Genomic DNA, 144,179 nt, shown 5'->3' with positions numbered 1-144,179 from the left:
GTCTCTTGCTCAACATCCTTAGTTCATCTCTCAAGAGTAAATATGTGTCAGTGAACACATCAGTGGCATCAGAATGATAAGTCCTTGTGTCATTGTGTGGATAAGACGGTCAGATTGTTTAGTCATGTCGTCATTATTACAGTGTTCTCTGGAGGGATGTTCTGATGTAAACTATGGCTGAAGTTTTGATGACAATTATTGTAAATTGTAACTCACACCTTAGTGCATGTGGGAGATTGATTTCAAGAGACTGGACAAGATTCACATTTACGCTTTTACTGTTGTAATTTGTTGACAGACCACATGTAGAGAAAGAAAAAATCAAGAGTAGAAATGTGAACATAGGACAGTCCCCTCAGGGAAAACTGTACATGCAGTGCTGTAGGAATTAGAGTTCAGTCTTCCTACACCTCCAGATGCTCCTGTCTGTTGGGCCACAAATTCTCATCCACATCGCAAATATCTTCTCTTGCGTCTTTGAGCGACTTCAGAAAACTCTAACCCTTCACTCATTTCCCTTCTTTAGAGAAAGTCAAGATTCATCTGGGAGCAATTTACCAATTCAACACACATTTAGAAAAAAAAGTCTGATGGAAATATATAGAAATCTCCTTGACATATTATGACAACTAGTTCAACCATTTTGCATGTAAAGACTGATGCAATGAACTAATGGCTAAATGTTGCGGGGGGTGAGACTATTCAGCAGAGATTCATTAGAATACATTTAGAACAACATGATATGAGCAGTTGATAATGTAGGAAACAGCAGAGAATTGTACAGAATGATTTTCACGGATGTACCAAAGCATTTGTAAAAGAAACTGCTTTTTTGATGTACACAACTGACACAGTGATGTGAAGATTGAACAAGAAGTTTAGAGAATTTCAATTCTGATCTGAGAAATGTACCAAAACGACCGAGAAAAACTGTAAAAGAGAAGTTCAGTAACATTCAATAATCTCACATATAGGAGCAGGTTTTTCACAGACTTTAATACTGAGGTGCAGGACTTTCCCTTGTAATGAAGTCTTATTTGCATTGTGGTTAATAACTCCTCCAACCTGCACTAGCTTGCTAACAGTTTAGATTACCTACCACAGACGTAGTGTTAGCTGACTTCACTCGACCGCAGGCCTGTTTATGTGCCAGAAACCCCTGTTTAACTCATTTAACACTAACACTAAATACCTCATTCATCTACAGGCTGCACTATAACGCCGTATTTTACGGAAAAATGAAGCTCTCTTACTTGCACAGATCGGAGTTTGACGGCTATCGGTCCTGGTAGTGTCAGCGGAGGAGAAGCTCTGAGGAAGTTTAAAAAGTTCCAAACACAACCGGGGCGAGGACGAAAAGATCAGCTTTTTCCTCGATTTTAGCTCTGGATTTACTTCAGGTCAAAGTACAGCCGTAAAAGACACCGAGACACACGAAAAAAAAAACGTGGTCTACAGGACCTGAACTTTCAAAGAGGTTATTTCAACCAGGGCCGGATGAACTCCCCAGGAGGCTCCGGGGCAGACCTTTGTTGTTGGGCCCCTGAAATGTCCATTGTTTCTCAGGAACCCCAGAGTAGGAAAATAAAATAAAAATAACTGAAATTATGCCTAAATTAATTTCTACTGGACTCTCAAATGCATTTATTTATTTATTGTTTTTGATTGATTGATTGAGATATTTATTTTGAAGATGTAAAAACAAGTACCAGGAAAGCAAGGAAGTATTTAGATAGACAGATAGATAGATAGATAGATAGGTAGATAGGTAGATAGGTAGATAGATAGATGCCTCCCACTGCCTCCAAGAGAGTGGATTGTTTTCACTTTGGTCTGAAACTGGAATGTAGGGAGGAGAAGGAGGAAAAGATGAATGAGATTTGCGATTTACATACCTTAGGGAAAACAGGCTACATTGTGTTGGTTTCTTTTATTTTTGTCAGTTTGTGCTTTGTTATTCTGCATTTCAAACTAAAACGTATTCTGTATGTGTTTTTCTGTCTTACAGTGACATATAACTTATGATCGAGAATATGTCACCGGGTGACTTCTGCATAATACGTTTCTATGTGAATGTGTGCTCAAAAATTAGACTTTCTATGGCGACTTCAATGGTGCAGATTGAAATCATTGTCATTTCAAATTTTCGGCCATTTACTTTTAGTACATCCTGAGACACTGTTGTTAAAACTCAGTCTCAGATTTCACTGTGACCTATGAGGTTCTTAATTAGATTTGTTTATTTCTCTTTAAAAAAAACATCAAAAAGTACTGACAATGGGTTGAAAAGCTGTATGGGGAAGAGTAGTAGTACCAAACAAAAGAACAAAATTGAGGACAGTCCTGATTGATGGTGAAGCTGTGGAGAGAGTCTTCAGATTTAATATTCTCTTGGTCCATCTAACCCTCCACAATTATTGAGAAGGTTCAGCATTGCCTCGGTTCAGCTGAGGAGACTCAATCCGTCCTCTGGTCAGCTTCTGCAGGTGGACTGTGAAGAGCATCCTAACATACTGCGTCACAGCATGGTTCTCCAGCTCCACCAAGAGGGACCAAAAGACTCTGCAATGGCTCATTAAAAGACCCAGAACAGTATTGGGTGTCTGCTGCTGGCTATTGGGGACATTTACCGGACCTGGTGTAAAAACAGGGCCATCAATGTTGCCTCTGACCCAACAGTCCAGGCCCACCACCACTTCCAAGCACTCTCCTCTGGGGGGCGATGCAGCACAATTCACACACTGACAACAAGACTGAAAGAAAGCTTCCCTCCACCAGGCTGAACTCCTAACTTCCCCAATCTCTCAATCACACTAAAAAAAACAACAACAAGAACAACAAAAAGTGCCACTAAAGCTGGCTGATTAGACTCAGTTCCATATGGGTTGTGGCTCACCATCCGGTAAACAGAAAGTTCTCAAATCTTCTGAGTCTCTTAAGCCTGCAGAAAACTCCTGTGTTCCTCTTTATGACTCTGCTCCTCTGGGTTCAAAAACCTGACCTGTGAAGGTCACAGTCAAACTACATTTAAAATTTAAGTGAATCTGTGAACATTTGGACACCTGCTGACTTAAAAAAAATCATTAAACTCATACTTTCCAGTACTGTGACAAACAAATGCATCAGTGACAATGCAATAATCTCATATATAGTATCTATCACAGGGTACCCAGACTTTTAATAATTGCCTGATTATGCATGAAATTAAAGTTGCCATCACGATTTAATTAAAGATAAATAAGTATTAACTCTGTGCTAAAAAGCTCACAGAGCTAGCCTAGCCGTGCTAGACCCATGCTCTGAAGACGCAAGGGTCTAGGACCGCTCGACAGGGAGGGAGGCGGGCTAAAAGGTTGTCTATCAAATCACTCTGCAGCAATTGGGTAGGTATACAACCAATCAGCGCAACGAATAGGCTGACATAGTTCCTAGAGCGCCGGATTGTGGCTAAGTCCCATTAGCTTCCCAACCAGCGGAGCCAACTGGTAAATTAAGGATTTGCCATATCCCGTCGGCATAAGTCCAAATACGTCTTTCTTCTCAATGAAACACTTCAGTGCCGTCCTTTGTTTATCTTTCAAGTTGAATTTTAGCTTCAAATCTTTAAGGGCTGTGGCCAAAGCCGAGTCGAAAGATAACTGTTTATTGTGCGCCGGTTGTTTCTGTCAGAATCGTCGCGCCTCTGTCGTCACTTAGTTACGATCGCCTTCTGACTCTACACTTCATGGTGATTCGTCCGGCCAGTTTTAGGAGCATCCAACCTCAAGCCTTATGGAGGGTAACTAGACCCACCCTGGCAGAGAATTAAATTCGTTGCCGTGGGTTGTCTAGCGCGGCTAGGCTACCACAGAGCCACAGTTTAGTGTCAACCATAGAGCGTGTGGTGTCAACAGTTGAGCTACTACAGACTTAGTGTTAGCTAACTTCCCTCAAGTACAGGGCTGTTTATGTGTCAACAACTGCTGTTTAACTCCTTCAACACCAACACTAAATACTAATTAAATACTCTGCGAGCACTGCAAGACTGTATTTTCGTGAAAACTGGTGCTCTCTTACTTGCACAGTTTGAAAGTCAACAGTCCAGAAGATAATGTTAGCAGAAGAGAAGCTCTGTGAGCTGGTGAGAAAGTTCGAACCAGGACAATGATCCTTAAAGCCTTATCATGGGTTGATGTCAGGTCAAAGTCTGAAAGGCACCGAGACTGTTACGATCCCTGCTCCAGCCCCTGTTCTTCCACCTCCTTGTCCCTCCTTCCATCCTGCCTCTCCCTCACTCTTTGTGTCTCTCTCTCCCTCATCCTCCTGCTCTCCCTGTCAGTCCTGCTCTGTCTTCACTTGATTGCAGCAATGTCAATCAGCTGACTCTACTCACCTGTTTACAATCACCTCATGCAGTATAAAGCTCAGTTCATTCAGTCACTCCTTGCTGGACTGTAGACTCTGATCCCCACATTGCTCTGCTTTTCCACTGATTCCAGCTTGCCTCCAGTCTGCCCTTTCATCACCAGCCTGGATAACCGCCAGTCCTCTCTCTGGCTCCAGCTTTCTGTCTGCCAGTCTTGTCTCCCTTAGTTTTGTTCCCCTCTGGGTTTGTGAGTCCACTGTTGTCTGCGTTTTCCTGGTTTTCCTGTATAGCGTGTAGTTAGTTCACCACGCCTGACATACATCAGCAGGGTTACTGCGTTCGCTTCGGTATCTGGCTGGGTAAGTATGTATGTGGGTATGTCCAGTCAGATATCTCTGCAAGTGCTGAAGTCGGGATGATCAAACTTGGCACTGAAGATCAATCTAAGGTCCCCTGCTCAGTTGTGGAGTTAGAGGTCATCAGATCAAGTAGGAAGGGATATATGTAGGATGATCAAAATTGATACAGAGTACACGCCCCAGTAGAGGGTGTGGTTCTGCCCTCTACTGGGGGCTCGTCTAGTTGTTTGAGTTCAGTTGTCTTGCATATTTTTGTAGCAGGTCTGGTTTAGTTATTTCCCCTCCAGTTTTCCAGTTTTGTTTCCCACTCTTCCTTATGTTTAGCTTGTTTTTTTATTTGAATGAATTTCTTAGAAGTATCCATTTGTCTCTTGTCTGTCTCTGCACCTGGGTTCTCCGATTCCACCACCCCAACAGAGACACATAGTCAAACATGGTCAAAGGAAATGTTGAGTGTTTTCTCAAACACTTGTTGAGCCTCAACAACCCTCCATCATTTCTCAGGGACCAAAAATTGAAAAGCAGAAAACCACAAAACTGACAACTTAGATTTCCAAAAATAATGCCTAAATATACTTTGACCAGTTTATGAAATGCAAATACTTTATCAGAATCAATTTTGTTGTTCTCATACAATGACAAAGACATTCTGATTCTTATATTAAACTATTATGTGCATCTTAATGACAGAAGATAGAAAATGGTTTTACTGTGTGCAGTCTTGATAAATAACAGAACTATTGCTATAGCTGCTGCTATTGATTCTGTGGTATCTCAAAAATGATTATCACCATTGCAAAACTATTTGTAGCACTTTCCAGTATTGCACAGTGGAAATAGAGCAGAGTCCTGCAACTACAGTGCAGGTCGTAAATGTAGCATTTTATTTTGTCAAAATGTTGCCTGTGAACGGCAGTGCTGGTCTGAGGCCCCATCCACACGAAGACAAAACACTTAACAGTTTCAAAAACGATCGCTATAAAGATGAAGGTGTCTCAGAAAATGTCTGTGTCTACATGAATGCACTCGATATGTATGGAAATGCTGTAAAACACATGCCAGAGCTCTAGGGGCGCTGTAAGGATATGATGGAAGCACGCGCAAACGGAAGAAAAAACTGTGCACTTGCGCAAAAGTTGTAAACAGAAACCAAGCTGGGGTGTATCCATAAAGTGCCGTAATGTGTCCTCGATAATTGTTTGTTCAACTCGGTGGTGGTTGAGAAGAAGGAGATTTTGCTGCAACAGGGATAGTAGGGTCACTAGCTTCATCAGCATATTTGCTACACTGTAACCTGGTTACAAACCTGGTTTCAAAAATCATCGTTTACAGACCCCCAAAATGCCGTCTTCATGATGATACACAGATTCGGCAAGAAACTTATGCATTTAGACCTCGGTTTGTCTTCGTGTGGATGGGGCCTAAACCAGTTTTTTCGGGGCGGCATGGCTCAGTGGGTAGAGTGGCTGTCTTGTAACTGGAAGGTTGCCGGTTTGATCCTCGGCCCGTTGAGCTCATGTCGAGGTGTCCCTGAGCAAGACACTGAACCCCTAATTGCTCCTGGTGGGTCGTGGTTAGCGCCTTGCATGGCAGCTTCCCCCATCAGTGTGTGAATGGATGAATGTGATGTATCATGTAAAGCGCTTTGGATAAAAGTGCTATATAAATACAACCATTTAAATGATTTCGTAAAGACAGATTAAGTGACTGTTCAACATGAAACCTTGTCTGATTTCTGGATGTCCCTTTTGCTCCAGTTTGGAAAATGTGTTTACAGAGCAGCGTGTTTGATAAGCAAACACCAAAGCTTACTGGAACAACATGTGGTTCAGTGCTGTCTGCAACTGTAGTCAGAGTCAGGGGAGGGTGGATGTGGCAGGAAAGTAATTGGTCAGAGAACTCAACATAAAATAGACCTGAGAGATGAAGAGGCACCAGAGCTCACACTGAACCACGATGAAGACTTTGTGTGTTTCTGCTGTTGTTGTGCTGAGTCTCATCTCAGTGTGTCAGGCTGCATCACTGACATGTCAGAAGCTGGTGAAACCAGTAGACAAAGACCCTGATGTAAGTCTGTTTTCATTCTTATTACCAGCATCGCATTTTTAAACTGCTTTATCAGACATCAACTAAAGGAACCTACTGATATTTGCCACATTTTTTTTCTAAGATATGATGGTGGAAAGTAAATTACTAAATTAAAAATGACTATAAAAACACAATATTCTCTTCTTTTCTGTCAGGTTTCTGGAACATGGCACTTCATTGCTTTGTCCACTGAGCACTGTTGGTTGACAACATTAATTAACATATTTTTTTGGCCAAGTGCTACAGTGGAAATTACAGCTAGGGGCACACCAAACGACTACGATGGGAATATTAGGGTTAAAATGTAAGAAATGCTTTTACTTGCACTTTGATTAATTTTAAAGTATTTTGTGTATCCTGTTATGGATAGTCGTTGCTTCAGGTGTCAAATCTTAAACAAATCCCCCGCAGGTATGGATTGTGCGGCAATGAGTCAGAGTCGTTTCACTATGCAAACCACAGCATGTTTGATATTGGCAGCAACAGTAAGAGCTTTAACTTATTTTTAACCCTTTACCCTGCAGACTACTGATGCTCTGAATATAATTTTATTTACTCTGACATTCTGTCCAACAGATGCTCCAATTGGTGAAGGAGATCTGCTGCTGCAGACTGGTTGTCCTGACTGCTTCGTTGTAAAAGGGGTTGAATTCGTCAGCACCCTTTCACTCTTCAGTAAGAACAACAGAGGGACAGAATCAGGAAATATGTAATAACATTTTAAATAGGGGTGACATAGAGTAGAATGAGATGACACACCAAGTCCCTGAGAGATTCATTTCCTGCTTTCATATCATTCATAATTTAAAAAAAAAAAATCTGTTTTGAGTTAACTATAACCTATAATGTAAAAATTTTAAATGACAAATTTGAGATCCATTATATAAGTGCGGTGTTTAATGAAGTCTAGTTTTTCTCAGACAGAATGTCATCACATGGTTTGTGTCTCAGATGTGTCACCTCTTCACCAGGTAGGAGAAAGAGCATAGATGCTGCTGAACTGAAGGAGTTTGAGGCACAAGCCCAGTGTCTGGGCTGGTCCAAACCGCTGGTCTTCAACACAGATCACGGTGAGATTCTTACCAGTTTTTTAAAGAATTAAAAAAACAAACTCTGAAACAGACATATTGAATATGTATCACTGTCGTCCGTACAGACAGAAACAGCAGGATGCTGCTGATATTATCTATTTTTTAAAAACATTGTTAGTGTTGTACTACAATGGTGCCATGACTTTACTATTTCATTTATGAAATACTTTTGCCTTGCATGTTATGCTCCTTGCATTGTCAGTATCTTAACTTTGTTTTATCTTTTTCTGATTTCCACGTACAGATTATGAAAACTGTGTGTCTACTGATAATGATGACATTAATGAGGCGGCTAAAACCACCTTCATTACCAACATGTATGAGAGGATGAAAAACATGCAGCACGGACTAACCGAGTGCATCAAAGACCGTCTTCTTTCCTACCTTCCTACTTCCATTTTTCAGAAGTGAATAGATGAGCAATGATGTTTAGATCATGTAAGACATGAACGTCACTTTTCATCTCTTGACTGGAATTCAAATAAAGACAGGCTTTCTATTTCACTTCCTTCAGCAGTTCATGTGTCAATCACGGCAACACAATATGTTGTGTGTGCTTACAAATGTGTCTGGATTAATCATTAAACAAGTCTACAGCAGAGTTAGTGGTTCTGTGAGGCTGTACTTTGAAGCGGTTGTACTTTTGGTTGTACTTTTGAAATACTAGTCATTCCAGAATTGGAGGACATTTTTCATTCCACCCATCAAATTTCAAATAATCCATGTAGAAAACACCAAAACATGCAGTTGTGTAAATGTACTTGTCCTGAGAATAAATCTAAAAACAACTAGGAGAAAATAATGTTTGGAAATATTTTTTAAAAATTAAATAAGTCTGGAGTGCCCCCCCCCCCCCCCCCCCCCCAACTGAATCTCAAATAAAACAGTTGAAGTTCAATCTAAATCTCCTTTTTTGGTATTATTTTTTCATTGATGTCTCTGGTAATTGTGAGATTTTTTTTAAATCAATGTAATATTTTAAATAATAGTTATCATGCATACAACACGTGTCTCACAGCAATCCTGTTAGCATAACCTTTATAGCTGGTAGAAGAAGAAAATAAACAGTGAAGCACATGATAGGCTGGAATCAACATCATCAAACAGTTCTCCAAAAAACGACTAGAGCAAAGGTACACTGACAGGTCAAAAAACACAAGTCGTCACCTGGATGTAACTTTTTTGGACGGGCAGTGTACTTTGACCGTTTAAATCAGCACCACCAAGCCAGATGTGAATGCAGCTAAAGCAAAAACATAATTTTGGATTTAATAAAGGTCCAAAACAACCTTTTTCAATTTAAAATGATTGATGCGCCCCAAACATTCCAGACCCAGATCGTAAACTATGGGTGAATCAATGTTGAATCTATGATGAGACCTAACGTAGAAATTATACAGAAAGCGCAAGGTTGATAAAATGTTGAGTCAACGTTTGCTTACATAGATTACATGTTTGCAAATATAGATTCAACATTAATTAAACATTGACCTGTCAAACATTTTAATTAAACCAAAATACAACGTAGATTCAATGGCATCTTTTAAACACAAACTTCAATGTTGACAAAATGTTGTTGAATCAACGTTGATCCAACCATCAATCTTCAACCGTAACCACAATTCAACCTTCTTAACCCTAATTCAACATTGATTTAACATCTTTTGCAATCTGGGTAAAGTGTGATTTATGGTTGAAAAGCAAACGTTGACTCAACATTTTATCAACCTTGCGCTTTCTGTATAATTTCTACGTTAGGTCTCAACATAGATTCAACATTGATTCACCCATAGTTTGCTATCTGGGGAATGACTCGTTCTTTTCAAATCGAGTTTTTCATATTCATATTTTAGAAATAAATATTATTGTAATTTGTTTTTTGGACGTGGAGGGGTCAGACAGTTTGGTCGAGGAGGTAATAGATATTCAAAAAATTAATTCATACATTCAGTTTTAACAAACGCCCTCACAGAGTTTGTTAACGTGCGGCTCCACATGTGCACAGGAAAACGAACGAAGAACAGGAGAGAAACTGAAAAGGAAGATTTGGTGGAAAAAGAAATCAGTTTCAGCTACAGAGAGGATGTCAACAAAAACAGGAAGTCTGTCAGCAGTATCTTTTATTGGAGCCACCATACGAGACAACATGAGTCATTTTTGACCATTTATGTTTGGACCTGAAGATCTCAGAAAATGTTTCAGCTGCAACATTCACAGGATGTTTGGAGAACGTTGTCAGATAAACAGGCGATGTGAAAGCAAAGGAAGAACAAATCAACATTAAAAATGTTCTCAAGATGTTCTCAAGGCCTCGAGTGATTTTTAGAAAACGTTCCTAGAAGGTGAAATACGGACTAAAGTGGAAAATTTCACCTGAAAAGTTCTGAGGAAGTTTTTGAGGAAACAAACCAGAAATATTCCCACAACGTTCCACAAATTATATGACAATAAAAGATGGAAAATCTCAAAGAAAACAATCAGGAAACAACCAAACATTTTCAAAACCTCTTCAGAGAACGTTCTGCAGCGTTTAAGAAGAACATTCGTGGAAATAAAAAACAACTTTGTGCTGAAAACATCAGCAGAACCTTCTAAGAACGCTTTCAGAACAGAAAAACCTTCTTGGTGCGTTAACATTTTATTACTTAGAGTTTTTCACTGTTTTATTGTTAATTAAATTCATGAAACACAAATTTGCCTCTCTGAGGTCGGTTTTAATTCTGATTTAATTTTAATTTATCCAAGAAATCTTTGACGTCCTTGAAGGATGATTCCAATATTGTTAAACAAGGATCATGTTTTCATCATACATCTGGGTGTAAATGATTAATAGAGACAAAAATTAATGCAATCTCTCCAATACTGAGCAAGAAGACTAAACAGAAAAGTCAAAGTGTTTGTTCGTGTCTTTAACAGGTTCTGATTGTTTTTCCTCTCTGGTTAAAACTGCAGCTACAGAACCCAAAACAGACCAAACATTAATGCACCACGTTAAATTTAAACTCACATTCTCTGTCTGGACCCTGAATAGAAGCTCAATAACAAAGAGATTTTTTGAAGAACATTAGAAACAACCTCAAGGGACCGTGAAACTTCTTCACGAAATTAAGGATGTAAAATTCACATAAAAGTGCGTTCCAGAAACACGACTACAATCAGCAGAAACCCAGTAAACACAATAAATCAGGATGTTGACAGAACAGCAGGTGCAGCCAGAGTTTTCCTTCAGGTGTTGAACCTGCAGGGAAACATTTTTACATCATTAAAGTCTACTGATCTCTGAGGCTTCACAGATGAACATACGTTGTAGATGGAAACTCCGACACGTTATGGATCATCTGATAGAGTATTTAATCTAAACTCACCTCCAGCAGACTTACTGCAGCGATGAATCGAATGAAGAGAAACTCAGACAACAACTGCAGCGACAAGTCCAAGAACTCCAACAACAGCTGCAGGAACAAGTCCAAGAACTCCAACAGCTGCAAGAACTCCAACAACAGCTGCAGGAACAATTCGACTCGCGGAGCTTTTAACTGAAAGAAACAACAAAAAGGTGACGTTAGGATCTAACAGCAGTCATGTTCTAAACTCTTAACTTGTACTGGACAATTTTGGACACAATTTAAGTAATTTTGGACAATTTGGGGGCACATTTCTATTTTTTTTTGACTACTTTGAACAAATCTGAAGTCATTTTGGACAAATTTAACTCATACTGAGCAATTGTGGTCAAATTTCAAGTAACTTCAGACACATTTTAAGTTATTTTGGACAATTTTGTACAAATGTCAAGTCACATTAGACAAATTTTAAGCTATTGTCAACAAATTTTAAGTTATTTTGGACAATTCTGGACAAATTTTAAGTCATTTTGGACGAATTGTTGACAGATTTTTAGTCAGTTTTGACAAATTCCAAGTCTTTGTGGATCGTTTTGGACAAATTTGAAGTTGTATTGGACAATTTTGAACAACTTTCGTGTTATTTTTCTTCATGTGGTGTTTTATAAGCCTCCTCTCAGGATTCTCCTCCACACCAAATTCACGAGGTAAAGGTTCAGTTGGAATCTGAAATACTTTCAGTTTGCAGATGTTTGCGTTAGGCTTGTCAAAAATATCGATACTTTGGTACTTACTCGATCCTAAACATTGTAAACGGATACGATACTAGCTTGCCGTACTATCGATACTATCGATACTCTGCTCCTATGGTCTGCTGCTCCCACTACAGTCCACGCGCCCCCCCTCACCGCATGTCCAGGCCTGTTAATGTCTCGCTACTACCGGCAAAACACGATGGAATGAAGAAATATAACCATGGCAAGTGTCGCAGAATTTCGTGAGGTAAGCTCCCATTTGATCATGATTGAACTGAGTTGTATTTACATCCTAAACGGCAACATAACGTTGCCAGGGCATTAGCCGACTAAGCTAGCTAGCTAGCGCTAGTCCAAAACATAACGTTACATGGGGCTTTTTGCCAACGTTAGCAGGCATGCCCGCAGCCTGATTAATCCTAATTGACTGCTTTAATTTAACGAGATACAAATGTATTTGCATCTGCTAAGTGTGATGTTTCTCTTATAGCTCCAGAGTGACGCTGAGAGTGGAGAGAGTCGACCGGCTGCAGCGACACCAAAACACCAACAGCCTTCGCTAACAGCAGTGTTTGACCAGCAAAGACATTATGATCCAAAGTCATGAGAAGCAAAGAAAATAAACAGGGCTGTGACAGAGTATTTGTGCATGGATATGGTCCCCATTTACACAGGAGAGAAATCTGGGTTCAAACAACTTGTTAAACAGCTAAATCCTAGGTATGACCTTCCCTCACGTAATCATTTCACGATCACTAAAACTGAGGTTAAATACTGATGTACTATTTTGTTTTGCACTGCCTCATACATCTTTAAAAAATATTGTATTAATGATACAGAAGTTATTCCCAATAAAAAAAATGGTTTTACAGCAAAGTACAAAAGCCTGTGCTTTAATTTGTTCTGTGTGGTATCGAAATGGTATCGAGTATCGATACTGAACTGGGTATCGGTATTGAAGTTGAAATTCTAGTATCGTGACAAGCCTAGTTTGCGTTCAGTCTGAAAACATGTAAACATGCTTAGATCTAAGAAAACAAGAACAATTTCCATTATGTCAATATAAAACAGAAGAAGAATTTCACCAGTAACAGTCACATGGAGCACAGAAGAAACCTCATCGTCCTTCTTCCCCTCCGTGGTCACACAGGTGTAGGTGTCGGTCTTTGTCACATTAGTTTGGAGTGTAATGTTGTAGCCGCCTCCTGTTTTTGTCTTTCGTTCTTCAGCAGGAACATCATGTTCAGTGCTGTTCTTCCAGAATACTTTAAGTTCTGGAGAAGCACCAAAAACTTCACACTGAAGCAAAACTCCATCTTCTGTCTCCGTGACATTTTTGACCCAAGGTTTTGAAGCTGCACCTGTAAGCATAGATAATCAGTTCTAAGGAACATGTCAGGATCAGACATTTGCTGTGATTCTGGGATGTTTTCTGTTCACTCCTTCACTGCTTCTTTATGTGGATTACAAATGGAAGAAGGAAGAAAAACACAAGAAAAGAGCAGAGTTTAAAAAATCATGACCATAATTACAGCAAACGCATTTTAAACCACATTTCACTGGAAGTTTAGGAACTGATCATCAAACAGTATTTCTAAATACCATCAGAACATGAACACATTTAATCTGATCAGGTTTCAAAAAAACATCTTCTCATGAAATCAAGTGAAATCTGTTGTCAGACACATCGTCAGTATTTAATAAACACTAAAGTAGAATATAATCTGTTGTTGTTTTCTTGGTTTCTTCTCAGAATCAGGTCCGTCTGTATCATCATCACATATTAAACACTGACAACTTTATTTGCAAGGAGCTTTATGAAAAAGAGAAACAAGTAAAGATTTTTAAAAAGCACGTTAAACTAAAAAGAGCAGCAATAAAGTCAACAGAAACGTGTGACATGTATGTTTGTGTTTTATGATCCTGTAGCTCACTATTCTTCTTTATTGAACCTGATTCATCTTGTTTTATGTTTGTTTGTTGGTACTTCCACCAGGTGGAGCCTCTGACTCATTAAAGCTTCACTCACCAACGTCTGTGGTGAGGTGAAACTAAAACTGAGCTGTTTGCTCACAATGATCATAAATATGTTTGGAGGAGAGAAGGTGAGGCCTTTAACCCCAACAACACTCAACCTACTGTCCAGCATGGTGGTGGCAGTATCATGCTCTGTGGAACTGGAGCTTTACACAAAGTAAATGGACCAATGAAGGAGGAGGATTACCTCCACATTCTTCAGGAAAACCTAAAAGCATCATCAGAAGGTTGATCTTGGACACAGTTGAATGTTTCAACAAGACAATGAGCCCAAACACATCAAAATGCTCTGAAATGCTTCAATCAGGCTAGAATTAGCTTGCAGACGGCCACCAAAAGCAGCTAACTGAGGAGAAAACAGCCAAAGGACATTTAACCAAACATTAGAACTGCTGGATGTATATTTTTGACCAGCAGATTCTCTTCTATTTTCAGGCCTATAATAAATATATGAAATATTCAAAAATAGCTTTGGTGACAAACACGTTTATCAATGATTCCATCTCAGAAGAGGTGAAAAACAAACAAACAACAAACAAACTGTGACTCTATCTCCCCCTTTCCACTGTTCCAGACAGCTGTGTCTTTAAGAGGCCTCTCTAGGATTGAACCAGTCCACATGGAGGATTTTATATTCTCTTACATCATCGCAGCTTTAAAGCAGCACACTGTCACTTTTCTCACCGCTTTGTCCGCACAGAGTGAGCAGGAAGATCCAGACGAGCTGAAGGAGCTTCATGTTGGTCCGAGTCCTCCGAGGATTCAGCAGCAGCATCAGAGCACACAGCGTTTAGAAGCAGCAGAACCACACCTTCTACCGCTTCCTCACTCCTCGTCCCTCCGTCATTTATTGGCAGCACTTTAGCTTTCTGCTGCATCATCTCCTACTGCAGAAAAGGAGGGGCTTGGTCAGTAAACTGTATATTGCCGGGGAATTTCGAACATCATCAGAGGGGATGACAGGTGTGATGAATGAGAGGTCTGTGGAAACCTCTCATCATGTGACGGCAGGAAACGGAGTTGTCAGGAATTGTTGTGGACGGCTGATCTCCAGCCCCAGGACAGGGAAAAATGAAAATGCTGTGAGCTATACAAATGCAAATCACAGTGTGTGTGTGTGTGTGTGTGTATGTGGTTGAGGGGGGGCCCCTTTTCTCTTTCGTTGCTTCACTGTACAGTGGATGTGTTCACCACACATCTAGCATCAATGCCCTCAACAGGGAGACATGATGATGGACATGAGGTGTCTGCTCCCTTCAAGTTCCAAAATGTTTATTTTTTATTTTTACTCTTTATTTTACCAGGTAAGATCAGTTGAGAACAATTTTGATGCTCTGCTGCTGAGATGGAATAACTAACAACAGAGAGCAGTTAATCTGTTTTCATACAGGTAATTGGATCTATGCAAAAGACAACTGATGGCACAGTATGGAATGACCAGGATGGAACTGCGGAGCCTCATGGAGCTGCGGGGTGAGGAAGCTGTGAAGAAGATACGGGACACTTACGGAGGTGTGCGCGAAATCTGTCACCGCCTGAAAACATCATCTGTACAAGGCAAGCCCTGCCCATTTCATCAAAGCAACACATATTGCACTTTGTTATCTACTTTGTCTTATGTACACTGACAGTCATTAAAAACTTTGAGACCATATTTTTCAACATAATTTTTATTTTGAAGCCCGAAACTGAATTTTCTTCATATGAATCATTTGTTTAGCATATTGGCATACAGAAACAAAAATCTAAAGTTTCAAGAATGATTTCAAAATAAAGAATTTCACAAAAGAAAACGGCACCTGCCAAACACAAAGTCACAACAGTCAATACCGAGTATGGCCTCCATTTGCTTCGATGCAGGCAGCAATCCGTCGGCGCATGCTTTGGACCAGGCTTCTGATTGTGGGTTGGGAACAGCCCATACGCCTGGCTACATCACTGTAGCTCAAACCGGCCTCCACCATACCCAGTGCCCGGAGACGTTGTTCATGTGATAGACGCGGCATGATGCTGTTCACTGGACTAACAATGGTGGCCTTTTTTGGGCCTTTATATAGGCCTTCAAAACCCATTCTCACATTGTGCAGATACTCACTGAGTATTGCTTGGTGTGTTGTTGGTTCACTTTTGCAAAGTGACCAACCCATGTGCAATGAATCATGACAAAATGACAACTCATCATTATCTCAACTACCAGGGCACTAGATAATCAGTAAATCCACAATGAATAATTACAACCCCCCTACAAGTAGAATTCTGCGTACATTTCTACCTCAAAGTTTCTATTGACTGTCAGTATATATAGATAATCATAAGATTAAAAGCTTGAAAGAATTGAGTTCACTGGACTCTTAGTTATGGAGCCATAATGCTGACAGTAAGATGTGGCATTGAAAAATGTTGAATTGAAAGCGAAAATACAAACATTGAAGTTTCAGTCTTACTGGCAGTGTTTTCGCGGAGCCATAATGCCATCTACACTGTGTGATCTACACTTCGAAAACGCCAGTAAGTCTGTTTCTCTTTGTACGTATTAGTATATAATATTTTTCCACACAGAACCTCGTGGCGTTAAAACCACTTTAGGCTTCATATTATGCTAATTTAGCAAACATGCTAACGTTCTCTAAGCTAGCTAATGTAAAAGGGCTTTGACTCATTTCTACAGATACATTTCCACTTACAGGAGGGATTCTTCATCAACTTAAATATTAATATTATTATTCAATATTATTTATTAAATACCTTAATTATTATTTTGCCACAATTTGCCCCTCCAGAAAAAACGCAGGTAAAAATCCTTGATTCTGCGAGTAAAAAACCTTGATTCTGCGGACTAAATCCCTGATTATGCATTAGCTAGCTTACAGAACGTTAGCACGTTTGCTAAATTAGCATAATATGAAGGCTAAAGTGGTTTTAATGCCACAAGGTTCTGTGTGGAAAAATATTATATACTAATACGTACAAAGAGAAACAGACTTACTGGCGTTTTCGAAGTCCCAGGTCCAGGTGAACTCTGATCCATGCTTGGTCAAACGAAAATGGCGTTAGCCAGCACAGGGCAATCTCCTCCTGTCCCCTTTCCTCAAAACCAAGAAGCGCGTTCTCGCGCTATAAGCCCCGCCCCCTAGCCCCCGCCCCTCACGCGAAAACACTGCCAGTAAGATTGAAACTTCAATGTTTGTATTTTCGCTTTCAGTTCAACATTTTTCAATGCCAAATCTTACTGTCAGCATTATGGCTCCATACTTAGTGTGAAAACATTGTTCAGCATTTCTAATTAAACAGAGGAAATTCCATGAAAATTATGAAGTGCCTCCCAGTGTCGGGCAGTAACGTCACTACAAATAGCGTCGTTAGTAGTTTAACTACATTTTTCTGTAACGACGTGGTAGCGTCGTTGTTTACAAAATCAAAAAACGTTTCAACAGCTTAGCTAATCTTTTGGTCATGTAGCGCGGTAGCGAACGCAAAAAGCTACATTTTAAAATGATGAATGTTGAACTGCTTGAAGCGGAGCTTTCTGCTCTGCTGCAGTCTCATCTCACACTTTTAAGGATCAGACAGTGACATCCTCTCCAAACGCCGATATGTCTGTGTCGACCAATAGAAGCGGAGGAACTGTTGATGTCGTCATTCAACAATCCCTTCCACTGCATCCACACACACACAAACGCTCGCTTCAGTTCACTGAGAGATGGCAGAGAAGGACCGAAGGAGTCAGAGTCACCGTGGCCCTACCTAAATAGTTATATGAGTTTTTGTGAAAAAACGGAGAAAAGTTGTTTTCAGATACCTACTGTGCCCAAGGCGAAGTTTCTGTCAACTTCAAAGACGTCAACTACAAATCAGAGAACCCATATACAGGTGACTACCGAATATGCACAACCAGCAGCAGTTAGCTAACCACCACATGTCAACCACAGTATAAGATGCACACACAAACGAGCTAGTTTTCAACATCTAAAATTCGCGTGGCAGTAAATTAATTAAATTAAGCGTAAGGTTGTGGTGGCAGTGTGTGAATATGTATAAATTGGGGGATTAAATAATTAAACTGATACATATAGGAGGGAAGAGGTATGGGAGAAAACGAGGTAACAGTAAAACCAAAATCTGTCTTCTTCAGTATTACTGTTGACACTAATGAGCAAATGGCTGAAAAAAATAACAGCAAGGGTAACAAAAGTGATGGCATAAATGATTAAATATCTTAATCTTACACTCAAGACCAAAATTGAGTTAAGTAGTAGTGGATACAGCACTTTGGGAAAGCATTGAATGATTTTACATAGATATTAGACTTAAGAAATAAAACTTGATTTAATACCCAACGTGAATACCCAAATTATGTATAAAATTGTCTTACTATAATATTGCTTACTTTATATGGAAATTATATCAAATGTAACCTATTATACCCTCCAATGTAAGTGGTGTGTTAATATAAGCTACTGCAACTTAATTATCAGATACATTATGTCTGCAATACAAACTAAAAACAAAATCAAAACAATGATTTCTAATGTTAAAAGGTTGATTCATTTTAAATATAGCTCCACATATTCCTCAGTGTATCAACTTACTAAGTTTGGAGCCCTGAGAACAAAAATGATGGTTTAATAATAAACAAGTCAGCATTTTCTTGTCTCCGTTTGACTGACTTCATTAGTCCCTGAAATTTTTTGGTAAGAAAAAAAAGTAACTTGAATGTATTAAGCTACTTTGGCCATATTGCTGTAGCTTAGCTTGCTACATTTCTGTGGGTCGTAGCTTCAGTGTAGTGAAGCTTGATTTAACACAGAGTAGCTGGTAGCTTAGCTCATTACAGTTTCCAAGTAGCTTGCCCAACACTGGTGCCTCCCACCTGACCCTCCTCATGATCAGCAGAGATTTGGCTATAGCAAAAAATGGTGCTGAACAAAAAACAGATTGCAGATTGTTTGCAGTTTTAAACAGAGCTCAACTGTGTTTTCAGTGCTATCAGTACTCTAATTCCTACTTCTTGGCTTATGATTGATTATTTTACGCGACACACTTCAGCTTTATTATTATTATTATTGTTATTAATTTATTTTAAAAGGGACCATGTACAGTAAAAAACATAAATGTTGCCATTTGATGTATTGCATCAGAGTTAGCCTTAAGCTAATTTCCATCTGCAGTCCCTTGGTAGATCACGGCTTATGAATTCTGCTGTTGTGAGGATGACAGGAAGAGATCAAAAGCAAAGACGTGGCAGAAACAGTTTGTCAAGTTCAACATTATCACATCAAATGCAGCCTATGAAAGCTTAACAGCTGATATTATAATTATTATTATTCATGTTTTATTATGAATAATCATTGGTGACCCCAATGATTTGGAGAAACGTCGTGCTGCATTTGGGAAGAACATCATCCCTCCAAAAAAGCTCAAGATGTTCCTGCAGCTGGTGTGGGACGCTCTGCAGGACGTCACGCTCATCATCCTGGAAATCGCTGCCATAGTCTTGCTCGGCCTCTCTTTCTACAACCCACCAGGGGGCAACAATGAAAGTCAGTGGTCTCATAGATCCTACAAATTACAACTTATTTTAAAGCTTATCCCAGTATTTTTAGATTCTGTAAAAATCTTTGCAGTTACAATCCTACGAAAAATCTGCTATAGCTCATTTAGGACACAAATATCATGCAGCCCGTGAAGCGAAAATTGAAAAGTTGCTTTTACAGCAGGACAACAATCCAGAGTAGACCTCTAAATCATCACAAACTACTTCAAGAAACACAAGCTGAAGCTGCTGAACATCATCATCATTGTTGTACATTCTCTCACCACTTTTCTGATCTTTCTGACAGTAGTTCCCCTTGTGAAGGATGGGGAACTGTGCTTTTTGCTAATATGATGACTGGAACTGCTGTTTTTGTCTGAACAAACAATGTTCAACCTTTACTCAGAATTCCCCAGCTGCTGTTAGCTAACCTATTTTTTGTCATTTGCAGTGGTCAGTCTGTTTATTTTGTTATTAACCACGCCTGACGTACGTCTGCGGGGTTACTGCATTCGGTGCGGTATCTGGCTGGGTAAGTATGAATGTGGGTATGTATGTATGTATGTGTGTATGTCCGGTCAGATATCTCTGCAAGTGCTGAAGTCAGGATAATCAAACTTGGCACTGAAGATCAGTCTAAGGTCCCCTGCTCAGTTGTGGAGTTAGAGGTCAGCAGATCAAGTAGGAAGGGATATACGTAGGATGATCAAAATTGATAGAGTATCATGCATGGCAGGGTTTTTGCCAGGGCAGGGTTTTCGCCAGTAGAGGGCGTGGTTCTGCCCTCTACTGTGGGCTCGTCTAGTTTAGTTCTAACTGTCATTATTTGTTTCCGGCATGCGGGCAAGCTGCAGGTGGTGCAGAGAGCGAGGACGAGGCCCATGCCAGCTGGATTGAGGGCACCGCCATCCTGTTCTCGGTCACTATCGTGGTACTGGTGACGGCCTTCAAAGATTGGTCCATGGAGAAGCTGGTCCGCGGGCTGCAGAGTCGCATCGAACAGGAACAGAAATTTACAGTCATCCGCAGAGGTCAAATCATCCAGATCTCTGTGGCGGAGATTGTAGTTGGAGACATCGCTCAAATCAAATACGGTTTGAAATCCACACACCAAACTGAAGCAGCTAATCTGTGCCACAAAACTCCAGTTTCAAACTCAGTCATGATCAGATGTTCGGCTCTTTGTTTTCTCCACTCTTGAAGATTCATTGTGATTAGAATCAGGTTAAAGTGATCCTTTAAACAGCTCAGCAGGGATTCACCATGAAGCCAACATGAGAAGGTAGAGAATCCAAACAGTCTTCATCTGCTCCTGTAAAGTCTCATGTCTCACACTGGCAGTTGGTTCTTGTTAACGAGCAACTGTCCCCTTTCGATACATTAAAACATCGAATTTGTTGTATTTTCCGGATTTAAAAATCTTTAAGCCTTTTCATGTTTTTGTTCGAATGTTGCATCGGAACTTTGGATATACTGGGCAGCTACAAACGTCTGTCTTTGGGCCAACAACAATGTACCTATAAATGGATGTGTTTGTTGGTGCTTTCCATGAAGTTGGGCTGGGACTTGGTTGGTGAAAAGGTCCACTGATCACTTTAAATGTGTCAGATGATTTTTAAATGTTTCACTGAGTTCATGTTAACAACAGTAAAGTGGAGGTTAAGTGTTCACAATAGAAACCAGGTAAAAAGTAGAAGTTAAAGATGCAACAGCATCAGACTGGACGGGTCCATGTGAGGCTGCAGTAAAGAGACTCTGACGCCACCTGCTGGTGACTGGAAACAACCTGAATGGTGGAAAAGGAAGTTCAGACAAAACAACATCTTGACAACACAGTCCAGCATCAGAGGGGAAAATAGGACAAAAAACTGTCACTGACTTTGATATTTAATGTAAATATTTAACTTCAGCTGCTCTTTGTTAGCAGAAATTCTCACATTTCTCTTTTCCATCAGAACGTTACTGAGGCAGAAACCAGATCAGCTCAGTTTAAAAGTGCACAGATGCTGTGTTGGTCTGATTGTGTGGAGAAAAGAAATCTGCATGTAGTAAAAGGTAAAAAAGAAAGTTTACATTTATTTCTTTCATATCTGTTTCTGCCGAGTCTAAGTTGACTATTTATGCATATATGTGTGTGTGTACATATTCTGTACACTCACTGACAATTATGAAATCTTCATGTATTTTTCCCCAAGTGTCTACAGGTGTTATCGATAAGGGGAAAAATGTTTACGGCCTCTCCAGATTTTTCCTCTTTACTCTTTTCATTATCTGCAGAAAGATGTTTCACCATGCTGAATGGATCTCAAACAACTTGCTGCTCTATTCACAGTTTTTGAATGTACCAGGAAAACAGACTGTGTGTGAGATCGCTCCTGTGCGTTCGTTGAATGAAGCGACAGAGAAGGTATTTAGGTCTCATTCAACATGTTTATTTAACAGTAGATTGAATACAGCATACAGGGCTCTGGGTCCAAACTTCTATCCCTGACAACAACAGGATCCTTGTCAGTTCACAAAGTCTGACTCGCTGTTCTTCCCCTGACCCCGCCTTATATCTAGTTTCACAGGTGCATAAGCATTCAGGATTCATGTGTCTTTCTTCTGATTGGTTGTCTTTTGCACATCTGATCCCCTCCTTTGCATATGAGCAGCCATCTTGTTGTCCTGCTCCTGATCTGGATGCTCTGAGCTCCGCAGCCGTGAAGATGGTTCCTCTTTGAGACGGAGGATGAAACCTCAGCAGTTTGTTCTTATCTGTGGAGCCCAGTCTCCAGCACAACCTTTCACCAAGTACTTTTCCACTCCTGCATACCTCCCTCAATCAGTATTTTTCCATCATCACAAACAGTGTAAAACATTAGAAGCATAATTCTATAAAAGCAAGCAATTAGTGTATAAACAGTTAGTGTAAAAACTCAATTTCAAAATGTAATAGAAAACCCACATGAACCATGTTGCATGTATTTGATTGATCCAGTCATAGGCGTTTCTAGCCCATTTTTGGGGGTGCTTCAGCACTCCCAAATTGAATCCCAGCACCCCTAAAATTTAAAAGATTTTTATTTTTATTTTTTGTATCGCCTGTCCTTTTTTTTTTTAACAAACCAGAAAAGTGTAAAAAAACATACAGTACTTGGTTGATACATAATGTTTTAACAACAAAAATACAGCACCCCCCTCCCCCCATCTTGCCTCAAAATGGTTTGATCCTGCTCAACTTTCCCAACTCGGGCTCTGAGCCGCTACCTGCAGAGCTAAGCGCTGCCCCACAGATGGTAATGTGCCGTAGTGGTGTGAGTACCTGGTTTGAACTTCTACCACTCAATACCAACACATTATTATCATTACCAGTCCTCATTTTTGCTGCATTTGATCAAAGGTTACTGTTTATGTTGTTAGGTAGGAGTTAGCTTACGTTTTTTCTAGCTAGCAAACGTTACAGGTGGTCAGTGTCTGTTTGAACTGGACTGAGAGAAGCTAGCTGTGGTGTCAGTGCATGAATTAATATTAAAGCCAAGGTGCTACTGACTAGCTAACTGACCGGATGCCCATTAACATTATAACTCCTATTGTGTGAGTGTGTGTGTACAGACAGACAGCCTCATCATGGACATAAGATTGTTTTTTCGAAGAAAAGAGCCAGGTTCAGGTAAGAGTGTAAGATCAAATGGTTTATCTATCAAGAGTAATGTTGTAAGTTGGATCAATGGATCAGTGTTTATATCTGTTATCAGATATAAAACACATTGTTTGGTTATTTGCCTTTAGATTGACATTACAAAGAGAGAGAGGACGTTATTTATTTGTATTCTTATTGGTATTTTTTCATATTTATATAATTTTTCCTCTAGCTGAATGCAATCTATTTGTGTATGATTGTCAGTCCGAAGAGGGAGAGACGAAAAAGGGGAAGGAGAAGAAAGAGTGCAAGGTCAGGAAGAACCAGGTAAGAAAACAAACATAGAATAGTGGCAAGCAAAACAGTAACTGTTAAGATGACAAAGAAAAACATCCATTCACAATATAATTTTACATATATGTCATGGAGGTTATGTGTTCTCCCCACAGTAAATGCTTTCCAGAAGCACACTTAACAGATATCAGTGGACTTCATTCTAAACAGAACTTCTTCATTACATTTTCCTAATTATCCATTTGTTTAATTTCACTATAAAAGGAAGAGAACAAGGAGAGACTCTGGGAGATGAGAGCGTGCAGACCAGGGAAAGAAATGCTGTGCATCACATTTCAAATAAAAGTCAAAAAATAAGTCCGAGGTCCATTTTTGTTTTTTTTGGTGCTTGGTATAGGGGGCTGGTTTACTCCACAAACATACATGCTGTTTATGTGTATGTTGAGGAGCTGCTGTATCTAAATGAGTCGTCTTTTCCCAGAAATTAGGACTACGATATGTTTCTTTTAAGATTCCAGTGCATTCCTCCTTTGCGGTGATTCAGCATTTAAATAAACTTTATCAGATTGGATGGTTTAGTCACAGACCTTTTCAAAAAGTGTTATGCTTTTCTTTCACAAATGTGGGAGTGAAACTGCATTAAAATGTACAAAACAATGAAGAAATTTATCTTGCCTGGCTGGGCACTTCTGGGTGCTCAGCACCCCTAAATCGCCCCTGGATCCAGTAGGTTTTATTTTAATCTCAGTCTAAAATTGTCAAAAATGATTTGTCCAAAGTCATATAAAATGCCCAAAAGTAATTCAGCTACATCTAAAATGACTCAAAATCTGTCCAAAATAACTTAAAAGTGTCCAAATTGACTCAGGAGTTATTTTTCTTAAACTGAAAACTGTCAAAACTGACTTGGAACGTGTCCAAAATTACAGAAAATTTGTTGAAATTGACAAATTTTTGGACATTTTGAGTCTAATTTATAGTGCAGACTTGGAAACTGCTGTACATTCTTAAAAATTGTTCTAGGCATATCCTTAAAGCTTTATCTTATGGGATAGCTAGCATCATTTCTCTTGTTTCTTGAGCTTTTGCTGAACGAGAGAAAACAACATTACAGCAAATTCAAAATTTCCATGACTAGAATTAACACATGCATTCAGTTCAACACTTTCATTGATCCATCCATCCATCCATCCATTCTCTTTACTCCGCTTTATCCTCACTAGGGTCACGTGGGGGGGCTGGAGTCTATCCCAGCTGACTCGGGCGAAGGCAGGAGACACCCTGGACAGGTCACCAGTCTGTTGCAGGGCCAGTTTCATTTAGCAGTTGCTTTTATCCAAAGTGACGTACATAGGAGAGCAGATACAACACAAACAAGAATTCAGTCAGGAGAATGTGGCTCATTAAAAAGATCTTCAAATTTGAGTTTAATTTTTGTCACTTACTTGGTGCACTAATGTGTTTTTTTTTTTGGAATTGTTTGAGACAGCACTGCTAGTGTTTTTCAGTGAATTATCTATTTTAATCACAGTTCTCTTCTTCCTGTGTGCAAATGTTGAGAAAACTATGGAAATGAAACGGTTCTGATGTGACTGTAGGATTACTGATCAATAATCTATTGACTGATAAGACAAACTGGGCATATATTGGGGTCATTCCATCACAAATCAAGTTGTTTTTTTTTTTTACTGCTCAACCCTCTCTAACTTATATAACTAATATTTTACATGAAAAAGTACTTTTATTCTTATGATAATTGTGGAAACTGTCAATTAGGATCAAAATAGACTCACTTATCACATATTTAATATTAAAAAGTATTCTATATGTTTTGTTTTGTATTATTATGACATGCAGCTACAGTACATGTGGTTCAGAAAGTATCCCTAGTGGATTGAATATGTGTAGAAAGATGGAACTTTTTATGATGACTTCAGTTTGTTTTTGTCTAAATTCTACTCGTCCAATATTGCAGACTCTGAGTCAAAAACATGATGAGGAAAAACAGCAAAAACTTCAGGCTTTAACCTTTAATAGTTTTGACGAACTGTTGTTCAAACAGCCTCAAATTTGAATGTATGAAAAACCTGCTCAAAGTGGGTCGATGGGCAACTTTGTCACAGATACAGTTTTAGATAGCAGTAGTTTATGAGTTTAAAGCTCATCAGAGACATTTGACCAGAACAACAACACACTGCTGGTTAAGTCAATGGACAAATGATACACTACATATGACACTGAAATATATAAACACTGTTCCAGTAAATTACAGTTGGAGGTCATTAACCACCATAGAAGTCTTTGTCATGGTGTCCATTGCTAGCTAAAAGCACACAATGCTCTCTGCTGAGCACCATGAACTGTTTGCCTCCTCTGGTCGCTACAGCATTAAACAGTAAGAAGCTCCATCTGCTACTACGGTTAATCTACAATACTAGAAGTGTAAGATGATGATGGATATGAGGCAGCACCTTATACTGATGTCAACACATTATGGATGTTTTATTACAACATCATATTTCAACTTACCTCTGTTACCACTCTGTCTTCTCCTGTACCACCAATATAATATCACAACTGCAATCAAACCTATTATGACTACAGTGACACGTACTCCAATGGATCCTGCTACTGTTTTGTCACCTGTAACACAAAAAATTAACAGTCAGTAAACTAAACAAAGTGAGCAGTGAAATAATCTGCCAGCATCTATTGAAAGCATCTATTTAAAATCAAAGACATGAACATCTGGAGGACCAAACTTACTGAAGATGGGTATGGAAATCTGAGCTTCAGTGGTGTGGTTGAGTTCCTGCTGAGTGACTCGACAGCGGAAGATGCCGGTTTTGGTTACGTTAGTTTGAAGCGTCAGAGCTGGAGGGTAGTGGAGATCATCCGAGTCCTCGAGCTTCTCCGTAGCAGGAAGGATGGTCCCATTACTGTCAATCCATGAAATCTGCAGTCCTGGAAAAGCCTCACGAACCTCACACTGCAGCAGAGCCCGGTCTTCTGTGATCTGAAGTATCATGATGCGTAGCTTTGCAGAGGCACCTGTAAACATAATAAAAATATCAACTTCATAGTCTCAAAAACTGTGATAGGTGAGCACAAAACAGTATCCACGAGCAGAAAAACAACCTTTCTACTCTGTGAGCACAAAAACAATCCCAGAAACAGCAGTGTAGTGTCAGAGTAGGACGTACTGTGGCTCCACAAGCTTCATAACATGAAGAAAACCTTTTTTCTCCACATGCATGTCAGTAAATGTATTGTAGATCAGCTGTAGTACCTGGTTGGTCCACCAGGTGGAGTTTCATCCATCCATCCATTATCTATCCACCGCTTTATCCTCACTAGGGTCAAGGGGGGTGCTGGAGTCTATCCCAGCTGACTCGGGCGAAGGCAGGGGACACCCTGGACAGGTCACCAATCTGTCACACTTTAGAGTAATCAATTAACCTCAGCATATTTTTGGACTGTGGGAGGAAGCGGGAGAACCTGGAGAAAACCCACGCATGCACAGGGAGAACATGCAAACTCCATGCAGAAAGATCCCAGGCTCACTGCGGGATTTGAATCGGGGATCCTCTTGCTTCAAGGCAAAAGTACTAACCACTACTCCACTGTGCAGCCCTCCAGGTGGAGCTTCTTACTGTTAAATACTTTAGAGACCAGAGAAGGTCAATGGCAAAAGGCCACGAGTTGTAATTAAGTTACGCAATTAAGTCAAATATCTATGATGAACATTTCCCCAAAATAAATAACCAATCACTGACATAAACAATTAACATATACTTATCAGAAATTAATTATTTATCTGTCACTTACTTTGAATAGAAGTCAGTGGTTAAAGTTTACTAGTAGTAGTGAAGTTTCAGACACTTGAAATGAACATTTCAAATTCTACAAAATCATTTGTTGGTGTCTGAAATTAACATTTTGACGAGTGAGAAGTGAATCATTAACAGCTGTAATTAACTCATTCGCTGCCATTGACGTCTATAGACGTCAATTAAAATCCGAACGTTCGCTGCCAATGACGTCTATAGACGTCAATCATGTTTTTGACTGGGGGAGCTGCAGGATAGTCTGTCGGAGCTTGTTGGTGAAAATCCTGGAGTTTTGGAACGTGACAGTGTTGCGGTGGGCCAAAAGAATGACAAAGACAGTGACCATGGTGGGGCGACAGCAAAAAGTGCCGTTGCCAACAGCCGCTGGCGATCAAAGCCGCGCTAGTTTTCGGTTTCGGTTTCGCCACCACCGCTCTCTTGAGCTCATCTGACGAAGCCGAGTCAGATGAGTTTAGAATGAGCACACACACACACACACACACCTAAAAATAGATTGTTTGTATTTTGTAAGATGTATTGTTCTGAACCAAAATGTGACTTGTGTTGTTTTTTTGTAAATAAATGATTTAGCTAACAAAAGGTTAATAAGGTGACCTCAAAATGCTTTTTCAGAGTTGTTTTTGTTGTTTCATATAAGTAAACAACTGTTCAGTTGTGTGGGATGTCAATAAACCAAAAAATATTGGCATCAAAGTGACTGATGTTCCTCTCTGTACAAAAAGCTCGTTATCTCTGTTTTTTGGTCAAAAACAGGTGTTTTTGCTGAAACTACCCTATGTTCTGCTGTCGATAACTTTAGAACCGAAAATGCTAGAAACAAACTTTTTTTTCCTGATGAAAGAAGAGAATCTACACTTTCTTTCGATAGTTTCAATGTTTATGTGTGTTTGTTTTCACGTCGGTCGTTGTCGCCGTCGTACAAAACTTGAAATAAGGAATTTGAGTCATAATATGTTTTAATTACCTACCTACATTTATGTAATGTATGTATTTTTATTAATTACTTGCTTATGCCTAGAGCTAACAACACGATATCAGGCCGATTTTGGCTAGGTTTTTTGTCTGCTCTTGTCTGCTCTTGTCTCACCCGACACTAAACTAAAATTGGCCTGATATCACATAGTGTGCTCTAAGCATTAATTACTTACCAATATCAGTTTTGTACAGCCAGGGGGAATATTTCCCCTCTGACAACCAAGCTGGGTCAAAGCCAGGCGTAAACTAACCGTGACGTCACCCGTTGGTTTCAACGCCGAGAAAATGAAGCCCGGATTTTGCTACTTCCTGGTCACCGTTTTGGATTTTTTGGAGCCAGTGACGTAAAAAGTGTCATCAAACAGACCGGAGAGCAATTAGGGGCAGGATTGGCTGAGGACTCTCTTATCCCGCCCACATTTTACCGCAGAGGCTTCTGTTGCTGTCTATCAAGTATAGCCACGCCCCCTGGCTCCACCAACTTTAACGATTTATTTAAAATTCAGTATTGATTTATTTTGAGATCGGCCACCTGATCTCTCATTTTGACCATGAAAACTAACGGGAAAAAAATCCTGAGCTGTAGAAAATCAGTCTATCAAATTTTATTTTTTTCCAAAAATGAATTGGGGTCTATGGAGAAAAAGCTTTTTGGAGCCAACCCTAGCGGACGGCGTGATAGTGCAAGTTTTTGACACTTCCGGGTGGGCTTCAATTCTGGAGCCAGATGCTACATCCACTATATATAGAGTCTATGGTCAAAGCCCGACATGTGGTGGTGAGATGATGACTTTTGCTGCGGGGCAGGTGGGGGGGCTTGCCGTGCAGAACTTTGGCTGCTGTCACTTGGCCCGGGAGAGGCAGAGCTGCTCTGGGTGCTACTGCTTGAAGAGCCAGAGGGGCGGCTGGTGTTGCCATTATCACCCTGTGGCTGTGAGCGTTTAAAAAACGCAGAGATTTTGCTTTGTTTTTCATGTGCCATTTTCCGACAGTCGCTGGCGGGAGTCTGCTCACATGTGCGCTCACGCTTGTGTGTGTGTACACGTGTGCGCGCACGCCGATATTAAAATATATAATTTTCACCATTTTGTACCACTTATTGAGCGTGTGAATCATTTTTAGCCCATTTTTACGTTACGGTGTTGAAAGGCTTCATCTAATTATTTTATAATAATAATAATAAAAATAAATTATAATAATAATACTTTATTTATTTTAGGCCCAATATTACGACAGACGTCGTCTCAAAGGACCAATTTTGCATCATAAGAAGTCATGCTGTTAAAAAGAGCGTCTTCATTTTTTTTTTTTCCCTATGAAGTTTCATCGCGGGTCCCACTTCCCTTCGTTCTCTTTTCATTTTTAACACTCCTACATGATTGAGAACAACAACACATGGCCCCGCTATACGGTCGTAATTACCTCATGGCGTGCGTCACTGTCATCAGAGGTGGTTTTTCTTCTTCTTTATTTTATGGCTGAAATAACTCTATATTTTGGCCATAGTTTGTTGAAGAAAGTAAAACACGAGACGCGCCACTGCATACTAGTGTTTGTGTGTGTGGTGACTGTGGGGTGGGGGGCAGTGTGACTGTTTACAAGACGGAGGGAGGGGGAGTAGACACAGTGAAGTGCTGCAGCGAGTGCTGTAAGGACAGCATGTGGAGCGGCCTTTATGCAGGAAAACTAAAGGTTGCGTGTAAAAAAGTAACAATTATTTTAATTTAACTTGACCTTCTGGGGGGGCGGGGTGCCCCCCTAATATAATGGTAGGGGAAACACTGTAGTCTTAAAACTTGATATTCTGTCGATCTTGAAAAATCTGTCAAAATTCTTAAAAACTCTGGCAGTAGGGGGCTCTTTGCTCTGAAAACAGCTGGCAGCCAATGAGTTAATTTGAAGAGAAGTCAAAGGTAAAAGTTGACTAGTTGTAAATATATTACCAATATTTATAATGGACAGATCCACTGATAAGAAAATAACTGTTGATATCAGAACTTAGCATCTTGACTAATGAGAAATGATCATGAATCTATTACAGTGTTTGAACAGAAGTCAACAGTAAAAATCAACTGTTTACAGTTGATGACATTTTCCTGCCATCCCTCCCCCCACATCCCCACTCTCGGGTTTTTATTAATCCTCCCTATCTGAGGGTTTTTTCCATCATCGTTCATAGAGAATCCAAATGCATCTTTGGATTGTTGGTTTTCTGTTCATAATTCCTACAGTCTGTATCTTACTATGTTAGGTGTTGTTAGATGACATGTTGTCAATCTGCACCATATAAATAAAACTGAACTGTAAATGTCCTCACATATAACTGCTAATAGTCAGAATTACATTTGGTATTTCCTGGAGATCTAACCAGTTAAAAAAAAACAACTGTTAATATCTACAACAAAAGGGTCTGAAGTAGAACGAGGTTCTCCCAGATGTGACCAACAAACCTGTCAGCTGCTGACTGTTTCACTCACCAACAAAAAGCTCAATGTAGAATCTTTGATGATTAAGAAGTGGGAAATAGCAGGAGTAGCTTCCACTGTCAGACAGTTGTATGTTTCTGATGATGATGGAGGCGTCGCCATTTTTCAGTTTGTCTGGAAAATGAGACACTCGTCCTTTGAACTGTGGGTCTTGACCATGAAGTCCGTTGTTGTAATGAACGCCGCCGTCGTACAGAAACACGTTCTGTTGATCTTTCGTCCAGTCAAACAAAGCAGGTCCGATGTTCTTAGGGCCGAGGGAACACGGTAAAACCACGTCTTCACCGACTCTCGCCACCACTCTGATGAAACCTTTTGAGAGATAAAAACATGTTAGAATTTGTACATTTACATGGAAAGTTATCTGGTTAAAGCAGAAAAACACAGCTGTAACCCCAGAATTTAGATAATAAAGAACTTAACTAATCCTGAAGGAAATTCTGTGAAATCTGTGATTGCAGATAGAAAAACAATCACATATAAGTACAGTACAGTAGTAAAAATGACACTGAGTAGGTTTCTGGCAGTGATACTGAAGCAGTAAAAGTAATGCTGTAGATATTAATGAAATTATTCCAGATACCAGTTCATTCATCTAGTTTCTCCTTTTTAACCACATTTATTTCTGCATACTCTGAAATAAATCACTTCATTAAAAACACGACCCAACATGATTATTTGTCTGATTTTAAAGGTTTCTTATTATTACTATTGTGTGTTTGATGTTTATCAGTCAGAGAAGCTGAATACATTCAGGTCTCACATGTTTATAACAATCTAACGGTTTATTTGCTCTTAATTTTTAGTATTTTATATTTATTTTATTCTAAATATTGATCTTACAGCTTCTTATCCTGTTTGCATGTTATTCTTTTTTACAAATCTGTTCCTTTTTGTGCTCATTTTTGTTGGTGACTGACTTGCTTTGGTCAACTGAGGCTGTTTTAAACTTTAAACCTGCTGTAAGCATAAATCTGATTTGATTACACATTATAAACATTGTAGACAATATATATTTATATATCTGTTGCATAATAATAAAAGAACTTATCAAACAAAGACACACTCCTCCACACTACCTGAAAACAATGCTTTTCTATTACTTAAAAGTTCTTTGATGCAATATATTCGACTTTTTAAATCTTCTTTAAAAATACTCTACTTGACGATAAAAAACAGGTTCAGTAACACAGGAAATACAAATATTGTATCATAAATATATTCTAAAATACAGAAACCTTCAACTGCAGTGAAGAAATCTCCCCAAAAACCCGACAGATCAGTAAATACTGCTGTTAGATTCTACTTCTTTGTTGCTATTTTGGACTTTTAAACGATTGTTTTCAGTTTATTTCTGCTGTTTGACAGAAACAAACTGACCTGAAGCTGATTTAAAGGAGAATTCTGGTCAGACACGTTTTCTAGAAAGAAATCAATTTATAAACTGGATCAAATATAATTTCCTTTAAATATGTTATCAGGAGCTACTTTACTATTTAGAAATCATTTTCACAGTGATAAGAACTCCTCGTGTGTGGAATTATTGCAATAAATGTGAAATATATGAATATTTTTAAGTGCAATGCTGAATAAGGAGGTCTGTGTGGTGATCAAAATAATTTTAAAAGTAAAAAAATCAAGAAAAAGGAGGGCGATAACAAGGGGAAATATTTTTCAAAGGTTCACATCAGGACAGATTTGATCTGATTCCACCTTAAAACCTGGAGATTACATGTATAGTCACAGTGTGTTGGATGTTAAAATTAGATTAATTCATGCAGCATTCAGCATCAGCTAAATATTTCATTATTTTAACATCCAAAAACATCTGTTTTATTAAGCAGACGTCTATTAGACAAACAGTTGCCTGTAAAACACATGAAGAATCCCTCCTAGAATACAAAACTCAGGCAGAAAACATCAAACACAGCAAAGAAGGACATTAAAATGCTGACATTAATTTGTCTTTAATTCCTCTGTTTTTGTCTATGAACAAATAGAAGATGTTTCAACATCTGGTGATGGTTGATCGAAGCTTTGTTGCAGGTTTGACACTTTATTCTAAACATGCTTCATGACTGGAGGCTTCATTGACACACAGCAGAAGAGTGCTTGTATTCAGAGTGGCGGCAACTGGGTATTTGACGCCATTTTGTTTCCATTCACTCAATATGGGACGTGCAGCGCGAGGTGCACATTCACGAAAACTAACTATTTGTGGATTGTTTACTGATTTCAAGACATGTTTTGGACAAAATATTTTACTGGCTTGTTTTGTCTGGATGTCCAAGGTTGGATTATGGCCGTTTTTTGTGGAATATTTTATTTTTATTATGTACTTTCATGTTGTGATGTATGGGTGAATGACAGATAGAAAAGTTTGATGTGATTTTAGGCAGTTGTGGTTATTTTGACTTTGACCATTTTCATGCATGGAGATGCATGAAATACGTATGCAAACAGATTTTGCTAAATTGACTGAAGCTGCAAACTCGATGATAGAAACATTATACACCGATGGAAAGCTTAGATTCTCATGAATCCGCCGGTATAAACCACTTTCAGATATGATTACCACAGCGGGTAATATAAACACATTTGTCCAACAAACAGCAAATAATGTAAACAGCACAGCTCACCTTTGAAGGCTCAAAACTAGTCACAGATGAAAATATTCCACAAAAAACGGCCATAATTCAACCTTGGACATCCAGACAAAACAAGCCAGTAAAATATTTTGTCCAAAACATGTCTTGAAATCAGTAAACAATCCACAAATGGCTAGTTTACGTGAATGTGCACCTCGCGCTGCACGTCCCATATTGAGTGAATGGAAACAAAATGGCGTCAAATCCCCAGTTGTCGCCACTCTGGTTATACAGGCACTCTAACACACGGAGCTCCAGTAGGACATCTAGTGGTCAATAACATGAAGTGCAATCGAGACAGTTAATTGGTTCGTGGATTATTTTGGATTTGAGTCACCATGCTCATTCCTGTTGGACTCCACTGGATGATTGTCTGTTTTCTGGTGAATGCAATGACAACAACAACAACAACAACAACAATAATAACAATAATAATTACTGAAGACCATGTTTCTTATTTGACATGTCTGTTTGTAACCCTACATACTCATTTACATTTTGTGTGATGAAACATTTAGATGTTCAGATGCGCTCTATAAATACAGACTGATATAATTTTCACACGGGCTTGGAGCAAATACAGATTATTAGTGTTTTGGGTTCAGGTGATTGGTTGATGTTCGAAGTGCTTAACTGCATCAACGTCATTCATGTGCATCAAACATCAGGAGTCGTGTGACATATGGAGACGTTTGCCTGATGAGCTACTGCGCATCCGAGCGGTTCGATCCTCGGCCCGTCGTGTCGATGGTGTCCCTGAGCAAGACACCTTACTTCCTCCTGGTGGGTCGTAGTTAGCCTCGCAAGGCAGCTTCCGCCACCAGTGTGTGAATGTGTGTGTGAATGGTGTGGTTGTGAGTGGGTGTGTGAGTGGGTGCATGAAAACCCCACCGCGCATTTCCTCTTTTTCGTAACCATTTAACATATGAAGAAACTTAATGAGCTTCAATCCTCCATGTTTAATATTCACACAGATCAAAACATGAGAACCAACAGGAGTAAAAACAAACAAACAAAAAACAAACAAATACTCAATAGAGAACATTTACTGGTGTTAAATTCTGCTTTAAATCGGTTTAAAATGCGTCAAACTTCACAGTTCTGGCCTGAAAACTGCTTTGATGAGGACGAGCTGTCGAGCCGGAGGTCGTCAGAGTTGTGTGTTTGTTGTGTGTTTAAGACTCGCGATGTGATCCGACAGGAAACAACAAACAAACTGTATTTCTAAAGTTAAAACTCACCTTTATCTTTACAGATGATCACTCCAGTGATCGTCAGGAGACACAGCAGATTGATCAATTCCATCGTTTCTGTCTGGTACCTTCATCTAAACCTCTCTGCCCATCACGACTGTGCCATGCATTTCGTTTTGTTTTTTTTTTGTTTTTTTGCTTCCTTTGTGCACACCGGCTCTATCTGCAGGTGGGCGGAGTTTGGGGGCTTGGATGACTAAATTCTTGTCATTAATAATAGTAATGATTAAAATAATGTTTTCCAAGATAGTCAAAGATGCTTAACAAAGCAGGACACGCAAACTAATTTTAACCATAATAAATAAATGGATAAATAGAATATGGTGGAGGAAAGGGGACATTTCTGAGTCAGTTTTAAAAGATGTGTCTTTATGGATTTCTTGAATGTGGAGAGTGAGAAGAATTCTCTGGTGCTGTAAAAATAAAACAAGCTGTTCTGTGTTTCTTACTACTGTTTTTTTCTTTTTTCTGTGGTTTGTGTTCACTAGGTTTACACACACACTGATGTGATGCTGATTTACATGAGAATTAATGTAAAATGAACAAACAGAGATCACAGGTCGCCTCTATAGCATTTAAAAAGCGGATTTGTTGTAGTTAAAATTACTGGAGACTGTGAACAAACTCATATATCCACCAACAGTGACAACAATTTTCAGCACAGTGACGTAGTGGTTAGCACTTTCTCCTTGCAGCAAGAAGATCCCCGGTTCAAATCCCTGCCTGGGATCTTTCTGCATGGAGTTTGCATGTTCTCCCTGTGCATGCGTGGGTTTTCTCCTGGTACTCCGGCTTCCTCCCACAGTCCAAAAACATGCTGAGGTTAATTGATAACTCTAAACTGCCCGTAGGTGTGAATGTGAGTGTGATTGTCTGTCTGTATATGTAGCCCTGTGACAGACTGGTGACCTGTCCAGGGTGTCCCCTGCCTTCACCCGAGTCAGCTGGAATAGGCTCCAGCACCCCCCGCCACCCAAGTGAGGATAAAGCGGTGTATAGAGGATGGATGGATGGATGGATGGCTGGATGGATGTTTAATTCGTTCTCTTGAAAGGTGTTGTATCTGCCTCTCTAAAACCTCAGAAGAAGAAGTCCTTTAAGTCCTTTTTGGATAGATAGATAGATAGATAGATAGATAGATAGATAGATAGATAGATAGATAGATAGATAGATGTTGAATTCGTTATTAAAAATGATGTCATCTTTCATTAATAAAAACACAGAAGAATAAGTCCTTTAAATGTCGGGAGGTTTTTAATAAATCTGTCTTAATGATCTCTGGTTCTGGTTTCATCCAGTTTCATCCTCTCAGACCTCCAGGGGGCGCTGTTGACTGTAGGTCTCCCATCAGACCTTCAGGGGGTGCTGTTGACCAGACTCTAGTCTCCACTGATTCTGCTCTGAACTGTGGAGATTTTACTTTCAAACTCTCCAGTTTAGGTGACAAATGAAGCAAAGTTTGTCAAATAAATCCGACATAATATAGAGCATACATCATCAGATTGCAGAGTGATGGTTCTGTCCGGACCAATCTCTGATAAATTCACCAGAGTAGATTTTCATGGAGCTTTTTGTACAGTAGAGAGGAAGAGAGAGAGATGACAGCATGACTTCATCTAAAAGAAGGAAGGTTGAAGAGGGGAACTGCTGTTTTAAAGATGAGCGGATGGAGAATGTTTTGTTAATTCCTCCATCTGATAGATAGATAGATAGATAGATAGATAGATAGATAGATAGATAGATAGATACGGACAATTTAGAGCTACCAATTAACCTCAGCACGTTTTTGGACTGTGACAGGAAGTTGAAGTACCCGGAGAAAACCCATGCATGCACAGGGAGAACATGCAAACTCCATAAAGAAAGATCCCAAGAAAGCTGGGACACAAACTGAGGGTCTTCTAGCTGCAAGGCGATGGTGCTAACAACCAAGCCACTGTGCTGCCCTGACTTCCTTAATATTAAAGTAAATGGGTTCTACAATACCACTAATCAGGTACTTAAGATGCAGTATTGAGGTTCCTTCCCAGACAGTTTCACCGCACCTTGAATAATCCATCACCTGGCAGTTTTATAGCCATGTTAGTCTTGCATCAGTTTCGGACAGGGAACCATGCGATATACAAGTTTATAGGTTACAGCTATGCCCCAAAATGAGAGTTATGCCCCTTATTTCTGGGTGAAGGACTGTCATACATTTGGATTGTTTGAGGGTGAAATATCAGTTCTGATTCTTGTCGTCATGTTAGAGGTAAAGTAATGCTAAATGCGTCATTTATCTTGCAATCTACAAGATGAGTTTGAAGTTATGTAACTTTTGTTGAGGTTGACGCCCTGCTGTCAGAAGATCGAAATCCCTTTTATTGACGCAGGAATCCTCACTGAAGTTTCCTTCCTTTCCCAACCCATTATTTGTAGCATGTGCTGGCCTGTTTGTGTCCTTAAACAAGGACACCTCCACAGCGTTAAGCTGTCAGGGCTGAATTCCAACCTTGAACTGACGTCACTGCAGTCAAATAACAGTCTGCTACCTCTTCATCCAGCTGCTCTTCAGGTATAAAATGTTTCACTCATAACATGTAGAAATAGCTGCATGGGATAGCGGTTCCTGGTGTGCAATGTTGAAATTGTAGTTAGTTTTTCCACCTTAAGGTTAGATACAATGGCAAATCCATGGTTTTTTCATGCAACAGTTGTTTGAAAGTTGGACCGTATTTCTTTCATTTTAAGAAAAAATCTTCTATATGGTAGCTATTTAAACTAAAACTTAGAAACTAACATCTAATTTCACGTCTATGGTTTTGTTTCTCTTTGTAAAACTGAAACATCAGTCAGACTTTCAACTCTCCTTTGACTTTGTGTTTGTCAGAAAAATTATCCAAAAATAAAAATGCTAAAAGTTTGTATATTTTTAAAAAATCCTGTTATTCTACATGTCTCATTCTTTTCTGTGATTTTGTGGCTGAACTGTAGGTTGTGTTTACACAGAGCAGATAAGACACAAGTATGGAAACTAATTTTAAAAATTAAACAGTAGAATGTCCATAATATATAACAATAACACCAGATTTTTACATTTTATAATGAATCTTTGGTTTTTTTTAAGTTTGTTTTTCATTTTTGCTTAATGCCACCTTAAAGAATATGATATATCCCTGTTAAATAGCACAGAAATACTTGTTGGGACACTTTAATTAAATGAGTAATTAGCTTAAAACCTTGTATCCACGCTAATAATCATTGAATAACTAAAAATGTCCTCTATTGTAGAGGACTACCTCCATGTAGCTTGTTGGTTAGTTTCATTATAAATTGTCCAAAAAAATGTATTCAAATTGTTGCATTAATTGTTGACCCGAACATTATTTTTTTTAGAATGTCTTGAACCTGCATTCTTCTTCTTCTTGATAGACATCAGAAACACAAGGCTTTATATTACATTAATCAATTAAAGACATGCTTCTTTTTTTTGCAAGAATTATTAACACTTTCTTTGCCATTCTTCACTTCTAATTTAAAAAAATAGAATTTATGTTAAATCAGAGGGGATCTACAAGACCATTTATCAGGCACTTATGGTTGAGTATTAAGGTCCCTTCCCAGATGGTTTCAACACACCTTGAATCCTTCCTTACACCTGGAAATAAGTAGGTCTTGTGTGAAGTTTCAACCAGGAGCCATGTGATTTTAAGTTTTTGCGGACAGTGATTTAAGGTTGTATAGTAGACAGTTGTGCCCCAGAATGGGAGTTACACTATTTCTTCCTGGGTCAGAAGTACCCTCATACTTTTGGATTTCTTGATCCTGAAATATTCTTCTTCTTTTTCCAATGCTTAATGCTTCTTATTCTTGATTCACATTGACAAAAAGAAAACGTAACTGATTAAAGACATTTATTATTCTTTCATTTTGAGCATTATCACTTTCTTTCCCATTCTTCACATGTAATTTAATAATTATAAATTATTATGTTAAGTCAGAGGGGGTCTACAACACCACTTATCAGGTACTTATGGTGCAATATTGAGGCTCCTTTCCTTACAGTTTCATTACATCTTGAGTCCTACTTTACCTGTCTATTTCGTAACTATTCACATCTGGTGGTATGTCAGCTTGCCTCAGTAACAGGCTGTGAGCCATGTGATTTAGAGGTGTGGGTTAGAATAAAAACCTGCCACCCACTAGACAGAAGTGAGTCTTTGAGAACCAAATCCAGAAGTCCAGGTGCCTTCTGGTGAACTTTACCCTGACTTTTTCGAAATCAAGATTTTATTCTTAAGTATACAGATTTTTCCCCCGTTTTTTGCTCAGTAAATATTAGTGTCCGTTTCATTGGACTTTTATTTTTGAAGAAGTACCATAGCGGAAGGCGGATTTGACGCCCGGGCGGCAGGAGGAGCGGCAGCGGCAGAGCTACCAGTGGCGGCGGCGGCAGCGGCAGCAGCAGTTCAGTCTGTCCCGCTGTAGTTCTCCTAAATTTCTGCTAACGGCCGGCAGCTCCGGTCGCTGCTCTTGTATGTAGCCGTGCCGTTGCTTGTCGCTTTCTGGCCGTTGACGGGAGCTCAGCTAGTCGCCGCCGGTGTGATGGAAGTGGACAAAATGGACGAAAACGACTGGAAGTACCACGGAGAGGGGAACAAGAGCCTGGTGGTCTCTCACGTACAGGTGAGTCAGCTAGCCTAGCGCGGAGCTAAACCCCAAGTTCTGCTGGAGCCGGAGGGGGGAGTGTGAGTTCAGCCCTGCCCGCCTCAGGCTCCACACTTTTCTGCCGTTAAATCAGCTTCGACACGGTGCCGCTGCCGGTTACAACTTCGTCGTAAATGTTTGGAAAGCGAGGAGTGAAATGTCATCTGCCAGGACTGTGTTTATCACTGTTAGCCCGTGTTGGCTAGCCTAGCCGGGTTAGCCAACTGCTAGATGCTCGAATGAGTCAAAGCAATGAAAAAAGATTATTTCAGGGAAACAGAGTCGCGTAAAATCCCCGCGATTATCAGAAATTAAGCGTAGATTCACGTCCGGTCAGAGTCATGTATTGACTTTGTAATTTTCGGACATAAATGACAGAAAGCTCCGGAGCTAACTTAGCCGCTAGCAGCTTCCCCTGATTCTCCACCCGGCAGCTGCTCAAGTACACACGGCCGCAGAAACACTTTAGTGGGCTGCTGGTTTGCTGAACATGAAGCCGGTGGGCTGAGTTCACTTCCACGCAAGTCGAGTGACCAGGGCTGGGTGATGCGTTTAGGGACGTACCCCCTCACACTGTTGGAAAAGCCTCATCCACGGGACCGGTTCGATCATGTTGTTGTTGAGCAATCTTTGATGTGTCATGAGGTCGTGAATCAATGCTGAGTGTCGAAACGAGCTGACGAGCTTCACTGGGATTTATAAAGTTAACAAAAAGAACAATAACGGGCTGTTTTGGAATGAGCAGCACTAGCTATTCAAGTTTTTGTCATGCAGTTTGAGAAATGACAGGGCTCACACCATACCTGAGGTTCAGTTTGGCTTTTTACAACTCATTCCTTAGAAAAAAATGTCAGAGCTGAGCTGAACTAAACACAGTCTAGACTCCAGAACGGGTCAAATGATGTTTCAAGGACCTCACCCAGTAAAATCAGTTTTTTTTCTCCACATATCTGTATGGTGTAAGCAAACATCTCTGCCTAGAAACTGCAGTTTTCCGATATGACAGTATTAAAAAAATGTTTTTTAGACAAACCATTTCTCTCTTTTTGTGTAGCGGGACGTTCAATGAGATAGATAGATGGATAGATAATTCATCCACTTGGCGAAATTCACATTCATAGTGGTTGAGAAAACAGCATAAAGTGCTTAAAATGCATAGAATGATGTGTTAAATGAGAGTACAGAATGCAACGAATAGCGTATTATGACGTACAAAAGGTGCCATGTGAAAATAGAAACCAATAATAACTAATTTGTTTATTGATTAATCTGTCGGGTGTCTTAGGAATTATTCAATTTATCGAAAACCAACATTTTTCCTCCAAAAAAGCAAAATAACCATTTCGTCTGAGGTGTTTTTAATGTGACAAACCGTATGTCATTGTACAATAATAGATGTAAAACTGTATATTTGAGCATAATGGCTCAACAGGAAATCGCTCTTAACAGATATAAAGTTCAGTCAGTACATTAAACATAAGTCATGTGGATGTTTTACAGCACAGAGCAGCTATATCAACTTTAATTGTTTTCTGACTTTGGTAGCAGCTTTAAATGCCTTTAATCCTCTGTAAAGACAGATAAATTCTTATTTTTAGTTCCTGTGTGTGCTGAGTTTGTCAGATGTTGTTCTGAAATCAGTTTTTCTGCTGTGTTACAACAGAAACAGAACCATGCAAATGAGAATGGCCTCACTGTGAATTTGACTATTAGAATCGCGTGAGCAGAGATGTAAAGTGCTTCCTGTGTTTTGCCGTCAAGTGCTTCTGCTGCTGCTGTGATGTTCATAAAACTGTAAAAATTGCCTTTTTGCTCTGTGATAATCTGAAGCCTGAAATCTTTTACACTTTGACGTCTGTCTGAGTTGGACTTTGCGATTGGGATTGTGTCATGTAGAGCAGTTATAACGCGTTTACAACAATGTAGAGTTGCAGATATGTCATTTTAAAGCAGGATGTGATTGTTTTCATGGAAATAATAGCTCATAGATAGGTCATTTAGATGCAAAAACACACTTTCCCCTACATTTGTGCTTGTATTACAAACTGAACTGTGTCTGTAATAGGTCAGATTTGACTGAAGTTTAGTTTGTTGCTTCCAGTTATTTAGGACTATTTCCTCTAAGTTAATTTATTACCTGCGGCATCAGGCAGGAGCAGGATCCATATGAGCTTCTCCAAAGCAAGTGGAACAACAAAATAACTTTATTAATTACTCATAATTATGAATAAGCTTGAATGAACGGTCACACATACAGTCATAGTTTATCAGCTGTACTTAAGTCGTTCTTGAATGTGGGATTTAGATTTAGTCTTTAGCTCATTAGTGCATTATTATGAATCATGCGTCACTGAGTGTTTTGTCCACTTTTGTGTCTGAACGAAGCTGTGAATAACAGTAAAGTTATATAAAGGCATTCTATCTGAATGCTGTCAATTTAACAACTTGACGAAGCAAGTCAGATGCTCCCTAAACGCCTGAGATGTGGGCTGTCAATGGATGCTACAGTTCACAGATGCTCCCGAAATGCCTCAGGTATGACTATCAGCAGACAATAATATGGGAATTTACAGATGTTCCCTAAATGCTTCAGATTTGGGCTATCATTAGACTTTACAATTTACAGATGTTCCCTAAGCACCTCAGATGCGACTATCAGCACACAAAAATTTGGTGATTTACAGATGTTCATTGAGTGCCTCAGATGTGGACTTTGGTTAGACGCTACAATTTACAGATGTTCCCTAAATGCTTTGGATGACGACTCTCAGTAGATGTTGCATTTACACATGCTCCCTAAACGCCTCAGATGCGACAATCAGCAGACCAAAATTTGGTAATTTACAGATGTTCCGTAAATGCCTCAGATGTGGACTGTTGTTGGATGCTACAATGTGCAGATGTTCCCTAAACGCTTCAGATGTGGACTCTTATTAGATGCTACAATGTACAGATGTTCCCTAAACGCTTCAGTTGTGGACTCTCAGTAGAAGCTACAATTTACACGTGTTCCCTAAACGCTTCAGATGAAGACTTTCTTTAGACACTACTATTTACACATGTTCCATAATCGCGTCAAATGTGCACTCTCATTAGATGCTGCAATTTATGTTCCCTACATGATTCAGATACGAATATCAGCAGACAAAAATTTGGTTATTTACGGATATTCGTTAAAGGGCTCAAATGTGAACTCTCTTTAGACATTGCAATGTACCAGTGCTCCCTAAACACCTCAGACGTGGACTGCTGTCATTGAACTGTAGAATTTACAGATGTTCCCTAAATTCGTCAAAAGTGGATTGTCATTAGACGCGACAACTTACAGGTTTTCCCGAAACCCCTCAGATATCGACTATCAGTAGACACTATAGTTTGCACATGTTCTCCGAATGCGTCAAATGTGGATGCACATTAGATACTACGATGTACAGATGTTCCCTAAACGCCTCAGTTGTGGACTCCCATTGAACTGTAGAGTTTATAGATGTTCCCTAAACGTGTTCCAGCAGTAATGTTATGTCTGAAAGGGGCTTCTGCCTCACTCCCCTCTTACATAATCAATCCTGTTGAGGGTCGGGTGGGAATGAAAACACACACTGGTCATTGTTAGTCAGCTTATGATGCTGAATGTCCCTGAACATGCAGTGGATTTGTCAGCACTTCATTTCTAATCTGGTTTCTTGAACTTCACGGAAATAAGAAGAAGTCTGGTTTCTGTATTTAGGCTAACTGGAGGAAACCGGTTTCCTCGGCTGAATTTGTCGCTCAGTTTTCCGTGTAATCGGGTTTATAATCTGTTTTCTGTCAACATGTTGGACAAAGAGCTCAGACAGGGAACGTCTCACTGTGACTCCAAAGTAACAGGATTAAACAGGAGTTCTTACTAATACTGAAACTGATAGTACATCACCTATCAAAGGCCAGTTTAGGTGGTTTCTACGTGATCGATCTTTAACCCTTTCAGCAGTTTATGGGCGATTCTCGGCTCCTGTCACGTTTTTTAATTCACTGTGGGTTAATTTTTCACTGCAATATAACAGCACAACCGGAGAGAAAACTCTGAAATGTTTCACAAAATGTTAAATATCTTTGATTATTTAACTTTAAAATAAGACAAAACAAAATCAACACGTTCCCCAGTGCTCACACGAGTTATAAAAACTAGAAGAAAAGTATAGACGTTTTAACTATTTACATCTTTATTGTGTTTTCATACTAGTCTCCTCTTTGCGTAAACACTGCCTGCAGTTCGGCCGAAACAAACCTGAATTTTTGTTGTATGACTGTTGGTTGCGACTGATGACTTTTGGGTTGTGCAGATGAGCTCAGAATCTAGTTGGAGCGTGTGGTTTATAGGGCTGAGTACCGAACTTCGGTTCTTTAATGGCACCGACCGAAATGTTTCGGTACTAAGGAGTATCGAAATAAGCCTCGTCTTTCGGTTCCATGTTCCGGTACTTATCACGTGATTATGATAAAGCAAACCTGTGATTGGCTGTAACATTACACGTGATTGCGGCAAGCCGGAAAAAAGCATGCTGCCCGTTCACAGACAGGTTTCACGTTAGGTACATTGAATTTACTGCAGTTGTTTAGCATGTCGTCGAAGTGGGAAAAGATGCCTCTGAGGTCTAAAACGTGGCTCTACTTTTGTAAAATGGACGCTGTAACAGGAGAACCTGTCTGCGGCTCTGCTCAGCACAATAACCACGGCAGTTCGGCCAATGCAGACAAAGTCTTTTATTCACCACACCGTCTCAATGTAAATAAAACAGTCTCTCTTCCTTGCCCGGCGCTACACCGGACCTCGTCCGGTAAACAGTCTCAACGTCCGCCGGCTCTCCGCCGGTTCTCCTCCGGTAAACAGTCTCAGCGTCAGCCGGATCTCCACAGGATCTCGTTCGATAAGCTGCCCGCTCCACCGGACCTCGTCCTGTCCGCTGTCCTCCGCTCGTCCGTTCCCCCGTCCTCTCTGTCCGTCTGTCTTTTGTCCTCTGCTTCAGTCTGTTACTGCCGAGAGAATCAGGTGAGTCTAATTGGTGCCAGCTGCGCTAATTAACCTGACGCTGGTTCCACACACCCTCCTCCACACCTCTCCCCTCTGCAGCTGAGCTCTCCCACGCCCATCGCCACAGACGCCAATAGTGCGCGGTGCAGTATATGCTAAAGCGGGTGGTAAACTCCATCTAAGGCTAAATACCGGCACGAGACCGATAGTCGACAAGTACCTTAAGGGAAAGTTGACAAGAACTTTGAAGAGAGAGTTCAAGAGGGTGTGAAACCGTTAAGAGGTAAACGGGTGGGGTCCGCGCAGTCCGCCCGGGAGATTCAACTCGGCGGGCCAGGGGCGGCCGCTCGGTGCGGGAGGATCCCCTCGCGGGACCTCTCACCGGGTGCGGGCCGTCCCCCGCCTGGCGCATTTCCTCCGCGGCGGTGCGCCGCGACCGGCTCCGGGTCGGCCAGGAAGGGTCCGGGGCCGAAGGTGGCTCAGAATGTACTGAACTGTACATTGCTTGCAAATGTTCTTTTGCACTGGAAATCACTGGAAAATTAAACTCAAGATGTGAAAAGTAATGTGTAATGCAATTTTCATTCTGTTAGAGTATATATTGTAAAACTGGTATCGAAAAAAGTATCGTTTAGGAACCGGTATCGAAGTGAAGGTATCGGAATTGGTACCGGTATCGAAACTTTTAGATTGATACCCAGCCCTAGTGGTTTATACTTAGGTTGTATGTGTGACTTTAAGGGAGTGGCGAAGTTTTAAACTTAGATTTCAGTTATTTTCTGGTGGAACAACACGTCACGGATGAGCTGTTCGAGGACTATGGTGAGGAGAAAAGAAGAATATCCGATGATTCAGTTTTTACAGTTTCTGGTTGTGAAAAATGGTGAGTTTTTAGGGATAAGAGGATGAAAGAACGATTGCCTTTTTTACTGCAGCATCTATGTAAAAACAACATCACCAATGGACTTAAAATAATCCCAAATGTTCCCTGAATGCCTCGTTGTGGACTCTAATTAGACACTACAATTTGCAGATGTTCCCTAAATGCTTTTGAGGCAGATTCTCATTAAACGTTACAATTTACAGATGTTCCCCAAACGCCTCAGATGCAGACTGTTGTTAGAAGTTATAATTTACAGATGTTCCCTAAACGTGTTCCAGCAGTAATGTTATGTCTGAAAGGGGCTTCTGCCTCACTCCCCTCTTACATAATCAATCCTGTTGAGGGTCGGGTGGGAATGAAAACACACACTGGTCATTGTTAGTCAGCTTATGATGCTGAATGTCCCTGAACATGCAGTGGATTTGTCAGCACTTCATTTCTAATCTGGTTTCTTGAACTTCACGGAAATAAGAAGAAGTCTGGTTTCTGTATTTAGGCTAACTGGAGGAAACCGGTTTCCTCGGCTGAATTTGTCGCTCAGTTTTCCGTGTAATCGGGTTTATAATCTGTTTTCTGTCAACATGTTGGACAAAGAGCTCAGACAGGGAACGTCTCACTGTGACTCCAAAGTAACAGGATTAAACAGGAGTTCTTACTAATACTGAAACTGATAGTACATCACCTATCAAAGGCCAGTTTAGGTGGTTTCTACGTGATCGATCTTTAACCCTTTCAGCAGTTTATGGGTGATTCTCGGCTCCTGTCACATTTTTTTAATTCACTGTGGGTTAATTTTTCACTGCAATATAACAGCACAACCGGAGAGAAAACTCTGAAATGTTTCACAAAATGTTAAATATCTTTGATTATTTAACTTTAAAATAAGACAAAACAAAATCAACACATTCCCCAGTGCTCACACGAGTTATAAAAACTGGAAGAAAAGTATAGACGTTTTAACTATTTACATCTTTATTGTGTTTTCGTACTAGTCTCCTCTTTGCGTAAACACTGCCTGCAGTTCGGCCGAAACAAACCTGAATTTTTGTTGTATGACTGTTGGTTGCGACTGATGACTTTTGGGTTGTGCAGATGAGCTCAGAATCTAGTTGGAGCGTGTGGTTTATACTTAGGTTGTATGTGTGACGGGCTGCTCAGTGGCGTAGTGATTAGCACTTTCGCCTTGCAGCAAGAAGATCCCTGGTTCGAATCCCGGTCTGGGCCTGGGATCTTTCTGCATGGAGTTTGCATGTTCTCCCTGAGCATGCGTGGTTTTCTCCGGGCACTCCGGCTTCCTCCCACAGTCCAAAAACATGCTGAGGTTCATTGAGTACTCTAAATTGTCCGTAGGTGTGAATGCGAGTGTGATTGTTCGTCTGTGTATGTAGCCCTGTGACAGACTGGCGACCTGTCCTGGGTGTCCCCTGCCTTCGCCCGAGTCAGCTGGATAGGCTCCAGCACCCCCCGCGACCCTAATGAGGATAAAGCGGTGTATAGAGGATGGATGGATGTATGTGTGACTTTAAGGGAGTGGCGAAGTTTTAAACTTAGATTTCAGTTATTTTCTGGTGGAACGACACGTCACGGATGAGCTGTTCGAGGACTATGGTAAGGAGAAAGAAGAATATCCGATGATTCAGTTTTTACAGTTTCTGGTCGTGAAAAATGGTGAGTTTTTAGGGATAAGAGGATGAAAGAACGATTGCCTTTTTTACTGCAGCATCTATGTAAAAACAACATCACCAATGGACTTAAAATAATCCCAAATGTTCCCTGAATGCCTCGTTGTGGACTCTAATTAGACACTACAATTTGCAGATGTTCCCTAAATGCTTTAGAGGCGGATTCTCATTAAACGTTACAATTTACAGATGTTCCCCAAACGCCTCAGATGCAGACTGTAGTTAGAAGTTATAATTTACAGATGTTCCCTAAACGCCTCAGATATGGACTCTCGTGCAGAAATCAGTGGACTTTGAAGATCTGATTTCTGAGTTTCTATGTTTAAATGTGGATCTCAGCAGGTTATTAATGCAGTAAATGCTGTTGTGTAATCTGATTTTGCTGAATAATATGTTGTGTTTGTTGTTGACTGCAGCTAAAATCTTCTGATATGTGTTATGTGAATGTTGTCTCTGCTGTTCTTCACTTACAGCCTGGGGCCAAACCAGTTCTTATTGCTGTTTATTGGAATAGTTTCTGTGCATTATTGTGCCTGAATGTTCTTTAGGCGGAGGCACTGGTCTGAACTCGCATTCAGACGGAAATGTTTGGAGCTTACCGTTCTTTGTTAGCTTTGATAGTCTGACACACCCCAGGTTTTGTAGCCGGTGTTCCTGTTGCACTGTGGAAGAACTTCATCCAGACTGCCTCAGGGTTCCGCTGGAGATGTTCCTAACTGAGCTTCTCTTCTGTCCTCGCAGCTTTCCAGAGTTCTACGCCTCCTCAAGTATCCAGCAGAGGACTCTGAAACCCGCCACAGGTAAGTATCGATGTCCGGAGCCGAGTAAATACAAACTGATGCAGGTTATATCACATGTAATGGGAAGGTTTGCATCTCATTGGTTAGATTTAAATGTAGTAACGTGTGCAATCTTTCTTTTTTAAAACTTATTTGAACACAACCTGCAGTTCAGCTGGAAACTCTAAGTTTTGCCAAGTGACTCTTTTCATAGTTAAACCACTAAAGCCTTCTTGGTTGCACCGAGGAGCCTCAAAATTGACGATTTTTAAAAAAATCTAATCATATATATAGATGTTCCCTAAATACCTCAGATGCGACTATCAGCAGACAAAATTTAGGAATTTACAGGTGTTCCCTAAATGCCTCAGATGTGGGCTCTCATTAGATGCTACAATTTAGAAATCTGAGGAAGAAATCTGACATTCTGATGGTTTACTTAACTCTTGTCGCTACACCTGAACAGCTGTAACTACTTTTATTTCGGGGTTGACACAGCCCAACATTGCCGACTACTAAAGAGAACCAGGTTTCTTATTTCCATGAAATTGAGCAACCAGATGACACAAGGAATTCAGTACATCAGAGCAGACAAATCCACAGCACGATTCAAAGATTTGTGCATTAATTACAGTTGGCCGACAACACAGGATGCTAATTATGATTAATAACGCGTAATTACTGTGCCTTCATCGGAGCGTAAAATATGTAAACAGCAGCTTTATGTGGCTCTTGAAGGCCCAGGTGTTTAGTAAATAACCCTCAGCTCTCACCCAGGCTGATAGATCCATAACTGGCCTGTGAGTTCACCTCTAGTTGGTATTTGATTATCATTAGCAGCAGCAGCTTTTACATGCAGATAAATCCAGAGTTTACATCCCGGTCAGATAATCGACGTCCCTGATCTAGATGCAAACCAAAGTGAAGCTTCGCCTGAAGCCAAAGATGCAGATATCCTGTCAGCAGCTATCACTCTGAGGATGGTTTAATACCACAGCAGCTGAATCTGACTTCTCCCTAGTGCAGTTCAAATATTATATGTCAACACAGAAGGAGGAAAAAGTCAGTTTGCTTTAGTTCTGAGCTGTTGGAGGTCCTCATGTGCAAACCAGTATTACCTGCTTTGTTCCAGGCTTGTGGCGTATCTGTTCATTCATGCCTTCCTTACTTTACTACGGGGTTTTGCGACATATTCATGTGTTTGTGTAAGAAATAAAAGCAAAGACTGAGCTGCTGCCAGTAGATATGATTCCTCCTGGTGTCACTTGTTCCTCGGTGGATAAAAGCAGCATTGTTCTAAAGTATAAATAAGTTACGTAAAAACAGATCCACCTTTTTAACTCGTCCTCATTTACCTTAACTGTCAATAACCTTCTACACCAAATTATAAAGCCAACTACAGATGCGGTTTTTACTCTAAAAGTTTGGTGTAGCCTCACCTATAAATCCAAACCCTCTGAACTGGAAAATATAGCAAAATTACACCATTTGTCAGAGTGAGAAGCTGTAAAAACAAGTAGAGTTGTCAGATTTTCAACTTGGTGAAGGTTCTAGAACCTTAATCCTGTGTGACTTTCAGTTTCATTTAGGGCTGGGTATCGATCTAAAAGTTTCAATACCAATACCGTCACTTCAATACCGGTTCCTAAACGATACTTTTTCGTTACCAGTTTTACAATATATACTCTGACAGAATGAAAATTGCATTACACATTACTTTTCACATCTTGAGTTTAATTTTCCAGTGATTTCCAGTGCAAAAGAACATTTGCAAGCAATGTACAGTTCAGTACATACTGAGCCACTTTCGCCCCCGGACCCTTCCTGGCCGACCCGGAGCCGGTTGGAGCGCACCGCCGTGGAGGAAATGCGCCTGGTGGGGGACGGCCCACACCCGGAGAGAGGTCCCGCGAGGGGATCCTCCCGCACCGAGCGGCCGCCTCTGGCCCGCCGAGTTGAATCCCCCGGGCGGACTGCGCGGACCCCACCCGTTTACCTCTTAACGGTTTCACGCCCTCTTGAACTCTCTCTTCAAAGTTGTTTTTAACTTTCTCTTAAGGTACTTGTCGACTATCGGTCTCGTGCCGGTATTTAGCCTTAGATGGAGTTTACCACCCGCTTTGGCATATACTGCACCGCGCACTATTGGCGTCCATTTTACAAAAGTAGAGCCACGTTTTAGACCTCAGAGGCATCTTTTCCCACTTCGACGACACGCTGCACAACTGCAGTAAAGTCAATGTACCTAACGTGAAACCTGTCTGTGAATGGGCAGCATGGTTTTTTCCGGCTTGCCGCAATCACGTGTACTGTTACAGCCAATCACAGGTTTGCTTTATCATAATCACGTGATAAGCACCGGAACAGGGAATCGAAAGACGAGGCTTATTTTGATACTCATTACTACCGAAACATTTCGGTCGGTGCCATTAAAGAACCGAAGTTCGGTACTCAGCCCTAGTTTCGTCTGGGCAAAACTACCAAATCTAAACTTAAAATCCTGATATTTAATCAAAAATCACTTTAATCTACGAGTCTCAGTAACCGGATTCTGTCAAAATCAAAAAATGGCTAAGAAGCTTTTACTGATTTATCTGATAATTGGGTGTTTTTGACTGCAGGTTGTGTTTCCACCAAGCAGAGAGGAAACAAATGAGAGAGATTGGTAATTAAATAAATGCAGCACGGTTCAGAAACAGTGAACAGAGGACCAGGTTGTTGAAAGACACATTCAGCACGGTGAAACGTCTTTCTACAGCTGATGAGCAGAGTAGAGAGGAAGAGTTTATAGAGGATGTAAACATGTAAACATTTAAATATCTATAACATGTGGAGCCTCCATTGTTTACAACCGCGAGCCTCCAAATTGGACTAAAAATGTCCAAAAAATTGTCATTTTGGAAATGTTTCAAGTCAGATGGAGAGTTATCATGTTATTTAAGACAAATTCATGAGTTGATTTGGACACTTTTAAGTTATTTTGGACAGATTTTGGGTCATTTTAGATATATTTGAAGTAATTCTGGAAATTTTACGGGACTTTGGACGAATAATTGTGGTCAGTTTTGGACTGTGAGGAAAATCAAACCTACTGATCAATACAATAAATGCAGCATGGCTCTAAAACGGTGAACAGAGGAGCGAGTTGTTGGAGATACATTCAGCATGGTGAAACATCTTTCTGCAAGGGATTAGCGGAGACTCAAAAAGGGACTAAATATTGTCCAAAATGACTCAAAGATGTTCATTCTGAACAAGTTGCAAATAATTTTGGACAGTTTTTGAGTTATTTTGGACATTTTGGGGGTACTTTGGGCAAGTTTCCAGTTATTTTAGACGAGGTATGAGTAATTCTTTTTGATCATTTAATGTTACTTGTGAAACCTTTGAAATTGACAACTTGAAATTGACAACATTAGACTGAGAGGAACATAAAACCTACTGCATCAATATAATAAATGCAGCATGGCTCAGAAACGGTGAACAGAGGAGTAAGTTGGTGGAAGATAAACGTTGAACAGCTCAGGTTCAGCTGTTTTTCGTGGGTGTAGAAAAGAAAACGTCTCTCGTCTTAATCCTTTTTTAAAAAGCTCTGAGCGTTCAGGTGTTTGTCCAACATCTGTCGGTAAACATCAGACCTGTTTGAGTCCCTGTTAAACTTTACGACACTCTTCAGTCTCTGTAAACTCAGAAAAGACAAATAACACTTTGTTTTGTCTTTTTTTTTGTCCTCCAGACTGCAGAACAGGCCTTCAGGCAGATCCAGAACATCGTGGACTTCAGCTCCAACGTCATGAGCAGCCTGCTGGGGGAGAAGTTCATCCACAGCGGGGTCAGTTTACATTTCTTATCTCATCTTAAATTAAGGAGTAAACACCAAGAGGGCCCTGCAGATTTAATCTGACACTCATTTAAAGAGTAAAAACTGATGGTTTTGCTCTTGATCGTACCAATCTGGAGCCTTAATTACCCAGAATGCAACAGAGCTGCTCCTGTTTGTGGTCGTGACACCAATCGGATGTCTAATTAGATCATTTATCCTCCTCTGGTTTCAGGCAGCGTTTGTTATATTTGCGTTTTCTGTGAACACATTCAGCTGAAACTCTAATCTAGTTACAACCATTAAGTCGAGTCACACATTTCAGACATTTTTGAAAACCAGAATTTCCATTGTGGCGTAAGTTCCGACGGCTTCACTGCAGTTCGCCAAAACAAATACGAGTGTTAGTTACAGTTCAGTGAAGGATGCAGAACAATAGAGGGTTGTTGTGTGAGTTTTGTTTAAACTCAGCGACTTTAATGCAGACTTAGATCAATCAAATATCTTTCTGGTGACTATGAGCCCTAATCCAAAACTAGTGCAATAAACTGAGTGTGATTGTTAAAAATGAGAAACTTTCTCAGATTTAAAGTAAATATGAGTCTCTTCTGGAAACACCAAATCCTTTCAGAGCTGCGTAATGAACCGGAAAACAGAAAAGACAGATAACAGAGAGCTCCAGTGTTGGTGTCTGGAGGGTTTTTAGCACATGAACAACGTTTCCGTGGTCACATGATGGTGACTAATTTTAGACTGAACATCTGAATTTATCTGCTGCTTCTGGAGCTGAGAAATCACACAGTAGTCAATAAAATACATTAAATCAGTGTTTGGTGACAGAATCCTCAATGTGATTGTTAAATTCTGTGGAATAGTAGTCGATAATTGTTAAATTAATTGACAAAAATTGAATTGGCAGAATTTTTAAATGACAAAACAAGACATTTGTCATCTTTTAGAAACACTCCTCTTCATTTTTCACCATTTTCTGACATTTTATAGATCAAAAAACAAACCATTTCACCTAGAAAATAACTGACAGATTAACAGTCAGTGAAATAATCATTAGTTACTATTTAGTCGACCTGTAGTTGGACTTTTGTTGTTTGTTTGTGGTGTGATGTGTTTTTTTAGTGTGAATTCAAGAAAACTACTTAAATCTGTATATTTGGGCCTTTATAGGGCAATAATAATCATTATTTCCATCCTAAAGCCAAAGATGACGTCTTTAATCAGACTTCTGTTGTTGGACCTCCAGTTAACTATCTAAAGCTGCAACAACTAGTTGACTGAGTGTCGACTAATAAATTAACCGCCAATTTTTTTGACAATTGATGATTCATTTTGAGTAATATTTTAAGAAAAACTGTCTAATTCTTGTGATTGCAGCTGAAAAATGTGAATATTTTCTGGTTTCTGTCCTCTGTGACAGAAAACTGAACATCTTTGGATAGAACAAGACATTTGTCATTTTTTTTAGAAACGCTCATCTTCATTTGTCACCATTTTCTGACTATTTAGAGACCAAACTACTGATTGATTCATCCAGAAAATACTTGACAAGATTAACAGTCAGTGAAAATAATCTTTAGTTACAGTTCATTCCACCTCTAGTTGGACTTTTGTTGTAGTTTGTTTGTGGTGTGATGTGTATTTTAGTGTTAATTCAAGAGAAACTACTTAAATCCATATTATTGGGCACTAGTAATCATTATTTCCATCTTAAAGTCAAAGATGACGTCTTTAATCAGACTTCTGCTGTTGGACCTCCAGTTAACTATCTAAAGCTGCAATGATTAGTTGATTGGGTGTCAACTAATGAATTAACCGCCAACTTTTTTGACAATTGATGATTCATTTTGAGTAATATTTTAAGAAAAACTGTTTAAATTGTTTCTTAAATGTGAATATTTTCTGGTTTCTTTCCTTCTCTGTGATACTAAACTGAACATCTTTGGACAAAACAAGACATTTGTCGTCTTTGAGGAACACTGATGGACATTTTTAACCATTTATAGACCAAACTACTGATCGATCCAGAAAATACTTGGCAAGATAATTCAGCAGTGGAAAACAGTTGTTAATTGCTGCCCTAATTAAACCCAGCTGAACACAAGATGTTCACAAACCAAACTAACTTCGTTTTCTCTACAGGAAGTGGTTAAACTGCCTCTGGAGTTTGTGCGACAACTTTCAATCAAAGTTCAACATCAAAGACCAGGTAAGAATGAAACATTCGCCAATTATTTCCCTTCATTCTTCTGGAATATCTTAGTGCAAAACATGGAAATACAGCTCACAAGCATCTGTCTGAAGGGAACAACATCAGCCTGGGAATATTTAGCATGTTTGTAATCAGATGTTTCAAGACTAAAGAGTTTTATTCCAGTCAGTGTCGACAGATACGGATAGGTCAAGGTGGGAAAAGAATTTTACTTTTTATTACTTATCAAAGTACAATAATTTTCATTTTGCCACGTTAGCTAAAGCCCCACACAAGTAAATATGTTTGCACATAAAAAAATAAGTAAGGATAAATGAATAATCACATGTTCATACAGTGGATATAAAAAGTCTACACACTCCTGTTCAAATGCCAGGTTTTTGTCATGTAAAAAAATGATACAAAGATAAATAATTTCACGACTTTTTCCACCTTTAATGTGACCTATACCCTGTACAACACAATTGAAAAACAAACTGAAACCTTTAAAAGGGAAAAATAAAAAACTTAAAATAGCCTTTTTGTGTAAATATGTGCACCCTTAAACTAGTACCTCTGCAGCACCTCTGGCTTTTATTACAGCTCTCAGTCTTTGTGGGTAGGAGTCTTTCAGTGTGGCACGTCTTGATGTGGCAATATTCGTCCACTCTTCTTTGCAAAACCGCTCCAAATCTGACATATTGCGAGGGCATCTCCTGTGCACAGCCCTCTTCAGATCACCCCACAGATGTTCGATCAGATTCAGGCACACATGCGCAACCTCATTATCTCAGTTGTTTATTTTTACTTCACCTCCCTGAAAGGTTTTAGTTTGTTTTTCAGTTGTGTTGTACAGGGTATAGGTCACATTAAAGGTGGAAAAACTTGTGAAATTATTTATCTTGTTGTCATTTTTTTACAACACAAAAACTTGGTATTTTAACTAGGGCTGGACCCGAATATCCGGATATTCGTTCGCTACGGCACTATCCGGATATTAATTCGGTATCCGAATATTCGCCCCCCCAAAGTGATGACGTCTTTGAAAAGGCTTCCTTTTTTGGACCACTGGTGAAATATTCTCATACAACTGTTTTTTTTTGTTTGTTTTTTTGTTGTTGCTGTGAACATGTGGATCCTGAATGTCAACAAACTCTGTGTCTTTAAATGGAGTAAAAAACAAACAAACACAGACTTCTCTTGTAGATCAAAATTAGAGCCATATAAGTTTTATTTTTTAAACTAGCAGCAGAAAAACTTTAAATACATAAATGTTAATGTCTGCGTCCATTCTGTAGCTCGTCAGAAAGCACTTTTACTGATCGTTTTTGTTAAAATAAAGATTTTCGGGTTTGTTTATGAACTATAAACGTTCTGTTTTTGTGTTTTCCAGCCTGGAGATGTGACAAAGTGATGGACATCTACAGCGGCTGTGCTCTCTGTCTGCCAAACCTGACGTCTCCAGGCCTCCACCAGCAAACACACACTCCACCGCTCTGCATCGAGATCAAGGTACGTACACACACACACACACACACACACACACACACACTGAGCCGTGGTTCTCCTTTTAAGGCTAAACTTGTCTTTTTCCCAGTGGAAGTGCCGACGTTGTTCTAGTAAAAGACTGGAGAACATTTAACCCTAATAAGGAAATACATCCAAAACAACAAAACGTTAAATTTAGTTTGGCTTGTTGTCGTTATTTTAAATGTAAAAGCAGTAATTTTAGTGTGAGTTCATTAATAAACCAGACGCTCTTCTTAAAGCAGTTTTCAAACAGAATCTCTTCAAAATCTTGTCGGAAAAATGGAAATATATTCACAGAAAAATCTCAGAAAATTTCCATTTATTGTTTAAATATTTAAAGTTAATCTCTAATCATTCTCAGATAAATATAAATGAAATTACCCAGAAAAATCTTTACTGCTGCTCTAAAAAGCCCAGTGAAATAATCCAAAATGGGAACATAACCTCAGAAAAATAAAAATGAAGTAATCAAAATTTGGTAATTAAATTAACTAAAAAAAATCTCTGCAGATTTTTATTGATATATTTAAAAAATAATCTAAAACCTTAATTAAATGATCTGAAAACCTCAGCATGTTTTTGTAAATATAATCACAGAAAAGTTTCTGAAAAATAATAATGACATATCCAAAAAAAGTGTCTGAAAAATTTCAGAAAACCCTTCTGGAAAAATAGAAATGCTGTCTCAAAAATATTATTGAAATATCCAAAAAAAACATTTAAGAAACTATCTTCAAAAATAAAGTATAAATAAAGATATATTTTCAGAAAATATTATCGATATATGCCCAAAAAAAACTTCACTTATTTCTTCATCTAACGGCTTTGAAAAATATATAATATATACATATTCACTGAAGATTCTCATAAAAGTATTAATGAAATATCCAGACCAAATCTCAATTAAACTCCAAAAAAACACACAGCAAACTCTTCATAAAATGTCTGGAAAAATAGGAATACTATCACAGAAAAGAATCACAAAAAATATTATTGGCATACCCCCAAAAACTATAATAAACTGTCTTCAAAATGCTTGGAAAATAGACTTATATTTTAGGAAAATATTTATGAAATATTCCCCAAAAATATCTTAATTTATTGAAAATATATTATACACATTAAATATAGATGTTCTCTGAAGGATTTCACGAAAATATTCATGAAATATCCTGAACAAATCTCAATTTAACTATCGAAAAATATCTCGTCAAAAACCCTAATAAGGCGGCTTTAAAAAAATAGAATATTACCCTCAATATTTACACAAAAACTGAATTTCTCAATGACTTGATTAAATGAAGCAGAAAGATAAAACTGGACAAAGTTCCGGCTGTAAGTTTGCTGAAGAATAAAGGATTCAAGAGTTCTGTTCAGGATTAATAAAGTATTTTTTCTTAAAAATTGTGTTAAAATCAGACAAAAGGCCTCTCATTCATGTAGATGTCGACTCTGTTCACATAAAAACAGTAAAGAACCGATGCTCTGCGGCTCTTTTCTGAATCTTTTCTCGGCTCTATCGTGACAGACGGACCTAAAATAACAAACCACATGACTGACTGTTCCTCTGCTTCGTTTCCAGCCTAAATGTGGCTTCTTGCCGTCCCCCAAACACGTCAGCAAAGACATCAAGACCAAAGTGTGTCGCTTCTGCATGCACCAACACTACAAGGTAAGCTCAAACAGGAAGTACACAGGACTACTGCAGTACTGGTACTGAGCAGCGTGCACTGATGCTGGTCTGGACTCATCCAGGCATGTGGACCGTGTGCTTCATTACAACGCAGAGTTTAGAGGTTTACAGTCAAATCAGCAGGACGAGTGACAGCAGAGGGAAAAAAACAAACAAAATGTATATATAGCTTTTTTGAAAGGTTTTTTCTTTTCCTCCAGCATTTAGATAAAGAAATCAATTAGATTTTTTAGAATATTTATTAATATAAATTACATTAAATTAATATTTTCAATTTATATATATATATATATATATATATATATGAAATTTGAATATATATCATTTATTCTTTTATTTCTTTTCTGTCCCTTCAGCATTTACATGAAGAAATGTATGTTTTTTTTAAAAATATTATTAATATAAAGAAAACTTTAATGAACTATCTTCAAAAATGTCTACATATATATAAGATACCGATATAAGAACAGGTATATTTTTAGAAAATATTAGTGAAATATTAGTGTTTGTAAAAATGTTATCCATCCATCCATCATCCATCCATCCATCATCCATCCATCCATCCATCTATCCATCATCCATCCATCCATCTATCCATCATCATCCATCTATCCATCCATCCATCTATCCATCATCCATCCATCTATCCATCATCCATCCATCCATCTATCCATCATCCATCCATCTATCCATCATCCATCCATCTATCCATCATCCATCCATCTATCCATCATCCATCCATCCATCCATCATCCATCCATCATCCATCCATCTATCCATCCATCCATCCATCCATCCATCATCCATCCATCTATCCATCCATCATCCATCTATCCATCATCCATCCATCCATCCATCCATCCATCTATCCATCCATCCATCCATCCATCTATCCTCCATCCATCCATCTATCCATCATCCATCCATCTATCCATCCATCATCCATCCATCCATCCATCCATCCATCTATCCATCCATCATCCATCCATCCATCCATCCATCTATCCATCATCCATCCATCTGTCCATCATCCATCCATCCATCCATCCATCCATCATCCATCCATCCATCCATTTTTTCCTTAAGCATTTAGATAAACAAATCTATTAGATTTTTGTTTAGAATATTTCGTGAATATTTTGTAATTATATTTACCTCCGCCAAGGAGGTTATGTGACACCCGACATTTGTTTGTGTGTCTGTCTGTCTGTCTGTCTGTTAGCAAGATTACTCAAAAACGCCTGGGCAGATTCAGATGAATTTTTGAGGGGATGTAGACTATGGTAAGAGGAAGAGCTGATGTAATTTTGGTGGCAATCCGGAAAGGATCCTGGATTCTGGATCACTTTGAATTTTTTAGTATGTTTCAGTATGTGGTCCAAAATATGACAAAAAAACATCATAGGTTAGGATGTCGTCCAACAAATTGGAGCGAGGTGTCCAGATAGCTCAACTGGTTAAGAAGGTGATTCATAAACAGAACTGTGTCAGAGATGCAGGTTTGATTCCAGCTCATGATCCTTTACTGCGTGGGTTTCCTGTTTTCCTCTCTGTCCTTGGCAGAGGTCTGCGCTCTGAGTGCTTTTCTAGTTTTATAATTTATTCCTTTTTTTCCCCCTTTTTTATTTTATTTTCCTTGAGCATTTACATGAAGAAATGAATTATGTTTTTTAAAGATATTATTGATTAATATAAAAAACGCTAAGAAACTATTTTCAAAAATGCTTAAAAAAAAAAAAAAAAAAAATATATATATATATATATATATATATTTTTATAGAAAGAGGAAGACGGAGAGAGGCACTTTTATCTGTAATGAGAGCTTTTGTGCTCGTCGTTATTCTCAGATTAATGTGATCTGAAACCTTTATTTAATCACAGAGAACAAAACAATCAAGAACAAGGATCTCATTCATTCCCTGCAAATACAGAATAAAAACTACGATCCACATTTAAAAAGGGCAGACAAAACCGGGAAACAGGAGCGTTTGTTGCACAAAACGAAAAAAGAGAAGCTTCAAAAAATTGCACAACTTCAGGGAACTTACTCCACCCAGCAGTCTTTTTTAGCTCATGAGTGGAATATTCACAGTTATGCAGCCCTCTGCTCAGTTTTAGCAGTTTCACGAAATGAAAATTGTTCAGAAAGTCTCTCAGTAGAAGCAACAGAACAAGAGGAAAAGTTTGTGACGTTTTATTTCTGTCCAGGTGGCCAACGGGAAGTGGAAGAGACGCAGCCTGTACTGTCCTCTGGATCTGTTCTCAGGGTGAGCTCACGATGGATTCCACAAAAACATGACGATTTAGAAAAGCAAAAAGCGCTGCAAAACCAGAAACAAGGCAGTAGAAGAGCACTTTACACATCATAGTGTTAATTATAAAGGTTTTTAGTCTGTTTAGGAGATTTAAACTGTTTATTTTCATGTTTTTTCTTTATTTATAGACTTTAAAAAAAAAAAAACGAGGCCAATTTTATAGACAGCGTTAAAGCAGGACACTTAAAAAGAGATTAAATAAAAACAACAAGATAGAAGATGGAAAATATTGAGTAATATAAATGATACAATAAAATTAAAGCAGCATGACCTAAATATTGAAAGTATGCAGCACATTGAGCTGAGGTGTTTTCAACTGAGGAATAATTAATAAATTTACCCATTTAGGTTTAAATGTTAAGGTGAAGACTCCACAACATTAAATTAAATAGAAAATTTCCTCAAAAATCGAGTTAAATTTAGTTCTAAAACACATTTAAATCACAGTGCTGTACAGTTAGAAGACAAATCTAAATAAAAACACGATAAAATAATGACAGACAAAACATACAACATGAAGAAGAATGAAGTCGATGCTTTTACTGGTTTGAAGAAAGTTTGTCTTAATGTTGCTGCAACCGACTTTCATTGTCGGTTATTCGGTTGTTTCTCTATCAGCCGATTAAAAAGACGTCACATTTGTCTTTTAAGACGCAGCAATGGTTTTTTTTACCATATTGTAGCATTTTAAAGATAAAACAACACAAATAATTCATAAATAATGAAAGTAATCATCACTCGTTGGCCTGAAAAGCCAAAAATAATAGACTTTACAGCAGCTTAATTAAAGAAATCAGCATTCAAAGGGAGAAAAAGACAAACTAGAAATTTGTAAATGATCAAGTTTGCATTTTTTTTTCATTAAAGTTAAGTTTGTTAAAGGTGCAGACAGTTTAGACCAGATTTTGTACTAAAAACAAAAAAAGAAATAGCTCCTGGAAATGACAGAAAATTGGAAAAACTGGACTAGCTGTCAATAAAAGGAAGTGTTTTTCCAGATATTGCTCAGAAAAAGAAGTTCCAGAACACGATAATAAATAAATATAAACGAAGGAAGTAAAACTGGAGGTGATGAAGGATGAGGAAGTGAAGTCATAAAAAGTAAATATTAAACATGTTGCTGCTCTGATCCACAGCTCGTTGATTGATTATTACGCCTCAGACGTCTAAATTACCGAAAGTGTCCTTTAAATAAGCGATCATAATTCTGTTTCTGTGAGTTTTTTTTGTCTCCAAGCTGCAGCTGATGTTGAATCTGCTTCCTGTTGTTCAGGAACAGACAGAGAATGCACTTTGCCATCAGACACCTGATAGAAGAACCTCAGAACAACTTCAAAATATTCAAGGTGAGACATCATTTCAACCTTTATTTTTCAGTTTTTTGGTCATTTTCCCCTCTGAAAGTTTCACGTCGGTCGATAGAATGCAAGAATAAGAGTTGTTGGTTGGAGTTTTTGTTCCAAAGAGATGATTTTAATAAGAAATTACAGTGGAAGAGATTCATAAAAAACCAAGTTCTATGGAAACGAAATGGAGATTGTGATACTACAACTCAGTGTGATCCTGATAGTACTTATTTTTATCTGCTTCTGAGAAAAAAACAACAAAATCAGAAGTGAGTTTAACACAGTTTATCTATTTCTCAGGAAGAACTGGAGGTGAAAGTTTAATTGTGATGAAAAAATGACATAAAACTGTCCAGAATGACTGTAAATCCGTCCTAAAGGTGTTATAAATGAAGCAAGATTACCAAAAAGGGACCACAATTGATGGAAATTTGTATTGGAAACTTATCCAAACTGCCTTGAAACCTTTACAAAATGACAAAAACTTGCCCAAAATGACTCAAACTGAGTCCAAAATGACTAAAAAATTGTCCAAAATGCCTTGAAATGTTTCCAAAATTACTCAAAAACTGTCCAAAATAATTCAAGGCCTGCCTTAAATAAGGTAAAATGAACCAAAACAACCAAAAAATGTCAAAAATTACGTCAAAATTGTCCACATTTTTAAAAAAAAGATCTGACCAACCTCAAACGTATCTACCCAGTCAATATTAAGACCAACTTTGAGTATTATGGGATCATCTTTTCAACGGTTTAATGACTGAGAGTCCTAGAAACAATCGTTGGTTTCCTGGATGTGTTTCTGTTGTGTTTGTCCACAATTAGACAAAAAATTACCAAAATACCTCCAAGTTTTTAACATTTTCTCCAAATTTTCCCACAATAGCAAAAAAAATGTCAAAAATGACTGTTCAGTTATCCAAAATACCTGAAAAATGATGGAAATTTAACCAAATTTAACAAACCCAGTGAATTTCACTGGATTTTGGTTGATTTGTACGTCAATCTTCTGTTCTTAAAGAATTTTTTTTAAAGAATTTTTTTTTTTGAAAATATTTTCTTTCCACGTTTTCAAACTTTAAAACGGTTAATTTGACCCACAGCACAACACGAGGGTTAAACCGTTACAAAATGGCAAAAAATTCGCCCAAAATGACTCAAAAATTCTCCAAAATACCGTGAAATGTTTCCAAAATTACTCAAAAACCGTCCAAAAAAAAAAAATTCAAGACCTTAAACCAGTTAAAAATGAACCAAAACCACCAAAAAAAGTTTCAACCGATTTGTCCGCATTAAAAAAAATATCCGACCAACCTCAAACATATCCAGAATGACTCCAGAATTATCCAGTCAATTCTATAACTGACTGTGAGCATCATTATTATGGGATGTATCCTGGTTTCAGCGGTTTACTGTCTATTAATCCTAGAAACAATCGTTGGTATCCTGGATGTGTTTCTGTTTTCTGATTATTAATTTTTAAGGACCTAAGGGACGGGGCTGATGAAAGTCAATAAAATACACATTTCTGATTTTTCCTTCATAAATTTACAATTTTAACATTTGTTTTATTTATTATAAGCTCGTTTTTTATTTATTTTTATGACTTGTGAAGTTATAAATCTACAGAATTAAGATTTTCCTAAGGAACTCGGACTGTTTAAAACCTTAAAAAGCTGATTTAACCAACAAATTACAAGTTTTATCTCACAACTCTGCATTTATTTAAGTGGTGGGAAAGATTTTTTCTACTCTTACACATTATTTACACTACACATGAAACACTGTTACTTCGAATGTTTATTGCACGTAAATGTATAAAATAGTTGAAAAATGTCGTGTGTTGGGAAAATAGTCAATAATGTAATGGAAAATAAAAAAATCAGGCTTAAACTGCAGAAAAATGTCATTATTGTTGGGTTTTGTGGTAAAAAAAAAAAAAAAAAAAAAAAAAAAAAAAACCCAACACCTAATTACTGACAAAACCACGTTAGTGTAAGAAGCTGCTGTTATTTGTAGATCATGTTGGTGTAATTTGAGTTATTACATATAAATGACATAAAAAACTTTGAAATTCACATTTTTATCGTTTTTTACTTTGTTCTAATTGTGTGTATTTAATAAAAAACTGTAAAAATATGTGAAATAAGAAGGAAAAATCTGTAATTCCCAGTTTTTTTCCTGTGTTGAGTGTCAGAGCTGAAGTGAGCAGATTTATTACAGTTTTTATTCAGAGGTGGAATCAGACGGCAGACAAACATCAGGTGTGGAGGCGTCTGTTAATAATGAAGGGCTGAGCTCAGACTGATCGTTAGCCGCAGACCAACCGACCATTAGCAGCTATAAGAGCCTCCAGCTGCCACCAACGCAGCTCCGACTGCGACGCTGTGCAGGTAAAACATCTCTGCTCAGGTGGACTGTTTGCTTTAAGTTTAGATTTATTTAAACTGCTAAAACAAAAGAATCAGAAAACGGCTAACAGGCTCATCAGATGATAGATTTTCTGATTTTTTTTAGGGGACATTGAACATCTCACTGAAACTCGGACGTTAATGTTCAAATGTCTATTTCTATTTTAATTACTGTTATTTTTTATCGTTTGTTTTTTAAAATTTATTTCATTGTCATTTTATTCTCTTCAACCTTCTAGTTACTCATTTATGCATTTATTTTACTTTATTTACTATTGCTACTATTATTATCATTTTACCCTTAGTATTTACTTATTTATGTATTTATTTGACATATTTATTTCTCATTACTACTATTATTATTTTTTACCCTTTATTTATTTTGTATTTATTGTATTTATTTTGCTTATTTACTGTATACTACTATTAATATTATTTTAGCCTTTATTTATTTTCGTAGTTATGATATTATTTACTTATTTAAGTTACTATTATATATTATTTTATTATTATTATTATTACTATTTTTAGCCTTGTGTTTATGGTTGACCCTTATTTACTATTACTTATGTTATTTATTTTTAAGCTTATTTTTTAACTATTTCATTTATTTATGTATTTATCTATTTATTGATAGAATACTATTATGTCATTTTACCCTTTATTTATTTTTCGTATTTATTTTACTTATTTACTGCTACTAATATTTTTGAGTCATGTTTAGTCTTTATTTATTTATTTGACTTACTTTGACTACTGTTAATTTATTAATAGGATTTTTAGCATTGTGTTTATAGTGTCACCCTTTATTTATTCATTTATTTATGTATTTATTTACAATTGCTGCTATTATAATTATAAATTTTAGCCTCATGTCTGTGGTTTTACCCTTCTTTTTTTTTTTTTATTCCACTTGTTCCTTCCCTACCTTGGATGTGGTATTTTATTACCTTATCTGCTGTTGTACTCATATATTCTGAAAATCTTTCACTATGTTGGGACTGATCAGTTATTTCCTGCTTTTCCTTTTTGTTCCGTCTGTAAACTCCGGTTTTAATAGGTGACATATATATAAAGTTGTAAATATTTAGTTTTCAGAACATTTTCAGAAGGCTTCCTGTGTAGCTGTTAGTTTTTGGACTACACTCAACATGTGTGATATTTGGCTTCTTTGAATTTAATTTCTTTTAAAGGAAACATGTTTATATGCCTGACTGAAAGGTGTTGCTCACACAGTATTTGACACTCAAGCTTTTAAAGATGTCTATCAGTACCAGACTCTTGGGAAAATGCTGTAAAGGTAGCTTGAACCTGATTCTGAGTCTGCTCTGTTGTGACCCTACAGGGATGAGGTGGTGGCTGGTGGTGGCCAGTCTGTGGCTGCTGGTGGTCCTGAACGTCCTGAACGTCCAGGCCGGGGATCGAAGCCGCAACCAGGACGTTGGGAATCGACGAGGGAAGAGGAAGAGGGACGGACACGGTAAGAACAGACAATAACTGTACGGATCATTCAAAAGTCGTGAAGTCTGTGTTTTCAGGTGTCTCCTAGTTGTACACAACTCAATGTGTAGTCTTATTTTCTGATATAAAAACTGCACAAGAAAACTTCAGATCAGCCTATAAGATGTGGAGTCCCACAGGGTAGCGACTTTGGTCCACTTACATTGTTTTTTTATGATATATGTCAATACTGGAATCAGGGACATTTAGGTTTAATTAATGCAAAAAAAAGTCGGCCATGTTATCTTTGGAAAGTCAGGATCAAAACTGTCTCACAAACAAACCAGCTTCACTCAATTACCTGGAGAAAACAGCTAAAACCAGCTGGAAGTCATTAAGTCCCTGTACAGATTATTAGTTGATCATGTGTTTCAGGTCTCGGTAGAACCAGAGCGGGGCACTCTAGACCTCTGAAGATCAGACTGGTTCCTGGTCTCGGCAATCCCAGTGGAACCAGCTGAGAACCGAGGAAATGGTTCTGTTTCTACAACCCTTAAAGAAGCTTGATGAACAGCATGCCAGATACAACGTCATCCCAGGTCAGTGAGACCAGGAAACTAAGCTCTTAACTGGGTCGAGTTAACCACTAACAGTCTTAAATGTGGTCGAGTAAACAAGAAACTCCAGCCTCAAACAAAACTGAGAAGCCAGTAACTCAGTCTAACTAAGCTTTAATAAATCAGTAATAACCTAAAAAGTTGATTAGAAAATAACTCATCCTCAACCAAAGTCAGCAAACCAATAACTCAACCTTAACTGAGGTTGACTAGACCGGTACCTCAACCAGAACCAAAGTCCAGTATACCAGTCACATTCTTAACTAAAGTCCAGTAAACCAATAACAGTCTTAACTAAGGTTGAGAAAACCAGTAACAGTCTTAACCAACGTAGAAAAACAAGTAACAGTTTTCAACAAGGTCAAGCAAACCAGTAACGGTCTTAACCGAGGTCACATAAACCAGTAACTCAGCCTTGTTGTAGGTTGATTGGAAAAGTAACTCAGTCTTAATCAAGGCCAAGTAAACCAGTAACAGTCTTAACCAAGGTCCATTAGACCAATAGCTCAATTTAAATCAGTAACAGTTTTAACTAAGACCAAATAAACCAGTAACAGTCTTAACCAAGCTCAAATAAACCATTAACTCAGCGTTAACCAAGGTTTAGTAAACCAGTACCATTGTTAACTAAGGTTGGTTAGAAGTCTAATCCAGACTTTATCAGGACTAGTGGATGTAAACTACTGGACTTCAGTGGATAAATGATCACTATAACCAACTAAACACAAAGCAAAACTAAAGTCAACCTGATGGTATTAATGTTTTAACCTTTATTTGTATAAAATATGTGATAAATCCAAAAATAAACCTTCAAACGCCTGATCAGAAAATGACAACATACATGTTTAACCTATAAAAAGAAACAATAAAACCAGTTATTTGCGTCCGTGTTCGTATGTTTATGTGTGAACCAACATGGAAATAATCAGCGTCTATTTTTGCGACTGGAATTTTTAGGTAGCGGAGAGTTTTCTGGTCAATAAAACCGAACAAAAACGAGTGGCAGCGACAGACCAGCTCATTATGAAGCTTCCTGTTATTACAGCTCAGTAATTTTAATGACAAATCATTGCATTCCAGAATGAACGAAACGGAAAAACACGTGTGGGAAAAACAGTCGTCAGGGAGGGACGAGGACAAAAGAAACCTCAGGGCCATGTGGAAGTCCTTCGCCTCAACACATTAAAGTCTGAATGATGTAATTAGAAGGGAAGCCTGGTGCTGATCTGGTCTAAGAGCTGCAGGGAGGGTTTTTTTGTTTTGTTTTGTTCGGGTTTCGCTGTTGTTTGGGACATAAGAAGGACTGTACAGTAACAACAACCAAAAATGATCAAGTTTACAGAAACAAAAATGACTTGAACAGAAAATACTTTGATATAAAGATTATATAGATGACATCTTTGACTGGATTATGTTTTAAAATCAGCAAAAAGTGTAAATATTACAGCAGGTACGGGCTCCAAAAGTAGTGTACAATGACATTAAGTCACTGTGACATGAAAAAAAAGTCATTTTCCATTGGATAATATGTTTTCCGCTTTAATTTGTAATCCTTTGTATATTTCTTTCTTTGGTGTTTACTGAAAATTATTTACATATTTTTACCTATAAAATATAATAATAATATAGACATGACAGACAACTTTATTTAGTCAGATTAGTAATGCTTGTAGATATTATATACTGATATAAAGGCATTTATTCAACATTTTGAGTTGAGAAGCTATCTCTCATTTAAAAAACAAATTATGAAAATCTCATCTCTAATTGTCTTTAAACTACAGTATTTAACTTGACTTTAATAAATTCCTCTATTAAATAAAAAGGAAAAATTTGCTAAATTATGAGGTATTACTTGAATAGTAATTATCTTTGAAAATACCAGTGTTTTCATTTAATTTTAATTTTGAATTTAATTCCATCTGTTTTAAAAATGAATTTAGATTTTTACGGTTTTGAAAAACACTTGAATTATTTTGAACAGAAAAAAAGCCAGCAAAATTAAACTTATTTAGCAAGTTGGTGTAAATTTTACAGAATTTATAATCATTTTTTTCCTTAAATGTCACTAATTGAAAGTAATTTGAGAAACATATTTATAGTATTAACCTTGAATGTAACATTTATTTTTTTAAAATGAAATATTTCTGAAAATGTGAAATTATGAGTATTTAAACAAAGTATTTTTATTAATGTTTTAATATTATGCCACATTAGACATTTTAGTTAATAGTCTGTTTTAAAATTAATTATATTTTTAGTGTTTTAACAGTAATTATTTTTAGATTTCTGCTGTATCATTATTTCGCATGAGACGTGTGAATTATTAAATTAATTTAGAATTTAAATTAATTAAATTATATAATATAGCTGTTATTATTATCATTATTATTTGTATTTCAAAAATACAAAGGCTTTTTTAATGTATTTAAATCACCTAAAAATATAATTAACTAAAGTAGAAATAAAAATATTCTATATATATTTTCAGCTATTTTCATTTCACAGTTCTTATGGTTGCTGTTAAGTGCTGTGAGATGAAACATGTTGTAAATTCGCACTCAAAAAATAAAATTTAATCAAATTGAAGCTTCTAAATATTACAGAATTGCACCGTCTTCTGGCATGATTTGTTGAATCTATACATTTCTATATTATGATGCTTCTTTCTTTTGCACCCGAAAACACAATTTTCTCCCCAAAAATTTGTATAGAATTAAAAATATATTTACATGACATTATCTCACCAAACAAGATAAAAAAACCCAGCAATTTTTGGTACCAAAAGGCCAAAAAAAGCAAAGATATTGAGTTTTAAATGATACAAAATTGAAAAAAAAAAACTGCATAATGAGTGACTCATTATTGAAGCAGTTGTCGTTTTTGATTGTTGTCACATCAGACTACAGCTGTTTTTATTGTTTGACACTAAAAGATAACATATTTCTTTTTTTTCCCCAAGAGAAGTCTGTCTGATAGAACATAAATCATTCTAAAGTCAAACAATGTCTGCAGTTGCTGCCTCAAAACAAAACAAAAGGACTGATCAGTTTGACTATAAATGAGCAACACAAAGCTCTGCAAGGAAAGATCTGAAAGTCCTCCGAAGCAAATAAACTATTCTGTCGATGTCGAGACGTCAAGAACAGAATTTTTAGGCATCCTTTGTCATTTTCTCTGCAGATGTAATCCCTATAGCATCCCTCTAATCCCTCTAGAATGAGTAGCTGCTTCCAGATTGAATTTTTCAAGCCATCTGCTGGAAATTCCTACATTTTTATCAAATCCCAAACTTGTTTTCCTGCCCCAGTATCATCCAACAGTGAGGCTAATTGTTCCGCAGAAACACATGAAGGTGCAGCAGCTTGGCCTGACGTGTCATTTAGACAAAGCCCTGCAATTTAACCGGGCAGCAAAGAGATTCTACGACGATATCTTAAAGAGAAAAGAAAAGCTCTAAAGTATGTGTGCTCTGGTGGAGATGACAGGGTGACAGAAACGGGAATAACCTTCTAACTACCTGTATTGCTATCTGCTAACGGAGAGCTATCCATTAGAAAGGCTGGATGACAGACTCCAAATAGAGCCTCACGGTGGTTTACAGTCTTTCCGACTGACTCACGGCCGGTCGAAGCCTCGTCTTGTCCCGTCGCTCGTGTTGAAAGCTGAACTTAATGCAGAGGGAGGAGTGGAAAAGCTACAAATCACTGCTTTGTCTAAACTACAGGACTCAGGTTCGACTAGACATCAGGACGGAGGCTGGAGCTGCTTCTGAATCGGTCCGGTCCGTCCTCAATGAAAAACTGTTTCTTCCATAACCGATGAGGTCAAATGTTAAAAGAATAAAGACATTTTCTACTATGAGCTCCCAAAAACCAACAGAAACAAGACGAGAAGATTTGCCGTTTGAACTCAGAGATGAAGAACCGTGAAGAAAGTTCATCATGTCCAGGACTTACTGTGTTAGCTGGATCAATAACACCTAAGACTGAGCAAGGATAATGTATCAATCAAATGTAGTCAATCAGAGATTATAGAATCAATCAGAGATAATATATCAATCAGAGATAATGTATCAATCAGAGATAATGTATCAATTGGTGATAATGGAGCAATCAAATATATCGCACCAATCAAAGATTATGATTATCAAATCAGAGATATTGGTATCAATCAGAGGCAATGTACCAGTCAAGGATAATGCATCAATCAGATAATGTGTCAATCAGAGGTAATTACCTCCGACAGGAGGTTATGTAATCACCGGAGTCTGTCTGTCTGTGTGTGTGAGAGAGATAATGGTTATCAAATCAAAGATGTTAGTATCAGAGATAATGTATCAAAGATAATGGTTATCAATCAAAGATAATGTATCAGAGATAATGGTTATCAATCAAAGATAATGCATCAATCAAAGATAATGGTTATCAATCTGTGACAATGTATCAATCAGAGATAATGTATCAATCAGACACAATGTGTCAATCAAAGATAATGTATCAATCGTGATAATGTATCAGTCAAAGATAAAGAGCATCAATCTAAGATGATGGTACTGATAACAGATGATAGCATTAATTAGAAATAATGTTTTAATCAGAGGTAATAGTATCAGTTGGTGGCACTGGTAGTGATCAGAGGTAATAGTATTGATCAGAGAAATTAGGTATCAATGAGAGATAATGTATCAATCAATGATGATGGGTATCAGAGATATTGGTATCAATGAATGATAACGAATCAATCAGAGAAGAAACATCAAGCGGAGAGAATGACAGAGAGAAAATCCAGATTATGTGAATGAAATGAAGTGTCACGATTCATCTGTGTGACACGGTGACCCACAGCTGGTCATGTTTACTGTGTTTACTGGTTTAAATTAGACTTCTACATCTGCTCAGCTGTGGTTCAGAAACAGGAAGTTCAGCTGAGAGCAACATGAGGATTTTATGGCATCAACCAGTGAACTATTTAAAGAGTCACGTTCTAGTGGGGAAACTTAAAGGTCTCTCACCCTCTGAACTCTAAGCAGCAGTTTCTGGGTGTTTGTATTTAATCCTGTCACATTTGTATTCATTCAATGTCCTGAACCTCAGTCAATTTTGAAAAAATTGGGACACCTTAAATAAAGTGATTTAGATAAAATATCAAAACTCCTGACACAAATGAAATAGATGTGGAGTTCAAGGACCATCAGAAAGTTGAAAGTCCACAAACTCTCTCCAACTTCCTCCAACAAATACTGTTATTTTGGCACTTTTTAAACATGATAACTTCTCAAAGGTGGTGGCAAGTTTTGGGGTTCAGATGGTGAACTGGTGGATAAATCTATATTTTGTTGGGATTGTTTAAGGTCAACAAGTCATAACACCACCCAAAACTGTTCCAGTGAGAGTCTTTCTGGTAAAACTGGCTGCTTAATTAGAAGAACAGCCAACAGAAACATTCAACATCATCCTTAAATCATCATCATTAAGAGTCTGGACGAATCCTGGAATCACTGAACAAACGTTGACGTTAGAGCAGCTCTGATTCTGAACAACACCAGAGGAGGTTTGGAGTTTTCTAACTGCAGAGTGTAGAACGTCTGCTGGGCTTTAAAATGAAGGTTTTAAGGTGGATTTACAGCAGCAGCAGTGTGTTGCTGGTGTTTGTGGTTAACCAGAGTCTGTAATTAGGAAATGTCTTGTTTTTCCACAGAATCTGGTTAGAATAAATCGGTTATTTTGGTAAATGTTTCAACAAACATGTAAAGTGATTTTTTGATGAAATATCCAAATTTTAGGCTCAGATTTGGTTCATTTCCTGATTGAACAGCAGCCTATTTCTCAGATAAGTAAGTCCAGGATGTCAGAAAGCTAAAAATCCAATGATTCTTTATGATTTTCTCGTTGATTAATGGTGTCATTTTGGGGATTATCAATCTATCTATCCATCTATAGTTTATCTATAGTTTATAGTTTATCTAGCTATCTATAGTTGATCTATGTGTCTATCCATCCATCCATCTGTACATCTCTCTCTTTCTTTCCAGATGGATTTATGTCACTCTGTCCTTCAACATCACATCAAATTTTACCAACTTTTACCTTTTATTCTATCATGGCTGGTCACCACAGATGTTAAACTGTCTTCTTGTTGTTGTTTTAGGTAAGCAGGGCCAGTGCTCCTACCAGGGTCTGACCATGTTCGATCAGGCCGTCTGGTCTCCGAAGCCCTGTGTCACCTGTCTGTGCAGCGCCGGTCAGGTGGTCTGTGACGAGCTCACCTGTCCACCTGTCCACTGCCTGTTTCCCTTCACCCCGACCGGCAGCTGCTGCCCCGTCTGCTCGGATCCAGGTAGAAGCAACATGGAGCCGCCATGAAGCAGCATCCAGAGGCTCAGAGAGGAAACTATCAGTGGTTTAATCAGAACCGTATAGAATGTACACTGGAAACAAAATATCTGCTTCTGACAGTTTCAAAAAAAAAAGTTTTTTAAGCATTTTGCTGTTATTTTGCTACCAATTTTGTCACATCTTAATTTACACGATAATGGTAAAAAGAAGACTAAAATTGTAAATAATGTCTACTTTAAAAAAATCTTGAATTTATTCTTTTGCAATAATCCACTGTAAAATTATTTTGTACTTTTTTCTTACTGTATTTAAACTGGACAAAAGTATTTACAGATATGTAAATCTGTTGTTAAATAGTGATTTGACAGAAAAATTATGTATAAGGACTGAAAAATGGCAAACATTATTTTTCACTGTTAAACTGCAGATTTTTCCTGTTTCATTAAATTATACATAATATCAACTTATTGAAAAAAATGCTATTTATATTATACTAATAGACATATTAACCATTAACAGATAAAATCAAATTGTTTTTTTTTACAAATACTAATGTGTTCTTTTACAACATTTGACTGAAGTGACACTATTCTGCTTCTGTGTATCATATTATAGATATTTGTTCAAATCTGTATCAAAAGAATAATAAACTATAGATACTTTCAACTAGTAAATTACTGATTTTCGCGCTTTTGTAAAAATGCAGAAACAAAAAAAGGTGTAATTTACATGTTAACTATAAAAGCAAACAGGTCAGATGTTTATATTAAATACATTTAATGTAGATTATGGTATAGTTAGGATTGAAAAATGGTAAATATTTCTTTGCTATTTTACGGATTTTCCCCGTTTTGTAAAATTACAAATAACTAGACAAATCACAGAAAAAAAATATCAATATGTGTTAGCTGTAAAAAAATATTTAAATAAAGGCCAAAACTGTACAATACAATCGTATCCACATCAAAAACTTTAATTTTTAAAAATAGCAATTGAAAAATTACACTTTTTTTGTTTATAAAACCTGCTAAAAATATAATTTTACAGATTTGTCATTTCTTTCCATAGTTTAACAGGTTGTTTTTTTAATTACAGATTTGACCACCGACTTGTTTGTCGAGCACCCAAGCTACCAGTTTTTTGACAGGATTTATGTATTTTTTTTACAGTGTACATTCTAAAACTAGTTCAGATTGGCCGCCTGTGGACTTGAGATGCGTTTCCTTCTCCTCTGTCACATCTTGTTTCTCTGTGCGATCGTCTGTATTTCACTTCTCCTGGAGGAAATCAAACCCGACAGTTTCCACCTCTGAGGCCTCCGTATGTTGCTCTGCTTCCATCATGGCTTTAAAAATGTGGTTTTCACATTTTGGATCAGTTAGAGCACATGTTGTAAAAGTCTGAACTCGTCTGTATGTTTCTGGACGACATGTAGTTCAACATGTTCAGGGCTGGTTTCACCGTTTACCGACGGTTTCACAGCAGCAAAATTTAGCAATGGCAGCAATTCAGGACAAACAAGGCGAGCTGAACCACAAAACCTGCTGGTAGGTTGAAAAGGCAATTTAACTTTTATAAAATCACTAAAATTACACCATGTATCAACCAGAACCTTTCAAAACACAAAGACAGTAACTTTTCCGCCGTATGATGTGCCCCTACAATCAGAAAAATCAACCAAATCTGAGCTTAAAATCACGACTTTCAGTTAACTGAAGTCTGCAAAAAACATAAAATTCTGCACTCTGTGGTCCAAACATGAAGCTATCAGACTCAGATGAAGCCAACAGTCATGTAACAAAAATTCAGAGAGGTTTTAGGTTGAACTGCAGGCAGTGTTTGCACAAAGATTGAGAGGAAGACCAAAGCTACTGGATTAGTAAAATAAATGCAGCAAGGCTCAGAAACAGTGAACAGAGGAGCAGGTTGTTGGAAGATCCATACAGATGATGAGCAGAGTAGAGAGAAAAAGTCTGTAGAAGCTGGAAACATGGAAACAGTTCAACATCTACAGTGTGTGGAGACAAAACCACCATAAAGAGACATAAAGCAACAAAAATTACACCATGACTGACCATTACAAGATGCAAAACAACAGAAAGATGACACAACAGTTTCATAATGACAAAAATGAAACACAGATTGGCAAAAACTAGACACAAAATGACCCAAATTGACAAACAAGACACAAAATTGAGACAGCAAGAGAGACTGAGAGGAAAATCAAAGCTACTGGATCAACAAAATAAAAGCAGCATGGCCCAGAAAAAGTGAACAGAGGAGCAAGTTGTAGGAGATACATTCAGCATGGAGAAACATCTTTCTACAGATGATGTAGTGCGTGTTGATTGCTGTTTTTTTTTTTGGTAAATAATCAAATAAATTCAAATTTATTTTCTTACTTTAATCCTGAATTCTCTCAAATCGTTCATCTTTTAGTCTGAAGCTCGACCTGCAAAAACGTCAATCGCACATGAAATACGTCAGAAAATCTTCAGTCACACATTTCCCTCAAATCTTTTTCTGTCTCCTCTCTTGTAAATGGGAAACCAGGCGATGAAAAATCTAGAAAACGATGCAGCATCGAAGTGACTAACTCTCAGCATGTATGAAAGTGAAGCAGAAGGAAACCTTTACATGACGTTGATTCATCCATGTTTGTAGATGAATACAGCATGAAGTTCATAGGGACAGAAACGTGTAACTGTCTACATACATGTTCCTGTAGTATGTATGAAATCTGTTTATCTGCAGACTTAAAGCTGTTTTATAGTCATAAGAAACGTCTTCATCCAACTACTGATACAGATGTTTACACCCAGTCAAACTATGAGGAGGATTCTTTTAAAAAAAAAACTTCATGTTTTATGTGTTGGATGTTTATGATTTAAAACCGCTTTAGTGTTGATGAGGGAGCTAAAGTTGGTCTGATTTATTTACACTCTGAAACAGGTTTGTTTATTTGATATTTGATGTAATTTTTGTTGACATCAACACATTAAAAATCTGTATTTTAACAAACAACAATTTGAAAAAAAAAGTATTTTATTGCATTTACTTCTGCAAAAAATAGCATTACTTTACAGATATGTACCTCTATTTTCATTTTACATTACAGTATTCTACCATTTCTCAGGTCTCTGCTTGAACAAACTTAGATTTAACAGCTACGGGATGAAGGTTAGAGATGTTTTAGTTTTCTAGATGTTTTCCTGCTGCAGCTTTAAGTTCTTAAGATGCAGATTTAGAAGCAAACAGCTTCAACATGAGTGAAAACAAAGAGACCAACTTTAGGTGTTTGTGGGTTTTGTTCAGACTGTTTAGATTCAACAAACTGGTCGGAACAAACATCTGTCTGTCTGCAGCACTAACAAAGCTGTCTGTCCACTTCCTGTCTCTCCATCCACTTCCTGTTTGTCTACTTCCTGTCTTTCTGTCTACCTCCTCCCTGCTTCCTTCTCCTTTAGTTTCCTTTATGTTCTCCTCCTCTCTCTGCATCTCCTCTCTGTTTGTATCTGTTATCTTTGTTCCTCCTCTTCCTCTCTCCTTCCTCCTCCTGGCCTCTGATTGGCTCCCCAGACCCCGACCTCAGCCTTGACCTTTCTGGTGACTCCCCAGTACCCAGCGACCCGGTGACGCCTCTGACCCACGAGGAGATCCAGCGGATCCTCTGGAGACAGGAGGAGGAGGAGCACCACGAGGAGGAGGAGCGTCTGAGGAGGAAGGAAGAGGCGAGGAAGAAGAGGAGGAAGCAGAGGAAGGAACACGAGGAGAAGCAGAGGAAGATGGTGGAGGCGAGACGGCGGCAGGAGGAGGAGGCCCTGAGGCTGCAGGTGGAGAAAGAGGAGGAGGAGTGGAGGAGGAAAATGGAGGAGGAGGAGAGAAAGAGGAGGGAGGAGGAGGAGGACAGGAGGAAGAAGGAGGCGGCGGAGAGGGAGGCGAGGGAGATGGAGAGGAAGCTGGAGGAGGAGAGGAGGAGGCAGGAGGAGCTGCTGAGGGAGGAGCTGCTGAATATGGAGGAGGAGGAGGAGGTTTGGCTGAGAGGAGACGTTTTCCAGATGCTCCCAAAGGAACCAGAAGATCTCCAGCCTGCTCCCCTACCAAAACCTCCGGCTGCAACCGAGCTGGAGGAGGAGCATGAAGTGGAGAAGGAGCATGAAGTGGAGCATGAAGAGGAGAACGAGCATGAAGTGGAGAAGGAACATGAAGTGGAGAACGAGCATGAAGTGGAGAAGGAGCATGAAGTGGAACATGAAGTGGAGAACGAGCATGAAGTGGAGAACGAGCATGAAGTGGAACATGAAGTGGAGAACGAGCATGAAGTGGAGAAGGAACACGAAGTGGAACATGAAGAGGAGAACGAGCATGAAATGGAGAGGGAGCATGAAGAGGAGGCGAACAAAGGAGGCCTCCCTCCAGGCTGCGATATCTCCGACGTTACTGTAACTTGTGAAAATGCCAAACTGACCTACTTCCCTCCTCTGACCATCCCTGAGCTCAAATCTCTCAGTTTGGAGGGTGAGTTTCATCTGCTTTTTAAAATATTTTTGTTGTTAAATCTCATCGTCAAATACATTTAAATGGCTTATTTGCCTCTATGCTGATGACACTGTTATTTACATCTCCAATTCGGATATCTTAGAAACTGAATTCTTTGCAGTCCACCTTTAATTGGGCTCAAAAATGATTTCATAATAACAGACGGAAAGGTTTACACACACTTACAAAGACCTTGTAAACTTAAACTGAAGCCCAATCATGCATTTTGGTTCTTTTATGAATTAAGTCGTTTGAAAAGATGAAAAATTCTGCTGGGTCAGAAATATACATATAGAAACTTGAATGATCACCTTTGGTGATGTAGAAAGTTGTGCCGATCAAATTTTCGTCATACCAGGGGCTTTAACTTCTCTTGAATGATTACAGTTGATTACAGCTGCTGACTCCTCTGAGCCAACTTAAATAGAACCCATATGAAACACTCATGAGCCACAAATACTACATTGGGGAAGTCTAAGAAACAGAGTACAGACCTGAAGAAGCAAACCCTTGACTGGAACAAGTAAAGAAAGTCACTTGAAGCCATTTCAAAGCAGCTAAAGATCTCAAAATCATCTGTACAAATGATATTTCCTAAGTAAAAGTTCATGGAGTTGTGTTACTGCCACCATTAGGAATAAAACACAAACTATCACCTGCTGCTGAGAGACAACTGGTCAGGATGGTAAAGAGTCAACTGAGATTCATCAAGAGCAGGTCTGAACAAATTATAAACTGCTGGAACACAGTATTTTACATCGACATGTGCTGAGAGGCTCCATTAAGAAGGAAGTTCTTCCTCTTGAAGCAGAACCTTAAAGCTCCACTGATCACATGGACAAAGAAAATGCTTTCTGGAGGAACGTCCTGTGGTCAGATGGAACAAAAAATGGGAAGAAATATGTTTGGAGGATAGAAGGTAAGGCCTTTTACCACAAGAACACCAAACCTACCATAAAGCATGGTGGTGGCAGTATCATTCTCTGCAGAACTGGAGCTTTGCGCTGGTTAAATACAATAATTAAGACAGAGGATCATCTCCACAGTCTTCAGAAAAACCCAGAATCATCAGCAGAAGGTTGATCTTGGACACAGTTGGAGGTTTTAACAAGACAATGAGCCCAAAGACACATCAGATGTGGTAAAGGAATGGTTAGCTGTTGGACGAGAGACGAAACCACACAGTTCACTTAGTCAATCCTTTCAACGTGCAAACAATCGCAAGTTTAACAGATTAAAGAGGAGATCAGGGAGACAATGTTGTCTTTTAAGCAGCATTAACTGTCTAAAACTTGGAGCAAACATCACTGAAACTGAAAAAAGAAAAGTTCAAGATGAGAAGCTGCAACTTGAAACTCCTTAGACTTGAACTCCAGCAGACCAGGAACATTTCATTAACTTGGAACCAGGATAAAAATATAAACTATAAGAGCCCCGTCCTTTGTTGCATCCAGGAAAAATCTATAAAACACCCGAATGTTCAGGGAGAAACCTGCAGAGTTTCCTGCTTTCACTGTAAACTGACTGAAACTGTTCTACGCTGCAGGAAACAGCATCAGCAGCATCCCAGCCGAGGCCTTCAATGGCATTCCCAACCTGGAGTGGATCAACCTGAAGAAGAACAAACTCACTTCCGCCGGCATCAACGCTAAAGCCTTCAAAGTGAGACACACCAACAACCGGAGCACTCACAATAAAAAAAAAAAAACAACGATGTGTTTTCTGAATGTCTGTGGATGTTTACACAGTGAATGTGTTCAGGACCTATTAGAAATTTTAGTGTCAACGTTTAAAGACAGCTCAGTAAACAAATATTAGACATCTGTTTTGTTTGATAAATTTTTAGGCTATTATATAGGACTATGGGAGTGAATTTCATACCTAACTTCAGATCAAATGTAAAAAACCCCAACAAAAAACAGCTTGTTATATTAATAAACAAGTATTAGGCGCCGTTTATGTGACTTAAAGGTACTTTGCACAAACTAAGGCAACGAACAATACCATCGAAGTGAATTAGGCATCAGTCAAGTTTTTTTGCCCCCAGTCTGAGCTGAGACATTTGATATTTAGTATCTGACACCATTTACCTACATGTAACTAACTTCAAGTACATTAAAGTTCTAAAAATCAAATAAATGTTTACGCTCGACATCTGAATAGAACTACATTTTTGAATCAAGCTGTTCCTTCGTGTGATTGTATTTTACAAAACACCTAAGCAAAACTAACTTATTGTAGTTTCACTCAGTGGATCATTGTGTGTGTGATTTTTAAACACAATAACTAAGTACACAAACTAAATATGTCTTCATACAGAGCTCTGATAACAATTTTCTTTGCTTTGTAGCAATGAAACACTCAGAATGAGTTTTTATTACATGTTTTCTGGCGTTTTACAGATTTTTCTTGTTTGTTAAATGACAGATAACATCAATTAAAATCATAGGAAAATATTTCACCTCTACACTAATGATGCTGTTATTTACAGCTTCTTTTTAGTCAAGCTTTAACTTAGCTCAAAACTGGTTTCATGTTATAAATAACAGTCTTGCATCATGGTTTTCTAATTTAAAATATTTCCACACTGCAGACATTTTAGCTGTACCCTATTAAAAACTGTCGTCTCTGTGTAACACCAAACAAAGGATCAGGCTGAAGTTAAAACCAATTAGCTGCCTTAAACAGGACTTCCTGGGAGTGAACTCTGCACACATGACCTCCCAGTATCACCAGTTTAACTGTGTTTCAGGGTCTGAAGATGCTCAACCGTCTGTACTTGGATGGAAACCTTCTAGAGGTTGTCCCTCCAGACCTTCCTCCAACCCTGCAGGAGCTGAAGATCAACGAAAACCAACTGAAAGAAATCGACGATAACAGCTTCCGAGGTTTGACAGACGAAACACTTGTCAGGGACAAGCTTAAAGTAGTTTTGAGATATTTTGGACAAACTTTGAGACATTCTAGACATGTTTTAAGACAATTTGAATAATTTTAGAGTATTTTGGACAAGCTTTGAGACATTGGACACATTTTGAGCGATTTCGGACAAATTTTGAGTTATTTTGACAAAGACTTACCTTAAATCAGGTGATTGTATCTACACACGTGGACAAAATTGTTGGTACCCCTCAGTTAAAGAAGGAAAAACCCACAATTCTCACTGAAATCACTTGAAACTCACAAAAGTAACAATAAATAAAAATTTATTGAAAATTAAATAATCAAAATCAGCCATCACTTTTGAATTGTTGATTAACATAATTATTTAAAAAAACAAACTAATGAAATAGGGCTGGACAAAAATGATGGTACCCATAACTTAATATTTTGTTGCACAACCTTTTGAGGCAATCACTGCAATTAAACGATTTCTGTATTTGTCAATGAGCGTTCTGCAGCTGTCAACAGGTATTTTGGCCCACTCCTCATGAGCAAACAGCTCCAGTTGTCTCAGGTTTGATGGGTGTCTTCTCCAAATGGCATGTTTCAGCTCCTTCCACATATGTTCAATGGGATTCAGATCTGGGCTCATAGAAGGCCACTTTAGAATAGTCCGACGCTTTTCTCTCAGCCATTCTTGGGTGTTTTTGGCTGTGTGTTTTGGATCGTTGTCCTGTTGGAAGACCCATGACCTGCGACTGAGACCAAGCTTTCTGACACTAGGCAGCACATTTCTCTCCAGAATGCCTTGATAGTCTTCAGATTTCATCGTACCTTGCACACTTTCAAGACACCCTGTGCCAGATGCAGCAAAGCAGCCCCAAAACATTACTGAGCCTCCTCCATGTTTCACCGTAGGGACAGTGTTCTTTTCTTCGTATGCTTGGTTTTTGAGTCTATGAACATAGAGTTGATGTGCCTTACCAAAAAGCTCCAGTTTGGTCTCATCTGTCCAAAGGACATTCTCCCAGAAGCTTTGTGGCTTGTCAACATGCATTTTTGCAAATTCCAGTCTGGCTTTTTTCTGAGTTTTTTTCAGCAGTGGTGTCCTCCTTGGTCGTCTCCCATGAAGTCCACTTTGGCTCAAACAACGACGAATGGTGCGATCTGACACTGATGTACCTTGGCCTTGGAGTTCACCTTTAATTTCTTTGGAGGTTGCTCTGGGCTCTTTGGATACAATTCCAACGATCCGTCTCTTCAATTTGTCATCAATTTTCCTCTTGCGGCCACGTCCAGGGAGGTTGGCTACTGTCCCGTGGGTCTTGAACTTCTGAATAATATGAGCCACTGTTGTCACAGGAACTTCAAGCTGTTTAGAGATGGTCTTATAGCCTTTACCTTTAAGATGTTTGTCTATCATTTTTTTTCGGATGTCCTGGGACAATTCTCTCCTTCGCTTTCTGTTGTCCATGTTCAGTGTGGTACACACCTTTTCACCAAACAGCAGGGTGACTACTTGTCTCCCTTTAAATAGGCAGACTGACTGATTATGAGTTTGGAAACACCTGTGATGTCAATTAAATGACACACCTGAGTTAATCATGTCACTCTGGTCAAATAGTTTTCAATCTTTTATAGAGGTACCATCATTTTTGTCCAGGCCTGTTTCATTAGTTTGTTTTTTTAAATAATTATGTTAATCAACAATTCAAAAGTAATGGCTGTTTTTGATTATTTAATTTTCAATAAATTTTTATTTATTGTTACTTTTGTGAGTTTCAAGTGATTTCATTGAGAATTGTGGGTTTTTCCTTCTTTAACTGAGGGGTACCAACAATTTTGTCCACGTGTGTACATGGACTGTTTATTTGACTAAAGCATTTTAAACCTCAATATTCCATTAATTGTGCAGCCGTACAACTGATTTAAGAGATTCTTTCCCATTTCTTGTCATTTTGGACAAGACATTAGAAATTTCTAATTTTTATTTTGAACTTCATTTTGGACAAATTTTAAGTAATTCCGCACTCATGTTGCTGTGGAGCTGCAGGTCAACAAACTCTGTCTTTAAAGTTAATATGAAACTCAGAATGTCCAAGAAGCCTAAAATCAGAATAAATGATGTTCTATCTGACGGACTTCTCTTGTAGATCAGTCATGGAAAATGGAAACCACAAGACTTTTCTTTTTGCATCAAGCAGCAGAAAAAGTTGTGGTTTTAGTGTCGATGTTTAAACGATAAGCCCTAATCTTGACTCAGAATGGTTGACACAGCTCATATCACTGGTCACAAGTCAAACAGTTTTAAACGTTCAACCTCCTCAGATCCACAGAGATGTTATAAATAAGGATTTACAGCTCTGTCCTGCAGATTTTTCCAGTCGACAGACGGTGACATTGGTTTGTCTGTTTTTATCTTTAAGATCTGAGCAGCCTGGTGATCCTGGAGCTGGAAGGAAATCTGCTGAGCGAAGGGAACACTGATCCTCTGGCCTTCAGTCCGCTCATCCAGCTCTCCTACCTCAGGCTGGGAAGAAACCACTTCCGGACGGTACCACAGGGTCTCCCCAGGTCACTGCTGGTAGGAACTTAATCCACTCCAACGGTTCCTCACTCTGACAGACATTTACTGTATTTACAGATGTCCAGGTCTCAAAGAACTCTCTCCAAGTTAAATTTCTTCCATTATTTATCTGGAACCAGCATGTCCACACAGGAGCCATAACCCATTTAATGAGTCCCTCGCAGGTTTAATGTACCGACTCTGTGTACTTAGACTTGCATGGCTTAAAACCAACACTGGAAATAAAAAAAAAAAGAAGCTCTACGTTCTTCTATAGATATTTAAATGTTTCCAGTCTTTACTCTGTGTAAACACTGCCTGCAGTTCAGATGAAAAGTTCCTGAATTTTGGTCACATGACTGTCGGTCTCAGCTGAGTCGCTAAAACCTTCATGGATGCAAAAAAAAGTGCAGATTTTTTTGCTTTTAACAGAATTTATTTTGTCACTGTAAATAGTTTATATTTGGTGATTTTTTAAATCTAACATGTAAAATAAAAGCTTTGAGGTGAAGTGTTTGGTAGTACGGCGTCAATGAGAGGTTTGTTCAATTATATTTTAATATTTACTAGTTTTGTATTCCAGTCTAATCAATTTAAAAATATTAATTTATGCACAAAAATACAATTACTGGGGAGATTCACTTGTCTCTGCAATGCTCCAATCACATCTGAATACAGAAGTAAACAACAGCTGATAGTAGACACCAAGAGAAAAGAATAATAATCTTCCCCTGTACTGGGAACAACAACTGTTAAGAATCGATATTTTTTACAGAATCTGGTTTGAGCAAATGGCTTATTTTTGGTTGAATTTTTAACTGTGACATGTAAAGTGATTTTGATCAAATTATACTACTTAAAGCTTAGATTTAGTGAATTTAAGAGAGAGAAAACAGCACATTACTGATGATTAGACCAATTTAAAGTTGAAAATCTGCTGATTTTTGTTAAGTTTTTACGCTTATTGGTGAAGGTTGCTAATAATTAAAAACTAATCTTAATTTCAGATATACACACTTATATTTAAAAAGTGTAGTCAGTGAGTAGCTTTGGATGGAGGTTGCTGTATTTTGGTGAATTTGTAAACAAAACATGCAGAATAAAGTGATTTTCAATAAATGTTAAGTTTACGGAGCAAATGGGACGTCACAGATGAGTAGTACTGTAGGACTGTTGGAAAGTTGAAAATCCAATGATTCTTTCTGCTTCTAGAGTTTAATAAGAGGTGTAATTTTGGTAATTTTAAAAGACAACATGTCTTTCAAACCTGTTGGTATTTAACATAGTCATCAAAACCACAGTCGTGTTTCGGTGTCTGCAGAAAAAAACTTCTCATCAAGAATTAACTCTTAATGACTGAAGACGCTTAAAGAGCTCAACGTGAACAAATTAAAAGTTTAGCGCTGCTCTTCCGTTCTAAAACACAACATTTTTTTAAAGATCTGTAATCTGCTGTTTAAGTGGAATCTGGAGGCTTTGGGCTAAATTTCTGAATAAAAAGTTCTGGACAGCAGTTGCCAAAGAATACGTGCTGCACTTTGAAAAAAGCCCAGTAAATGTTCCAATAAACCGTCCAGCAGCTTCATGTCCAATTACATGAAACCTGCCAGATTAAACGTCAGAAGTTTCCTCTCCTACCTGTGGAAACCAGAAGATTACAACCTCTGGTTAACCACAAACACCAGCAACACACTGCTGCTGCTGTAAATCCACCTTAAAACCTTCATTTTACCGCCCAGCACACGTTCTACACTCTGCAGTTAGAAAACACCAAACCTCCTCTGGTGGTGTTCAGAATCAGAGCTGCTCAACGTTTGTTCAGTGATTCCAGGATTCATCCAGATTCTTAATGATGATGATTTACGGATGATGTTGAATGTTTCAGTCAGCTGTTCTTCTAATTAAGCAGCCAGTTTTACCAGAAAGACAGAAAGTTGAGCAGTTTTGGGTGGATTATGACTTCTTAACCTTAAACAATCCCAACAAAACACAAAGTTACCTGATTAAATCTGTGAACAAATAACTCCAAGTTGGATTTTAGCTGAATTCCAAGTGTCCCGTTACTCGTGGGACTGTTGGTTGCACTGAGAAATGGGGAATTTTTTAGTTTTGCAACAGAATCTGTTTCCAATAAACTATTTATGGTGATTTTGATGAAATATCACAATTTTAAGCTTACATTTGATCTGGTGGATCTGCAAATCACAGATGTGTAGTTCAAGGACTGTTGAAAATCCAATGATTCTGTGCACTTTTACAGCTTCTGGCTCTGATAAATAGTATTTATTTAAAAAGTTAACAGGTTTTTAAAACCCACTGGTGGGTTTTGTGGTTCAGAAGATTAAACAATCCCAGCAAACCCCAGATTTATCTGCCAAGATTCATGAACAAAAAGCTCACGCTGTCAGCACGATGCTTTCATTAAAACCTGGAGACCCTACGGCAGCTTTGATCAGAGAACCTTCCTCTCCAACGAAACCAAACATGAAGTTTGTTTTCCGTCTTTCAGGAGCTGCACCTGGAGAACAACCTGATTGAGGAAATCTCAGAGACAGTTTTCAATCAAACCATCAACCTGAATCTAGTTTCTCTGAGACACAACAAGCTGGACGAGTCCAGAATCGCCCCGTTGGCCTGGATCAACCACCGGTGAGACCTCCTGACGTCACTGAATCACTGAAGTCCACATCCACACAAGCTCATCAACAGAGCAAAAAATACAGAAAATAAAATATTCTGTCACAAAACTGGGAAAATCTGGTAGTATAGGTGTAAGAAAAATACGTTAAGTTTACAATTTACAGTAAATAATTGTTAAAAATGGTCGTATTTCACATTGTATCTGTTTAAATAGTAATTTTACCTGTAAATCTAGTTTATGTATTTTTAAATCAGGACAATAAATTATGAGCTTTTCTGTTGCTTTTTAATTACAAACTCTTCCTCCTGCTACCGTCTTCCAGACATCTGGAGTCCATCGACCTTTCACATAATGAGCTTTACCTGGTTCCATCCTACCTGCCCAGATCTCTGGTCCACCTGGTGCTGGTGGGGAACAACATAGAGAGAATACCTGGTAGGTGACAAGAACCCCTGGTAGGTGACTAGAACACCTGGTAGGTGACAAGAACCCCTGGTAGCTGACAAGAACACTTGGACAACAAACAGGACAGCTGACTAATTGCAGGATGCTACGGCATCTCCCAAAGACTAAGAATGGTACATTTATATGTATATTTAGGAGCACAAAGGAGCTCTGAACTGATAATGCTGCTTGTTCAGAACCAGTTATAGCAAATGAAAAGTCTTTTTTTTAACCTACATTTGATACGAGAACCATCTTCCAGACATGGTTCCGTCTGAATCATTTTCTAATGTCTTCATATTGTAACTCTGCTGATCGTAACTTCCTCTAATGACCTCCACAGGTTATGTCTTTGCCCACATGGATCCTGGTTTGGAGTATCTCTATCTGTCCTACAACAAGTTGGACGGGGAGGGAATCGAACCAGAGTCCTTCTTCGGCTCGTATGACTCAATGGTGGAACTTTGTCTGGACAACAACCAGCTGCTGTCGGTGCCATCGGGCATCAACGCCATGACCAACCTACACTTCCTCAGACTCAACAACAACAAGATCAGGTAAGAAGCCAACAATTCACTAATACCTGGGAGGTTTTAAACTTCTAAATGACGACAAACTGAAAAAGACTCTCACGAGGATTTTTACAGTTGTAGAGTTAGTCAAAAAAAAAATTGCTTCCGTTTTCCTCATGTTTTGTAGTTTAACCCTCTGAACCACAAAATCCACCAGCAGTTTTGAATGACGTGTTGATATCAGAAAACTGCCAACATAATTCCACCATTTATTATAAAGTCATTCTGGACATTCTGTTACTTTTGACCAGTTTTAAGGTATTTTTGACCTTTGTAGTAATTTTTTCGAGGTTTCAAAACATTTGTTGGAAGACACATTCAGCACGGTGAAACATCTTTCTACAGCTGATAAGCAGAGCAGAGAGGAAAAGTTTGTAGAGGCTGGAAACATGTAAACATTTAAATATCTATAACATGTGGAGCCTCCATTGTTTCCAGAGTTGCCAACCACTGTGGTCCTCAAAATTGGACTCACAAATGTCCAAAAAATTGTAAATTTTAACAAATCTTGAGTTATTTTGGAGACGTTTCAAGTCAGTTTGGACACTTTTCAGTTGGTTTGGACAGATTTTGAGTCAATTTAGATATATTTGAAGTAATTCTGGAAATTTTATGGTAATTTGGGTGAATAATTGTGGTCAATTTCGGACTGAGAGGAAAATTAAACCGACTGGATCAATACAATAAATGCAGCATGGTTCAGAAACAGTGAACAGAGGAGCAGGTTGTTGGAGATACATTCAGCATGGTAAAACATCTTTCTACTGATGAGCAGAAACTCAAAAATGGACTAAATATTGTCCAAACTCTGTAGAATTGGAGTTTTGAACAGTTTTGAGTAGTATTTAAAAGTATTTTCAAGTAATTTGGGACAGTTTTGAAGTTAATTCTGACATTTTTGGGGTACTTTGGACAAGCTTCAAGTTATTTTTGACAGGTTTTGAGTCATTTTGGATCTTTTTTTGGTCATTCTTGACAATTTAATGTTACTTTGGTAAAGTTTTGAAATGATTTTAGACAACTTCAGACTGAGATGAAAATCAGACCTACTAGATCATTAAAATAAACTCAGCTTGGCTCAGAAACAGTGAACAGAGCAGTAAGTTGTTGGGGTTGGCGGCTTGTGGTGGAGACGGCCCGAATATTCGGATCCGTTCGCCTGGTCTCCCGGGTCCAAATTTTGCCTTCGTGTTGTCTTCTGTTAAACTGGTGAATTCCCAAACAGCGGAGGTCTTCAGCATCTTGTCTTGTGTTTATGCAACGAAGTGAAGCGTGACGTCAGAGTCGGCAGCCACCCGGCCATTCGGCTGGTGGTAACAAACACGAATGGAGGAGCCGAGATGAGCCGAAGTGGGCCGAAGGCGAAGGGAAGAGACGAGCTCCGAATATTTTCGTCTGGGCGCTGGCGAATATTCGGATACCAAAATTAATATCCGGATACCGCCGTAGCGAACGAATATTTGGGTCCAGCCTTACTGGTTTCTACCAATTTAAAAAGGTTAAGTACTTGTAATAGACTTCCTGTTAAAAGCACCGACTAAAGAGGTAGAAAAGGTAAAATTAGAAGCACTGAGTCATTTTCCAGCCTCCTGCTGCCTGTAGTTTAATAGGTGTGAGTTATACGGGGCTAAATGACTCATCTACTATCTCAGCTCTGACTCCAGCGGCTGACAAAATGAACCCATGGAGACGTTTCAGCATTTTATTTCTGTGGTTTGAGGATCGGGTGCCTCGTCACTGGATGTTTAGTTGTTTAGTCTGGACTTCATGAGCAGTTTTCTCTTATTCTGGAGGCTTTCAGACCTGATTTAGTGACTCTGTTGATCCACCAGCACAGTTTTTACTGACAGCGGTTTCACTCAAGTTTATTCACATTTGGTTTAGTCAATATTTCTGTTGCTAAACTGCAATCTGTGGACTTTTCCAGGTAATTGGCAGAACAGTTATAATAACCAACAAAGTGGAAGTATGAAGGTGCAAATGAAGATTCTCATTTTACAGATAGTTTTCCATTTTCACCAAAACTTCACAGAACTTTCACGACTCAATACACCAAACTCCAAGCAGCAGTTTGAGTGTTTTTGTTTTGTTGTTTTGTAGTGCAAAAACAACACAAAAAGAAACTACTAATACGTAGGGAAAATAAATGTCTATATAAATATTTGTCACTAAAAGTTCTGTACCTCTTTGGAAACAGAAAAAACATGGAGAGAAAACTCAGAAACGTCGTCTATACAGAATGAGACGAAAAGACAATGAGACAAAAAGATACAATAGTAACGCCAAAAATAACAGACAAAAATTAGTAAAACAAAAGCCACAAAAACATATAGATGTAAAAGACAACAATCCAAAAACAGACAAAATGATAAAAACACAACAAAGTTGCAAAAAGACCCAAAAATTAACAAAAATTACACAAAAATGACCACAAAATACAGAAAATGTTAAACAAAAACACACAATGATTCAAAAAAAGACTCACAAATGAGCAAAAATGACCACAAATACACAAAAAGATATTAAAATAGACATAATCCCAAAATAACAGACAAAATGAGTTAAAAAAAATACGAAAATGACAAAATACCCAAACAGATATAAAAAAAAATGACAACAATCCAAAATTAACAAACATGACAAAAAGACACAAAACGTGCAAAAATTACACAAAAAGAAAAAAAGATGTAGGGAAAACAAATGTCTATATAAATATATGTCAATAGAAAGTCTTACACTTCAATGGAAACAGAACAACCAAATACAAATACAACTTGTCCACATACAAATGAAGGTCTGCTCCAACTAATGGAAACCGATTGACATAAATTTTGTAATTTGTACATGTAGCATGTCTGAGAGAGTCAATTACTGGCGCACAGTGGAATTAAAAGTGTCTCATCTGAGTGAAAAAATGCTCAGAGAAATTCAAGCGAGGTTCCAGAAAGTCAGAGTCAAACAATAAAAGCAGGTGGTTGAATCAGAGCCACACAACCAGACAAAGACGAACAACAAAAGTCCCACAACAGACGAATCCCGAAGAGACTGACTCACTCATCCGGCTGCCAGACAACATTTAGCCCAAAGTTCACTGGACGGAGAGTCGCCATGACGACGGGAAACAAAACAACTCCTGTCTCCACCTGGGAGTCGCCTTGAATCACCTCATGACGCCTGCACAGGTCTGAGCTCCAGGTTGGTTTATGTAAAAGTGTTTTTACAGTTCAAACCCTGAGCTTCAGCACTGCAGGTGGAGGAAAATCCACAACAAGAACCTGAGCAGGAATCAATAAACAGCAAAGAGTAAAACAGACTGACAACGTTCGTCAGGAATTTATTTTCAGAAACACAAAGTGAGTTTATCCTCTTTTAAAGAAAGATCTGTTGTAAAAAGGACACAAATTTAAAGTGAGGGTGTTGTTTATGGCTGCATGTTTGAGTAAGATGACTTTAAAATAGATTTTTAAACTGCAGATGTTGCCCCTCTGGAGATCTCTGGCTTCAGCATTCTGAAATAAACACTTGGAGTCTGTTGGCAGGATTTAAAAGGACTGTTGTCTATAAAGTATCACTAAAATTACGTAATTTATCAGCACAAGAAACTGTAAAAACAGCAAAAAAGATCATCAGAAACACCCCTAAAGTTTAATCAACTGCTCCTTGTATCATTTCTGATGGATAAGTTCTGACAAATCCACAGTTGTCGATTTGTAGTAGGATCACAATCGTGTGATCATCAGCAAGCAGCTGACGTGGCATTCGCTTGTTGTCATGGTTACAGTGACGCCGTGCCGCTATCTCACAATGATACAGAAATCTTTAACAAATCCGTGGATCCAGACTATAAGCTGCGTCATTGCCAAAATCTCATCACTTGGTCCTTGCTTCATTTCTGACCTTCCCTGAAAATTTCATCCAAATCTGTTGATCCGTTTTTGAGTAAAGTCGCTAACAGACAGACAGACCAACCAACGCCGATCGTCACACACTACCGTTCCTTGTCGCAGTAATTAACGGTTACTTTCAGCTCTTGTCCTTGATATTAAACTGTATCTCAATATATTCTGTCGCTGTGTCTTCCAGGAGTATCCCCGATGAAAGCATCTGCGACCCGAACCACAACGGAGACGCCACACTGGTGGCTTTAAGGCTGGAGAACAACTACATTGACCCCCAGAAGGTCTCGCCGACAGCCTTTTCCTGCGTCCGAGCCTCGTCCAGTGTCGTCCTAAAACCTCAGAAAAGTGACCGAAGCCTACGCAAGACCAAAAACTGAGAGACACTTGCTTTAATGGGGTTAAGGTTTTGGGCTGTAATCTGCCAACAGAAGTCAGAATGAAAGTTCTGCTCACTGCCTTCCACTGATGTATCTGTACATTCCATGAAAAAGCAGGACCTCCTCAGAATCAGCTAATTCTTCATCTGCAATAACTTTAGTATGCTAAATGAAGCCATGCAAAGTTTTATCTTCATACCATGAATATTTTCAGGGTTACAGACCCTTGAATTACATAGAAATGGGTCCATATTTCACTTGAATTCTAAAGGTTTTTATGTCTTCAGTGAATAGAATGTAAAATATGACATTTTGTGAGAGTTTAAGAATGCCTTATTAGAAAAGCTGTTTCCCCACAGAATAAATCGTGTCTATTAGCTGATCTTTTTATCTTGTGTGTAAAAAAATTATCCTGTCATCATCCCCAACTTGTTCTGACCGACCATCAATCACACGTATTGATTTAAGTCTTAAAAGTTTACTAAGAGTTCTCTTCTTCCCACTAAATGTGTCCAGAATGACTCAAAAAGTGTGCAAAATGACGCAAAACATGTCCAAAACGTATCCTAAATTTCTCAATTTTTGCCCAAAATGAGAACAACTTCTTCCAAATTAACCAAAATTGTCAAAAGTGATCAAAATGTAGGTTAAAAACAATGACCCTTTTTGTCTCTAACTTGTTCTGACCAACCACACATGCTGATATTATGAGCCTTGAAAGTTTACCCAGAATGCACTTTTTAAACTTTTCTCTGGTGAATTATTAGAAAACAGAAACACATCCAGGATACCAATGACCGTTTCTGGGACTCGGACATTAAACTGCTGAAACTAGGACACATCCCATTATATTGATGCTCAAAGTTGGTTTTAGAATTGATTGGAACGGTTTGGAGGCAGGTTGAACAATTTTTATAAAACGAGGGCAATTCTGACCTAAGTTTTGACATTTTTTGGTTCATTCTTCACTCATTTAAGGCAGGTCTTGAATTATTTTAGACAGTTTGAGTAATTTTGGAAACATTTCAAGGCATTTATACAATCTTTGTAGCCTGGCCGCGCTAGACCCAGCTCTTAAGACACAAGGGTCTAGGACCACTCGACAGGGAGGGAGGCGGGCTAAAAGGTTGTCTTTCAAATCACTCTGCAGCAGTTGGGTAGGTATACAACCAATCAACACAACAAATAGGCTGACGTAGTTCCTAGAGTGCCGGCGGGTTGTGGCTAAGTCCCATTAGCTTCCCAACCAGCGGAGCCAACTGGTATATTAAGGATTTGCCATATCCCGTCGCCATAAGTCCAAATACGTCTTTCTTCTCAATGAAACACTGCCGTCCTTTGTTTATCTTTCAAGTTGAATTTTAGCTTCAAATCTTTAAGGGCTGTGGCCAAAGCCGAGTCGAAAGATAACTGTTTATTGTGCGCCTGTTGTTTCTGTCAGAATCGTCGCGCCTCTGTCGTCACTTAGTTACGCCCGCCTTCTGACTCTACACTTCATGGTGATTCGTCTGGCCAGTTTTAGGAGCATCCAACCTCGAGCCTTATGGAGGGTAACTAGACCCACCCTGGCAGAGAATTAAATTCGTTGCCGTGGGTTGTCTAGCGCGGCTAGGCTACAATCTTTGACTCACTTTGAACAAAATTTTTAACTATTTTGGACAAACTAAACAAACACAACCAAGACACCAATGACTATTTCTAGGACTCGCAGACATTAAACTGCTGCAGTTTGACTGTTCAAACTAGGATACATCCCATAATATTGATGCTCAAAGTTGGTTACAGTAGCAAAAAAACAAACAAAACAGATTTAGTCTTTAGATTGAGATGATTGGTTTGGTTGCAGTTTTTAGCAGAACCGAAATTTTCCATGTCTATTTTCTGAACTTTTGAAGTTCTGTGGCTCACAAATGACAGAAAAAGTAATTAAAAAGTGAGAATTATGTACTTCAGGGGCCTGTAACTCTGAAAATAGTCACAGTATAAGGGTAAAACTTTACATGGGTTCCTTAAGTATGCTAAAGGTGTTGCAGATTAAATAAAATCAGCTGATTCTAAGGGAGTCAGACGGGAAATTTTTCAATTTTTGCTTGATTTGATGACGCAAATGTTTCTGGAATCGCATCCAAAATAAGACACTACTGGAAGAAAGGCTCCGTGTAACATCTGACGTGCAGTTTGAACATAAAATAAAGGAATTTTTCTGTCAAATCTCAGTGACTGCTGATGTAATTTGCCTTATGGGAAACTGCTCTCTGGTCATATTCTTGGACTGAACCCTTACGAGCTGTGAATAACATTTTCTTCTTCTTCTCGGGTCCAAACACATCGGTTCAGGTCTGGCTGCTGGTTCTGCACTGTCACCCGGCCTGTCAAGGTGACAGAACCTTCTCAGACTTCAAAATCAAACACATCTGCCTCCTCTAAAATGGAAAGAATTCCCGCAGCATACACAGTAAAATGAAAACGCCAATAAAAGAAAATGGAAAGAATTCGATGAAGTGTGACCACGAGGCCCCGCACATTATTTTTAACTGCCTCAGCACCTTCATGTTCCATTTCTCGGCTCCGTTTCTTCCAGCGCCGACCTTCGTAAAAGCTCCGACATGGGAAGAAGGCTGAGCTCACACGTGTGACGCATTCTTCAGACTCGTTATGTTCGAGATTCACGTGGAGTTAAAGCAGGAGAGCTGAAGAAGTCCGCCCAGTTATCTCCTCCTTTACCCTTTATCCTTGAGACCCAGCGATGCATTTAGTCCTCTGTAGGGGACAATTTCAAAGTTTTATTCAAAAAAACAAAACAAGACCGTAAGGATAAAACCTGCTGCGTGGTGTAGAGGACATCCTGATTAGCTGGACTTCATCCAACCAAACATAAAATCTGTGGAACACATGGAACCAGGATGAACTATGGGAAGAAGGTGGAGACTTTAGTAGATTTGATGAAGTCATGCAAAGTTTTACCTTCATACTACAGAGAGGAGGGTCCAAATTAAGATTTTTAAAGGATTTTAAAATTATTTATGAGCCTCAGAACTTCATTAGTTCAGCAGATTAACACATGACATTTGAGTTCTGTTAAAAACTGAATCCATTTTGGGCGACTTCTGTGTCATTTTCGATTAATTTCAAGTAATTTTGGACAATTTTCAAGACAATTTGGACAAATTGTTCCAAAAAAAGGAAACTGCACAATTAATGAGGCAAGTTGTTCAAGTTTATGATAGATTTTGGACAAGTTTTGTTGTGAAAAAAGGCATCGCTTTGTCAGATTTACCTGAAATGTTTATTTACCGTTTTATAGGAATGGAGAACGCTTTGAAAATTAAAAGGCAAACAGTTGGCATTTTGTAAGTTTGAAAGTTATTTTGGACTAAACGTGTGTTTTCATATGAAATGCAAAGTTCTTCAGGTAACAGGATTGATGAAAGCAGAAAGTATCTTGTTCAGGATTGTGCATTCGTTTTAAAATGTCCTCTACACAGCAAATCAGGCTTTTGTCTCTGTAGATTGTTTGTTTTGTTTTTTAAATTAAAGCTTTGAAACTGCTGTCGTCTCTGAAAAATGGTAGAAAAGACGACGGATGAAAGTTCACAGGAAGCCCAATGCTAAGGACGTTCCATTAAAAAACACAGTGTTGATGACAGAAAATTAGGTGTCCCATGTTGTTTCACCCAAGACAAGTGTTTTATTCAGAAAAAACTGAAACTGCAACACCTTTCTTGGGGGATATCTGGGCTTCAGTGAGCAGACAGACGAAACATCTTCGACTGCAGCTCAGACTGATTCACGCTTGATGCCAGAAGTTCACAGGAGTCTTTCCGTTCGACATCGGTTTCCATTTACAAGACATAAACTCATCATTGATGGCAGCAACATTACACCACATACACGCTTCATACATGACTCATTCGTGCTGTACATTTAACCGTCTGGAGCCCAAAGCCCAGCAGCAACTGTGAAAGGCAAAAAAAAACCCTCCAAAATAACGGCATATATCAGCCAGAAACTGTAAAAAAAAATGAAAGAGTCGTCTGATTTACAGAGAGTTCTTGAACTAATCATCTGTGACTTTCAGTTTTATCTGGAAAATTAAGCAAATCAAAGCTGAACTACATGGTATTTCAGCAAAATAACATAAAAAAACAAAAAAATATCAAAAACTGACCATTTGTACCAACTTGATTTCGTAAAAAAACGGAAAATTCTGAGTTTTTCTTTGCAACTGTGAATTCATCAGCGCTTCCATTGTAACTAACAGTTATTTGAAAATTTTTTTAGAGTTTTCAGATAAACTTCAAGCCGCGTTTCCACAAAACAGAGGAGAAAAGCATGAAAACAACTTAAAAAAACGTAAAACATCTGTAATGTTGTTCTTCCTCTTGTCTGTTTTTTAAACCAGCACCAGCTTCAGCAGGCTGAATATCAACATCAATATTTGGTGTTTAGAAAAATCCAGTAATAATAATATAGTAGAAACAAGGTTCTCTGTGCATCTTCCAACAAGCTGCAGCCTAAACAGTCGCTTCTCAGCTCCAGGACAGTAAATTTCCAGATTCGCTATGAATGAGGCAGTGTGCTCTACGCCTCCATTTTACCCTCAACTTGTACAAATAATAAGTCAGAATTCATCCATCAGCAGAAAGACGCAACAGACGCACTCACAAAAAAGCATTTAAATGTTGCTCTTTAACCCTCTGAACCCAAACCAGTTTCTGGACACTCTCAGAAATCATTAAAAAAGTAAATTAGATTTCCCTGAGAAGTCACTAATGAATCAGTGCTCCTTGACACAAGTAATCCATGAGGACAAAACAACTGTGAAAAAGTTGTTAAAAAGCATCAGTCAGGGGAACAAATTCAAGTCCCTGAATCTGTTCCGAAGTCCAGTTAAATCCATCGTTAAGAAATGGAAGGAAGATGGAACATGAATAAATCTGACTAGAGCAGGACGTCCTCAAAAACTGAGACTGACAAGAAAGTGACTAGTGAGGAGGCCACCAAGACACCCATGACTCCTCTGAAGGAGTTTCAAGCTTCAGCAGCTGAGATGGTAGAGACTGTTCATCCAACATCTGTTGGACTAGAGTTCAGAAGACATGCGGAGACTCTGAAGTCACCTGGAAGAATGTTCTTTGTCTGAGGAGACCAGAGTGGAGATTTTTGTCCATCAGACTTGTTATGATGTGAAGCACAGTGGTGGCATCATCATGATGTTTCTCAGCAGCAAGTCCTGGAAGGCTTGTAAAGTGTAAACAGAGAAATCCTGGAGGACCTGATGCAGTTTGAAGAGAACTGGGACTTAAAGAAGATTTGTTTTCCATCCAGACGATGAGTCAAAGCAAAAAGTCAAAGATCCTCAGAAATGGTATATGGACAACAAGGTGAAAGTTCTGGAGTCCAGACCTTACTCCAACTGAGAATTTGTAGCTGGACTTGAAAATGTCTGTTTACGCATGATTCCTGTGTATCCTGACATGTTAAAAAGTTTCTAAACAAGACTGAGGTAAAATTGCAGCATTCAGATGTTCAGACTGATAGAGACCAACAATGAATCAATGGTCGAACAGGAGTCAAGTGTGCGAATATTTAAGCAAACACGAATTCAAAGTTTTATGTTTTTAATTAATTGACATTACTTTGTAGACATCTGTTTTCACTTTGACATGAAAGAGTCTTTTTGGGGAAATTCTTGTGAAAAAGGTCAAATTAAATTAGTCATGACTGAATGGTGTAACGCAATAAAAGAGGAAAACTTCCAGGGAAGAGGGGGCGAATACGCTTTATAGGAACTATAAATGCAGCATATTATCGGAAAGCTGAGTCACAGTATTAAAGCGTATACTTAGTAATCTACTGAACTTACAGAAGTTGACTGTAATTTACAAGAAAATTTGCAATGTCATCTGTAAATCGACAACAAAGCCAAAAAGGCAGCGTTTAGTAAATGCTGTCAGCCGCCGGCAGAGAATTTGAACTGCAGGAAATCAAAACAGAGTGGTAACAAACATGTGGAACCAAGTTACACAATCATGGCGTTTCTATCTGCAGAACACCTTCATTTTGTCTAGAATTAGTCGCATGTTGACGCTGTGAAGCATGGAGGTGGCAGCATCACGATGTGAAGCACGGTGGAGGCAGCATCATGTTTCTCAGCAGCAGGTCCTAGAAGGCTTGTAAAGGTGGATGGTAAAATGAATGTCAATATTCAGCCTGTGAGGTTGAAGGACTTAGATTATGTTGCACATCTAGGACCAGGAGCAGGAAGTTCGTTGACTTCCATGTTATCAAATTATCACCTCCGGGCTTCGGGGGAAGCCATGATGAGTATCACAGAAAGGTAAAACATAGATATCCTCACATCACGTGTCGTCTACATCCTCGCTGAAAGCTGCAATTATCGGAGCTGGAAAAGTCAAGTCAGTCCTAATATTTTCCTCTGAGGTTTGGGATCATTTCCTTCAGCAGCAGACATCTAAAGGACGACCGGAGCAGGAAAACGTGAAGAGCGTGAAAACCTCGGCTTCTCCTCCACTTAGACAAACATTAGATAATCGCGTACATGCAGACAAAAAATAAATTTAAAAGTAGAAAAGCAATAAAAACAAGAATCAGAGACTTTTCCCAGAAGATGAAAGGTTATTCCTGCAGAAAATGGAGAATTCTTCCCGTCTGCCAACAGCTGCTGTATTCATCAGCCTCAAATATCAAACATGTGAAGGAGCAATCTAATCCTCATTAGTCACATCAGTGAAAACAGAAATGAATCACAGCAAATGCTTTATCAGGTAAAAACAGGCAGAAGACTGTCCAATCTGATCCATTCAGGATGGATCTACAGGGACTTTATTTAATGAAGTCATGCAAAGTTCTACCTTCATACTCCATAGACGAGGTCCAGAAAGGTTTTAATGGATTTTTCCATCATTTCTGAGCCTCATGACTTAATCAGTTCAGCTGATAGACACAAGACATTTAAATTCTGGAAAAATCTGAAACCATTTTAGGTGACTTCTGTGTCACTTGATACATTTCAAGTAATTTTGGACAATCTTTAAGACATTTTGGGCAAAGTTTGAGCCACTTCGGGCACATATCAAGGCAACTGGATAAGTTGTGAGACATTTTGGATGAGTTTGCAGTTATTATTGACCAATTTGAGTCATTTTTGACAGATTTTAAGTCATTTTGGGCCGATTTTGAGTCTTTTCGGTCATGGTTCAAGACATTTTGGACAATTCTAAAGTTGTTTTGGACAACTTGTGAGATATTTTAGACGTTTGCTGTTGTTTTGGACAATTTCGAGAATGTTTTGGACAAGCTTCAACACATTTTTCAAATTTTAAAGTCATTCTGGACAAATCTCAAGAACTTTTGCACAATTTTAAAGTCATTTTGGACAAATCTCAAGAACTTTTGGACAGGTTTTGAGACACTGTAGACATGATTCAAGACATTTTGCCAATTTTAAAATCATTTTGGACGAATTTCAAGAATTTTTGGAGAATCTTTGAGTCATTGTGGACATAGCTGAAGACAGAGAGTTTTTCTTTCCATGAAGCAGCAGAAACAGCTGTATCCTGATGTGTTAATCTACTTTAGGGTGTTGATATTTGGTGAACACTGTTCTGTTGTCAGTCGGACCGACACTCCCAGCAGCAGGTAACACACCGAGCTGCAGGGTCACGGCTGGATTTAATTGTTTCCTGGCATCCAGATGTTCCTGTGGCACCAAAGCAACAACAGCGCTGAGGCAACGGCTTGGCAGCGTCGCCCAACGAGTTGCCCCGGTGACTCGGAGCTTTAAAAGGCCCAGATGGAGGAAACTCTGCTCAACACGAGAACACAACAAGCTCCAGACGGTGCCGAGCCGACGTCTGATGGGCTGGAAACTATGAGATCCTTCGAGAGCGGAGACATCCTGACCGCCTCCCATCAGGCGCAGACCATCTCCCATCAGGAAATAATCTCCAGCATTTAATTTGCAGTTTCAATGCTGCAATTCCAACGGTTACGCCATCGATTCTTTTTTTCATCACCACAAACCAACTTCCCTCTAAAGCTACTGAATTAAATCTTTCTGTGACATACCAGGAAGCTGCTACACTGTAAAAAAAACAAACAAAAAAAACAACAAAACAGAACAGCAATGAAGGCAGACATTTTTTGTATCTTTTTGTGTCATTTCTATACATTTTTTGTAATTTTTGCTGTTTGCTGATTTTCTGTTCTGTGTGTTATTTTTCATATAATTGTGTCACTTTCTATTTTTTTGTTATTTTGTGCCATTTTTTGGATCTTTTGTGTCATTTTTGCAGCTTTTTGCCTGTTATTTTTGTTGTCACTTTGGCATCTTTTCGTTTCTGTGTTATTTTTGTATAATTTTCTCTCTTTTTAAGTCAATTTTGCACCTTTTTGTGTCTTTTTGTATAATTTTGTGTCATTTTTGCATCATTTTTGTATCTTTTTGGGTCATTTTTGTATCACTTCTGCATTCTTTTGGGTCTTTTTGTGTCTATTCTGCATCTTTTTGTGTCATTTTGGCATCTTTTTGGGTGTTATTCCCAACTCTGTTATTTTTGACTGTTATTTTTGCATGCTTTTGTGTCTCCAGGATATTGTTGTATCATTTTGTGTCCTCTTTTGTATTATTTTTTTGTTGCAAGTTTTGTGTCTTTAGGGTTATTTTTGCACCACTTTGTCTCATTCTAGCTGTGTCATTCTGAGGCCTCGTCAGATCCATCATTTGTTTCTCTTTGCAGGTTAAAAACTAAGGAGTTAATGAATCTTTTGTGCGCTAAAACAAACCCTGCTTCTCCCTGCAGGCTCCAGGAGAGTCTCGTTTCTGATGTCCTGTTCGTGTTTGCCTTCCGATGAACGATTGAAACTGAAGATTTATTACCTTTAAACCTCTGCAGAGCTCTGAGGATGTTCAGAAGGAAGATGAAGCGGAGGATAAATGAGGCCTTTGTTTGGGTTTTTCAGGTTCTGTTGATGGAACAAGATCAGTCTGATTTATTTGGATTTAGGAGCAGTTTTGTGATGGCATGCTTTTCATCTTTCGTCACTTTGCGCGTTATGTAACTGTCTTCTTTTCCATTACTGCTCCTGATACAGATTTAATGGGGTCAGTGAAGTGAAGCCTTCCAGGTGAATTTAAAAAACAAAACTGCTGAAATGTTGAGCTGCAGCATTGGAACAACCATGAAGAGTTCAGAAAATGTCTACTGTGAAATACGACACAGCTAGAATGACAGAGTTCTCTCTTCTTCTTCGTGGCTCTTCTGTTTCCAAAAAGGTTCAGGACCTCATATTGATGTATGTATATTGTACACACGTGGACAAAATTGTTGGTACCCCTCAGTTAAAGAAGGAAAAACCCACAATTCTCACTGAAATCACTTGAAACTCACAAAAGTAACAATAAATAAAAATTTATTGAAAATTAAATAATCAAAATCAGCCATCACTTTTGAATTGTTGATTAACATAATTATTTAAAAAAACAAACTAATGAAATAGGGCTGGACAAAAATGATGGTACCCATAACTTAATATTTTGTTGCACAACCTTTTGAGGCAATCACTGCAATTAAACCATTTCTGTATTTGTCAATGAGCGTTCTGCAGCTGTCAACAGGTATTTTGGCCCACTCCTCATGAGCAAACAGCTCCAGTTGTCTCAGGTTTGATGGGTGTCTTCTCCGAATGGCATGTTTCAGCTCCTTCCACATATGTTCAATGGGATTCAGATCTGGGCTCATAGAAGGCCACTTTAGAATAGTCCTACGCTTTTCTCTCAGCCATTCTTGGGTGTTTTTGACTGTGTGTTTTGGATCGTTGTCCTGTTGGAAGACCCATGACCTGCGACTGAGACCAAGCTTTCTGACACTAGGCAGCACATTTCTCTCCAGAATGCCTTGATAGTCTTCAGATTTCATCGTACCTTGCACACTTTCAAGACACCCTGTGCCAGATGCAGCAAAGCAGCCCCAAAACATTACTGAGCCTCCTCCATGTTTCACCGTAGGGACAGTGTTCTTTTCTTCGTATGCTTGGTTTTTGAGTCTATGAACATAGAGTTGATGTGCCTTACCAAAAAGCTCCAGTTTGGTCTCATCTGTCCAAAGGACATTCTCCCAGAAGCTTTGTGGCTTGTCAACATGCATTTTTGCAAATTCCAGTCTGGCTTTTTTCTGAGTTTTTTTCAGCAGTGGTGTCCTCCTTGGTCGTCTCCCATGAAGTCCACTTTGGCTCAAACAACGACGAATGGTGCGATCTGACACTGATGTACCTTGGCCTTGGAGTTCACCTTTAATTTCTTTGGAGGTTGCTCTGGGCTCTTTGGATACAATTCCAACGATCCGTCTCTTCAATTTGTCATCAATTTTCCTCTTGCGGCCACGTCCAGGGAGGTTGGCTACTGTCCCGTGGGTCTTGAACTTCTGAATAATATGAGCCACTGTTGTCACAGGAACTTCAAGCTGTTTAGAGATGGTCTTATAGCCTTTACCTTTAAGATGTTTGTCTATCATTTTTTTTCGGATGTCCTGGGACAATTCTCTCCTTCGCTTTCTGTTGTCCATGTTCAGTGTGGTACACACCTTTTCACCAAACAGCAGGGTGACTACTTGTCTCCCTTTAAATAGGCAGACTGACTGATTATGAGTTTGGAAACACCTGTGATGTCAATTAAATGACACACCTGAGTTAATCATGTCACTCTGGTCAAATAGTTTTCAATCTTTTATAGAGGTACCATCATTTTTGTCCAGGCCTGTTTCATTAGTTTGTTTTTTTAAATAATTATGTTAATCAACAATTCAAAAGTAATGGCTGTTTTTGATTATTTAATTTTCAATAAATTTTTATTTATTGTTACTTTTGTGAGTTTCAAGTGATTTCAGTGAGAATTGTGGGTTTTTCCTTCTTTAACTGAGGGGTACCAACAATTTTGTCCACGTGTGTATTTATGCGTTTTAGACATTTGTTTTCTCGACATCTTTTTGTATGTTTTACGCCATTTTTCTTGCAACGTTTGTCTTTTTGTCATTTTTGCCTGTTTATTTTTGCATCTCTTTGTGCCTTTTGTGTAATTTTTTTTGCATCTTTTTCTGTCATTTGTCTTATTTCTGTATCTTTTTGCATAATTCTTGTCTTGTTTTGGCAATTTTGGTGTGTTTTGGATGTTATATTCAATGTCATTTTTCTATCTTTGTGTGTCTTTTGTGTCATTTTTGTCTTTTTCTGCAAGTTTTGTGCCTTTTTTCATTTTTGCCTGTTATTGTTAGTGTCATTTTTGCAACTTTTTGTGTAATTTCTGTACCTTCTGTGTAATTTTTGGATGTTTTTGTGTTTTTTGTTGCATATTTTTGCTTGTTTTTGTGTCATTTTTGTATATTTTTTTGTCTTTTTTGCGAGTTTTGTGTCTTTTCCATCATTTTTTCATCTTTTTGTCTTCATTATCGCTTTGTCTCATCCTAATTGTGTCATTCTGAGGCTTTGTGACGTCCCTCATTTGGTTTTCTCACCAGTAGCAGAAAAACAAACGGTGAATCTGATTAAACGTCCTTCAGAGACGATGTTGAACATGAAAGAGCTCGGCTCGTTTCACCAGAACTCTGATAGTTCGGAAAATATGATTTCCCCTCAGAGAAGACGCTCTTGAGCCCAGAACTCGGAGCATTTCGGTCCGTCCGGCTGCCAAACCAGGGCATATTTGGAGGGTCTGGCTGCAGCGTTCCAGCTCAGCTCAGCAGAAAATACCAGCGCCGAATGGAAAAAGGAATTGTATAACAGCTGAACCCCCAGAGGGAGCGAGCCCCCGCTAGCTTTTTCCATTCTTGGGAGGTATTCCTCATTTCTGCCACCAGAGTGAAGCTCGAGGGTTTCCTGTTGGGCCTCGTTAGGACACACACGGTGCAGAGTTCAACGTTTAACTTGACTCTGCTAAGCATCAAATCCCCAGAAAAGACTTTTATTGTGACGGTCTGCATCACCTCCAGTCAGCTGGGCCGCCCTGCCAAACGCTAATCCGTCCTAACAAGTCACTCAGAGCTCTGGACGGCTGCCTGCAGCTGAAATAAATCCAGTTGTTCCCGGCGAGGATTAACAAAAGACAGAAAAAGTGTTTGTTACGCAGCTGCTGCTTTCAGACATGACAGGAAAATTACAGAAAATACTCAACCCAACCATTACTCCTGCAGACAGATCTGAAAACATCTGAATCATCCTGGAAATTTCATTTTAGGTGCAGTTTTGTACCAGTAGATTTGATATTACAAAAACTCTGACATATTAAAATCAAGACAACATAAAACAGATCGTCAGACTGAACCTCAATAATGTCTAAAAACAAACAAAAAAAATCACCCAAATTCCACCATTCATCAGAGAAACCGTCCTCAATCTACATATGTGTGATATTCTGGTTCATCATTTTTGCATCTGTGTCTTTTGTGTCATTTTTGTATTCTTTTACGTCTTTTTTGTTTGCAAATTTTTCATCTTTTATGTCAGTTTTGCATCCTTTTGCGTCATTTTTACAAGTGTTTGTCTCTTTTATGCAAATTTTTTGCAGTTTTTTTTGTCACTTTCTGCGTCTTTTGTATTTTTGCATATTTGTGTCTTTTTTTGCATCTTTTGTCTTTTGTGTCATTTTTGGTTGCATATTTTGTGTCTTTCATGACATTTTTTTCATCCTTTTGTGTCCTTTTTGCATCTTCTTGTGTCTTTCGTGTCATTTTTGCATCCTTTTGCTTATTTTTTGTACAGATTTTTCTTTTTAGCACAGATTTTTTTCTAAATTTATTTATTTTACTGTGCAGTTGCTCATCACTGCTTTTTGTGTCCTAATTTATTTATTTATTGCTTTGCACTGATTTTTTTTATACATATTTATTTTACAGTGCATCTCATCAATGTTTTTCTTAGTTTTTTTGCATTATTTTATTTATCTATTTTACAGTGCCGCTGGTGGTCACTGCTTTTCTTTTGTCATAATATTTTTTTTTTTTTAATTTTTCAGTGCAGCTGCTCGTCGCTGCTTTTTGTTGCTTATTATTTTGTCCTGATTTTTTAAAATGTATTTATTTTGCAGTATAGCTGGTCACCACTGCTTTTTGTTGCTTATTTTTTGTCCTGATTTTTTAAAATTTATTCATTTTTCAGCACAGCTGGTCACCACTGCTTACTGTTGCTAAATGTTTTGTACAGATTTTTTTTTTTTTACTTATTTCTTTTACAGTGCAGCTGCCTGTCACTGCTGTTGATCTAAATGTGCTGCAGGTCAACACGGCAGCTCTTTGTTTCTGGAAGTTCATTGACGGTGAAGCAGCCGGATGCAGGAATTCCTCAAACCAAACATCAGATGCCATCCTCCTGGAGAGTCTCTGCTCTATCCTGGCTTAACCCGGCGGGCCTCGGCTCTGGATCGGTTCAGGTCTGTGGAGGGCGGGGAAGACCTGCAGCTGAGCTCGACATAAAGGCTGATGCTAAACATGCTGGCGTGGCTTCAAAGCTGCTGATGAGAAGCACATGACTGAAGCCCTAACAAAGCCTTCTCAGACGCTCCTCACTCGCTGAAACTGAACCTCTCAGCGGAGTCTTTCCGTCGGTGGGGGTGTTTTTTTTTTTTTTCCCTTCAGAGGAGGGTGATGCTGCTCGTCGCTCTCTGGGAATGTACTGACTGAGGATCCAACTCTCAGGCTTCCAGCTGGACGCTGCTCTGCTCGCTGCGTGGGGTTTAAACCGGGACGCAAACACACCTGGCGGCTCAGGTAGGACACACCTGCATGGTTCTGACAGATTAACTCGCCTGCAAGGCAGATTTCAGCCTCAGATGAGGAGTTAAAGTCTTAGAGGTGTTCTGGTGGAGCTGCAGGATGAAGCTCTGGACATCTGGACTTCAGCAGCAGATCTGAGTTTGACTTTTAGCACGTTTAGATCAATTTACAGCCCGAGTGTGAAGCTCAGGGTTTAAATTAACAATGAAAGTGAAGATGATGGTTGGTTTAAGTCGCCTCAAGTCTTTGTGTGCTGATCACATCTGACAAAAATCCAAAGTAAACTTCTGTTGAGTGCAGTAATTACCAACAGTAAATACAAGAACATTAGAGAAAGCCGTCTGGATCACCTAAACTAGTATCTTTTTTGCATGATCCAATTAGTTGATTGGTCTATAAAATGTTAGAAAATTGTTGATCAGTGGTTCCCAAAGATGCCAAATGTCTTGTTTGGTCCAAAGATATGCAGTTTATGGTCACAGAGGAGGAAAAAAACAGAAAATATTTACATATAAGAAGAAAAAAAATAGACTTTTTGTATTAAAATATCACTCAAGCCAATTAATCAGTTATAAAAACAGTTGGTGATTTGAGTTTAATTGTCATTTTGGGGACTTTGAGTCATTTTGAACAAGTTCTTGGGAATTTTGGACACACTTAAAGTAGTTTTATAGAACTATTGAGTCATTTTGTATAACTTTTAAAGAATTTTGAACAAGTGGTGAAAACTGTCAGTGTTTTCCAGAGTTTAAGATGAAAAATGTCTTATTTTGTCCAAAGATATTCAGTTTTCTGTCATGGTGGAGGAGGGAAACCAGAAAATATTCACATTTGAGAAACTGCAATCACAGAATTCAGACTTTAGTGTTAAAATATTACTAAAGCCAATTAATCGATTAGAAAAACAGTTGCTGATTTGAGTCTAATTGTCATTTTGGGGACTTTTTGAGTCATTTTGAACAAGTTCTTGAGAATTTTGGAGACAGTTAAAGTACTTTTATATGCTTTTGAGTCGTTATAGTATTGGACAAACGGTGAGAACTATCAATTGGTATTTTCCAAAGTTTAAGAAGAGAAATGTCTTGTTTTGTCCCAAGAAGTTTAGTTCACTATCATAGAAGAGAGAATCCAGAAACTAAACACATGAATGAAGCCTAATGGTTGGTTTAGTCTTTGTCTGCTGATCACATTTGACAAAAATCCAAAGTAAACTTCCATTAAGTGCAGTAATTACCAATCGTAAACACAAGAACATTAGAGAAAATTGTCTGAATCACCTCAGATTAGTTCTGAAACTAAAGACTGTTTTCACTTTCAGCTTTTTTTCCTCCCATTAATGGATTAGCTGAAATGTCAGAAAATTGCGAAAATTGTTGATCAATGGTTCCCAAAGATGTCAAACGTCTTGTTTTATCCGAAAATATTCAGTTAATGGTCTCAGAGGAGGAAAGAAACCAGAAAACGTCAACATTTAAGAAGCTGCAATCACAGAATTTAGACATTTTGCATCAAAATATTGTTAAAGCCAATTAATCAGATAGAAAAACCAGTTGGTGAATAATTTCAGATTTACTTGAACTGAGTTTAATTGTCATTTTCGGGAGTTTTTGAACAAGTCTTTTGGACACATTCAAGTACTTTTATATGACTTTTGAGTCATTTTGAACAAGTGGTGAAAACTGTCAATTGGGATTTTTGAGAGTTTAAGATGATAAATGTCTTGTTTTGCACAAAGATATTCAGTTTATGGTGAAATAGGAGGAAAGAAATCAGAAAATATTTACATTTAAGTAGATGTGATCTCAGAATTTAGTTTATTTTTGGTTTAAAATAAGTCAACTGTTTAGTCGATCATCAGAATAGTGCATTTGTTGGAGCTTTCGATGGTTATCTGGTGGTGGAACAAAAGAAATACTTTATTAAAGACGTCACCTTTAGCTTTAAAACACTGTGATGGACATTTTCACCATCGTGACATTTCAGAGAAAAAACACGATAAAATGATTTAAAACATAATCAGTATATTGTTATTAATCGTTGAACTACAAAAACTTAAAACTGAACGTCAACGATCTCATCTAAAACCTGCTGGAGGTGACCAAAATCAGAGCTAAAAATCAGGATTTACTCACAACTTTCTCCATCTGGCTTTAAATCGGAATATTGTTAAATGGAATTTGATTCAATGAACTTATTTTTGTTGTTAAATTGATTAGATGCTTGGTTTTAAACTGTCACAAAGTGGTGAAAAAGATGGGAAATGTCTCGTTTTTCTCTTCAAATAATTCCAACTAATTCATCAAGTTTCAAAACAGTTGGCTATCAATCACTAATTGATGGGTTCGTTACAGTTCTACTGATTAATCATTTTGTAGATTGATGGAAAATGAATCTCCAATCTGTGATCATGAATTACTAGCTAGAGTTGCAATGATTAGTCGAGTAGTTCTGAAGACGCAATACGTAGATTTTCGGTTTGTTTTGATTATTTTGTTGTGTTTAAAGCTAAAAGTTAAAATATTTGCTGGTTCAAATGCGAGGATTTTGTTCATTTCTTTGTTGTACAAAATAATAAATGGACATTTTTGGAGCTCAGACGTTTTTGAGGCATTTTTTCACCATTATTCCCCAATAATCTGCAAATTAATCGTGAATGGAACTAATTGTAAGCTACACTGTGTTTTTAAAATGATTCATCCAATACTACCTGGTAAATTTATCATCATTAGATTTTGGACAAATACTACTTAATTTACTGTCAGATGAGGAGAGAAACCAGAAATTATTCACATTTTGGAAGCTGCAATGACAGATTCTTGACAATTTTCTTTAAAGTTTGCTTAAACTAAACATCAGAACAGCTGATAGTTGACAACTTTTTAAGTAATCGATTAATTATTGCACCTCAGTGTCAAATAAAAAGCACACAAATCTAAAATTTGGATTGAAATTGATAGGTTGATCAACGGAAAATTGTCTTGCCATAAATTTCCTTAACAGTTATTGTTTATTATGAACCCTCATTACCTAAAATCTCTTCTGAACAACAAAGCCACCAAATGCCAAACGTTTTCTGCTTCCAGCTCCTCCAGCAAAGAGCTTTTTGTTGGGTTTATTTCTCTGTAAACTGACTCAGTTGGTTTTGGACTGGCGGTGAAACAATGAGACAGCTGAAGGAGTCGTTATGAGCTCAGACTAACTGGGATGGAAATTTTCCACCATTTTAATGACTAAACAAATGATCGTAAAAACAACTGAGATTATCCGATACTGTAAATAATTAGCTGTGAGATTACATGAGAGTCCTGAAGCAGACATCGGAGAGGAACAAAGGCTGGTGACGTGACTCCAGTTTGTATTTTTTATGAAATGCAGACCTCCTCAGACGTGTGATTTGTCTGCAACAGTCTGACTGGACTAAAGTGAAACTTGTTGCTTTTCAAGTGAAAGAAAAACACAACATGACCTCCAAGCTGCTGCCAAGCTGCAAATCACGCATCAATAAAACTGTTTTTGTGTGTTAATTGTGCACAAGAGGGATCCGAAGGCAGCAGAGGAGGGGTCTGCACCGACGGTATTTGCTGTCGAAGCAAGATGCTCGGCGACCACCACATATTTGCGGGCGGACTTCATGTTCAGCTGAAGGGCTCAGAGTTCCATCAAGATTAGCAGAAGCACGCAACCAGACGGTCGTAGCGTCTCTCTCTGCTGGCCTCAGAAATGTAACGGAGGAACATGTATAAATCATTTTGTGAATCACCACAGATGGTGAATAGGTGAGCGCTGCAGAAACATTTATGTTGGCTGCAGGAGCTCATTTCCAACGGAGGTTTTCAGCACTTCATGGAAACTTTGGTAGAAAAAAAGAGCAGCACTTTCTGAAAGTGGTTCCTCCAGGAACTCTGCATGCCCTTTATTCATGTACTGTTTTAGCAATACGTTCTGAAATCAATCCGTAAAGTGAAAGTTGAGTGTTGGAAGTCGTGTGGGTGGGTCCTGAGGTGAGCTCAGCACTTTTGAGTAAAGTGGTTAATAGTTTTATGTAACTCCCACAACCTGAAGTGGTGGCTGCTATAAAGTCGACTGCAGCCCTCTAAGAAAACCAGCAACAGGAGTAAATACCACACTGGCACCATGATTAGTAACCTCGTCTCACCACGGTGTGTAACCAGTGGGACCATGTGGGACCAGCGGTGGTTCAAGTTTCTCTTCATGATTTCAGACTTATTCATAAAGCAAGAAGATTTATGAAGAATTAAAACGAGAAACAGAACTAAGAACACCTTGGTGCCAAAACAACTAAAAGTCAAATTTGTCTCACCTCTAAATAAAAGCATTATTTCTCAGCAAAATGGTGTTTTTTTTCCTCTGATGAACAATAACAAAAAAATACTTATTGATAAAGACCATATTGGAAATTCGGGCACCAAAGTAGAAACTCAATGCAACTAAAGTTAATCCAGCTTAGATCACGGAAACTAAACTGAATCCACCTGTGATTTCCAATCAGTCTAACTGCATTAACATGGTTCTAAAATGAGCTGCAAACAGCAGAACTTTATCAGTTTTGGACCTATGAGCTGTATCTATGTCTGCATCATGGTTCCACATGGAAAACAGTTATCAGAGAAGCAGAAAAATCTGATTGTTAGAAGTCACAAGGATGGAAAAGTATGCAGGAAAATCAATGAGCAACTAAAAATTAACTACAAAAGAACAACATCATGCAAGAGTTTCTATTCGACAACAAAGGGAAAACTACAACCTGAAACATCTGTCCTGACTTGAATCCAATGCAACACCTTTGAGGTATTTTAAAGAGAAAGCTACAGCAACATAAACCCTAAAGCAAAGAGCAGCTAAAGGTCATCATTAGTGTGGTTTAATTTGATAATTATATGTAAAAACAAGTCAAAATACTGCTGTAAATCAAGTAACTAGCAATTTGCCGATGGACCGGTTATAAATTAAAACTTGGGATTATAATTACAGTAATAATAAACTCCACATTTCGTATCAAGTATGACTGTTTTGAATCTAAATCTTGCGTATTTAATAGATCTATTTGTGTGTATTTCAAAAACCAAGAAAAAAATCTGAGCAAAAGAGAAAAAATCTGTCAAACTACAGTTGCAGTTTTTTTTTTTTTTAACAGTGTAGCTTAAAATTGACTAATAATTACCAAGAACTTTACAAAGGACTTGCATACAAAATTAAGGATTTCTGGTGCGACTCAATCCTGTTCTTTATCAACTGTTTCCGACTTTTCCCACAGAGAAAACATCATTTTTTAGACAGTTACATATTTACAGTACCAGTATCAATTAAGTAAAGAGTCAAAAACTGTTCTTTTGTGTATGTATATGTAGCAGAATTATTCTTTGTCGTTTTGGTAGTCGGCCTAATTCTGATGTTTATTTGTGACAACGTCAAAGAGTGCAGCTACAAAATAAAAACATACATTAAAACGGCATTAAAGCATCGCAGATGTTCATGTGAAGCTGCATTTAACTGGCACTGTGAGGTTTTACTTTGCACAATGGAAGATAATTACACAATAAAGTTGCTTGTTTGAAACTCAGCCCGACCTGAGTGCCAAGTCTGGATAGATCCAAATTACAGTTTATGCAGCATACCATTAGCACTGCAGTGTGAATACCATGATCATTAGTCATACATGAGGGACAAAGAGCTGAAATAAATTACTCCAAGTTCCAAACTTGTGCTCTGTTGATGTTGGATTAAAACTCCAGCTAAAAAACATTGCTTGAGGGGAATATTTTGTCAGCATCGTAACTACTAGTGTATGGCAAGTGATAAGTGTATTCATTCCAAAACGTTCGATATGAAATCTTGGGTTCAGAGTGCGGCGTTGGGTTTGTTATGTGACCCTGAGTTTGGTATGTGGCACGGCATTCAGTGTGGACCACTGGGTTTGACGTTAAGTTTGGTATACGACAGTGGGTTAGACGTTGGGTTTGGTTTGCGACGTTGGGTTGAACACTGAGTTGGATGTTGGGTTTGGTATGCAATGTTGGGTTCAGCATTGACGATGGGTCAACACTGGTTTCAGTATGCAATGTCATGTTCGATGTTGGGTTCCATATGCAATGCTGAGTTTGGTATTTGGCATTATGCTAGGTATCCATCATTGGATTCAGCATATGAAGTTGGGTTCAGTATGGAATATTGGATTCAACTTCGGGTTCCGTATGCAATACTGAGTTTGGTATGTGACGTTGGGCTCAACATCGACACTGGAACGACTGGGTTTGGTATGGGATGTTGGGTTTGGTGTGAAGCATTTACATTCAGTGTGTGACATTGGGTAAAACGATAGATTTGACATTGGGGTCGGTGTGCGGGGTTGGGTTTAACAATGGGTTTGGTATGCATGTTGGATTTGACGATGGGTTCGAAGGTAGGTTCAATATGCGATGTTGGATTCGATGTAGGGTTTGGTGCATGGCATTACATTCAGTGTGTGACATTGGTTCAGCAATGGGTTTGACGTTGGGTCCGGTGTTGGGTTCGTCATTGATTTTGGCATGACACTGGGTTCAACATTGGGTTTGGTATGCAATGGTGGATTTGATGTTGGGTTCAAAGTTAGGATCAATATGCAATGCTGGGTTCAGTATGCAATAATGAGCTTGACATGAGACACTGTGTTCAATATGTGATGTTAGGTTCAAAACTGCCGTTGGATCAACACTGTGTTTTTTGGTATTCAATGTTGGGTTCAGTGTGAGACTTCAAGGCACCACCCTGTGATCCAGGTTAGGCACATAGACTGTATATATAGTGGACGTAGCATCTGGCTCCAGAATTGAAGCAAACCCGGAAGTGTCAAAAACTTGCAATATCATGCCGTCCACTAGGGTTGGCTCCAAAAAGCTTTTGCTCCATAGACCCCAATTCATTTTTGGAAAAAATAAAATTTGATATACTGATTTTCTATAGCTCAGGATTTTTTCCCGTTAGTTTTCATGGTCAAAATGAGAGATCAGGTGGCCGATCTTAAAATAAATCAATACTGAATTTTAAATAAATCGTTAAAGTTGGCGGAGCCAGGGGGCGTGGCTATACTTGATAGACAGCAACAGAAGCCTCTGCGGTAAAATGTGGGCGGGATAAGGGAGTCCTCAGCCAATCCTGCCCCGAGTTGCTCTCCGGTCCAGCCTGTTTGATGACGCTTTTTACGTCACTGGCTCCAAAAAATCCAAAACGGCGACCAGGAAGTAGCAAAATCCGGGCTTCATTTTCTCGGCGTTGAAACCAACGGGTGACGTCACGGTTAGTTTACGCCTGGTTAGGCAAAGCAGCGTTTTACAGTACAGATCAACTGACCAGCCACCAGCTTTATCCCACACTGAATTTAGTGACAAAAAGGTAGTGTGTACACTGAGCAGAGTTTGGACGACAAACCACAGCACTACAGCATATAAATTTTACATCCGTTAGTTTTCTGTGCTCACATATACTGTATATAATGCAGTCAAACTCCCAATAAAGCTGTTCTCATGTACAGATTTATCATTTTCTGTTGTCAGACAGCACAACAAGTATAACCTAGGGACTGAAAGTCATTCAGACAACATGTTAATCAGCAGTCACTTCAACTAAAATATTGGTTTTATAACGTCATCTGACAAACTCATCAAACACATGAGAGATGTTGCTGTGTAGAGAATTCAGCTGTATTTACAGAGAATGTAAAGCTGCTGCCAAAATCATGAACAATCAAACAATAAAGAGAACAGGAGTTGATTTAACTGCTTTGTGTTGTAAAATATCCACCGTGTCCATGTTGACCTTTGTTTAATTTACAGATTTTCACTTTAAGTGCTTTTATGGGAACTAAGATTTCTGACTGAAACAATAATCCTTCTTTTCATGTATTTTTATGATGTTGGCAGTTTGACTACAGTTGTGCACTATAATCTTTAAATCGTTGCTTTATTTTGTAATGTGCCACATTATACAATAGCACACAGTGTGTCACAATAAAACAAACTCAATTGAAACACTCATTTTGCTTTTCTTGGAGTAAAATGAATCGTTTAGAATAATCGCTAAAACAATTGAGACATAAATCAATAGACAAGTGGTAATTAGTGGCATTAACAGATCTAATAAAGTTGATTCAAACAGGATGTCTGTGTCCTCAGCATTACTTTGTGGAGTTCTAAAGTTGAATTTGCCCTCCTGGCTTTAATGTCTAACTTTTAATTTGCACTGAACAGTAAACAGATCGGTGTCGTATTTATTTTTTCTCAAATACAGTTTGCCAGCATTTGAGTGTCTTAACTGTCATAGTTTAAATTATGCACAATGACACTCATTTCATTTGTTTTCTCTGCTCTAATGAAATATATCAAACCATGACTAAAACTTTAAAAGGTTCCTCGTGTTGACACCTGTCTGTCCTGTATTGCTAACTTCTCTGTCTCTATCCACAGCTGCTGTTTAACTAACCAGAATTCTAACTAAACCATGAGGGTCTTCATCCTGCTTTGCCTGCTGGCGCTGGGCAACGCCAAACCCTACCAGCCAATCAACGTCATGGACTTCATGAAAAACTATGACATCATGATGGCAGATGAGGACGACGACGACGACGACGATGACGATTATGATGATGACGACTGTCCAGCTAACTGTCGCTGTTCACCCAGAGTGGTGCAGTGCTCTGACCAGGGTGAGAACAGCCTGAACACATCTGGATCCACATGATGTTACTGTACCAGAAACATCTGGATCCACATGTTACTGTGACAGAAACATCTGGAACTACATGATGTTGCTATTAAAGTATGTTAAGTCTGCAACTTGAGGTTTTAGAAGTTTATTCCTCCCAAAATACCACTTCCTGTCCAACTACTTTAAGTTTTAAAGGTTTCTTCCACCAAAAATACTACATTGTTTAAGTACATACAGTCTAAAAGATTATTACACCAAAAATACTACTTTCTGTCCAATACTACATTCTGTTCTTAGTTCGAAAGGTTTATTTCGCCAAAAACACTACATCGTCGAAGTACTTACAATCTTAAAGGGTCATTCCACCCAATATACAACTTTCTGTGTAAATATTTGTAGTTTTAAAAGTATAGTCAATCAAAAATACTACTTTCTGTCCAAGAATTTATCATTTAAAAACTATATTCCACCTAAAATATTATTATTTTCCCCAAGTACTTACCGTTTTAAAGATACTATATTGTCTACTGTTTATTGTCTCAAAGGTTTATTCAACCTTAAATACTACTTCCTGTCCAAGCAGTTTTTCTATGACTTATGGTTTTAAAGGTTTCTTTCATGAAAAAATGTTATGTTGTCTAATGTTCACTGTCTTAAAGGTTTATTATACCATAAATACTACTATCTGTCCAAGTCCATATAGTTTCAAATGTCTATTTCATTGAAATAGTACTCTCCCTCTATCAAAGAAAGTTATATATATGGTACACATATGCGGTCCTTAGTTAAACGCTCCCTTAGTCGACCACCGCGTTGGGTGTTGCAGTTTAAAAAAAAAACCAAGGATCGAGTCTCCTCTGCTGCAGACATTCTTCAGGCTACGTTCAAAGTCTACAGCAAGGTCACCAAATTAGATTAACAGTACATTTAAGTCTTATGTTATTCTGTGTTTCTCTTGTCAACAAATCTTGCAATCCTTTGACGAAAACCAACAATGTCTCAGTCAGTCTCTTAATACCTCCACATTTCCATCCTCTGTAGCACTCGCTCCTGATCCTCCTGGCTCCTACTGTGGAAGTAAATCTTTCACAACAGCTCATAAATTTGTAATTTACATTTCTGAAAGAAGCTTAATAATTTCCTACAACACTGGAACTAACAGGCAGTGCGACTAAAAATAAATCATGACTTCACGTCCGATTAGACGATTAAACTGAAAACATGAATGTGAGAAACTGCCATAATTTGGTGCTGTACATCAAAGGGTCAATGTAGTTTAACAAGGATTTTACACCAAATTTGCACAAGAATCTGATAAATCCATTGGTCGACTTGGTTTTGCAGTCAAAAGTTTACTTAAACCAATTCTGAACTGAAATATATTGAACTCCAGAATCATTTTCCAGCTGGGTTCTGGTGTAAATGGGAACTAATTGTGAAAATTTCAATAAGGAGAATGAAGCTAAAGTTCTGTGCATCTCTCAGATACTGCTAAGATTACTGCAGAATAAAAGTTTTTCAGAACAACAACGCCAAGTCGGAAAACTGATGTTGTTCCTGTATAATTTGAAGCAAATTAGTTGACTGCTTTGATTCTCCACCTCTCACTAAGTAGTTGCTCTTGGGCGTTTGCTTGAAGGGAAAAATATCATCACATTACGTTACAGTCTAGTTCTTGTTTCGTTCCAAGAAAATGCCATAATAGCATCACATTAGCTGCCTTGACTGACATTTACAAGCTTCTGAGTATTTCCTGCGTCAACAACATGACAAAACTATTAGACAAACACTATTTTAGTTGAATTTACGGCAAAGCTTGACTCTTACTTCAGTCTGATGAAACTCCCTAGAAAGAAACATCACCAGCTCTGAAAAAACTCAGTCATGAATGTCAGTCAATGTATTTTTACATAGACTTTGTAGTATGCAGTGTTTCCCCTCCCATATAATCAGCGAGGCGGCCCGCCTCGTCGGTATAGGCCACCGCCTCATTAAAATTCTGCCGACATTGCCGCCTCACTGGTCCGCGGCAAAAAAAAAAAAAGAAAGAAAGAATAAAGTGCAGTGCAAAATCCGCCGGACCGATGAGACCGTCCGCAGCTGCGGCGGAGCCGGCCCGATAGTATATATAATTCCCCCCCGGTCAACAACTTTCAGCTGAAAGTGACTCCACCACCTCACAGCCATTTCAACCCAGGGGAAACGCTGGTATGTGTCCACAGAATCCGTCATCTTAACACTTCAACACATTTGTTGTCCATGTGAGCAGTCGTGCAGTGAGTTCTGGTAGCGTTGTGATGGGTTTGGAGAGATGGCGCCACTCATAATTTGCATAAAGTTGAAGTATTGGCGACTTAGTTACAATCAAAAACTCGTGAAAAACCTTCAAATTAACCGTTGTCAATCTAGAATGAACGCAGATTTAGCAGCTGATTTCTTGCCTCAAATGTTTTAAGAAACTAATGTGGTGAACTGTTTCTGTTATAAAAGTGAACATAAGTCACCATGTTGGAACACTTTGAAAACCAGAAGTAAACAGTCCATAAATCAAGTATTTGTCTAGTGAAGTACAGCCAATGCCATTAACCATGATACTACCTACTAATACGCCTGTCAAGCGTACCGTTGCAGCTCTAATTTTAATCACTTTTGGTCAAACTACTGCGTTTAATCTGACATTGGTATTTCTACCAACAGGTCTGATTTCGATTCCGGAGAAGATTCCTGAAGATACTGTGATGATGGATCTCCAAAACAACGACATCACTGAAATCAAGGAGGACGACTTCAAAGGCCTCAATACGCTTTATGTGAGAGAAACTTTATGTAAAAGTAAAGGTCACTGCAAACCAGCTAGTTAATGAATAATGGTTAATTGAGTCAATAAAAATAAAGATATATTGACTTGTCTACATGCCTGTCAGCAAATGTATCATAGATTTGCTGCAGTACATGGTTGTTCCACCAGATGGAGCCTTTTACTGTTTTAGGAGATGGAGTTACAGGTGTGTTTGCTGACGAGCGCACTTCCCCGCTGGCTATCTGCTAACTGTGGCATTAGTGTTGATGAATTCTGGAGCATCAAGTTATACAAAGATGTCTGTTTGGTTTAGCTAGCTTGCTTAAATTTGGACAAATTTCCAATCTCACCTTTTTGATAAGTTACTTTGGAGAATTTTTTAGTAATTCTGAACAATTTAAGCTCATTTTCAGACTTTTTTTGTAATTTGAGAACATAGTACATTTTAGTTAAGTTTTGAACCATTTCAGACAAATTTTGGGCAAGTTTTTGAGTCATTTTGGACAATTATTTCTTAAATAATAACCAGTATTTGACGAGTTTTGGTATTACACCCATTTTGTTGTCATTGTGGACAATTTTAAGAAAAGTTGAGTTTTGTTATTTTGGACAAACTCTAAATCATTATCCGTATACCATGCGATGCTACTTTGCTACGCCACTTTATTCGGCTTTTTCTATATTTCGTCGCCGGTCTGTATTCATCTTGCACAGCTAACTGTTCACCTTTATAATCTAAAATGTGCCTCTACATCATTAACTACAAGCCCAACTGGGTTTAGTACTGTGCCTTTGTAGTTACGTTCTTGAATAATGCTATCAATTCTGTTCAAAAATACCTTTCTAGAATCAATTTAGACCCATAAAAGACATAAATTGCGGTTCTTAGGTAAATACCCCTGCCATTCTACCTCACATTACCCCAACTATGACCCTTGCAGTGGTAAAAATCAACATCTTATAAAAAGAAAAAGCCAGTTCTCCAAGTAAAACATTTGGTTCAGAGCCTCAAAATGAGTCATATTCAGCCTGGAGATATGAGCGAACGACCATCTTGAAGCTGTTATGGTTGTGAGATAAGGAGAAAAAGCTTGTTGATACTGATCCAGCCTGCAGCGCTACAATATGACGCGTCCTCTTTAAAAAACTCCCAGCTGAGGAGCAGGTTTGTCTTTGATCCAGCTGTTTTGTTTTCAGCTGGGGAAAAAACCCACATCAAGTCCTGAAACTCTGTACTGCATCACAACAAACAGCAAGAACAATCTGCAACCACGAGTGTTTAAACGCTGGTTGACCTGAGCGAGGTTTAAACGCTGGTTGACCTGAGCGAGGTTGAACAGTGTTCAAATGGTTCTGCGCATTGATTCCAACTTTAATCAGATCTTGATTATGATTCACATCTCACCTCAGTGCAAGAGCAGAACTAAAGTAAAGCCACAAATGTCCAAAGCATGAGAACTGCCAAATGTCTAGCAGATTTCTTTCTTCCTAAACATTTGTCACAATTGACAAGGTGTTTTGCTGAAAATTTCTTGCCAAGCGCAGGTTTGAGTTCATTCATCACCTTGGAAAGACTTATTTACCAAAAAAGAATATCCAACTAAAATCATCTTCGCTGTTTATTTTACTTGTGTCAGATGTTCTAACATCAGCAAATGCTTGGACACACAAATTGAAAAGCTTTCCATTCCGTACACTTTCCATAGAGAATGCAGTTTTAGATTAACAACTTCAGTTGTGATTCTTTTTCCCACATCAGGGCCTGTTTCTGATCAACAACAAGATCTCCAAGATTCACCCAAAAGCCTTCAGAAACATGGACCATCTCAAACTGCTGTATCTCTCCTACAACCTGCTGACTGAAATTCCAGCCAACTTGCCGCCCAACGTCATCGAGCTGCGATTCCACGAAAACAAGATCAACAGAATCCAGAAGGACGCGTTTAAAGGCTTGAGGAAACTCCACGTGTTGGGTAAGATCTGATGTCTACTTCCTGATGAGCAATAATGAGCTTCAGAAGGCCAGCAGTGGTTTGTCGAGGAAATGTCTGCAGGTTTTTATTCAAGCTTGATTAAATTTCTTTAAAAAGATCAGAGACATGCTTGGATTAAATGAAGACTTGAATTCTCACGACTATAAAATCATAAAGGTCCTCAAATTGTAGTTTCGTTACGATACAAACATACGCAATAAACACTAAAATGCAATTAGAAGCCTCATTTTATCAGCTCAAGTTTGACACAGAATGGTCATCTTTTCTGACAAACAAGTAACAGTTTTGAGTATTTTTTAATGTAAAAAGGTTTTTAAATAATCATTTTAAATTTTTTTGTAAAATTTAAGTACTAAAATCAAAATCATGAGCCAAAAAAGTTCTAAATAAGCCTTCATTTACAGTTAGCATATTCATTAGCGCTTCAGAATTTCACATGAAACCATGGTTTGTTGTTTTTGCATTTTTTTTTGTATTTAAAACAGTCCAAATTCTGTCAGCAGCTTCTTAAATGTGAATATTTTCTGGTTTCTTTCTTCCTGAATGATATTAAACTAAACATCTTAGGACAAGACGAGACGTTTTTCGTCTTGGACTTCGCAAAACACACAAATATCTGTAAATTCTCAGCACTGATGTTGTTATTAACTCCTGTGTTTGGTGAGTTTGTCAGACAACGTTACAAAAATCAGTATTTTAGTGTCTCATGGTTAACGTGTCATCTCAATAAGCTGCGTTTCAGTCATTGTTTCATCCACATTCTGCTGTCTGCAACAGAACCTGAAAAACATGTGAATGAGAACAGATTTACTGTGAATTCAGCTGTATTTAAATGCAGTTTTTGTGAGCACAGAGAGCAGGAGAGAAGCTAACAGCAGTTGGGTTTAGGTTGAACATGAAAACACATTTAACCCACCCAGTCCTTGTTTACTGGTTTAGATGAAAGTTTCCACAGAACTCTGACCTGTGACCACCAAAGCTAACATTAGCCACATTAGCAGCACAACAAGCCAACACTGTGGAGATATTAGCATCGATAATAATCCACTGGGTGTTCAGTTCCTCAGATGCTGTCAGTGCATGAAGACTCTTGTGTTCACTCTTGCAGCAGAACATTTGGTGAGTTTAGTTTGTGGTTTGGGCATTTTAAAGCTTAGTAGAAGCAGCTGTAGAAAGTAAATAAACCAACTGCTCATTCTGATTGGTTCACATGGAAGTATTGAGGGGCGGAGCTACACAAAGCTGGACCACTAGTGGTTCCTCTGTCTGAAGGCGGAAACTGGATAAAATTCTGACTGGTGGTAAAGCTGTGAGGCTAACTAGTTGAGGAATGGCAAAAGCAAATGTCTTCATACTCTCACAACATTTAATTTACAAGACAAAGTGGGAAAAAGAGGATTTTTAACCGTTAAAAATTAGTAGTCATCACAGTATCTTTCCTAATAAGGTTTGTCTGTGCTGTAACAAAGTAAAAACTGATTGTTTCTGCACTCACAACATAAATTTCATCTGTTCGCGTCCTTCTCGCCAACAACGAAACTGCATTTTAACAGTCTGAACTTTTTTGAATACGTTGTTTAGGCTCTAAAATGTCAGAAAATGGTGTTTCCCAAAGTTCAAGATGACAAATGTCTTGTTTCGTCCAAAGATATTCAGTTTACGGTATTTGAGGAGGTAAAGAAACATCAACATATCAAAATATCAACATTGAAGAAGCTGTAATGGGAGAGTTCTGCCTTTCTTTGGATCCAAACTGATAGTCAAAATAGTTGTTACCTAATAGATAAGTCATTGGAGCTCTATTCACATGTCAGCGAATTAAAGTTTCCAATTAATCACCATCGTGAGTAAATTCTGCTAATTTAAGAAAGTAAAACTCCACAGACTAACAAAAGTACGCTGCATCAACTTCAGATGGAAAACAAACTCCAACATCTGGACAGAAACATGCCAATAATGTTAACAATTACAAACTGAGCCAGAGATCTAATTTCAGCCAAGATGTGACTCTTCATCAACAGATCATTTTTAATGAGTCTTTTCAAGGCTCCTCCAAGTGTGAAGGTTTCTTGAAGGATTATATTTGTGGATCGTGTAAACAAAGCTGTGCAGGTTTCTCAGAGCGACCGACCAGAATGTCATCACAGCCGATCTGATGTAATCCACCTGATGTATGTTTCTACCCTGATACCGAGCCGCTAATGATTAAACCAGATGTTTTGTGCTGATCCAAACAGAGCTGGGCGCCAACCCTCTGGCCAACAGCGGGATCGAGCTCGGAGCTTTTAACGGCTTGTCAACGCTGTATATCGGCATCGCGGAGGCCAAACTCACCGCCGTGCCAAAAGGTAGGACATCAGTCTGCTGCTTCGAACGAACCATTGGAAAACTTCAATTACTCCTCAAGCAACCGCACAAACACCTGAACTATACAACTAATTTAGGCTTAAAACTGGTAATTTACCGGCTTTTAAAAAAAAAAATAAACGTGAAAGAAGCCATTTACGATGTTTATATTTAACGTGTGTCGTGTCTCCCAGACCTGCCGCCCTCCATCACTGAGCTGAGCCTCGACTACAACAAGATCGCCAAGGTGGAAGTAGAAGACTTCATCAGATACAAAAACCTGCAGAGGTGAAAACCGGCCACAGTAAAACCATAAAAGAAAGATTTTCTGAGAATGTTCTGCATATCTGCAAAATTTTTGTTGAAGCTGTTGGTCAAATAAACCTGACTGTTCTTCAAACACTGCAAGAATAACTTGACCAAAATGGTTGGAAGCTAATCTTAAATTGATGCCTCTGAACTACAAGCAGCAGTTTCTGTCTCGTTTTTCACTGCAACGTAAAGTCCTGCGACTCTACAGAGTCATCCAATTTTCAACTTTCTGGCTCTCCTTTAACTCATCAGGCAATGATTCCAGTTTTATCAGAAAGCTTCAACAGATCAGATTTAAATGACTTGTTTTATACACGTGTTACTTAAACATTTGGCAAAAATATCCGGTTTGCTGTGAACAGATTCTGCACAAAAACCAAAAAATTAATGTAAACTGCAGTCTGTGTTTCTACGGAGCAAAGAGGAGATGAACATGGAGACAAATTAAATATATAAATCGTTAAATATAGTAGGTTGAGTCAACATTTTTTTCCGTATTGACAACACGCCTGTGGACACGTGCACAATGATTTTGGGTGTCTTTTCAATGTCTACGATATAAATAATTAGAGAAATTCAACTTTAATTTTCTGTTATGATTTCTGTCATTCTAAGTGTGTCACAGAAGGCATTTCTGAATTCTTTCTCCTTCTTCATGGTTGTTCTGTTTTCTTAGAGGGTTTAAAGTGAAAAACGAACCCACAGTGAAGAAAAATGAGACAGAAACTGCTGCTTGGAGTTCAGATGAACACATGTCCTTTCACAGAAGTTTAAACATGAAATGTCTGATTGTAGATCACTTTACACCTTTACAAGTAGTGACACCTTTAACTCTGTTTTTTTCAGGCTGGGACTCGGCTTCAATCAGGTCAAGTACGTAGAAAACGGAAGCCTCGCCAGCATCCCAAGCGTTCGAGAGATTCACTTGGACAACAACCGACTGAGGAAGGTTCCTCCAGGACTCAGCTCTCTGCGCTACCTCCAGGTGAAGTACAGATGCTGAAGAGCCTGTCGTCATGGGAACATTACACAGTTTACAGAGTCAGGTTCCACTTCCTGTTTACAACAACAGTAGTTACTTTCTGTAACTTGACACCCACATTACTTGCTGTTACTGATTATTCTTATAACTATTAAACCACTTTTGTTGTTTTTTTACAGCTTTACAGATGAGTAAGATCATAGAAAATAGTATTAATGTAAACGTTAACAGTTTGAGCAAAAGTCTAAATAATGTGCTTATCAAAATATTGTTTATATAATATTTTTTTTAGATGGACTCTAATCAGAAAAAAACAAACATCTTATTCTAAAGATAGCTGCAGTTATTTTAAAGAAAATGCATCAACAGTTTAACTGTTATTTTTCTTGAATTACAAATTGTATGCAATAAAAATACAGAAAGGTGTTAGAATTTACATGCTGACTTTCAGAAAACTGTATTTTCGATGTGATTAATCATAATTTGCTCCATCGAAATGTGTGCAACTGATATTATAATTTTATTAATATTCATTGTTATTTTAATTTTTTTAACACTACAGTATTCCATTTCCCCCCACTGTTTCTGACTGATTTTCACAGTTTGTCCAACAATATTTTTCTTTTTTGTTTCATTTTTAAAGTTTAGGACTAAAGCAGGATGATTCAGCTCTGTATCGTGTTAAAAAAGCAGAATAACAGTGGATTTAAAACCTAATTCCGTCCGTCTGTTCAGGTGATTTTCCTTCACGGCAACAAGATCGGCAGCGTCAGCGTGAACGACTTCTGCCCCGTGAGGCCGAGCGACAAAAAGAACCTCTACACCGGCATCAGCCTGTTCGCCAACCCGGTCAAATACTGGGACATCCAGCCGGCCACGTTCCGCTGCGTGACCGGACGGAGGGGCGTCCAGCTCGGGAACTTCAGGAAGTAGCGGCTGGAAGCGAGAAAACCGCAAAAATGTCCTGGAGATGTTGTCGGGAAGGAGAAGCTGGAGATGATTGTGGTAGATAAGACAAGATGAAACCGTTTCCCTGAAGGAAGCTGTCGATGAAACGAGCTCTCTTTATGTTAGAACCTTTAGTCTATGGTGTTGGTGTGGAGACGTTCTGTTGGGGGAACTAGAGTAGAAAAGCTATGAGGAGATGTTTCCAGCAGCACGGTGGACGGAAGAACATTAGAATAAAAACAGGAACTCTCATTCCCACCTTTAAGGGGATTGTTGTCTTCAGCCCCTCAACCTTTATGGTGTAAACTGTCCCAGGAACAAAGCGCCTCCTGGTGGTCGTTTTCTGCAAAAACCACTCAATGGTTCAACCCCAACGTCCACCTGAAGCTCTAAAAACCTCTAAAATATGTTTCTAAAGTTGCCATTAATGACTATTTAACAGATTAGTTCATTATTTTAATCCAAATAAGCAAAAAGAGCATTTAATTTAAGCTAAAGTTATTGTGACAAGCTATATTTCAATGTCAAAAGCAGCAAAATATGCAATGAAAAAGAGGTTTACGTACTAAAAACTGTAGTTAAACTGCCAATAAGTTACACACAACAATCATATAGAGGAAAAAAGTCCGTTATAACAAGTTAAAAAAACATATATAGAATAAAATAATATCAATGTCATCACATTTTAGAATTAAAATAATAAATTTTGTCCACTATTTGTGTCAGTTCTACACGTTTTCTACTACTGTACACGGTAAAGTGGAACATTGTACTGTTGTTTTGCAGATTTCCCAATTTTACAGATAAAAACTAGTAAAATAACCGAAGAAAACATTAATCTGCATCATAACTGAGAAAAGAAAAACTAAACTGTCCACAACAAAAATAGTTTTTTTAAAATACTGTTTTACTTTATTTAAATCAGTAAAATTTAAAGAGTTATTTTACAGGTTTTCGTCATTATTGCCGCTGTTTTCTACAGTTTTTGAATTCTACAGTTGCTTTTTAACATAATTTTTCTATTCTGGTGTTTTTTTTATTTACATGTAAGCTTCTTTTTTCTTGCAACAGTCTAAGAACCAAACCAAAATTGAATTTTTGTAGCTAGCACCAACTTAAAAATCCAGTATTGATTTATCAGCCAATATTTGCAGACTCAGAAAATTTTAGAGGCTCAAACTATCAGCGAGAGCTCCGAAGCTTCAGTGTGGGACTGTGGACGCTGGGATTGGACCATTGACTGGACTCGAGTGGTTTTGGGTCATTGTGGATCAATTCAAACAGAATTCAGGAGATACGTTGCTCCACCATCTCAGATTTTGTTCTTAAGTTTTATTTGTTGTTTTCGATCCAAAGTTGAGTTCTGTTAAATATTTTTTGATGGAATTTTGAGAATTTCATGTTTTCAGAACTGCAAATTTTTGTATTTTCAGCCTAAAAAAAACACCTGTTAAGCCATTTAAAGGATTCACTATATGCAGAAATTAAACTCCTACAGTCGTGACATTTTGTAAAGGCGCAAACAAAACAGTTTCCAGCAGATTTAAATGGTTGTATGGCTTCAGCAGAGGCAAAATTTCAAATTATTGGAACTTGAAAATGGGTAAAATTGTAAGATTTTTAAACAAGGGTGGTACTTTGGCTCCAGAAGGTTCCTGGAAGTGTATATATGGATGGATCCATATTTTCTACTAAAACTGCAGAATCTGTCGGACATTTCACCAACTTTTGAGGCTCTACCGTTGGTAGAGGTTGATGTGGGTCAACACCAGTTTTTGTGGTGCTATGAATGACTCCATGTCACCATTCTGGTCTGTCAAAATATCAAAAAAACTAAACCACAGCTTGCTATTCTTCCCACAAAACAAATCCTACTGATGTTCGTGTGCTCAAAAGTTGACAAAATGTCAACTAAAGTCAGTATCTTTAGTAGGAAATATGGATCCGTCCACTTTCTGGGGCTACAACGCCACCTTCATTTGAAGATTTTGGCCTTTTTGTCCATGTCCAAAGACCATAGTAGGCTTGTCTTCTGATGGAGCCATTCAATCAATCTAATCTGCTGGAAACTATTCTGTGTTCTCGCTAAATTTCACGGTTGTAGGTGTTTTATTTCTGGAGATACTAAAGCCTCAAAATTGCTTCACAGGTACTTCTTGAGGGTGGAAATGGAAAACTGTCCAGTTCTGCTATTATTAAATTCTCAAAATTGAGTCAAAATGCTCAACAGAACTTAGTTTTGGGGCCCAAACAACCAAAAAGTAAACTATCCGAAATGACCCAGACTGACCCTTTTGCATGGCGACCATTTTAATCACAAGACAAATTTTCTTTCTTTTCTAGTTTTAAATATTTAATGAGATGTAGTCGAGTAGAAAACTCCTTCCTTGTAGTATCTAGAAATAAGAAAGACCACAAACTTCTCGTAGTCTTTCCTCGTGTATTATATCGACGCCTGTTTTCAGTCTGGAGTCACTAAAAGCAAAGCTGTAGCTTAAACCTGAAGACGGTTTTCCTTCCAGCAGAAGTCTGTACAGTTAATGAATGATGTCGGCATTATTTAGTGCAATACGTCACTGAGTGGATGTTTGTATATTATCTCACTGCATGTCTGTGTCACCGTTTATTTAGAAGCTGAAAGTCCGATTGGATCAGAAGCTGTTATTGATGTAGAAGCGTCCTCTGCAGGGCCGGGGATGGACCGGTTATCTTTACGCTAAACCTCCCCTGTTTTTATCAACTATAGCATCCAAATGAAGTCGTTAATCAGGCTGAGCAGGTGTAAATCCCAAATATCTGTAATGTCTGAGAGAATCTTCTGCTCCAACAGGTTTCCTCCAGTGTCCTCTCCCTAAATGGTGCTATATTTATTGAGGATGTATTAAAATAAAACTGGAACACCTCCACGTCTCGACTTTTATTTTAGCAGAATGACAGAAGGTTTGAGTTGGAGAGCCAACATTTGGTTGTGTTTTTTGAGCTACTGTTATGTGCTCGAAGAAACACTGCCTTCTTGGGTGTTTTTTGTGCTCATATAGCATTTTTACTCACTGTGGAGTCCATTTTTAACTGCAATCTAAAGTCCTGAACCTCTATGGAAACAGAACAACCATAAAGATAGACAGAGAAATTTCTTCTGTGGAGTTAGAATGACAGAAATCACACAAAAAATACAAAAAATGTACCAAGCTTCAAGTGTCCATAAGTATTACCAACACTGAAAAAAACATCAGACTCTCCATACTATTATTGTTAAACGGTTTCCATGTTTCCATCCGTTACAGACTATTTCTCTCTACACATCATTTGTAGAAAGATGATTCTCGATGCTGAATGTATCTCCAAACAACTTGCTCCTCTGTTCACCATTTCTGAGCCATGCTACATTTATTTTATTGATTCAGTTTCCCTCTGTCTAAAATTGATCAGAATGATTCCTCCAAAGGAACATAAAAATTCTAGAACTACTTCAAATATCTCAAAAAGGACTCAAAATGTGACCAAAATGACTCGAGATTTTGTCATAACTAACCTGAAAATTGGCCAAACTTACAGCAAACGCGTCCAAAATGACAGAAATTTTTTTCAAATTGACATTTTTTTTTGAGTCTCACAGTTGTTATCAACACTGTAAACAACTGAAACTCTGCATACTACAAATATTTAACCGTTTCCATGTTTCCCCATGCTGAATGTATCTTCTAACAACTTGTTCCTCTGTTCACTGTTTCTGAGCCATGCTGCATTAATTTTACAGAATCAGTGTTTTCCCTTTCCTATCAATCTGTGGATCTTTTTCAAAGTGTCCCTCAGTCGGCATGTTTTGGAATTCAGATTGTGATTTAATTTGACTTGGCTGCATCAACAATGATTAAAAAATGGAAAAAATGTGCCTGGAAAAGCTTTAATTGTTGATTTAAAGTTTTGCTTTAGCAGTACTAAACTGAGAAGATTTTGATAAATCAAAATAAACATAATTTAGTCTATAAAATGTCAGAAAATGGTGGGAAAAGGGTGTAAAAAATTCTTAGAGCTTAGGCTAAAACATTTTTACATTCAAAACCTCTCCCACATACATTTAGTTAACATTATATGTTTACTATTTTGCTTAAAAGATTGTCTAAACAGCAAATTAATTATCAATACACTATAAAAAATGTATTCAAACTGTAGTCTAAATATAGTACTGCTTCCAATAAATCTCATATGTTGCTTTGTGGATTCTGCAAACTTTAAATGACACTTCACAGACATTTTAATTTCTGCATGAATGTGAAAATTATCTTTACTGCTACTTTGAGCATCTGACATCCACATCCCGTTTTTTTTCTGCTAGAACTGAGCTGCAGTTTCAATTTTTAATTTGATTTTCCTTAAAATGAAGCTTCAGCAATGGAAAGTGTTCATTTAAGAGATATGAAATGATTTAAGTCCATCTAACTTAAACCAGTGGAACTAATAGTACTTGTTTATTTAATCTGGATAAACTTAATTCAATTAGATGTTATCAAATCAAGCAATTAATTTAAGAGGGTCCAACAGTATTTTTTTATTTTTTCAACTCATACTTCAGGCCAAGCCTTCATTTTGATCCTTCATTGATCAGATTTTACCTTTAGGATGACCTTCTTTATTTTTATATCATATACATTGACTAAACAAATCTAAAAATGTCTCTACTAAACAAATCTAAAAATGTCTCTTCCACCTTCATCCCAGAGAAGTGCTGGTTTCCTGACAGATAAAAAAGCCGATTTGTTTGTTTTCTTCCATCCGCCACCAGATGTCACTGCACGACAAAGATTCATGGGAAGCTCAGAGTTCGGAGAAAAAGTCCTGAGGGAACTGGTTCGGATTTAAATTCTGCTGAGGTTTTTTTCTCTGCTGTGCTGCTTCTGCCAAGTCTGTCACTATATTTCTAAATTAAGGAAGTCTCTGGTAGCCAGACGGAAAATACGTAAAGGATGAGAGTCTTATAAAATCTTTAAATCAGTCTTTAGCTCATGAAAGTACCTCTTCACTGAATGTTTTTAAACCTGCATGCTAAAAATTTGCATTAAATCTACATAACACAGCACCTAAAGCGACTATTTATGCCCGCTTCCACCTTTAAATGTTGAAAATTTAGATGTCTGATGTGAGTGAACGATGCAGTTTTTAAAAAAGTCAAATGATGAAGCATGAGTAAAGACAGAGACGTAAAGTGTCGGTTCAAATACTTGAAATGCTGCAAGAAGAACGTTCAAAACAAACTGTTTTTTTGGGGGAAACATGTTGTTTTCCTGCAGAGCATTGGATGGCTTTCACATCTGTACAATAAATATAAAGGCAGAAGCAGCAGCTGGTTCACTCAGAACCTGCAGAAACAAACAACCTGATCCTCTACAGTTTGACTCTCTGGTGAATTGAAGTTTGTCCCTAAAATTTGAAACTGGAAGAGAACTCTGACTGTCAAGTAGAGTAAAATTAGGCCATTTTTACCAGAACTGGGGCTAAAAATTCAGTAGGGGAGCTACTGGGGGTGTAGCGAAAAAAAAATGATAAAATGAAATTCAAAGGCGCACGAAATAAAAAACGTGAAGGGGTGCCGTGCACCACTGAGACTGATGATTTTTGACCCTCCTCGCCTACTGTAGCAAAACACTCACTTCAGAATGGAGGAAGATGAGGTTGAGGAATTAGCAGACGCTCCTTCGTCAAATAAATCGGTTGTGTGGACATATTTTGGCTTCCTATGTAAATGACGAGAGAACGGCGAGAAGATTGCGGGTAAAACAAAAACCGTGTGCAAAATATGCCGCTACAGTTCACCGTATACTGTGGCGAGTACAACTTACCATGACGTACCACTTACACTAACTACAATTTTATTTTTTTCAAAGAGCATTTATTTTGTACTGATGCAGCATTATTTTTTGTATGTATGCACAAGGAAGAAAATAAAGAAAATAAGATTTTTGCATAACTTTCTACTGTTGAGGATTTTCTTTAATCTTTATTTCATATCGTGAGTATTTCGTATCGTGAGCCCTGTTTCGTATCGTTTCGCGAGGTGACCATTTCGTTAAACCCCTAGGAGCTACTATGAGGGATGTAGGATATTGAAATATGCTTTGTTTTTCGGTAAAATCACACAAAAAAATTCAGAAATTTTTCGCAGAAGATTGTAAAGAACTCTGTTGGAATGAATGAATCCTTTGATATTAATAGGAGAGTTCACTGCATAGAAAGAAACATGCCAAAAAGGGATATTTAGACCCTATAGCACAATGTGCAAACCTTTTATTTTTGCTTTGATGGTGTTAAGATCTGTATCTGTATTCGTCATAACTACCTAAACTAGTTGTGTTGCCTCGTGTGAGTTTCTTTTTGCAACCAGAACATGGTGCAAGTAAAATCAAAGTTGTAGCAGCTGTAGCCTTGCAGTAGAAATGCTGAAACTGAAGATATCGCTCAGCCCTGGTGCTGCTAACGGATCATCAGTTAATCCTTTCTCAGAAATATCACCTCCATTATATTGCACGCAGCCTGAACGTTTGACTCACGTCAAAGATTTCATGACAATGTGTTGAAATCGAAATTTACAAAGTCTACATCTAGTAAGTCAGATGTTTGTTTGTTGAAATGGAGTTAGAGGTGTCTTTGCTGGTCGCCCATAAAGGAACTTAAAATAAACACACCTTTTGGCTGTGTTGATAAACTTCGCCGTTTCAAGGTGGAAAAACTGTTCAATACCTGTCCATTGAGAAACTATTCAAGGAAGTTTGGGGGTATTGAAACTAGAGCTGGTCATAAGTACAGAGTTGGCAACAAGCAAAGTGTTTGGGAAAACCACACAAGTTTAAATACCAAGGCACTAGAGTTCCATTTATGGTGTGAAGTTACCCGAGCAATTTTAAGTATTGGGAATTAGAACGCTCACCTACTAATTCTTGGATCAAGTCAATGACTGAGACTTTGTCAACAGTTGAAAAGCTACAAAACAAATTGGTACAAATTGGCTACATTTTATGTTTTTCTGAGCAGAACTACGTAGAAATTAGACATTTACCTTCTTCTGCAAATCAAAAAGACATTTTTATGCTACATCTGTGGTTTCATACAAAGGATAATGAATGCCAAGCCTAGAACCCTCAACTATTATTAATAATGGAGATTAACTTGCCTAATTTAGAACCAAATTTAGAAGTAATTGTGTATAAATGGTAACACAATCTTCTTCATGTAATCTGATGTTCCAATAAAACTGGTGAGTGATCCATCTTGTGTATAATAATAGTTCTAATATGGAGAGAACACAAAGTGATTTAACAAATTTCCAGTAAATTCGAGTGGCCATTAAATTGTCTTTCTCTGGAAGTATATTTTCACAGAGGCTGATGCTGGACCCAAGAAGTTCTTCATTCCTGCTGAAGCCATTTGAACAGTGAAACCCAAACACAGGGCTGATGAACGTCATGATGTAAAACGTGACCAACTCTGAGTGTTTTCTTTGCCCTCTCGGTCTCTCTGGGAGGCCAAACAGCAACCAGGAACCCAACACCTGCTCAGATACCTCCGGCAGACCCAGCTTCACCTGAAACCGATACCTGCAGCTGAAGGACAACCAGGCTGAGCAGCATTACGGCGCATGGATGGTTCGCTGTTTTGTCTTTTTAAATGAAGACTCCTCGTGCTGTGAGTGGGGTGGAGGGGAGCTGCCTCTCTTTCTGTCTCCAGGAAACATATGGAACAGATCTGCCGGTTGGCCAGGCCTCCATCTGCCACGTCTCACAGCCACACACAGTCCAGCTTCAGTCTTTTACCTCTCTTCACCCTCGGCTTATACTCTTCTGCTTCACTCTCGTCATCCCCTCTAACATCTTCTACACTTTCTCCCTCCATCTATGACTTCGTTCTACCTGCTTCTCATTCAGCACGCACACATCTGTCAGCAGGTGAAGTTAGTCAGAAAACAAACATATGAGGATGCTTCCCAGGGTAGGAGTCGACTGGTGTGGGTTGATTAGTTCAGATTATTACTTGGAACTGATCAGAGATGCTAGTAATTAACGGTCAAGAACCAATTAGAAAGATATTAGCCGAAAAGGCGAGAAACTAAAGTAAATGTATCGTAGATTAGCTGTAGTACCTGGTGGAATGACCAGGTAGGAGGTTTGGCTAGCAATGGGCACCATGACAAAGACTTATGTAGTGGTTAATGACCCCTAACCAGAATTCATTTGTTTAACTGGGATCGACATAGTAGATGTTTCATCTTTGGAACACAGTAACGGCAACATGGATAGTTCTTGTGTGAGACAAGAAGATGAAAAAGTACTACTTGCACACTGGCTAACGTAGTGGCACTATTGATCATCACATACTTTCACAAATACGACCGTGTGAAAAGCATTATGGGGGTTCAGCTAGAAACGGGCACCATGACAAAGACTGAAGTGGCGATTGATGGCCTCCGACCAGAGCTCATGTCAAAAAACAAACATGTACACTATGTTCAAATTGTGTAATTAATTAATCCATTATTGATTGATAACACTGCAGATTATGACAGTTGTTTAAAAAAACTTCAAAAACCTTAGAGGGTAGGATGTACTGTGGCTCCACAAGCTCTAAAAGATGGAGAATACCTGTTTTTATTGACATGGATGTTAGAGAACGTATTATATATCAGCTGTAGTACCTGGTTGTTCCACCAGGTGGAGCCTCTTACTGTTAAATACTGTAGCAACCAGAGGAGGCGTCACTGAAGATCATTGAGTAAGATCATGGCAAAAACTCATGATCTAAATTTAACAGTTTATTGCTATAATAATCATAGTTGTTGGTTTAATAAGAATGGCTCGACATTCTTTCAAAGGTAAATCCATTTATTTTAAAGGTACACATATTCAAAGATTGAACACCAGTAAATAAAAGTTTTACATATTTAGATGTAAAAACTCAGATTACATTTGATATAATCTAAAATAACCAGCAGATTCTTGAAATTAGAAATTAAGTCAGCAGTTTTACAACAGTACTTTTTTGGCATCCCAGTTTTTTAAATATTACCTCTTTTTTTATACAGTGCATCCAGCATAACTACTTCGTGTTCAACATCTAAGTGTTTAGGAAAAAGATTTACCAAGTTGGTTTCACTGTTTGCAGCTGAACAGATGCTTGAGATTTCTGCATTGAACTCGTTTCAAGTTCAAAACGTGTTGCTAAATTTATTGTCAATCTGTTACACGGTATTAATCTTTGAGTGATCTGTTAATTAGAGACGACTGCTGGCAATTACCATCCGCAGTAAACACTAAGATACTTCCTTTGAAGAGCTGTTTTCAGTTTATCTATCCATCTCTATTGAATAAACCAGAAACAAATATATATTTGTTTTTGAATTGAGTCACTTAAGAATGATTTCAGGAATAAAACAAGCTCAAAAATCAGGATATTAGACATATTTGGGGTATTTGTGAGCATGAAAAAGGGTCCACTCTTGTTATTTTTTAATTATCTGTTCATGTTTTTATTGAACCGCTGCTCATCAGATTCTGCTGTATTTTCTAATGATGCAACGTTCCCACAAGGATTACCAAAGTATGATTCAGCCTCAGCATTTCACCTTCTTTTTTCTCTTTTAGTTGGCTCCTCTTCATTAGGGCTTAAAAAGTTATCTGGTGGATTTTCCACATCGATCTTAAAGGCTTTCAAACTGCCTGGGGAGATAAATCTGTTGTTTCTCTCTGCGGTTCAAACATTCTAAATCCAAGAACAACTAATTTTTTGCACTTTAATCCCTCCCACCACTTCAGCCTCCCTTTCTCGGTGACCCTCTGAACCCCCCAAGACATTCATCTTCTAAAAATTACACCATTAATCAGAGCCAGAAACTAAATACAATAAGAATCGTTGAATCTTTCAACTTTCTAGCAGCCCTTCAAATGATCAGCTTATTCAAATCCAAGCCTAAAATCGTGATTTTGCATCAGAATCACACAAAATGTGCCATTAATAAACCGTTTGTTGTAAACAGAGTTCATAAATAATTAAATACATCTGTGCTCCTCGCAGCGGTTGAGAAGCGATGGAGTAATTTTAGGATTTTTTCATGCTTTCTAAGCCCGCCAGCGGGTTTCGGGGTTCTGAGGATTAAACAAACACTAGAAAATGTATTGTTCTGAAGAACAGAAAACAGATTTGCTTCTTTTTTGTTCAGTAGTTTCGTGCATTTCCATTTAAACAAGCAGCGTGTTGTTTACCAGCAGCTGATGGCTCAGTTTGCACGCAAGAAAATCGTGACCTAAGTGAAAATCACCTTATTCTACACGTCTCATTTTTAAAAAATTGCCAAAAATAAATGATTTGCTGTAAACAGAATCCGTAAAAAACTAAATATTCTGTGCTCATAGCTGCACCTGTAAAGTTATTAGTGACTCTGCTGTGACCAACAGTCTTATGGCAAAAATTCTCAAAGTTTTCAGCTGAACTGCAGGCCACGTTTTCACGAGGTAGAGAGGAGACAAGCATGAAAATTAATTTACAATGCAAACAATTCAATTTCTGTAGTATGTAGAGTCAACAATTGTGGACACTTGGAAAAATACTGGTTCCATTTTATCCATTTTTTTAGGGGTGTGACGATATACTAGGCTCAGGAGACGATCCATGATATTGGGTTCACGAGAACGAGACGATATTTTCACATTACTTTAAGAAAACTAAAATGACAAAACATATAACTGGACAAAGTTTTTTATTTGACAGTCACAAAAAGATGCACGGGCATTTTGAAATGTTTTGTAACTTACATCCATGCATGACTGAGCATGAGCTTTTAACCGTTGACCTTCTTTCCACAAAAAAAAAATCTTTTTTTAATGTGCAAACAATATGCGCAAAACTGTAACCAAAGTACTACTCCGTCAATACAGAGTGCAAAAAAGTGCAAATTTTAGTCTTCGACTCTTTATAAAGGTTCGGGACCACTGTGCGTGTAAAATGCATACCTGGCAAAATGGTGTACTTCGGTTGCAGTGTATGGAGGAGTCGCCGAAATCCCGGGTTTTCTACCACAGAAAACGGCCTCATATCAGCTGCAATGAAAACACCGATTTCTCTCGTTATTGCCATGGCCCTGGCGCTTGAGTCTGGAAGTTTAGGTGCAAAGGTGTCAGTCAGTGTTATCAGGCCTTTAGCTGCTTTCATCACAGGTGCAGGTGATTTTAGTAAGCTGTGGTAGTTCTGTATGTGTCTCAGCATGGTGCTCGTGTTAGCTCTTGTATGGCATTATTTTCTTACACTGCTTACATATTGTCCATGTCTTGTCCGTCAATCGGTTGCCGTTTATTATCTCCACTGGGTACACACAAACAACTTAAATGTGGCGGGGGCATCTTCAATGGTGATTTCAGACTCTGACGTCATTCTGGCTACTGCTGCTGTATTCCTCCTTCTTTTTGTCAGTTTTTGGCAGACTAGATGCAGAAAAAGGCGCATTACTGCCCCCCATAGGTCACAAATAGATGTTTACATAGCTCACAGTCTGATAGGGTTCTGCCCTGTGCCCGCAAGACGGCTTTTCACTTAAACGAGAAATATCGTCAAGATTTAATCTCGTCACACCCCTAATTTTTTGCAAAATAAATAATCAAAGAAATTCAATTTAATTGTATAAGTTGTGTTATTCTAACTGTATCATACTGAACAGAAGATGTTTCAGAGTTTTCTCTTCTTCATGGTTGTCCTGTTTTATATAGCAGGGAAAAATTAACCACAGTGAGAAAAAATTAAACAAGAGCAAATAAAAAAATTAAAGCTGCAAGCAGCGTTGGTCGGGTCCTTGTATCATTGCTGGTCAGCGAATCCAAGCACGTCCACCAGGTGGCGCTGCGACAGAGTGTATATTAGCCTAGGTATGCTATCAAGGCCAGACTCTGATCACACATGTTAAGTCTGAGGCAAACTGGAGCATGTACAGGCCAGTTAGACAGCACTTCCTGTTTGATGAGACCGTCATTTAACACCCTCACACTTTTGCAGAGCATTTTGATAACTTTTGATCAACCATGACTGGTGTACATCCTGGGCAAATTTGAACTCTGCTCGGGTCACCTTGTTTGAGTTTGTAGATTTTGAAAATGTGCAAAAATTGGTCCAACATCGTCCAAAATGCATCACATAATTCAAAATGTCCGACTTCCTGTTGTGTTTTAAGGATGGTTGTCAATTACATTAAAAATTCAAAAAACGGGAGAAAAATAAAAAGAAGAACAAACAAATGCAGATGAATTGCTTGGAGTCCAGACATTTAAACAACTATAGTTAGTAATTCAGCTCTGCAACTTTTCAGCTTTTACATTTTTACATTTGAAACCACCCAAAAAGAGCAGCGTTGGTGTGAAATCTTGTGTAAAATTTCGCTATAGTTTAATGCCCTTTAAGCTGTTTGTAAAGCCCATAATCCAGTCTGACTTGTCATAATTGAATTTACACTGACAGTTCAGGAGGTTTAATTTTCAAACTTGGCTGCAGCTTCGAGGCGAGTCAAGCGAAACGATTCTCGCTCCAGCTGAACTTGTTTTGTCGATAATTTAATGCCCAGAGTGTCAGAGATATTTTCCATCAGAGAAACGTTGGACGGACTAATGGGACTTCTCTGCTAGACTTTTTAGAAGTTACTTCTTTTTTTTGCCTTCGGAGAATAAAGTGAATGATTAAACTGGAAGAAGCTGGTGCAGTGGTAGCTCAGGTTCTCAGAGCATAAACTAACGGTGGAGTCATTAATAGACCTGGAAACCTCAACAATCACTTCACAACTCACTGATGAATTCACAGCTACTGAAATATCACAGCTCCCTCGAAATCACATGAACCTTCCAGTAAGAAGTACAGCAACGATTCAACTGGTTATGACTCTAATGCTTATTTTAATGAGTTCCCATATCTGATTAACTTACTACTTAACTTACTACTGTTTCTTCTTCACTTGTACATGTCTAAAATTACTAAAAAATGAACAAATACAAACTGGAATAATAAATAGCATACAGAAGCTAGCAAGTACCATGTGGAAGTCACAAAAGATAACAGAAGCTAGCTAACAAGCACAATGGGTGCTAACAGGACCTAACCAGAGTGGAGCTAAAAGAGGGCAATAGAAGGCAACATGACCTATCAGGAGTAAACAGAAGCCAAAAGATGCTAACAGGAGTTAAAAATGCAAACAGGAGCTTAAAAAACTAACAGGAGCTAACATAAGTCAACAGTGGCTAACAATAACCGACAAGCGCTAACAGGAGCCCTTGTTAGCTAACAGAAGTATTATGAAGCTCAAACGAGCCAATTCAAGGTAAGGAGAGCTGTGTTTAGCTAAGAGTAGCTAACAGGAGACATGCGGTGCCAACAAGACTATCTGAAACTAACAGACACTAACTGGTGCTAACAGGAGCTAACTGGAGCTATTAGAAACAAGTAAGTGCTAACAGGAGCTAAAAGGCGCTAACAGGAGTTACTCATTTTAAAAGATTGTTTCCAGAATGAGTCGGTCTGAAAAAAGGCCTCAGAGTTTTGGATCACAGACTTTGGTTGTAGGTGAAAATAACTGTAACATGATAATAACGCCGCCTCATTCAAACAGGCTGCAGACACATGAAAACATTTTGGTTTGGCGACTTAAAAACAACAGAACTGGTTGATTACTGTTGAATTTTGCGTTTTATGCAACTGAATTTAAGCAGTCGGCTGGAATTTAGGACAACCGTATTCATTAAAAACTAATCATGAGAGAAAACTGATGTCTGTTCAGAGCAGAAAACAAACCATAATTATAGTATTATTATATTTTGACCACCCAATGTCTTCACAAGCAGGTCGATGTAGAGAATTAACTGTAATATCTTCACTAAAACAAACTGTAAACAAGTTTGGTGCACGTCTAGACTCTTAATTACATTTTCCTTTGAGGATCCAGTTGGATTTTCTTTATAAATTCACATGGGTCATTTTAGGTTATGATCAGCTTCTGTTTTACTCGTCCGAGCATCAAAATTAATTATCACAGATCATCATGGATTTCATTAAAAGGAGCTCTTCCAGTGAGAGCAGCTCTCAGACGACGGCAAATCCTGACGTTTCTGCCAACAAAACCCAAACAACTAATGAGGCACTCAGTCTCCCCAGACGGCTGCAGACGCTCTCACAGAGGAATCAAACACTTCGCCTCGCCAAAATCACAGCAAAGAACCCTCAAAAGTTGGAGAAAATAGGACATTTAGGCTGTCAGAGCTCTCTCAACACACATCCACTGTCCAAAAACACTCAGCGCTGAAACATACACCGCCAACCCATCCAGAACATCCAGAGCCAGGGATAAATGAGGCCAGCGAAATTAAAATGTTTAGAGGCGAGAGCTGAATGGCCTGTTTGTTCATGCGAGAGAATCCCAGCAGTGATGCTTTCTGCAGGGAAACGATTGACATGAAAAATGAGCACTGGGGAGGACAGGCCAACGGCTGTCTGGCTGTGGAGTGGAAAAACCTGATTGATGATGAATGTGTGCAGGAGAGAGGAAAAATAAAGTGTGGAGATGGGAGTGGGAGCATCAAAACAGTTAAAGGTAGAAAAACCAAGGCTGCCGAGTCGATACCAACACTGAGTTTCCATCCTGAAACTATCTTTTCGTGTCTTTCCGACTCTTTAGTAGCCATTACTGTTTTATCATTCAGAGATGTTCAGCACTACATGGAAAGAAATTCCAGCCAAGTGCAGGTTTGTTTTTAAGTTGGAGTCTCAACACGATGTTACAACAAGTTACGTTCACAGGAATCTCACCAACTTAACCCTTCAAACCCCAAAAGTTGCACCAATCATCAGTCTCACACTGTAAAAACAAAGTCCTTGAGCTATACATCTGTGATGTGCAGTTTCATTGGGAAATTTAACCAAATCCGGGCTTAAAATTGTGACATTTCACCAAAAATCATAACATTTTTTCGGTCTTCTTTAAAAATTCAACAACTGAATTATTTAGTGCTACAGATGTGTAAGGTTGTGCTCTTTATTTCGATGTTATTCAGCAACATCTGCTAACTTATCCGTCAAACACACCTCCATTTTGCAAATGTGGTCATGTATCTCTCTCTGTAAACAATGGATTTCCGTGATTGGCTCGTACTTTTAACAGGTAACCAATCAAAACTTCATCAAAAATCAATTGAAGTGCAGGTTTGTTTTTAAGCTTGAATCTTGACACGATGTTACCACAAGTTACGTTCACAGGAATCTCACCAACTTAACCCTCCGAACCCCAAAAGTTACACCAATCGTCAGTCTCACACCGTAAAAACAAAGGCCTTGAGCTATCCATCTGTGACGTGCAGTTTCATTGGGAACTTTAACCAAATCTGGGTGTATAATTGTGGCATTTCACCAAAAAAAAAATCACTATATTTTAAAGGTCTTCTTAAAACTTCAACAAGTGAATTACTTATTTAGTATTCCAGCTGTGTAAGATTGTGGTTTTTATTACAAAGTCATTCAGAAACGTCTGCTAACTTATCTTTCAAACACACCTCTGTTTTACAAATGTGCTCATCTGTCTCTGTAAACAATGGCTTTTTTTTAACAGGTAACCAATCAGATAGAGCTGTGGGCGGACACTGACAAGACAAACAAATTTACTGAAGACGTTGCTTGAATTTCAGTAAAACTTTAATTTGGTGTTAAATATTGTGCAGAAGTAAACCAACGACTGACATCTTAAAGTTAAAAAATAAAAGATACAATGGTTCTATCTGTTCTAACTGTCTGTGTCATCGAAAATGTAAAATAAAGTTTGTTAATCTTATAGTTAGGGCTGACTGGGTGACCCACAGAGGTTCGGCTTGTGTCTTCATTGCACAGCTGACTCCCTCTTGGACGTCCCTTCATTCTGCCCCTAGTCATGCTGCTATAGGCTGCTGGGGGACTTCTCTTGATGCACTGAGCCCTTCTCTATCTACCTTTACATTCAATATGTATACCGTTATTGCATTACATTCACTCTGTTTCCCCCTGTGTTATTTCTCCGAGTGTCCCTGGTCCCAGAGCTGGATGCTTCAGATCTGCAGTCGATGTTCCACCAGCTGGTCCAGTCTCTACCATGTCCACTGTGGGATGCTGCTGCTGACCTTCCTCCAGCCCTCTGCTTCCAGCTCCCCTTTTCCACCAGTCAACTCTGCATCGCCTTCACTATACTTGTTATGCTAACTTACATACTGTTTGAATTGTACTGCTAGCTATATATGTAGTATGTTTAATGTCAGAGCCGTACATCATAAGAGTAAACTATGAGTCAGTTTTCAATGTCAGCTTATACTTTGTGTCACATATCTTGTCGTACATGTATCCAAATGTGTGTTGTGTTTTCCTTGCTTTCCCACCCCTCCCTCTCCTCCCATCCCTCCCCCTTGCCCTCCTCTGTCCCTCTCAACCTGCCCGGCCAGCAGCAGATGGGTCCCCCCTATATAGAGCCGGGTTCTGCTAGAGGTTTTTTCACCTGTTAAAAGGGTGTTTTCCTTGCCACTGTCGCCTTTGGGCTTGCTCTGGGGGTCAGGCATTTGGGTTCTGTAAAGCGTCTTGAGACAATTTGATTGTAATTGACGCTATATAAATAAAATTGAATTGAATTAAAATGAAATGTCAAAAAATGAGAGAATGAAAGGATTGGAGAGACTACATCACACCAAAAGAAGTGATTCAAATCGAGTAGTTTGTGGACCGATGGAAAGCTGAAAATCCAAAAACCGTTTCTGTTTTTACAGTTTCTGGGTGCAAAATGAAGTAATTTTGGTGATTTTTCTTAAAAAAAAAGATGTTTTTCAAACTCGCCAGTGGGAATTGTTTATTATCTTGCAATAATTTAGACTTTCTTTTGATTGATAAATTGAAAATCCGACTTGTTGTTTCTGCTCGACTATTACTAAAATACTGTATCATTAAGTTGTTGGTAACGTGTTTGTTGCAAGGATTTTATTTTGCTGCCGTCTTTCTCTGGTTAGAAACGGTCCATTGTCTTGACTTTCCGTTGGTCTGGCGGTACAGTAGCCGGCTCTGTCTTCTCCCCACCACCACTTACTGTTCTTCTGTATTATTGTTTGCGGTGAACGTCGATGCATTTCTCATGTGCTCGTGGAGGCAGGGGAATTCTGGGAAGTTCCCATGTTAATGCAATTATCTCTGTTTAATAGGACATTGTGGTCTTGAATGTTTCCTCGTGCACTAATTGTGATGAGGAGAACACAACTGTCTCCTCAGCAGTCGACTCCATCTGGATAAAATCTCTTTTTATTGGACGGCTCTTCAAAAGCTCTGGCTTTAGGATCGCTACTGGCTAAAATAACAGTGTCTGTGATTCTGGCTATGACCGGCCGACTCTATATTTCTCTGTCTGTTTCTCTCATTTCTGTCCTCGTGCCTCCACTAGCGCTGCAGCTTTCCCTTATCACAATTGTTAAAGCAGGTTTGTTCATAAATTTGTCACCATGAACTTCAGATTATTCGGCTCCGAGGACCAGCAAAAGACCTTTTAAAGTTCTTCCCCTATTTGCTCATTGATTTTACATGCGTGCATCGTGAATTGAGGCGCTATTAAGTCAGAGTAAGCTAATCTTTTAGGCTCATTTACTCAAATTAAGTCTGAAGCAACAGAGAAAGGTCTTGCAGACTTTTAACTCAGTGCTGACTGTGATGAAAGGAGGAGACTTCTGGTTAGTTAATGGTTAATAACAGTTTGCATGAAGACGAGATGGACTGAAATTAGTAAAAACCTCAGATCAGCCTTTGTATTGCAGTAATAATACCTGATAGTGAGTGGTGGGGTGGTTACAAGCCGAACCAGTAGGACAGTTTGTTCAAAATAAAGAAATGCAAAGTAATTGCATGTTTACAAAGCGAAACGCCGCCAGTTTGATGTAAATCCGAGTCTAATCCTCGTTAGATTAAGTCGTGGGCAACATCTCACCAACTGAAGCTTTTTTACTCATGATAAACTCAGCAGCTTCAGGTGATGTTTGGTAGCTGGATGTTCACCTCTGTGGTTGTAGATTCAACTTCTGTAGTGCTTTTACTACCCCAAGGACTGCGGAGAAGTTCTGGGACAATCGGCATACGTTTGTCCGTCTGCTAGAAACATTACTCAAAAACAGACAAACAGATTTGGATGTAATTTTTCAGAGAACGTCAGAAATGAAATAAGGACCACTTCATTAGCTGTTTATAGTCTGGAACCACGGATTTGTTAAAGATTTCTGTATCATTGAGAGATAGCAGCACGGCGTCACTGTAACCATGACAACCAGTGAACACTACACCAGCTGCCTGCTGATGATCACACGACTGCGATCTTACTGCAAATCAACCGCTGAGGACTTATCCATTGGAAATGACACAACAGGTGAGCAGCCTTGGCAGAGTACTGCGCTCTCTGAGTGACTTTCTTGGTTTAAAATGTGCAATAGATTTGTTGTAATTGTGGATGGGAATATATATATATATATATATATATATATATATATATATATATATATAAAATATTTAGGACCATTTTAGCAAATTTTGGACAAATTTCGAGTCAGTTTTGACCATTTTTAATTCATTTTTGGACAAATTGGGTCATTTAAGACCAATTTTCACTCATTTAACATGAATTGAGTGATTTTTAAATTCATTTTGGACCAATTCCAAGTTAATTTATGAAACTTTCGGTCTTTTTGGACAGGTCTGCGTAATTCAGGACCATTTCTCACACATCTTGGTCAAATTGTGAGCTATTTTGGACCATTTACAGTCATTTTTTAACAAATTTGAAAGCTGTCTGCTGACAATCACATGAACGTGATCATACTACAACCGCTGTGGTGTTTTCGAGTCCCATCAATTCCCACCGCCTGCTACATATTTAGGTCACACGATTCAGTATCCGTACATAACGTACACATGCATAACACACGCCTGGAAGGTTATTTTGTTTGCAGGTACAGCTATATTAAATGACCACATTCTATGGTGCCGTGATTTCTGATCATCAGTAACTAATAAACAAATGCTACATTTCTGGCAATGCCATATGGGTTAATGAACAGCCTTGGAGGAGTACTGCGCTCTCCGAGTGCTATTCTAGTTTTAACTGTGATGAAGCCTCATTCTGCATCTTCCAAACGATAACGATGGCGAAAGCTCACCTAAAGACAATGAAGCTCTGTCTGCAAACCTAAAACAGAAGCAGGACAGTAGAACAACGGAGGGCTTGATCGTGAGCTACTGGTATCCAATCCAAAGCAGGGATCACTGCTAAACTGTCCCCTGGTTTCTGTCTGGGAGAAGGAAAATGCGAGGAATGCTGGCATAACAAATCCAGTAGTCATCAGAGAACAGGGAACAACTATCCAATACCACCGCACACTGGAGCCCAGTCAGCCAGTAATCCTCTCCATATGTCTCCTACTGGTTGGGTCCAAACCGTCTTGTCCCAGCTGACAATTTAATTAGAGCCGGTCTGATGTCCAGTACCAGCACAAACCATCATCAACACACCAACACTGCTGACACGACAAGAGGAAAACTGAAAGATCTGACTAGAACAAAATAAAAACACTTGTGGTATTTGTCAAAATGTCGACAGAGAAGCTGTAAAAATCTATTTCAGTTCCTCACATGTGAATATTTTTGCTGTAAAAACAAATCAGTGCTAGTTACTAAAACAGCACTCTCAACATTCCAGGTTTCTCAGAGGTTGTTTATGGATCAAATCAACTTTCCATAACATTAGCCTCACATTAAATACAACACATCTTAATAAATTTTATTAATAAATTCATGGGAGATGGAGACGGAACTATGAAACACCATAGGTCGAGGACGTCGTAAACCGAGGACCTACTGTATAGCTATTATAGTCAACATTTTAAGACTTCTTGTCAACTAAAGCGACTGAAATGTTGAAATGTCTTGAAAACGTTATTTCAAGCAAATTACAGGAACCTTGTCATCTAGTCTACTATGGGATGGCTACATCGTCAGCCAATACCAGGACTGTCGTAGCTAACATTAGCTCTAGTGCTAACAGCAACATGTTTTGCATTGAGGTGATAAGAAAACTCTGTTGCACAAATTGCACACAACCACGCTTTTATCCACACAGAAAACTTTCTGCCCAACAACGCAACCATTGCGGTCTCATCTTATAGGCTGACATCACTCAGTGCATCCTGTGTATCTTCTTCCCAGCTGGCAAACACATTTTAGGTGCATTACCGCCACCTACTAGACTGGAGGGTTCATCAGTGTGCCAGAAATAAGGGAACTGAGAAAGGTTATTGTTTTTACACATTATTTTTTTCTGTAGTAAATTAACCAAAATGAACGTGTTTCAGTCCCAGCCCTACTCAGAATGCATTTGTTTTCCTGCAAGAGGAGCATTATGATTGGCGATGTTGTATAGCAGAACCCAACCAACACAACAGTTGGCCGGTATTATCGTCCAGTTTCAGCCCATCACAGACTATTGATATCTTCTTAATCTAGTAAGAAAACTTTCTTAACAGAGCATAATGTAAAAAAAAAAAAAAAAAAAAAAAAAAAAAAAATTCTTGATGTAATTTAGAAACATTATGATCACACGGTTTGCCCAAGCTCTGAAAAAAATGGAATAACCGCATGGTTCCAAAATTGTATTTTCACACATGGATGAACCTTTAAAGTTGCAAACATTGTTTTCATAAGTTGTGTCAATATTAATAATGTTGGTAATTACATTTAACTTAATATTGTGTGTAATTTAAAGCCAAATTTCTTCATAAGTCGATTTTTAAAAAAATTAAATGGTAGCAAATGAGTGAAATTGGCTTAAAAACTTCATGTTTCTCCACTGTGTGCAGCACGTGTAGCAGAGCAACGCTGAAGCTTTGTCTTCATGGCAATTTGCTGTCTAGTCTGTGAAAGAAAAGTGAATTAAGAAATTCAAACACTGTATATATGCAAATAATATGGGACGCTACATCAATGTCAGAATTTCTTACCATCTAAAAGAGGTATCAGCCCCAAAACTCTGGTATCAGTCTGGCTCTACTGTGCTGGGCTGCGACTAGCAATTATTTTCATCGTCAATAAATCTGTTGATTATTTTTCAGATTAATAGATTACTTCTTTGGTCTTTGGTCTTTTCTGATAAAGTATCAGAAAATGTGTAAAATGTAGATCAGCGTTTATCAAGAAGCTTCCATCACAGAATTGGGCTGTTTTAAGTGATTAAAAGAATTTAAATTGATTCGTCAATCATTAAAATAGCTGCCAATTGATTTTGTACTTGACAAGTGATCAATAAATCCTCTGAACTCCATGCACTTTCTTGGTGTTTTTTCACTACATCACAAAGTCCTGCACCTCAATGGAAACAGCAAAACCAGCAGAACTCAGAAATGTCTTTGGAGCTTCTTGTGATATTTCTTAAAATATCACAATTTTAAGCTTAGATTTGGTCAGTTTTCCAGACAGATGATACATTCCAGGACTTTCAAAGGTAAAATCTGACGATTCATTCTGTTTTTTAGCTTCTGGCTCTGATAAATGTTGTCGTTTTGGTTGGCAATTTGTAAAGGAAAACGTGGCTCTCAAACACGCCGGCAGGTTCTGGGGTTCGTGCCTGTTCTCTGAAAACACAACTCCAGCGTGATGCCGATGAAGAACAATCTGAGTAATCCTCAACTTTACAAGACAAGTGTGAGACGTAAACCCTACATAAACACCACGGGGTTCTGCATAAACTTTTTTTTTTGTCAGATCTCAAGAGGTGCACATGGCTCTTATCTTACAATCCACCCAAAGAAGTTGGCCGATGATCAATGAGAGACTATTCTGACTCACGTATGTTGGACCTCCCTCACATCACAAAGGAAAACTGAAGGGTTCTATCTAGCAAATGCTCTTTTTAGATGGAATTTGAGTTTAAACATTTAAAGGTCCTTTCAGTCTACCAGCCAGACCTGCTTTAAACAACAACAACACGGGTCTGTCTATCTGCTGGACAACCCTCCTCAGTGGGCGCTAAGGTGTTTTGATGGGGGGAGCTGACAGTAAATCTCATGCTGGGATAAGAGGTTCCAGGCTGAAAGAACCACGGAGGTTCTTTACAGTAAACATTCAGACTGCAGATCCTGAACCGTCCACAACATGGCATGAACCCACTTTAATTCACCACAGCTGAATCCTATGGCTGTTGATGGAGAGAACAAACCAGATGAGACCGGCGGAGTAAAGGAAAAAAAAATGGTAAAGAGTCTAGTATTCCTGAAGGCAAATGAAGATGTTGGACTGAGTTAGTAATAAAACAAAACAAGGAAGAGTCCGCATTAAACTCAGCATGTGGATTTTCTTCCAGATTCCAGCAAGGACAACATTCTGGCAACGGACCGCTGTCATATCAAACTTACTGGGCGGTAATTGAAACCATGCCGCCGTCCAGGCCTCACATCAATTCCTGCACCTACACAAGCCTCAACCTCTCAGCAATTCATCAGCCGACTTACAGGGAACAACTCGAGTAGCATGACCAAGCCGTGTGTGCAACAGAAACCCTTACATACCAGCCTTCCTCCCTGTGCATCCCCGACATCTGCTTTGCATCTGGACCTGACAACGGGAATCATATACTGACTGGTGGGTAAACTGCAGTTTCCAGCTGCGTTACAACAACACTCATTAATACATACTTCACAGCGATGTAATGCACATCAAGCAAACATTCAGAATTGATTTGATTACCTTCATATACACGCTGTCCAATAAAAATATAATGTATAATTATTATTATTATTAATGCTAAGCAGAGAACATTGTGTCAACTTAGCAATGGGCACCATGACAAAGACTTCTGTCTTTGCCTGGTTCACATCTTTAATACGAAACAAGTTATGGTTTTAAAGATTTATTTCAT

The 144,179-nt window shown here is 38.4% G+C and overlaps 5 protein-coding genes and 3 long non-coding RNA genes across 8 annotated transcripts in view; 5 read left to right on the top strand and 3 right to left on the bottom strand.

The window, feature by feature from the left end:
• Positions 1-1,513, bottom strand: part of LOC110968588 (N-acetyltransferase 8-like) — a 5,530-nt gene extending 4,017 nt beyond the window's left edge. The window contains exon 1 of the mRNA XM_022218495.2: positions 1,254-1,513. The gene's annotated coding sequence lies outside the window, so the exon portion shown is untranslated. The remainder of the gene's footprint in view (positions 1-1,253) is intronic.
• A 5,089-nt stretch (positions 1,514-6,602) lies between these two features.
• Positions 6,603-8,387, top strand: LOC110968586 (uncharacterized). The gene is made up of 6 exons (XR_007941802.1): positions 6,603-6,771; positions 6,948-7,096; positions 7,204-7,277; positions 7,369-7,467; positions 7,764-7,862; positions 8,128-8,387. It is a non-coding gene; the product is annotated as an uncharacterized LOC110968586 (long non-coding RNA).
• Positions 8,388-9,986: 1,599 nt separating this feature from the next.
• LOC110968587 (uncharacterized) lies at positions 9,987-14,880 on the bottom strand. The gene is made up of 4 exons (XR_007941803.1): positions 14,704-14,880; positions 13,068-13,343; positions 11,249-11,419; positions 9,987-11,121 (listed from the first exon to the last, which is right to left on the bottom strand). It is a non-coding gene; the product is annotated as an uncharacterized LOC110968587 (long non-coding RNA).
• A 2,363-nt stretch (positions 14,881-17,243) lies between these two features.
• Positions 17,244-21,624, top strand: LOC127533916 (uncharacterized). The gene is made up of 2 exons (XR_007941804.1): positions 17,244-19,559; positions 20,004-21,624. It is a non-coding gene; the product is annotated as an uncharacterized LOC127533916 (long non-coding RNA).
• Positions 21,625-26,014: 4,390 nt separating this feature from the next.
• LOC110968589 (CD276 antigen-like) lies at positions 26,015-34,790 on the bottom strand. The gene is made up of 3 exons (XM_051947939.1): positions 34,670-34,790; positions 30,772-31,092; positions 26,015-26,519 (listed from the first exon to the last, which is right to left on the bottom strand). Exons 1-3 carry the CDS (start codon positions 34,731-34,733, stop codon positions 26,191-26,193), a joined length of 714 nt encoding a protein of 237 aa, XP_051803899.1. The 5' UTR covers positions 34,734-34,790; the 3' UTR covers positions 26,015-26,190.
• A 4,258-nt stretch (positions 34,791-39,048) lies between these two features.
• LOC110968585 (inositol 1,3,4,5,6-pentakisphosphate 2-kinase) lies at positions 39,049-60,917 on the top strand. Its single transcript, XM_051947944.1, is given in 8 exon segments — positions 39,049-39,346; positions 47,685-47,747; positions 51,459-51,554; positions 53,697-53,763; positions 55,139-55,257; positions 56,858-56,947; positions 59,177-59,235; positions 60,557-60,917. Coding segments are annotated over 8 exon segments (921 nt in total). The 5' UTR covers positions 39,049-39,265; the 3' UTR covers positions 60,903-60,917.
• A 3,468-nt stretch (positions 60,918-64,385) lies between these two features.
• Positions 64,386-92,905, top strand: ecm2 (extracellular matrix protein 2, female organ and adipocyte specific). The gene is made up of 11 exons (XM_051947900.1): positions 64,386-64,520; positions 64,916-65,079; positions 71,248-71,436; positions 75,015-75,953; positions 77,521-77,636; positions 78,727-78,862; positions 81,284-81,441; positions 83,933-84,072; positions 84,387-84,499; positions 84,852-85,065; positions 89,164-92,905. The coding sequence occupies exons 2-11, from the start codon at positions 65,013-65,015 to the stop codon at positions 89,354-89,356; spliced, it is 2,265 nt and encodes a 754-aa protein (XP_051803860.1). The 5' UTR covers positions 64,386-64,520; positions 64,916-65,012; the 3' UTR covers positions 89,357-92,905.
• A 9,784-nt stretch (positions 92,906-102,689) lies between these two features.
• aspn (asporin (LRR class 1)) lies at positions 102,690-124,127 on the top strand. Its single transcript, XM_022200665.2, has 8 exons — positions 102,690-103,134; positions 111,603-111,841; positions 114,541-114,653; positions 116,403-116,616; positions 118,875-118,985; positions 119,178-119,271; positions 120,142-120,280; positions 121,013-124,127. The coding sequence occupies exons 2-8, from the start codon at positions 111,637-111,639 to the stop codon at positions 121,208-121,210; spliced, it is 1,074 nt and encodes a 357-aa protein (XP_022056357.1). The 5' UTR covers positions 102,690-103,134; positions 111,603-111,636; the 3' UTR covers positions 121,211-124,127.
• The last annotated feature ends 20,052 nt before the right edge of the window (positions 124,128-144,179 follow it).

The sequence above is a fragment of the Acanthochromis polyacanthus genome, chromosome 5 (genome assembly GCF_021347895.1).
Source record: "Acanthochromis polyacanthus isolate Apoly-LR-REF ecotype Palm Island chromosome 5, KAUST_Apoly_ChrSc, whole genome shotgun sequence".
NCBI classification, from domain to species: Eukaryota; Metazoa; Chordata; class Actinopteri; family Pomacentridae; genus Acanthochromis; species Acanthochromis polyacanthus.
The sequence above is the reverse complement of the archived record's forward strand: the minus strand, read 5'-3'. Positions and strand labels throughout refer to the sequence as shown.

Bases quoted from the DNA above. Each gene is read 5' to 3' on its own strand.
- LOC110968589 (XM_051947939.1), bottom strand. From the start codon at position 34,733: ATGGAATTGATCAATCTGCTGTGTCTCCTGACGATCACTGGAGTGATC. The intron at 31,093-34,669 runs GTGAGTTTTAAC...ATCTCTCAAAAG, and splicing joins GATCATCTGTAAAGATAAAG to GTTTCATCAGAGTGGTGGCG. The intron at 26,520-30,771 runs GTGAGTGAAACA...TTATGTTTACAG, and splicing joins CTACATTGAGCTTTTTGTTG to GTGCCTCTGCAAAGCTACGC.
- ecm2 (XM_051947900.1), top strand. From the start codon at position 65,013: ATGGTTCTGTTTCTACAACCCTTAAAGAAGCTTGATGAACAGCATGCC. The intron at 81,442-83,932 runs GTAGGAACTTAA...TCCGTCTTTCAG, and splicing joins GTCTCCCCAGGTCACTGCTG to GAGCTGCACCTGGAGAACAA. The intron at 85,066-89,163 runs GTAAGAAGCCAA...TGTGTCTTCCAG, and splicing joins CTCAACAACAACAAGATCAG to GAGTATCCCCGATGAAAGCA.
- aspn (XM_022200665.2), top strand. From the start codon at position 111,637: ATGAGGGTCTTCATCCTGCTTTGCCTGCTGGCGCTGGGCAACGCCAAA. The intron at 118,986-119,177 runs GTAGGACATCAG...CGTGTCTCCCAG, and splicing joins ACTCACCGCCGTGCCAAAAG to ACCTGCCGCCCTCCATCACT. The intron at 120,281-121,012 runs GTGAAGTACAGA...CCGTCTGTTCAG, and splicing joins GCTCTCTGCGCTACCTCCAG to GTGATTTTCCTTCACGGCAA.